Genomic DNA, 144,179 nt, shown 5'->3' on the forward strand with positions numbered 1-144,179 from the left:
ATACACATATACAATTTAATTATATTATGTATTTATATTTATATATTTATATTATGTATTAAGATGTATAATGCACAATAATAGTATGTGTGTATATGAAGTTTATTTTCTAATTGATTTAATTTCTTTAATTGTCAAAAAAAAATTGTTGTTATGTTTTTATTGTGTTAGTTAGCTGTATATTTTTTAGTTATTTTTAACCAAATCAAAATAACCCAGCTGCAGTTTGATTATAATTACAGTATATTATGCGCTATTGTTGTGCATTATATGAAGAGATTCAAGCAGAGGTCTATCTAGATCTATCTATCTATCTATCTATCTATCTATCTATCTATCTATCTATCTATCTATCTATCTATCTATCTATCTATCTATCTATCTATCTATCTATCTATCTATCTATCTATCTATCTATCTATCTATCTATCGTCAAGCATATTTAGATCAAGAATCATTAGATGTATTACATCTATTCATTTATATGATATTTCATGTACTTCCTGTTTGACCCCTCATAGCTTTATATCTATTAAAACCGTTAAAATCTGATACAATGCATATTGTTGCGGTCTCTAGGTTACCAAATGACCTCATATAATGCACTTTTCTGAAAATAGTCATGCTTATTTCTCAACTTTACAATGTCTGCAAACATCACGCTTGTCCAGCACTGACTTTAGCATCCACTGAACGAGTGCAGCGCTCATAAAGCGTACACTGTCGTGCTCCTGTTACTGAAGGTGTAGCACTTCTTAGTGCACTTCCATGGTGCCATTTGCATATTCTCTATCCCGTTTGAAGTGATGTCAGCGCACCTTTCACATTAGCACAAAAGCGGCATGAAGAAGGTCACGTGACCTTTGCACAATAACCAAAAGTGCAGTGACGTCCATCCATTTGCACCGGATGCACGTTAAGATTTTACACCAAACGCATTCTGTCACTCAGTAAAATGGAAGTAAAAAAAGCAGCAGACAAAAGGTGTGTGGGGGGTGAGGATCGTTCCGCTGTATTTAACATTCACACACAATGCTGCGGGAAAGTGACAATTGCTTATCTCCATGGCGATCAATAATGGCTACGGGTTTAGTTCGACGAGCGCGTGTCTCTAATGCGGAGAGGATGTCATTATTATTTTCTGTCTCCTAATGATGGTCATTATGCATAGCCACTGATTGAATTCCATTTGTTACCTGCGTTTGAGTCTGAGTAGAATAATTACCATTTAAGTGTCTCCATTAAAATTCATACACGAAGACCTCCTGTTAAAAATAACTAAAGTATTCTTTGAATGTGAAATGAATTGCGTTTCAGCCCAGCCCTCATTTAAATACTTGATTAAAGAATAGGGCCGTTGGCACAGATTGTGATTTCTTAGAAGATGCTCGATGATCAGCTGAAAACAACTTGTAGCTCTTGTGTCCTGCATTCCTATTTAATATTTAATTAAAATGGATCTGCTGCTGGTAAAACACAATCAATATCCGGCTCTCTGTCGAAATTACATTTTCAACCTCTCATGCCTCATTCAAAACAAACATTGTTTTTCATTACGCCCAACATCGTCCACAAACCCCGTTTGTTAGTGGTCAATTCTTGGTGCTGTTTCGGTTCAATATATGCACGGGTTGATTCTTAGTTATGTAGCCTATTTATCGGATTCACTCGATAAACCCTTGAGACCACTGTTGTATAGATAGATTGATTTCAAACTTGAATGCATTTTGCATGTTGCTCTGCTTTCACTAAACTGTCGCTCACTAAAAAATAAAACACTGAGGACTATTATAGAGCTGATTGTTTCTTATTCTAAATTAGATTGGAATAAAAGCTAAACTAAATCCTGCCATATTCAAAGTAAAATAAATGTTAACAAACTATTTATTAAATATTTCACCTACTATTTAGTTCTGCTTACAATTACGAACAGCCCTTACTTTGTTAAAATCATGGTAAAAATGTATTGTGTTCTGAAATAACAGTTGATTTTGATTGGGCTCCATAACTGATATAAAATATTCAAATAAATGCCCATGATGCATGTTTTATATTAATGTACGAAGTTGCAACTGTAGAACGGGCTAAAGTTTAGCTAACAAACTTATCATTGTAAAAAAAATGTATTGAGTTCTCATATAACAGTTGAATTTGATAGAAAAGAAACAGAAAATTTGACTGGAATTCATAATTGTTGTAAAATGTTCAAATGAATGCACATGATGCATGCTCCAACTCTGTTTCTGATGAATTCTGATGAAAAAATGTAACTGTTTATTAAATATTGTGTCAATATTGTGTATATGTAGCTTAGCATAATGCTTACAATTATGAACAGACCTTACGGTGGTAAAATCATGGTAATATATATATGTTTGTTTGAGACAGAAACAGAAATTTGGTCTTGGAAGAGTCTATTTACGTGAGTGTACTGTATGTATGCATATTAAGTTAATATAATACATATCCAATAATATGTATCCTAGAGCAGTGCAATAGTTACATTTTGCAATAAAATAATACAGTATAAATCACTTTATGTGAGTGCGTATATATCTAGATTTATATATAAAGCTATAGAGAGTAAATATATATATATATATATATATATATATATATAAATATGAAGTCATATGACAAAAATAAATAAATAAATATTTTATTTTAATGTACCTAGCTATGTTGCATGTCAACCTACTGCTATATAAATAATATATTATGAATTAATGTAGTTATTTATTGAACATTTGTGTCTTTTATGCTGTGCTAATGCTGAGAAACAGCCCTCACCCGTGGCTATTGCTTTAATAGACCTGAGAAACTTCATTGCATTCGCAGTAAACCGCATCCATTCTGTCTCTTTAACGGCTGCCAGCTACAGCTCTATGAATCCATGGTTGTTTTCCTCTTCACTAGATATCTCGAGCGCCAACAAAAACATGTCACTTCTCGTTTGTTGTTTTCCTGGAGTCCACCCTCCGTCCGTCCACCCAAGTGGAATTAACTGTGTTTGTGTTGCAGGTAAATAAGGCGTGCAGGGCCCTAATACAGCCATTGCTCGGTAAGAGGCCGTGCAGCTGCGGCCGGCCGTCTATTTCCAGGGAGGAGGTGGGGTGGGAGCCGTACTGAGACCTAATCAATCAATGCCAGATTACGGCTAAAGCCACTTCCATACCCATTAAAGGAGGACAAATGCAGAATTGCAACTGAACAACTTCTAGTTTTAAGCCAACAGTGGGACTTCCTGGTTATTTATCAAAGTCATTGCTGGTGAGCCAGAACGCCTGGCTGCGCAATTGTACTTCTCAGCAAGAGAAGGAGCTTGGCTGAAAGGAGCGTGTTTATGCCCTCAGCTGTGGCGCTGTCAGCCTGCTGGAATTTACTGTAAATCACATTGCTTTTATTGCGAGATTTAGTATCTTATCCTCTGTGGGCTTCGTCCCCATTAGGACGTTAGCCCGAGACCATAAAGGGACTTGGCTACACATCATCATATAATGTGAAACCAAACCTTTCATTTCTCTCGCTTTCGTTCACCGGCTCTCGTCTCAGTCACCTGCCCGTTATTCCCTCTTTAAGCCCGTTCTGCGGAAATCGCCACCTCTGATTGGTTAGAGACTCTTGGAATCTCCCTGTTGTTTCTTTTAAAGGAAGAGTTCATTTGAAAACAAAATTTATGATGTTATTATTTACCTTCATTTTGTTCCCACATAAAGAAGTGACATGCATCTCTCTTCCATATAAAGTTTGAAAAGACATTGTCTGCTCCTAAAAAGACAAAAAAGAAGAAAAAAAATTCTCAAAAATGTGTTTTAAATTTCATTGTTATATTTTCTGTTTGCACTTTAATTTTAGTTCACATTAGTCATTTTGTTGTGTGTTTTTGCAATTTTTATTAATTCATTAATTTATTTTAGTTTTAGTTCAAGTTAAACTAAATGAAAATGAGAAAGGTTGCCTTGGCAACTAGCTGAAATAAAATAAGTTTAATTTTATATTTTATTTTATTTATTAAAAACAAAACAATTAATGATTTTGAATTAGATTTTATTGTTATAGTTCTGGTTAAAAAAAAAATTCAGTGTTTTTGTAATTTTCATTAATATTTTTTTTTCTTTTTTTCAAATTTTAGTACTTTAAGTTAAACTAAAAAATTAGAAGTTTTTTATATTCTGTTGTACTTCAGTAAATGTTTATTTCAATTAACAATTTTTAAAAAGTGGTTTTAGTTTTAGTTATCTATAATAATCCATCTTAAAGCGAACTGAAATTTAGGTCGCTATAGTCAAATTTTAAAAAATGACGCATGGAGAATGAGATTTTAAAGCTGAAGTTGAGATGTACGGCATGCATATTAAATTCTCTTCCTCACATAAGTTATTGAAAATAACATCAATCGGGCCTGGGATTAGATGACAGTGAGTAAATAATGACAAAATTGTTCATTTTGTGTTAATATATATTTAGTCATGAAACTCTAGATGGCACATGCCGATGGGTTGTTAACGTAACTGATGATGTTCAGAGAGTTAAATGACTTGGCACAAGCTGATTAGTTCATGCTGCATATGCAGCCAATGAGCTTACTGGCTTTTATTTATATGGCTGGCTAGCATTCACTTGAGATTCCTGCAGCACACTTTTCAGAGTTTCTCTGAAACCCTCCACCTTCCCCAGCTCCACCTGTTTAGATCTGCTACAGGTTATTCTATGCTATTTGTCTAGCAGCAGTATGTCTTAAAAACATCACTTACCAAAAGCTTCTGAGAGTTGTCATGATTAAACTATTCTTTAATCAAAGGATTTGGGCTGTTTGCTAATATGTAAAACATAGTATTCTTGGGTACAGGAGGATTAAATCCACGTTGCAACAATACAAATATGGCTAAAAATACATTAAATTCTAATTAAGTTATCAATAAATAATATTTTATGTCTAAGATTAGTAATGTGAGAAGTGTTCATCTTCACATGCACACCAACAACTAAATTAAGAGAATGTAATAGCAAAAACAACAGTAGAAAATGAGATTCGCTCATGTGTAACCAGTTACAGGAGAGCTGCGAAAATGAGTTACTCCACAATTAAACCAAAGAAAAAAAAAGAGGAAAACTGCATTTCTCTTCTTTTAAATATACTGAAGATGCTTATTCTTTGTTTCTGTGCGGTTCATCTGAGCATGAGCAGAACCAGACCTGTTACTCGGTTTAAGGAGAAAGTACAACTAGCAAATGAAGACATTTTCAATGATGTTGCCATGATTTAAAGCATTACAGACCGCATTAAGTGTATTATATTAAATTAAACACATCACTTCATGAGCTGTGCTTTCAGAGCCAGGATGTTTGGCTTTTTCTCTAAAGCATGCGTTTCCATCGAGAAAGAAAGAACGGGAGAAAAAAATCTCATGAAATCTCTGCCAAGCTCAGTTGAAATGATGGAAGCTGACAGCGAAGTCTGCAGGCAGAAGGTTAAAAAACAGCACATCACGTGACTGGACAAACCCCTAACCCCAGTCCTGAGGAACCAGACAATCTCACTCTGTGTGTGTGTGTCTAGTAAACAACCTTAGAAACACATTCCTATCAAATTAGCGGCTAATGCAGAGTCTACACTGCCCTGATCATTATTACTTAAATGGTTAATCAGTTGAAATCCATTTAGATAAATGGCTGTTGTTAACCACAGCAGGGATGAGCGGCTGGAGTGAGGAAAAACACATTTAAGGTGTAATGTCATGCGTTTAAGGACTATTTCATCACCCTCTTTAATGAGTACTTATATAGAGCCAAACTTCACCCGGTGAAGTATTAACCATTACAGTGATGCTTTATGCATATGATAATACAGTGTAATCACTTTTCATGGGCAATGAAAATGGGAAAGACCTATTACATGTTTATTTTTGAATGTGCATGTTTCACACAAGCAGAATAAAATGAAATGCAATGCAATTATACATATAGGCATTAGCCACAATATCAATAAGTTGACAGAACATTGCTATTTCAATGTCAATAAATTGAGAATTTGTGTGTGTGTTTGTAATTTATTTATTCTTAGATCATGTTACTCATTATTTTGATGAAAAATTTTATTTCAGGGATTTACCAAACCTGAATATTATTTATTTATTAAAATTTTATTGGAGACTAAATCATTGTTATTTAGAATTAGATCGCAAGGGTGTTTGCTCACAGTCTTTGACAAATAGAATATTCCTACTATTTGTTAAACATTGGTGCTTTTTATCATATTGCTGTTGTCAGTGTTTTGTAAAAGCAATCCAGCAATTGATTTTATCATAGTTTAGGGCTGTTCACACTGACATCAATTTGCAGAAACAAACCGGATGTCATTCATTTTCAGTGAAAGTTGGTGAGTTTATCTATACTGTATGCAAATAAGCAGTGATGTGGTGTGAAAGCGACCAATCAGAGCACAGAGAGCAATCCACCACCTAATAAAACCAGACACTTCAGTCAAATAGCAGAAACCAGAAACTCACCAACCTCTGGGTATTTAATCACTTTAAAAACATCCCATTGTAAATTCACTGTAAGTGGCTTATTGGTTTAACAATGTACAGCCAATTATGTCAATATGCTTAGTTGTATCTCATCAGAATATTTTGATTCAACAAGCTCAAATGACTAAATATGTTATCAAAATTTCCCTACGACAAGGGAACGGTGTGCACTTGAACAGTAATTACCAATTAAATGACTAATCAATACACTAACAAGAAACCGAAGCTGTGTTCCATCCTAAGCCAATGTTATGCTAGTGTGTTGTGTGTGTGTGTGTGTGTGTGTGAGTGTGTGTGTGTGTGTGTGTGTTGTGTGTGTGTGTGTGTGTGTGTGTGTGTGTGTGTGTGTGTGTGTGTGTGTGTGTGTGTGTGTGTAGTGTGTTGTGTGTGTGTGTGTGTGTGTGTGAGTGTGTGTGTGTGTGTGTGTATTAGTGTTTTTGAGGGTTTGTGCTGGATGTTAGGGCAGTGCAGGCACACACTCACGTCTCCGATGTGTGTGTGTATGTGTGAGGGTCTGGATGATGTGTGTGTTGACGTGCCATAGCAAGAGTTCAGGGAGGCAGCTGAGCAAAATAATTTAGAATGTCCTGCCTGCTGACACAAGGACAAAAGGCGCAGAGAGAACTTTCTCATATGCGGCTGGGAGACAATGGCGGCCGTTTCGGCTGGAGTCTACACAGCGGTTGTTTTCTCTCTGACCTCTCGTCCTTAGAGTGATGGTGGAAGGCAGCAGACAGCCAGGCTCTCCTGCATTACTCCTGCATCGTGCCTGTGCGGTGCGCAGTTAGAGAAACACCAATACTAATGGCCGGCTTTTCTTCAGCTGTTTCTTACGCTGTCAACCTGGAGATTAATAACCGTCCTGATTGCATCTACAGTACTGACAGAGCTTACTGTCTCTCACTCAGACACTCACACTAGCAAGCTGCCTAGACAGAATGCAATAAACCTCAGTGTATCGCATGCAGCTAAAACTGAAATATAAATTGTATTACTCTAATGCTTACTTGTGGAAGTGCAAATAAATGTATTCATGATAAATAAATATAGCTTGTACATATATATATATATATATATATATATATATATAAAATCAGTTTGTATAATAAAAAATTATATAACAAATTTATTTGCACTTACAAGACTTTAAGGTAGAATTGCATGTAGCCTTTGTGGGGATATGTAGTCCCTAAATACAATGCACCAAATAAATAAATCTAAAAAAATAAAAAATGTGGATGAGTATACATGTATTTCATTCAATATAAAAGTATAAAAACAATAAAAAGTATCAAACTATAAAAAGTATCAAACACATTTTTTTTTTACTGTTTTAGCCATTTTTTTGTGTGTGTATTATGCATTTTATGCTTATCAGAGATGAACACTGTTGACTTACAGTATCAACATGTTAAAGTTGGCATGGGTAGTTTGCCTGAAATTCCGATCAAATTTGTATTTTTTTCCCATATTGTGACGTATATCCAAGTGAAATGGCTTCTGGAATAAGAAAAAAAAGTAGGACGGGACTTGATTTTGTCACATGCACAACAATTATTTAAAAAAAAAATTGATATATTATTTTATTGTTAATATTAAATGTTAATTTCCATTTCATGTAGACTTTGTAATTTCTGTTGCCCAACTTGAATAAAACAAGGTCTGTAGTTACCTTTTTAGATGCACATATTTGTTCTTTGACATAAGTAACACACAGTCAACCTGTGCTTTTAAGATGCATGTGCTTACAAGTTGCAATAAGTATTATGAATGTCATTTTACATGTTTACAGGGAAACTTGTTTTAAATCAGTCACTTATAAGATTCTATTATGGTTAGAATGTTGCCTTAGAAGGCATCTGCTTATGTAGGCAGTTCGCTGGGTTCTGAAACAGAGCCTTTTTATTTCTCTCTCTTTCTTTGTTCTTTCTTGTCTGGTCCAGTTTATCCTTTGCATCTGCAGCATTTAATCGGATGCTCTTTTCCCCCTCCTAAACTGCATGCTTCCTCTACCCTCATCACATACATATTGTTCAGACGTAATGAGGGCTGCAAGGTGTGGTGGGACTCAATCAAATCAAAATTTGAGACGCAACAATAGAAAGAGAGACTCAATTGGTATACACCGATCAGAGTCTGAAGTAGTACAGTAATTATTACCTTGGAGTGCGGCGAGCAGTCGTTTGTTAGAAAGGCTGAATGGAGTGGCACTGACTGCCGATGGGCAGAAATCCTCCAAAGCTTCGGGCTGTACTGGAAATGGCCTGCAAACTCATCAGGGAACGCTCAGGGCCAGATCGATGCATCAACCCAAGGCCCCAGCGCACGAATCCGAGAGGCCATGCTGGGACTGTGGGCTCCACAGTACACATCATGTGTCTAAACTCCAGGTCCTCAGCCAGGTCCCTCCGGATTGTCAAAAGAGCACTGGGACACAACAGAGAAGAGGTGTGGAGTGGTTTTGTCATGGTGTGATATACGACAGGATGTCAAAGTCAGATGTGATTCCACTAAGAAGACACATCAAGATTTGCCCTTCATTTTTTTTTTTTCAAAAACCCAGACAGGTTTCAAAAGGACTTGTACACAATAAAGGTATACTATCTACAGTTATTCCAGCTATAATAAGATCACAATCTAATTTATTGTTTTAATGGTTCATTCAAAATTCAATTCCCTAATCTATTCCATCTATATATCATAATCATGATTTGAATGGTAGCGTTCAAGCATTAAAACATGCTATATTGCTTTTACTTCACTAATGAACAATTCATACTGAAATCAAAGAGTTAAGTGCATTTTTACAATTTCGGAAGAAAAAGTGACTCGTGATTGCTCGTGCAAGAGTCAGTGCCACGGTGCTAGGGGTGTTGTGGGCGTAACTATGTGGTTTTGAAAAATCCATAACTTGAAGTATGAGTAATAGTAACAGCACTAATAAACTCCTAATTTTTACATTTTATTATATAGGCAATGAGGTTCAAGAGGCTGTGCAATATATTTACAACTTGCATGTCGGGTGTGACATTTTTACTTTTATAAAACGTTTAATAAATAATATTTACATTTACGTATAATAATAATAATAATTATTATTATAATAGCAATAATAATAATATGAATAATATAAAAAATTAAAAGTAAAAATTATAAAATTAAATTAATTTAAATAGAAAAAAATAAAATATTTTTTCATTAAAACATTATTATTAAGCAAACTCATTAAATCCCATACTATCCATCCATCCATCCATCCATCCATCCATCCATCCATCCATCCATCTATCTATCTATCTATCTATCTATCTATCTATCTATCTATCTATCTATCTATCTATCTATCTATCTATCTATCTATCTATCTATCTATCAATGACACACACACACACACACACACACACACACACACACACACACACACACACACACACACACACATATGCACTTAAAGGCTTTCTTTTATTTATATTAATGTAGTTCTGAATGCACATTGACTTTGTTCTGTTTGTTGTACTTTATTCAAATTTAGTTATATATATTTATCGCTATTCGGCCGCTGTGCATGCTGCTGAACATTTTTTTTCTCTCTTAGGCTATATGGTATTTTTATAGTAGCCTACCTATCAATAATATTACATATCATACTCACTCATTTTACCTCGTGTGTTATTTAGACATCATTTATAAGACAAAAACATCCCATAAATGAATGATTCCTGTCAGTGTAGTGTGACAAGACAGCGAGAGTGTTTAGGCAAATCTGAGCGAAGGCGCTGCGCTGCTTTGAATTTGGCTCTCGCGCAGCGCGCATGCGCAATCTGCGGCACGCTGGGCTTCTCTAGAGCAGCTGTTTGGGGTTTGAAATTCCAACATGGCAGAGGCAGTGGTCAGTCTTCCCCACACTAACTTGGAATGGTTTCAAGTCGCTTAACCCGCACGAGCATTCAACAGCGAGCCCGTCGGTTCGATGCCGCTCTAACCCGAGAGGTTATCCTGTCATACTAACAGGTAAGAGTTAACCCGGCTATTTCCACCGAGGTTAGGAATTTAACTGGACTACAGGAGAGGAGCGCCTGCCTGCCTGCCTTTATCGCAACGCATGTCCAGTCCCTGCATCACCGCGCTGAAATGAAGCGCTCGCGCTGTCTGTATCTAAACGCACAGACTGGGTTTTAATGCGGGATGTGATCGCGCGTGCAGCGGGATGTTAAAGCTCGGGCGGATGAAGTTGTTCAGAAATAGCTGAATATGATTAATTATGTCAGTATTAGATTTTGCATTGGAAAGTCAGAGTGGGTGGGGTTGAAATTCTTACAAAGTAACTTTCTGCTGCACAAGAAGCGCATTACACACGATTATCGTCTGAAAAAGTTTTTTTGCAGCTTTTCTTTTTCGCATGTCATGCATTTTTAAATACTTGACTTTTAAGCAGAGGAGATGTGTGTTTTTTTAAGTAAACAGACATGCGATGCATGTATCCATGAGGAGAATTTCGTTTCTTTTTTTAAACCCAGGGAGGTTTTCCTCAGCCTGAGAGAAAAACTGACACGAGCTCGCTGTCGTGGTCATGTGTTTTTTCCCCTTCCTATCGCTCCCTCTCTCTCCTCCTCTCTCTCTCCTCCTCTCACATGTTGTCCAAGAGCTTTTGTTGGTTTTGCCTTCTTAATTATATGCATGTAGGTTAAATGAATACCTGACGACAAGGCCCCTGGTCTTCACAGTGTAATTCGATAGCTGAGAGGAAAAAGTGGCTGTAAGCAACCTTTGGAATTCACGTTTTCTTTTCTCCTGTTTTCGCCTTTGAGAAGATGATCACTAGCTCCAGTGTACATGGTACGTTGATTTATTGTTTATATTTTGGCATACACTCTTACAAAGTGTGCTTGTACGTGCATGATATGTCTCGTTTTAGTCATGCGATGCGTATTAGACTTTGAACAGAGGCATAATATTGACGTGACCTGTTAGATTGTATGTTAATAATGAATTAGTATGCATTTTCAGTCGCTTAAAGCACTCCTAATGTATATATCTTTATTTAACTGATGTGTTTTTGAATAAAAGTTGCGTAAATTGGCATACATTGACACGGTAATGGTAAGTGTCGCGCGCGTTGTTTACCTCAGTCGCAGATGTCTGTCAGAACTAAGTTGACACAATGTTACCTTACTGTCAAAATGATGACTAGCGACTCGAAGTCAACTTATTTTTCAATTAAATGCGAGTACTTTAAATATTTATAATAATACGTCTTTAAATCATTAATGTTTGCTGTAATATTTCACTATATCCTCTTATGTCATATCCGAGCCCTTTTTCTGACCAAAATTATTGTTTTATATTTGCAGATAGCGCCTTATTTTGTTTTTCTAGGCTATAGTTGTTTTGTGTCGAATTTGTATCTAAACGTGATTTTACTTAAATAATAAAAAAAAAATATTTTAGGTTTGAGCTTATTAGCAGTTTATGGAATTGTTGTTGGTATTTGCATAATTGTATTTACATAAAACTTCAGTCTGGAGTGATTTACATTCGCATTATTCAAAACCTGTTTTTGCAATACACCCAAAATCTTTCTCAAACAGCTTAAAAATGTACTTTATGTAGAAGGTAACTCATACAAAGGCTTGTTTTTTTTTTCCAGTCAATTATGTTATTTAATAGACTGAATCAATCTGAATACACACTGTTTAAAGTCATTTTAAAGGTAAGATTTGCTCTCTTTGCATATTCACTTGCCGTCATAGAGAAGTTACCAGAAGGAATGACTGTATGTGGCCGCATACATTTTTCAGCCTTAATATTGGACTTCATCCATCAGTGGGGTTGTATATTACTACATTTATGTAGTTCTCGAACACACATTTGCATGAATTTTTGATGTGTGCCCAGCATTATGCACATTTTGCTATTTTTCTATACGTGTCCTTTCTTCTGCATACTTGTGGATTTTTCTTTCCTCCTTTAGCACTGAGTCTTAGTCCTGCGGATGTTGTCAGACTCGAAAGTTGAGGTCAGGAATTGATCTGTTGAAGGTTACGCCACTGTCATTGCCAACTTGCAGTGCTTGTTTTTTTTTTAAGGCAATTGCAATTATTTGTTTGAAATGAATTACATTTTCATATTCAAACATTTGGTTCTCACTCTCAACCCATTAAACTAAACAAAAAGCACAATCTGTTGTCCATTTTTTTATTTCTAACATTAGTAGTTATTTTCTGAAAACCCCTTGCATTTGCATTTTGTTATTTAAAAACACAATCAAAATTGCCTGGCGGAGACTGAAGTGTGTTTCCCAAGCCTCTTCAACTCTATCAATAGAAAAATGCACTACACGATGAGTGATTTCATTACTGTAGAGTGTTTTTTGTGATGTGTTTTAATCAAAGTGGACATTGAGCATGTTTTTTCTTTCCTGCGATGAGGTTTAATAAGCCATTAGATGTGTAATGTGCTACAGTTAGCAGAGGTATATTAACACAACAGGCATCGGTGACCTGATTAGCTTCGCAGATACAAGTTTGAGGTGTAAATGTTATTAATAAGTATTGCTTTAAACTTTTAATATGATACTGTTTTGACTAAGTGATGTGCTCGAAGTGAATCCTTGTGGGCGCAGCGAGCGGTTGACGTGTGAAAGCGATGTTATCGTTAACTTGGTCCTGATTTAACCCCAGGCTGGGCTTTATGAGCATGTTAAACGACACGACAGCTTCACACACTCCTGATTGCATGTCAGTTTGCGTGAGCCCGCGTGTGTGTATGTGTAGCTGCGCGTGTGAGTCCGCAGGGTTGACATGAAACCTCATGTTGAGTTTTGTGGTGGGCGTGATGACAGATGCTGACCCCTCCCCTTTTCAGCACCCTCTTTGCTTGATGTATCTGGTGTTGACATTCTAGCACAGGACTATGGGCAGATTGCTACATACACAGATCTATGATAGATGCTCTGATTCACACGGCTGATGCGGCAATTAGCAGATGCATGCTTGCAATTAGATTGAGGATTACATTCGGGCAATATTTTGACAAGATGCAATCATATAGTTGTGGTGTTGGCTTTAATGTTCTAAAATTTGAATGAATAATTATTTGTATTTAGCTTCATGCACCGTGCATTTCATTGTTTTTTAACACATTATTATTTGGCATGTTTAGAATTAGACAGCTTTTCTATTAGGGAAAAAATGAGCATACTGTGCAGTTTCGACATTGTCATGCAGTGAAAATGCATCTAAAGGCATGGTGAACCTGTTTTTTTTTCTATTTTGTGATTATTTTACATGCATTGTTAAATAGTCTCATTATTTGAAGTTTTGTACTTTAAAATCAATTTGCACTAGTAAAGGCAAATATTTTGCAGCATTGTGCATTGCATCATCTAAACATACACAAGATAGATACATTGATGGATAGAAAGATAGATAGATAGGCCTAGATTTATAAAATTAGACAGCTTTTCTATTAGAAAAATTGGTTTATTGTGCAGTGTTAAGTGGTATGCGGTGAAAATGCATCTAAAAACATGTTCAATGCTTTTCCCAATTGTTCTGTACATTATTATTGTTAAATTTTTATATGTACATGATATTTTACAATTTCAGGGTTTTTTTGCACTTTTGCAAATCTTTAGTAGCATTGTATTCACTGCATAGCCTATAAAATATATATGCATCTAAAAACGGGCCTATTTATGTTTTGTAATATACAATAGCTTTAATACACATTCATGAAAACATTCAGCGTTCAGTTGGAACAAGATTTTTTGTTGTTGTTGACTTGCTTGTTGGTTTAATGTTTTAATATGTGCAGCAGCACAGCAGCAGCATTGTTCATCAAGGAAACAGTTGAATTCTCACATCTGACATGACCAGTCATATCTGTTGTAAATATAATATTTTTCAATATGCAGATTTCAATTTCCTTCTGTTCAGCTGGTTTACAAATGGCTCTTTTACATATTCATGTGTGCCATTAACGTTTGGAGGGTGTGTGTGTGAAATGCACTGTAGTTTTTAAATAGACCATCAGTAATGTACTCAGTGAAAAGGATTTGACCGATAACCTAAAACATTTGATCTTGATTTATCTAGGTCAGTTACTCTATATTATTTAATAAGTCAGAATCAAGCTGAACTGGTTAGTTTAGCTAAATGAATAAAAAAAAAAAAAAAAAAACAGACGAGTGAGTTGCATGCATCCATTCACTTTTCACATTGAGTTGTTCTATTGATCTGTATTTGACGAGCTGAGCTTCTTGAAACAAATGCATCAGACTGGGATTGTGAGCTATTACTCATCATAGCATGATATGGAGTATATAGTATATATATATATATATATATATATATATATATATATATATATGTGTGTGTTTATTTAATATTTATATAATTTACAAACTGTGCGAGTGTACCTTACTAATTGAGTTTTTTTTTTTCCTTCCATGTGTTTGTATAAGACAGACTCACTATGAAATGTACCTAAAAGGACCCTAGTAATAACATAGGATGAAGAAACATATTTTTGAATCTGTATTTGAATCTTTAGCAAGTCGTGTACAGGTTAGGGGTGGGTGGTATATGGCCAAAAGCTTAGGCCTATATCATGGTATGAGTAATTTTAGATCACAGTAACTGTATATATATCACAATATAGTTATTTTTACTAAAAAGTAAAATATATATTAAATAGTCATGTGGTTAATGTTATGCATATGTTTGGATAATCTATTGAATGAAATGAAAGTTACAAACAAATCTTTTTATTTAGTTCATGAACGCAAAATATATAAAAACAATGTTAATATTGGCATTAGTGCAAAAACGCTGGTAACACTTGAGCTAAAAATCAAAAGAATTAAAACTGTGTGATAAAAATATTTCAGAATCTAAATTCTAGTTGGTTGAGCTACAATTACAATATACATTCGGGAAAAATTGGTGTATTTATAGAAATTGCTAAATTCGGCATTGAATTAAACATGAAATTATGAACTAAAATGACTGAAATGATTTTTCTTGTAAAAATGTACTCCTGTAATATTTGTTTTGGCTTGGAAAACTCAGTTTTTACAGTGTACACAAACTGGTGGCACACATTGTATATTTTCGCATTGCAACTTTTTTTCGTATAGGCTAAATAATGTAAAATAGTCCATATATACACTACAGTAGAGCAAAGCCTGTAGCATCACACTGCCCGGTATCAGAGATGTCGAAGCCCAGCGTTGGCAGAAGCCGATGCCGTCGGTGCGTTAGACGTGTAAGTGGCCCGGGCCTCCTGGGATTGTTTGTATAAATGAGAATGACAGTTTTTATCTCAATCTAATGGTGACAATTAAAGGAAACCTTCAGACTAACTCGGCTCACTGGTGGATGAGCACCTTGGGGGATCTCGGGGGCCGTTTCAAATTGATGAAACACTCATCCGTACAGACGGATACATTTGTCAGTCTGTGTAACAAATCTTATTCGGTACCCCCTGTCTCCGTTTCAGACAAAAGCCCGGCTCAGATGAAATCAGTAGCGGCTTGTCATCTTTAAGCAAATATGTTAAGCGTCGTCTCGCGTGCTTTTCATCCGAACGCAGAGGAGGACCCCAAGGGAGACGGACGCATGCAAAACGCAACAAATTTCATTTCCACGCAGGGATCTATCTCTCGCCGGCTCTCTCTCGTGGCAGCTGGCTGTGTTATCTTCGTATGATTCGCTGTGCGCTGACAATTCTTTCACTGATCTAAGTTAGAGTGCATTTGGAAGTGGTTGCAGCTGTCTGTTGCTATACTGAGAGATGTGTTTGCTCTACTGCAAAGATGAAGGACCATGAATCCTTGACATCCCCCTCCCGCTCCTCTCCACCGGCTCATTTAGACACTTTCTGTCTGTCGGCCTCTCTCTAACTCCCTGGTGATGACTGACAGCATACGGGATGCATGTTTTTTTAAAATACACATGTGCTGTAGGCCTTCTCTGATTTCTGTTGGCTCTGAAATTATCCTTAAGAGTTGTGCCAGAAGAATGCATCCATGTATTATTCATTAAACATACTGAATTGCGTTTTCCTTTTATTTGCTTATGTTACTTCATTATTAAAGCTCGTCGTGCTTCATGGATTCGTAATGATTGTGTCGATCGTGGCCGGGATTCTCTCTATTGTGCACCGTAGCACAGAGCAAAAAATTCAAGGTGGTAAATGTTGAGATGTCGGACAAAAAGACTGTCAGATGATGTAAAAGATGTGGCGGTTCGTCGTAAACCTGAATGGAGGTGAAGTGCCCTCATCTCTCATGAGTTTATCAGCCTCTCCATCAGACGATTCTACAAATGAGGACTTAAACGCGCCACACGTATTGATTTGCAGAATGCTTGATTTGATTCATTTAGCGCGCAGTGGGTTATTTTTAGTCGATAATCGTGTAAGAAAAGACACTGAAAGGTGTTTGTCTCAATGTCTTTCCTCTTTCGTCGGGGTCACGCTGGTTGACTCCATGTAAATTTGCTGTTTTTAACATTTGTCAGGACGGTTTGATCTGTACTTAGCCGGCGATGTGATGTGATCAATGGAGCGCCGCTGCGTAATCGTGATTGACAGTCAGCAGTGAGGACGCCAGTGGACTCCCATTCATTATGATACGTCGGCAACACTACTCACACACACACACACACACACACACACACACACACACACACACACACACACACACACACACACACACACACACACACACACACACACACCAACCAAAACAAAACAAAATCACATTCTGTTGACAGTTAGCTCTGTTTTAGTAGGTTTCACTCTGTAAGGATGGATGACAACAACACAAAACATAGTGTTTTGTTAGATCATGATAGAAGATCATTGCTTTTGTTCAGAGCAGAATTGGTTTGGTGGAGAAATGCATGATTTTTCTGTTTGTATAGTTCAGGTTAGACTGTTATATAGTTAAAAAAATCTCAAAATATTTTCTTACATTTTTGATGGAATTTGATATTTTAATATTTATGCATTTGCCCTGCACTGGATTATAAGAGATTTATTTATTTAGTCTTCATTTCCATCATTTAAGTTGTAGTTTGATGTCAGAAGTTAAATGCAAGAACCATCTAGATAATCAAGCTTTTCCACAGTTTTTTAAAGATGATAGTTAATTATTTTAATTTATGTGCACCAGTATAACTTTACATTTTAAAGCAATAAATATGCCACAAGACTTCTAAAAACCTTAAGCATCATCACCAGTAAATTGTTGAATCAACATCATAATTGATCCATTCAAACAGTTTGAACTGAATTGAAGTGAAATCAAGATTTTTCAAAAGTAAAATGCATTAAAAATCCAGTTAAAATAACCCTTTTTTTTTCCTTACCGTTTTACTGAATTAACAATAAAGAAGGATGATAATTTAATTTATATGCACTAATACAGAATTCTATAATCAGAAAATATAGTTAACTTATATTTTTGTCATTTTTTATAATCATATATTTTTACAAAAAATAAAATTCCTGAAAAACACTTCTGTAAACATTAAACAGCATTGCAAATGAATTCTTGAGTCAGACTTTGAATCAGTTCATTGCAACCAGTCTAGTTAAAATAACTAGTGTTTTCTTTACTGTTTTTTGTACTGAATGAACACCAAGGATTATAGTTAATTGTTGAATCAGAGTTTGAATCAGTTCACTGAATTGAACAGGTTGAACTGAATCAAACAAATCAGCTCTAATGTTATTTAAATCAGAGACAAACAATTAAAGGGTTAGTTCACCCAAATATTAAAATTATGTCATTAATGACTCACCCTCATGTCGTTCCAAACCCGTAAGACCTCCGTTCATCTTCGGAACACAGTATAAGATATTTTAGATTTAGTCCGAGAGCTTTCTGTCCCTCCATTGAGAATGTATGTACGGTATACTGTCCACGTCCAGAAAGGTAATAAAAACATCTTCAAAGTAGTCCATGTGACATCAGAGGGTCCGTTAGAATTTTTTGAAGCATCGAAAATACATTTTGGTCCAAGAATATCAAAAAACTACTACTTTATTCAGCATTGACTTCTCTCCCGGGTCTGTTTATGAGCGCGTTCACAGCACATCCGGTTCGCGAACGAATTCACTCGATGTAACCGGATCTTCTTGAACCAGTTCACCAAATCGGACTGAATCGTTTGAAACGGTTCGCGTCAACAATAAGCATTAATCCACAAATGACTTAAGCTGTTAACTTTTTTAACATGGCTGACACTCCCTCTGAGTTCAAATAAACCAATATCCCGGAGTAATTCATTTACTCAAACAGTACACTCACTGAACCGAGCCAGATAACGAACGAAAAATTGACTCGTTCTCGAGTCAAGAACCGTTTCTGTCGGACACGTCCGATTCGAGAACCGAGGAGCTGATGATACTGCGCATGCGTGAAGCAGACTGACACACAGCGCGTCTGAACTGAACTGGTTCTTTTGGTGATTGATTCTGAACCGATTCTGTGCTAATGTTATGAGCGCGGGTAAACCGAAGGCTTCAATCAAGGGCAATCATCGCCAATGAAGTCATTACGTCGAGCGCAAAAGAACTGGTGAACCGTTTTTCGGCAACCGGTTTATTGAATCAAACTGTCCGAAAGAACTGGTTCGCGGAGAGAAGAACAGAACTTCCCATCACTACCGGTGATCCGAAAAACCGATGCAACCGGTTCTTGACTCGAGAACGAGTCAATGTTTCGTTCGTTATCTGGCTCGGTTCAGTCAGTGTACTGTTTGAGTAAATGAATTACTCCGGGATATTGATTTATTTTAACTCAGAGAGAGTGTCAGCCATGTTAAAAAAGTTAACAGCTTAAGTCATTTGTGGATTAATGCTTATTGTTGACGCGAACCGTTTCAAACGATTCAGTTCGATTTGGTGAACTGGTTCAAGAAGAACCGGTTACATCGAGTGATTCGTTCGCGAACCGGATGTGAGGTGAACGCGCTCATAACAGACCCGGGAGAGAACGTCAATGCTGAATAAAGTAGTAGTTTTTGATATTCTTGGACCAAAAAAATGTATTTTCGATGCTTCAAAAAATTCTAACGGACCCTCTGATGTCACATGGACTACTTTGAAGATGTATTTATTACCCTTTTGGACGTGGACAGTATACCGTACATACATTCTCAATGGAGGGACTGAAAGCTCTCGGACTAAATCTAAAATATCTTAAACTGTGTTCCGAAGATGAACGGAGGTCTTACGGGTTTGGAACGACATGAGGGTGAGTCATTAATGACATAATTTTAATATTTGGGTGAACTAACCCTTTAACTATAATAAAATCACTGCAGCTATTAACCCACTCAGCTCAGGTATATTTCAGAGAATCCATGCAAACATGCTTCTCTGTATTTTGTTTAACCCACCCCAGAGCTGAGGAAAGAGCAAAAGCTCTTTTTGTGTTTCACATACAAGTAAATGCAGCACCCGCGTTTCAAACAAACGATATGAATTATTAGAACGGAACATAAGTGACGCTTTCGTCCTTTCTTTTTTCTGCCATTTCAAACAATGAATCGGAGCTTTTGTTTTCGCTGTCCCTGGTCACTAAAGCTGTCTGGATACATAAAGTGAAGTGGCAGTGCACTGCCTGCTGGGGATTGGTTGCGAACACTCAATCCCCTGGTGGGAAAAAACAGTTTTAGCAGCAGAACTGTTAATCTAGGCAGCGCACAGATTCTCCTGCGTTCCCACATTTGCTTGAGTAATTATCATACCCCCAGTGGCAAGGAGAGAGACATCGCCTTAAATCACTGATGTCTTCATTACTCTGTTTACATTTTAATTAGACATACTAAACTTTTTGATTTTTAATGGGCTTTGCAGAACAAGACACGTTCTCTTCTTTAGTCGAAGGAGACGTGCTGAGAGCAAACCTTGCACCTCGTCATGAAAGACAATCTGCACTTTTCTGAATATTTAACATGCGACAATAATTATTTCTGCTCCGACCTTTGATGCGAGACTGTCTGGTTTTGAAGCGCAGCCCACTTTTGATGCATGTTGCAGGTAGCTTTGACGTCTTGTTTTGGTCTGAATTGGTGGCTGGTTGGTGGTTTTGGTAATAAAAGCTAGGCTGTTTTAAAGAAAGCCACTTTATTTCCTCCGATGCTTGGTATTCAAAGTTCTTAGATGCATTTTTGTTGCTGCGATTGCTATAAATTGTGAATTTGAATAAATGTTAATCACAAAGTCACGGAAAAACTGATGTCACCCATACTTAGAATAGCAGGGGCACACAAGAATTGTCCACGCCTTCCTTCCAGCCGAGAAATTCATCCTTTATCATTGAACAACCTTGAGAAATGAGACGGGCAATTTCAGTCCCACTTCAAGATGTTCTGTTGTGTGTTCAGAGAGGGTTTCTATGCCTGTTGAAGTGTCTGGAAAATGGAAATGTATAAAGATAAGAAACATTAGAGTAATGAATGTGACTAAGAAAGCAACTGTCATTGAATTGAAGCAAAAATTAGAGTAGCTTCTCAGTGAGATGCTGCGTATGCAACAAGTTTGCTGTTGACTGCATGCTCACACTCCACGGATTTAGCCGACACACAATGCATTAGGATTTTAGTGTCTTTTATAAAAAATTCGACGTAATATCCTTGAATTTGCTTGCTCTAAAAATTCGGAGGGTTTTAATTGATGTAAAGCACAAAAGCGGTTCGTCCCTATTATTACAGCCGTGACGGGAAAGCCTCCCCGGTTCATTCTCATAGGCATCACTTTCTTTTATTGTAGGCCGCTAAAATCCCTTTCTTTAATTCATTTATTTGATGTTTCGTGACATTTAAATTCATGTGAATTACCCTAAACCGGGGAAAACATGGAGAGTGGAGATCACAGTCATTTGAAGCTCGACTTGGAGAGGGAATTATATCACCTAATGAGAACATAAAATTGTAATTAATGTCTTGAAATTAGCCTCTGAGGAAAAAAAAAAAAAGAACGTCCATTGATATGCATGGCAGAAAACATTCAGCGACTTGAATGTGAGAGCCAATATTTTGGCTGTTTCCCGGTTTTTTTTTTTTTTTTTTGTCTTCTGTGCCTGCAAAGGGAAGAATGAAAAAAATCCTTCAGGAATGATGAATTGAGTTATCACCTTCAACAGCTAATTGTCTCAAATTGATATTTTGATGTACTACTAAAGATCACATAAAAGCAGTCAGATCTTAATTAGGCTGATGATCATGGGGAGACGTGAGCTATCGTCTTTCGTACTAACTTCCCGGCGCTCTATTCGTCCTCGGCGGAGCGCGGCTGGCTGACAGGTTGGCGGCGTGCCAAGGATTGATAGGAGGAACCTTGAGTGTGGCAGAGAGGAGCTGTGTGAGGCCTGCCGGCAGGAGCGGACGCAGATGAGAAAAGAGCTGTGGAGGTTTGAGGCGTCAGGCCTTAGGAAGGACACTGGTTTGTGCATTGCAGTTGTACCAAAGCTTGCTGGCTTTGAGGGTTAAGATTTAGGGTGGGCGGTTGTGCAAAATCTTATATGATGCTATCAGTCATTTTCATGACCTGGTTATAGTTTTTGCAGGAAATGCAACACAGATTTATATATATTTGAATGCCTGCTGTACAATAATCCAGTGTGTTACAAATTAAAGTACCTTATATTATTAGATTGTCTTTTTCATTATTTAAACTGAGTGGTGTTTTTATATATATGATATATAAAAGTGTCAAGTGTGTATTTAACGCAAGACACTACAGGTGAAACCATTCTTTCATGCATTGGTCAATTTTGTGATTTTAGTTTATAGTGCTTCCATAACATAACTTCTTTCAGATAAGTGAAAAGAAAAATACACATTTAAGTGTTGAAAATCTACATTTCAGCAGCACTTGCTAAAGCACAAACTTTAGTATTATTTTCTAGTTTTATCTATTTTCTAAGAGTTTTAAAGGTATCTTTCACCTGATATATATTTAACATTTTATCCCTGTTTTTTTTCCAGCTGTTGACACTATTGTCTGATTTATGGAGTGATAAAAAGAGAAATCCAAAGCATTTTAACTCTTTGAACAAAATAAGTTGAAAACTGTCAAACTTTGCTTTATTCAATGTTTATATATCTGTTCTGGAAATTCATGCAAATTAGCATGTTTAAATATGCACATGAGGCATTATTTAATGAAGTATTACTTTTCAGACAACCTATAATACAAAACAATTATATTAATTTACTGTGATTAGTCAGCTGGGGAAAGTAGGTTGATATCTGTTAGTTAAACATTTTACCCCGTTAGTTAACTGACACTTAAAAGTTAAAAACTAAAGAAAGAAATATAAAAATAAATTCTGATTCTAAATTCTGCTTTGGTTCATTGTGTTGATGCAGAAATTTGGTTGCATATGAATTGAATTATATATAAATCCTGCACGTTGTATAATTGAACCCTAAATAATAGGTAGTACTGAATAAAATGTATTGCAAAATCTCTACAGGTTGACACATTTATGCCATTGTATGTAAAGAATATATAAAAATGAAAATTAAATTCTATATATTACAATAATAGAATCTTGGAATCTTTCATGAAAAGGCTAAGATTCTGTTGGATTTGTGGGTAACACTTTAGTTTAGGGACCAGTTCTCACTATTAATTAGTTGCTTACTAGCATGCATATTACTACTATATTGACTGTTTATTAGTATTTAAAAAACACATATTAATGCCTAATTCTGCATGACCATATTTTAGATCACTTAATCCACCCCATATCTAAACTTAACAGCCACCTTTGTAAAAATAAGCAGCAAATTAGGAGTTTGTTAAGGCAAAAGTATTGGTTAATAGTGGGAATTTAGTCCCCAAACTGACCAAGTTGTGTGTTTATAGGTTAGAAACGCTAGCAACCATTCACAAAACAATTCCCTGCAAGCTGACGTAATGAGCCGTTTATTTCTATGGCATAATCTTGGATCGCTTAAACGAACTGGACAGCTGCCTGGAGAGTTCCATCATGTCCGAGATCTCCATTAGGAGTGGGTTTGAGGTAGTAAAGCCACCAGAATGCACGGCCGGTCATCTTTAGCCGGGCTGTTGAGGTGGCAGGCTGGCTGTGCTAATGATGGGTGCTAATGTAATTAGCTCATCCCAGCAGTCTGCAGAGCTGCGCTTTTCAGCTGTCGCGCTCACCAGCTCACTGCTGACCCCTACTCACCCCAGCCTTTCACGGCCTACCTCTCTCTCATAGGCATTACCCTGCATTTAGTGCCCTGAAGGGCTGACAGCCTCGCCATTTGTTGATTTTTGGCTCCAAAACCTGTGTCTATTTTCTTGTCAATGAGAGATCTAAATTGACCTATTTACTTTCTTAATGGACATGCCTGCACGATTTGTTCTTTGTTCTATTTTATCAATGTTATATATGGATGCTTAGAATTTTTTGGCAGCCGTCCCAAAAATTGCATGTTTCTACTATTCTGGTACATATCAACCACTTTTTGCAATCCAGCAAATTTACAAAGAATAAAATCAAATTCTACTAACATTAAGTGAATGTCCTGTTTTCTTATGTTTCTGTTTTCTTTCTTTTTCAACTGACGTCACACATCTTTGATACTTTTTCAACCCCTCTTTTCAAACTACCTCCTACACATTTTTTTGCATTTATTATTTTATATTTTGCTTTCACTTAAAAACATGTGAAATCACAAAATAACATGGATAGTCAGACCATTTATTTGCTGTTAATGTTTTGTTACATTTGCCAAGAATAATTTTGGTTTGGTTCCATCAACATTAACGAGAGATTAAAACCAAAAGATATACGTACAAGTTAAGAAAAATAAAAATAAAAGTATGAACTGGGTAGTCCTTGGTTTAAATTCTGAATTGGTGAATTGATTGCTCAAATGTAATTGCACATGAATTTAATTAATTATAAATTTTGCAAGTAGCATTGCTGATCCATAAGCAGCTAAACAAAATGTTTAAATATATACAGTAAAAAGCTCTGTTGACATTTTTCAACACCTCTCATCTAAATACTTGACTACCATTTATTGCGATCCAGTCCATTTCACAAAATCAGACTCAACTCTACACTGTCTAATTAAATATCCTGTTTTCACTCTGAAATATGTGGGATTACAAAAGCTAAATGGATTGAGCACAGCATTTGATTTTGAGTTTCAAGGAAAAGCCACTCGTCGTATCCCACATATATCACTTATGCTGTAGTTCATTTTATATTCTTTTATACTGTATAGCCTTAACTTTTTAAACATGAAATATGATTTTTTTTTTAATCATTAAAGCATCAATACTTTAGGAAGGTGAGGCATGGCATAATCAGAACTGAAAATGTAAATGTATATCATGAATTATATCTGCCAAATGTATAAATGTAAGCATATATAATTGATTCTATATTGCTATCATTCTCAGCTTTCCCAAAGGATTGATGTTTATCGATTATTTCAATTATTTTTATGATATTACGTATACATTAACCGCAAAATAACGGCACATCTGCTGAAACGCCCATAATTTATTAACCTGCAAATTAGCATAAAAGGACATCACTGAATCTGCTGGTGGCATGGATTGTGTGCAGTGCCCTTCATTCATGCCCTTCAACATTGATAATTATGGACTAGATGTAAATTTCATGAATTTAATTGTAGAAATTGTATTGTATGCTAATGCTGCATATGTTAATACTGAGGTAAGACACAAACGTTAAGCCGTCCACTGCTTAGACGTCCAAGTTTTTAAGTGAGCACTCTTAACATGAGCGTCAAGATCAAATCAAGCATGTTATAAGCAGAACAAGATCAAACTGTAGTTGTTTTTAATTGTATTTTCAGTGGTGTAATTGCTACGAAACAAAAGACTTCCCTTTTGTGCTTTAGTTGATTAATATGTGGAACGTTTAGTGTTTAGAGGCCTAGCAGGAGTGGATTATAATGATCATTCCCTTGGGCTTAGGCTCGGTTTTATTTTATAGGATGTCTGAACAACCCCCCCCCCATCTTCTGCACCCCCCACCCTTCCTTTTTCACCCCGTTCAGCAGGCGTTAAGGATGACCCTGTTTCCTCACTCCTAAGTAGAACCAATTTGGTTTGGAATGAGCCTGAAGGTTTCTCTTAATGAGATTCCCATATGAAGCGCCACATTTCCACAGAGAGTTTTGCAGATCATCTCTGTGGCATTTGTTTGTGAAAAGCTGACGTTCACGGCTCCCACTTTCTGAGTCCTTTTGTTTTTTTGTTTTTTTTTGAGACGTTCATCTTAAGTTTGGTCCTCTATTTTACTGATTTGACATGTTATATGCTCTTTGTCTGCTTGTTAGAATTTTGATTTATGCTAGAGATTGATTGATCTACATATTTTGATTGTTCTACACATATCAATTATTTTGATCGATGATCAGTATGATGTCCAATATTGTAAATCTATGTTGTTTTTTTCCACATTGTTTTTAAAATTATTCGCATGAAACTTCCCATCTCGATGGTGCTTTAGGACGTAAATAAGTAAAATTAGACATGGGAAATTTTATGTGCAGTAGAAAAGATTGTTGTTTAACATTCCAGTACTTTTGTATATTCTGTGTATATATTTAGCTTTTTCCGTAAATACATTTGGTGACATTGTGCTAATCTGTTGTTTTAAGAGTTAATAGTGAATTTTAAGATATCTATCTATCTATCTATCTATCTATCTATCTATCTATCTATCTATCTATCTATCTATATATATAATATATATATATATATATATATGTGTGTGTGTGTGTGTGTGTGTGTGTGTGTGTGTGTGTATATATATGTGTGTGTATATATATATATATATATGTATATATATATATATATATATATATATATATATATATATATATATAAATATATATATGTAAAAAATGATATATATATATATATATTATATATATATATAATATATATATATATATATATATATATATATATATATATATATATATTAATATATATATTAGTACTGTCAAACGATTAATCGCGATTAATCACATCCAAAATAAGTTTTTGTTTGAATAATATATGTATGTGTACTGTTTATTTATAATGTGTATATAAATACACTTACATTCAATATCTATTTTGAAAATATTTACATCTGTATATTAGGGCTGTTTCGAATGCCATTTTTTGAGCTTCGAAGCTTAGGTGGCAATCAATATCGAATATTCGAAGCTTCGGTGGGTGGGGCTAAATATATAATAATAGTGTCGGTTTTCATTTGTATCATCTTTCACGACTTCACGTTTCACTCTTCGGCATCGTAAATGTGTTGCGGCAGACCCAGTGGAGTGCAGTGTTGCATTTGGTGCAATATGATCAGGTGGCACACATTCTTTAAATATTAATAAACATTTAATAATCTTTTAAATAGAACAGTTTCCAGTACGCATTACACGGGCAGGTTTATGCTCCGAAAACGGACAGTGCACAAGTGATACAAAACACAAAGTCTGTTTAGAGCAAGAACTTTAATAAGGTATTAATAACGAACATTTCTTTAAAAACAAATGAATCCCAAAACAGAAATTAAATTAGTAACACACAGTGAATTCAACAAACTGTAATAAATAAAGAACACGGTAGCATGCTTATAAACAGTTGAATAAGAATAAATGAATTGTTTTTAAAATGACACAAAATGTAATATCTATTACAATTAGTTTTATTCTATATAAGGGATTTATTTTGTCTTATTCTGACTTTTTGTTAATTTAAATCTTTAAAATGCGCGATGCTTTTATTGAAAGCATGTTGCGGTGTTTTTTTTTTTTTAATTTATTATTATTAGCCTGCAGTTCGTTGAACTACATTCATTTATTATTCGTAAATGTAATAATTACTGACACCGTAACGAAACGAAGGCAGAGAGTTCCCACTCCTGAGTTATAAAGTGACAGGTGACAGCCATATACGCCTCCATACTCACGGAAGTCCAGATGTCCGTCGTGAAACTTAAGGCCGTAGCTTTTTCAACGAGAGCATACATTTGGCCTCGCAGATCGCTGTATTTAAGAGACAGGGTGTTTTAAATACTGGAACAGTTTGGGACAGTGTAGTCTGGCTCCATTATCTTCATTAATTTTCTGAAGCCTTCGCCTTCAACTACATTAACGGGCCTCATATCCATAGCGACAAACTCCACTATGGCATCCGTTATCTCTCTCTTTCTTTTCTCTGTTAACGGTTTTTTCGGAATTGCAGGATCTGCTGTGAAGTTTTGGGTTTTGTTGAAAAAAATAGTGTCTGCAATTAGCCTATTTATCATAGCAAATTAAGCGCATAAAAGCAGGTTGTTTTTTTTTTTTTTTTTGCCGCGTGCTACTTACAGAACTCAGGTGATTTTTCAAACTTGTGGTGCTGTTGTGGTAGGCCAGTTTCAAATCGCATATTTGACACACTGCCTTTGTCTTGTCATCCTCACTTAATTTAAAGTGCTCCCAAACAGCTGAGGTCTTGGGCATTTTGTACCTATTCAGTATGAGATGAAATAAATCAGTACGTTCGCCAACGGGCGGTTCAAGCATGAGTGAGAATGAGTCCGCGACGGAAGTCACGTGTTGAAAAAAAAGAATAAGAATATTCAAACATCAAACCTTAAAATATAACACAACCCCACCGAACGAATATTCGAATATTCGATTATTCTAGTACAGCCCTACTGTATATACATTTGTGTATTTATATTATTATATAATATTTTATATTATTTAATAATATATAAACACATATTTTTCTTAAATATATGCATGCATGTGTTTGTATTTATATATACATAATAAATATACACAGTACGCACTCTACTATGTAAACAAAAACTTTTATTTTGGATGTGATTTAATTGCGATTAATCATTTGACAGCACTTATATTTTTTATAAATATTTTTTTTCTTGCATACAGTATCTGCCAAATCTAACTGATCTTGTTAATTTGAGATGTTGAAATGTGCGAAAATAACTTTTTTTTTTTTTTATATATCTCTGCAAAGCCATTTAAGTCCTTATCACTGCATTAGATTTTTTTTTATTTTTATTAATTATTCAGATATTTTATTTTAATATGCACAAAGATGCCAAATCTAGGTGAGCCATCCCCTTTAAGAGACGGGTTGCTATGTAAAGCATGTTTAGGATCTGGCCTATTTGACAATCCCTTTAAATGTCCACATGGAATTGTGTTAATTTAAAAGAGAAAGAGCTCATATAGAGTTCAGCATCATCCTTGAGCTTTATGAGGGCTGGCACCTCTTTTGTGTTCATTATCGTGAAATCACCTCAGGGAGGAATGTTGACTTTTCACCGTCCAGAATAGCTGCTAATGTGCTGTGTAACACTCTCGTGTGCGACCGTAGACAGCAGTGCTGCTCTTTACTGAGGAGATAGCAGTGGTTCGAGCGCTGGTCACTAGGCTTGTACAAGCACTTGAGTACTTGGAAATGGCAGCAATGGTCGATTGTGATATTATTTGAGTAGAAGTAGTAATAATAGTGATATGTTTGTCTTAAAACATTTTGCACAAATTGAGGTCTAGTGAAAATGATACATAAACGTTAAGTTTTGTCTTAATTTTGGGTTGTCTTTGGCTGCAAACAAACATAAAGCACGAGCTGAGTAGTCTGATTCATGAACAAATGACTCTTATGAACCAAAAAGATGGGTTCTGTTGCAATGTTTTTGTCAGTTAAATATGAAAAATGTAACATTTTGTTTTGCTTTGTTTGCAGGTAAAACCAGCTGTAGATTCAAAACCAGATTTTTGTTAAAAATGCTGATGCATGTTTTGTATTATGCATTCTTGCACTCAAAAACAGCTGGATGGAGTACCGTTGAATGAAACGCAGGGTCTTGGACTTGCTTTTTTTATAACTCAACAAGTCATCTTAAAACTGCAACATTAATGCTGCCAGATGCTGAGAAAGATATCCATCTAACTCTCATCTGCAGTGAAATTAAAGTCAAATTTATTTACAATAGACACTGCTTCAAAGCAGCATTACAGAAAATCATGAGGTTATATAACATCTTCATGCCTTATAGCCACATTTATCGGATTAGAGCTGGGTCATGATAGTTACATTTTGAGATGATATAAACAGTCCTGCAGTTGAGATTCTAGTATCTATTAAAAGTATATTGTGTATGTATGCAAATAAAGTTGAAAATACTTGTATATCCAACTGTATATAAAGAGCTGGTTAATTTATTTTGCAATGAAAGAAAAATTAGCCAGATGAGATTTGTTGTAATTTCATTGATTTGTCTTATTGATTTTCAGTGAATAGCATTCGACAGACAGTGCACCAGATTCACCCTGTTGATCTTTTTGAACAAAAACCTGTGATAAACTCCCTGTTATTATTTGTTAATTTGTTAAAAATGAATGTTGCATGCATGCATTAATGTTAACTTTAGATACAAGCAAAAGTAGAGTATAAGTACCTGAGAGTAAAATGGAAAATATTGCACAGGTCACACTGTAACCATTTTATAATTTTAAATTTAAAGTGCAAATTCAAAAGACTTGTTGGAAATTTCTTTCCATCTGTATTTTCTATAGCTACTGTATAATAATACCAAAGCATAATCTATTAAAATGCTTTTGTATTACCATTTATAAAAGGTGGAAATTACATTTATAGGTATTTAGGAAGTATATATTTTTGTAAAATTGATATTTACATTGCAGTTAAAAACGTGTATTTCTTTATTTGCAATGATTAATGCTTAATCGATTAACAATTAATTAATCGATTAATCATTTGAATGAAAATCAATAATGAAAATCTCTAATTTTCATTCATCTTTGAGTACAGTTTGTGCCATGGTTAAATATATATATATATATACATATACAGTGTGTATATATATATATATATATATATATATACATACACATACATACATACATACATACATACATACATACATACACACACACACACACACACACACACACACACACACACACACACACACACACACACACACACACACACACACACACACACACACACACATACAGTTTACATTAAACCATGGCACAAACTGTACTCCTGTTGATTTATGTCGAATATTCTAATATTTATCTGTCCTTAGTGGTCACATCCACTCAAGTACAAGCTCCGGTTAGCTTTGAGTTTAAGAGAAGATGCATTACATCTTTTGCTTTTGCTAACGATGCAATATTTATATCTTTGTATAAGTTACATCTCACAGCAATATCTAGAGAAGTGCCTCGAGTTCTATTTAGCATTTGTTCAAGTCTTTTTATTTTTCTGTTTTGTTCCAGTCTGTCTGGCTCGTACAGGCATTGTTTTTTTTCATTCCATACCCTGACGAAATTTCTTCCACATTTTAATGCTCCCCAATGCCTTTCGCCTCTTTGTTTCCATTATTCATTCCAAAAAGTTCTGCATTTGGAGGCCGGGAGGGGGGTTGAAAAATAATTTTGTGTCTGCCGAAATTTATGTGGAGCTAAGTCAGCGCTTTATGCAAAAACTATGCTTTATGCAACCGTGGGGTTGTGTAGGAGGCCTGAGCATCGCAGGCTTTGTGTGTGTGTGTGTGTGTGTGTGTGTGTGTGTTGTGGAGGGAGAGGAACAGAGAACAAATCTGTGTGTGTGTGTGGGCCTGTCATGCTGTCACCAAGGCCTAATGTCTCTCCCGAGGGGTACCTGGAGGAGAGCCGTACCCACCCAGTCAGCCTTTAGCTGGGGCGCGCGGTGACACTGTCTTCCCACGGAGACTGGAGGTGTCACTGTATGTATGTAAACCAGTGACAGATGACTGGAGACATGCAGACTGCAGAGACCAGTCACAGAGAGAAAACTGCTTTTCCTTTCATCTCTCCTCCACAGCTCAGACAAAGATGAATAAAACAAAACAACAGAGCCTCATGTTTGTCTACAGCATGACACCCTAATAAAAGACATTTTGTTTATTTAAAGGGTTTCTTTAGAGCTAAGTGTTGCTAACGCTAGAGTTGGGTATTGAGAAGCTGTCCATTTTTTGTTTTAAATTGTGGAAACGAAGGATTTTTTTCATGGCATTCGATTTCCTTAACACTTCTTGAACACTGGCGTTCTTCCACCAGCAGCACCACGGTGTTTTATCTGAGCTGTGAATGTGATGAGAGAAAGCAAACAAACTAAAGAATACAAAGTTGGTCAATAGAAAATCCTTCTATTGCATTATTTTCACTAGTTGCATGCAGTAATATACAGTGCAACCAGTGTTGTCGATTTGCACATGAAGGACTTGGTCAAAATGACTCACGATCTGGTTTAAATCGTCATGAACTGCTATGTGGAATAACTTATTTATTTATTTGATACCTTTTATTTAGATTTTTACCCTATAGTCTACTGTGTTGTATGATACACCAATTTCTAAGGCCTGGCTGAAACCTGTTGCATACAATCTACTACATGTCTTCTGTCATCTGATTGATAGTTTAGACTTTTTTTTAGCAACTAAAAGCCCTTTAGTATAATTGTGCAAACATCCACCTTCAGGTTGTGCTTCGTGTCTTTTTGCTGTGAAATCTTTATAGATTTTTATAAAGTATATGCAATAATAACTTTTATATTGGTGTAATATTTCAGGATAAACACATCCTGGTTTACATGATTATCCATGCATCCTCTTTTAGAAAAATCCGGTTCAAGTGTATAAGATCTGATCATGATCATCAGTTTATCTGTTCATCTCTCAATCATCATTGTATTGCATTGCATGATGTTTTTATTATAAAACTAATAATTTAAATATCATCTTACTAAGATATATTATTGGGAGATATGGAGTGACGACTGATATTTATATGCATTTTATGTAAGTAGTCCGTTATAAAGATGTCAGGATCAGAATTTCATTTTACTTTTTTTTTCCATAAATATCAGCAAAATGGCTAATATTTGCAACATCAACAGTAATTTATTGTTCAAGATCCAACAATAATTCAGTGCCACAGTGTCAAGTTTCAATAGTACACAAAAAAAAAAAAAATAAATAGTGACAAGATTTTAGTTGTCCTTTTTGGGGGTGGCGCTGTCATTAATGGAATCATTAAAAGCAGCTGGAATCGTTAAATTCCTTACGCTTCCCATCTCTATTCGCGCTGATGAAGGTTTAGGGAGTGTGCTCGTCAGGAAAGGGCACGGCAGGTAATTGCAAACGAATGAGGATTTGCCGAGCAGGAGCCTTGGGCAGCTTTACTAGGTCAGAGGTCACGCAGGTCAATATTACACACCGCAGCCTCACTGCAACCCCGACTCCATGGAAATCCAACCTGCAACGTCATGCCGTGGCGCATTCCAGCCGTAATCTTGAGCTCAAGTCTTTAACCTGAGTGTTTAGGAAAGCCGGGAATGCACTCAGATGTCGTAATTTCATGCCTTTCACAGATGGAGAAAGAGACTCTTGAGGCGATAGTATTGTACTCGCGCAAAGAGGTGTCTGAAAGAGCCAGCTGTGTTGTGATATTACACGACTCTTATCGTTTTTATATGCTTCAATTTCCTCTTTAACAGTCATAAAGGAAGCTCACAGTCAGATCTGCTCGTGATGGGCACGAAACGGAGAGAAGAGGCTGCGCTGTCAACCAGCTCTCGACTGCAGCTACCACTCAACCGCTGATTAAAGATGCCGCTTGGAAAGAAACCGGGAGTTTTCCTTCTCGTTTAACAGTGTTTTGTAGTAGCTTACTGACCCGTAGCATTTTGTTACTCTAACAACTCGCAGCCAAAAACGGTGTAGCCATATTTTAGATCAGCGCCCACATGCTGGAAGTAGTTTTGAGATAAATTGTTCGTCTTTCGCAGAGTTGTTTATAAAGCATTTTCAGGTTTCCACACCAAACGGCACTTTCTCAGGCTGGGGTGTCTGAAGCTGGCACAGCAACAACAGATTAATAACAAACGGGTTGTTTTACTGCAGAGAGGTGCCTTGGAAAAGAAAATGTTGAACGCTGTTCAAGGACATGTTTTGAACTCATCTTGCAATATTGAATAATCCAGTAAACACAATGAGGAAAAAAATATTATGTTACCTTAGCGTGTGTGTGTGTACAGAATTAATCTTGTATTCAGAAACCGGTTTTGAGTTTAACCAAACAAATTACTTTAATTTTTTTATTTAATTGTATGTTATTGATCTAATGCATTATTTATATATGATTATAAACACTTTTACATTTAATTTTTACAGATTAACTCGACTAAAATAAGTGTAATAAGGTATATAATAAAATTATAAACAACAGATTAGCAGACATTATACAAAAGTAAAAAAGATTTTTTATTTCAATGCTATAAATGTATTACATTGTTTGTAAACTATTTCCTTTTTAACTTTTTGCCATTTTTATTAACATTATAAACTATTAACATTATTTAATTTTACAATGAATACTTTTTTTGTTTGTATTTTCTTATACATTTTGACTTTTCTCGTTTTGATTAAATAATTTGACTGGTGTTTCAATATAATAATTATGTATTGATTAGACATACTTTTTAAATGTTTTAAAATGCTGAAGGCACTAAATTTGGGGGAAAATATACAGAATTTAGGAAAAAAGAAAACTGATTTCATTGGATGCTGTGCTTGCATCACACCATCACACAAAAAAAGCTTCCTGATATTTCTGTCAATCAGCAAAATCAACTAAATACTAGTGATAAAGGGATATGGCTATTTACTTCAAAACTTAATTTCTGGTTTGCTGGAAGAAGCATTACTTTTGCAAACCCTTGCAAGAACCCTTGTAAATTTTACACTGATATATCTGGTACATCTCATATTTGAGTTATTCATGTGAACAGAACACTCTGTCGTTGCTCATGAGTGAATCTTGTTCATGACGTCTCCATGTTCCTGCTCTGAGCTTGTTATATTTGCCAGCATCTAAAGCACCTGCTATTCTTAGTTTCAAACCATGCAAAAAAAAAAAAAAAAAGCTATTTACATTTGCGCAGTGACTGACCTCAGGTTGTGTATATTGAAGAGTGGGATTTGTTCTTTAATAGAATTGTATCTAATTAATTAGCTTTTAATTGGAAGAATACAGAACATGCAAATACAGCACATTCAGATGCAATCGTTACTTAACTGCATAAATAAATGTACATTCATTTGCGTTTAATGAAAGGTGGCGACTCTTAAAGGATTGTTGTCATTTAACTGGTGACTGGTGATCAGAGCAGCTCTTTCGCTTTACTATGCCAAAAACACTCTCACTCGCGTCAAGGACTCGTTATACTCTGTGAATGTTGCACACTAGAGTTTACACTTGTAGCTATTGATTTCAATGAGAATAGCACGCCACAAGGGGAGTTGAGGGAAAATGCAAGGGTTTGCTAAAGCTATATATTATAAGCTAATATTGGACAATGTACAACAGAAATTGTGTTGTGTGTTTTTTTTTTTTTGTTTTTTTTTTTTGGATTCTGTGTTTGATTTAAATTGCATCATCCAAAAAAAAATGGATGATACAATTTTTTTTTTATAACAAATTTTTTTGGCAAACAAAGTGCACAGAGTTTTATTGTAAAAAAAAAAAAAAAAATTAAAAAAATAAGCCTAAACATTCCTACCAGACAATAGTGATATCCTTCTCTCATAATTTCAAACTTTTAACTTGGCGGGTTGCAGTGAAGACCTTAGAGTTTCTTTGTGTGTCTTACGATAGTTTATCATAGTTATCAAATTAAATGGTGAAGTAACTTTCAGAGTTTATGTAACAAAGTTTATGTCTTCAAGTCCTCATATAGTGAGAATATAGTGTGACCTAGTAAAAATAATTTTTACCAAATTTCTTTTTTTCTTTTCTTTTCAATGTTGTTGGAACAACATTTGGAAATATCGATAGTCTATCAAGTAATTTTAAATTGGAAATCTGCTTCTCCAAGTGCCTATTCTTCAACATATCTTAGTCAATTATCACTTCTGTCCTTCAAATATCTGACACCGGCTCATGTTTTTAATTTACTGCCATAAAGATGGCAAGTCATCCGCCTGTTAATCTGCATGGCTGTGGTTACGGGTTATTTGGACGGAAAGAACAACTGTAACAAGGCTTTCTATTTGCAATCCTTTGCAGACTTGTAAAGGAAAACTGTGGTTGATCAGAGCCTTGCTGGAAATGTCAATTCAATATTCCGCCACTTAGATCCTCAGTATTCCTGTCAAACGGCTTTTACAGCTGGCAGCCATGATCTGAGTGCAGCAACAATTTGCACCGACGCTGCCTTTATAGCTCTTAAATATAGTTAAAAGTGGTGTGCAAATGAAAGCTATTAATATTTATTAACACTCTGATGCGTAAGGTTAAAAGCAGCCTCTTAACATGTTGCATTCGGCCGTTTGATTAATCGCGGTGTTGATGGTCTTCACGTCCACGACATTGAAGGTTACAGGCATCGATTCTTGTCCTGTCACATTGGCCCGTAGAACTGAAAAGTCAGGGACCTTTCATGGATGTTGCACAGAATCCTGTTTCCATGTTTGATGCACATTCAGCATCTCTTGAGGAGAACGTTTCATTTTAGTGCTGACTACCAGTTGAAGTGAACCTGTCTTACGTGCTTGCTTTCTACTTAGTGTTTTAGCTTTGTGCGGAGGTAAACAAACTTTTAAGTGCGTGATGCATTGCTTGTGATGCATTCAAATGCACCTTTTCATGCATATGCCACTTTTGTTTTGCCTTCACATAATTACTCCTTTAAACAAATAAAATGAAAAATAAAGAAATCTGATAAATTCAACAAATAATACAATAATACATTTAGAATTTGTGTTCTGGAAAGTATCTAGTTAAACAAGAATCATATAGGCTAAAAAGTAAAATCGTGCAAGACTTGTAAATGGACTGTTTTAGAAGTGAAGTCAGTGAAGCTCAGTGTAAATTGCTTGCGATCAGCTTTTTGTCTTATTTCCAACTTGGTGTTTTATTTGCAATGCACTAAAATAAACACATATTTAGGTGTGTTATGCATTGCTTGTGACCTAAAAAGCTTGTGTAAATGCACCTTTTAATGCATATGTGACACTTTTGCTTTGCCTTCACAGTGGAATGATTCCTTTTAGATTATTAAATTACACATTTAGTGCACATAAAAAAATAAAAACATTCTTCTCTATTGAAAAGTATCTAGTAAAACAAAGCTATATATATATATATATATATTTATATATATATATATATATATATATATATATATATATATATATATATTTGAAAAGCCAAATTATACAAGACTTATGAACTGTTTCAGAAGTGAATAGAGCACTAGAACTGTCTTGCTTGCATCTTAGCATTTTATTTGCTTTGCAGAAAAGTAAACAAACTTTTGAGCATGTTGCATAGTTTCCAGTGAGCTAAAAAGCCAGTGTAAATGCACTCTTTTATGCATATATGCCATGTTTTTTCACAGTGAATTGACTCCCTTTTTAAATTTATTACGTGTAGTGCACGTTGCGTCCCTTGAAACAAAAACATCAGTAGATAAAAAAAGTGTCGTGTTACACATATAAATGAACAGTTTCAGAAGAGACATCAGCTTGTGATTTGCTTGTGTTATATAAAACTTATTTGCTTACATTATTTACAATTTTTGAGTGTGTTGCATAGTTTCCGGTGTGCATATATGCTTCTTTTGATTTGCCTTCACAGGGCAATGATTCCTTTTAGGTGTTTTTTTTTTTTTTTTTTTGGCATATTTTGAGCACATGAAAAATAACAAAAAAACATTAGCTGAAGAAATGATTAGTTGATTATTTTTTGCAGCTGAGAATCTCCAAGCCTAAATCTGTTTTAATGAAACAAATTAACAAGATTTAGTGAGGTTTAAGCTTAAAACAAGCATATTCTGTAAGAATTTGAAATATATTCTTCTATATTTATTTTTGTTAAACAAGTTTCAAGTTCTAATGATGTGTTGCTTTATATGAACAATTTGTAGAATTCTTCATGGTTTACAATTCTTGTATATTTAGGTCTTGTCAGTTTGAATTATCATCTGATCGCTGAGGCTAGTTGTTTGTGTCATGACAACATATAAAAACCTGAAGGTGTTAAAACACGGCACACATGCGTTTTAGACACCCTGACTGTGATACACTGGAAAAATTCATGTGATCTTTTCCGACCCGAACCAGAGCCGTCGGGGCTCCCTCCCGCTGTTTGTCTGAGTGTTTGTCGGTCGTCAACCCTTCCCATCCCATCTTCTCTTCCTCTTTCTTTCTTCTTTCTCTTTTTTTGTGCTCAGCTGAGCATTTGTCTTCACAATTGCATTAGCTCTGAGTTATACCTTTTGTCTCTCTTGTCAAATCAATACGTGGATGACAGGAGAACCCCGGCCGTGAGGTATCGCTCTCGCAGAGTGAGACAGATCTGTCTGTGTCAGGGCCCCGGCAGAGTGCCGAGGCTGCTGGGAACACAGCGCGCGGTGGGAAACTCTACACTGATGGAGACGGGGAGATTTGGTTTTGTTTAACCTGCCAAAAAGTGTACCGAGTGCATCTCCTCTCACTTTGTTCTGTCAGAACTGCAGTCTAGTCCTAGACCTCGCAGGACAAATCAGCACTCAGAATCAACATGATATGTGGGCAGAAAAATCCAAACCGTTCGCAAGCATAGCAGACTTCCTTGTCAAAACGTGTTACTCTGATATTCCTATAAATACACCAGCTAGCACTCAAAGGTTTGGACGCTCTGGACTGAAATGATGTTTCTAGTGATGATACAACTGTTTGATCTTTAGGCTTCTGATTAAATGCTTGAAATTTTGGTGAACATGATCGTCAAGTGCATGTTCCCAGGAAGCACCTCATGATGTTTGCTGATAAATAACAAAGAAATATTTAATTTGTGTCACGTTTAGGTCACTGGATCATTCCCAGACTTCCATACTGTACGTGTTATAACGGGTGTTTTTTTTTTTATCGTTTTAATATTATTTTTAAATGCGTGTAATACACTAGTAGTGTAGGAACAATAGAATAACAGTATTTTGACACAGAAGTATACTATATAATATTAATAAATAACACATATGGCCTAAACTGGTATATATGGTTATATATTGTGTAAAATTGAGTTGCTTTTTAAACCTGCCCTACAATATTGCACCATTTGAATTAGGCTGCACGATTATGACAAAAATCATAATTGTCGATTATTCCCTTAAAATTGTAATTGCGATGATTAATTACGATTATTGATTATTGATGCGATTTATCTTTGGTCAAAGTATAATTTTATAATTTTTTTTTTTTTAGGTCAAACTCAAATAATATCTCATTTAAAGTAATTAATTAATTAAAACAGCTTACAGTTATAGTATCTTTGGTTAATGTATAGTAATTTAGTATTTTTGTGAATTTGTTTCATTTAAATAATTTATTAATATATAATGTAAAAAATAATATTGTAGATTTTAAAATATGCTTTATATACATACATATACATACATACTAGGGTTGGGCCGATAGACGATGCCATCATCCATCGCCCGTGGCTTACAGACATCACGATGCTGAGCTGGCTATTATGGAGAATGACTGCTTTTTATATATATAGTGTTAGGCCTTTAGAAGAAACCCTAACTGGAATGCAGCCTTGCAGATGCTCAGATATTAAATCTGGGCCGTATGGCTAATGCATGAGCTGTAATGAGTGCCGTGTTGTGCTTTATATATATATCTGGATGAGTGAGGCACGTCGGAGCGCCAGTGGGCGAAGCAATTTCCCCAGCAGGCTCCTTTCATTTGTAAAAGTTTGCTGTACAGCAAGGCTATACTTCAGTAACTTTGTAACAGAGTACAGCCCTGAGATTTCTATTTCATACTGACCAAAGATTGCTTCGGTTGCCTCATTCAACCTTTTGTGCGGCTGACCTTTCTTAGTGGCTGCAGTCAATAGTGACTGTGAGTGCTGCGGGCCCTGGACACAACCGCAAGCATCTGGGCTTTGTTTCTCTTCCTCCACGGCTCTGTTCTTAATTAAAGCATTATTGAGATTCTTAATTGCGATAATAGAGACGCCTTTGATTTTTTGTTTCTTTCTTTTCTTTTAAGCCGTTCTCTGTTTCTTTTCTTTCTGGAGTCTCGCTCCGCTCAGTCTGACCTACATGAATTCTTTTTTTAAAGATGTCTGCTACTTCAACATCACGTTCGCCTCGATGCCGGAGACCCGCAGGTCACTGTATGGACGTTTTGTAGCAGACATGATCTTATTGTTTTTCTACTGTAAGCAGCACTAATGTAAAATGCTAGAAGAAGCTGAGTTGTTAGTATATCGTTCAGCCATTGGCCGTAGTTATCATTAGCAGTAGACTAATTGCTCAGCTTTAACTGCACTGAAAAAAGAAAGAAAAAAAACAGCATAGAAAAATTGCTAGTAAAATTCACAATGACAAAGAAACGGCAAGTAACACATTGAATTAAACACAACATTTTGAAGTAGAGGTACCGAAATAGTGTTGTCTTTTTCAACTTCGAAACACCATTTTTCACATTGTGGTTATTGTTAGTCTTTTATTTATTTTTTAATTACACAGTTTGGCTACCAATACAATTGGTAGTTTCATTGGCATAATGTTTTACATGCCATTTAAATAGGTAATGCATTTGTTTATTTTCAAGCGTTTTTAAAGTAAATATTGTTTAAAATAAGTTTGCATGTGTACTATTTATTATCTTTGTAAGCAATTTATACATTCCTGTTTCAGGCCGCGTAGCGATTGGAAGTAAATCAATTGGAGGGCGTTCCCACTAATGAATAATGTAAATAATGATTTTGGAATCACTTAATAGCTTAATGACGTAATTGCAATTGATTATAAAATACAAAAAATATTAAATAACATAAGATTTATTTGAAATAAATTTGAATGTGTACAGTTTAACTTACTTCCACTATGTGCAAAGGAAAAATGTCTCTCTTTCATTTAGTTAACTAAAACTAAAATGGAAATAAAAAAGAATTTGAACTATAGACATATTTCAAATTAAATAAATAAAAATAAAAATGACAAAAAATTACTAGAATTATAATGAAAACAGAAAATCTAAAAATAAATTTAAATTGTTAATAAAAACTGTAATAGAATCACATTGATACTAAAATAACACCGGACTGAACACTTATAAAAGAATGAAATGGCTAAAAAAATTAATCATCTTACCCTTTAAGATTAAAAATAATGTGTGAGATTGTTCAATGACTATGTATCTGTTAACGTGTAAAAGAATAACACATTTTAATATCTGTAATTTTTTGTTTTAGACACGCTTGACTGAATTTGCTAATGAATTTGCTATTTTCTTTAAATTTAAAACCTTATTGATACTGAATTTGTAGACAAATATACAATGTGTCTGCACATGAATATCTTAACTTTTTTTTTTCTTGAAATTAATCCGTAACACTTTACAGTAAGGTCCCATTATTAAACGTTATTGCATTAAACAATGAGCAATACATTTGTTACAGTAATTATTAATCTATTAACTGTTCATTGCTAGTTTGTCAATTAAATGTCTACTTCTGATTTCAATCATATATTAATGTTAAAATTAACTGACGTTAATAAATGCTTTAGTATTTTTTATTATTAGCTCTTGTTAACTAATAATAACAAATGGAAACTTATTGTAAACTATATTGTAAAAGAGAATCTTTTGATTTGATGTCTTTACTATTCTATTAAAAAAACATGGAAAGTAATAGTAAAGAATGAGCAGGTATGTGTATAAATTGTGACTAGTGTATCCTAAACATAATATCAGTCATCCATGATTTCTATCAGAAAAACTCAAGCGTTGAATGCATATATGCCCGTGCAATGCCAGTGTGATTTGAAAGCACCATGGTGTGTCGTCTGAAATGCAGGAAGGATTTTAAAAATGAATTTCATCCAAACTGATGGTCTGTGTCTCGTCCTTCTCACAGGCTGTTTTAAGGGCTATCGATCTCGGCTGGCTTAGGGCCGCGTGATGTTTTGGAGCTCCGCTGTGGCGCTGAGGCTATTTGAATTCCATTCAGATATCCAATAGCCACTTGGCTGTACATATTTCATAAGCCCGAGACGCTTTAGCCACCACATACTTCAGTTTTTATTAGTCTCTAAGAGCAAGAAACCAAATGTTAAGCAATCAAACAGAAGGGCTGTGGAGAGGCTTTATAGAAATACATATTTATGAATGACAGACTGAAATGACGAGGCACATCACAGACAGACCAGGATTCTTTGTGGAGCTGATCAGGGTTATGATAGCTTTGAAAATCTCATTTGTTGTTTTTTTTAAATTTTATTTTATTTTTTGTGTGTTTTTAAGATCTTCAATTTTTGCACATTTTTAGATGTAATATTTTATATATATATATATATATATATATATATATATATATATATATATATATATATATATATATATATATATATATATATATCAAACAAAAAAGTTATATATTGAATACTTCATTAAATCACTGTCAAATATTGTTTATATATATATATATATATATATATAATATAAAATTTGTTAATATGAACTCAAAATTCTGTAAAACAATTAATTTTATTCAATTTTTTTAACAATTGAAAAAGATAGTTTGAGTGTTTAAAGTCATTACACACGTGTAATCAGATTTTTGTTAACAAATATATTTTTTGCTGCTGCTTTTTTGCCCTTATAATTAACTGTTCAAAAAGAGTTTGATTGACAGGCAAACTGACCAATCATAACGCGGAATCTGCCACAGAAAATCTACAACCGGAAATGAACAATAAATACGTTTTTTTTCCCTATTAGATTTTGTTATAGTAACGTCTACACCCACCCCAACCCTAAACAAATAATACAAAAACAGTAATTATTCTTGACAAAAAATATGCTATATTGATGTGTGCATGCAGCTGTATCCCAACCACATATCAGACAGGAGAGTAGATTCCCTTCGGTGGACTTAAACTTGAAAAATTTGTTCCATGAATTAAATATTTACATTTAATCATTTAGCAGACATTTATCATTTATCAAATAAAATACCTTCTTTTGTTCACTCATGTTCATCTCGTGCTTTAGATGCGGAAAGAGGATCGGTTCGTGTGCCGCTTCAACTGATTCAATACAGTGATCTGTCATTAAAGAGCCACAAAACCCTGTTTATTGTTAGATTTTCTTTAAAAATGACAAAATTTGAAAGCTGAGAGTCCTGAGACCTTGTTTTATATCAGAAGTAACCTGCTCTGTCTTGTCTGTCAGTGTGTTGTCAGCCTTCTCTTTACTCTGTGATGTATTTTTCACTGCGTCAGAAGTGTGAGCGTTGTGGTTTGTTGGACATAGCAACAGTAACCAAGGAGGGCGGGTCTTTGTGAAGGGTCAGTTGTTTTTATTGATGTAAATGATACTTGTGCTGATCGATGTCTGGACTTTATTATTTGTTGAAGGAGCAGGTGATCCAGTGTTCTTGTGGTCCTGTAGAGACTGTCCCATCTACCTGACCTGCTCAGAACAGAGGGTTCCTCTTTGCTAAATTTAGACTGGCATTAAGATCTCCTTCAGTGTCTCAGGACACAGAGAGTGAGCGAGAGCAGTGTAGCGTTTCAGAAGAGGGTGTTGAGGATCTGATGAGGCCACTGACCACAGATTGAGTTTCACTCCTGTATGTGAGATGATCAGGACACCTGCAACTCAACTCTGAAACACACACTATTACTACTGCTGCATTGCAGATGCTATTTTGACAATATTCAGTATATGTGGTATATGTGTTTGCTCTGAAATGGCTTGATGTTTTGTCAGAGGAACCATCATTTCAACCAAACAGTCGTTGTAGCAAAGTATAATCTTCTCCTCTTGAAGATTTGTGTTTGGTATACTGTACTTTCTTTCACAGTATTATAAGTTTATATGAATTCCAATTAATAATTGTACTTTCTCACCTTCATAAAAAAAAAATTGTAAAATTTTATGACTAAATAGCATAAAATGTTATAAAGAAATTGCATTTAAATAAATAATAAACATTTAAATATTGTTTAAAATTTTTAAGATGTTTAATTAATACTATTTAAATATCTTTACTATTTTATTTATTTTAGTATTAATATTTTATTTTATCTTTGACAACTAATTTGACAAAATGTTTGGAGTTATTAATAATAATAGAATAGAATAGAATAGAATAGAATAGAATAGAATAGAATAGAATATCCTTTATTATCCCATTTCTGGGAAATTCTAAATAATAATTTTATTAATAATAAGAAATAACATGTTAATGAAAATATTGAAGATATATTTAACTTAATTGTTTAATGTGATTTATAAAAGCAAATAAAAATATTTTATTTATAATAACACATAATAATAATAATAATAATAATAATAATAAAATAATTATATTATTTATAATAATAATAATAATAATAATAATAATAACTACTTCACCAATAATAATAATTAAAAAAATTAAACATGAAAGAGAAAGCACAGTAGACCAATCACGCATACCAGGGGATTTTCATCCATTTAATTTTATTTTAATTCTTATTTGATTTATTTTCCCTTTGTCCAGTAAAACTTGAGAACTTGATATTAGCCGCCATTGTCATCAAAAACTTAAAAATATAGATCCTGAAAGCATTTTATACTTTGCAGTCCTATATAAACTGAAAATATGACAGTACCCGAAGCTTTCACAATAACCGAAGTAACTGTGGTGTCTAGTACTCCAGGTATTTTTTCAGTTGTAAATATAAAAACAGAAGTTGAGTGAACATCAGCAGGCACAGATGTTTTTTAATTCCATCAGCAGCGTGTTTACAGCAATCTGATTATTCCGATCAAGCTTTTTTCCATTCGCTGTGGCTTTTTATTCCTGTGTGTGTAATGAGGGGAGAGTGTGAGGTAATCACAATCTTGCGTCGGACCACTGAACAAGGTAATCTGTTCATTTGCAGCGGGCCGGGCCTGTTGGCTTTTAATTCCAATAACGGCCCACTGCTGCTATTAAATTTGCAGAGGAGAAGCACTAAGCATCTAAACGGCAGCTAAAATGCTAGATCTGCTCTTCCTTCCTGCCCGGCTTCCTGCTTTTTGCGCTGGCAGCTGCGTGTGAACATCCTTCTGGAGATTACGGCACGCTCTGAGGACGTGCGTGTTTGGGGGGAAGTGGATTTTGGTCAATGAGGCTTCGTGTAGCAAGGTCCCAGTCTTGGGAAGCTCGTCTTTGAAGTGTGTAAGTAATCTCTGGAGAGAGACAACTGATCCAGACCTCTAAGACAGTCTATCTGCTTTATATCTTCACAGCTGCATCGCTGTGCTCTACAGTGAAACCAACACGCCAGTGCTTTCAGGAGGAAATATAGGCCTATAGATCTTAGCTGAGTTTTGTTGCATTACTGTTAATAGCTATATCCGTATCAGTTGTGTTGCTGTCACAATGTACAGTCAAATTCAATAAACAAAGTACTCTATTGGTCCTGGATCTGAATTAATGGAACATTCTTAAGAAGAAAATTATTCTTAACTTCAATTTTCTTCTACATTTTAATAATTAAGAATAAAGTTAAGAATATTTTGTATTCCAAAAAAACAAGACAAATTATCCCATACCGTAAAAATGTATAAAATATTTATAATATATTTGGTAAAAAAAAAAAAAAAAAAATCCAAATGTATTTATGCATCTTTGGAAATACATTTTAAAAATATAAATAAATATATTTTAAAAGCATTTTAAAGCCCTCCATGTATTCCAATCCATTCAGATATGTCAGATTTGAAGAAAAACTTAATCTGCCGATAACACACATTTGAGTAAAATTAAATAATGAATGAAGCCTAAATGTTGGCTATTGTATGATTGGAAATGTATTTTCTCACTGATGTACATTTTTTTAAATATATTTTTAAATCTAGTTTGGTATATTAAGGTTAAAAATAAATATTTTTTAAATGTCAAAAACATATTTAATTACGCCTCACTGTACAACATAGTATTAGTATATTTAGTATTTATTTGAAATATATTTTGGCCAGAAAATGATTTATTTTAAAAAATGCATTTAAAATAATAAAATAAATAGTTGTATTATTTGAAAGAGATTCATATATGTATGTGTGTAATGCATATTATTAATGATTTTATTAAAATGCCTTTTAATAAAATTAATAATATAATTAATATAATATTTCTATAATTTCAATACAATATTTATTTAAAAATATGTTTCAAATCATAGAATTGTTACGCATTTTTTTATAATTTTTTTTTTTATTTAAATGTAATTTTAATAGCAATAGTAATACAATGCCAATGTTACATGCATAAATAAATGAAAGCATATTGCTTATTATTATTTCAACATTTATTTAAAAAATAAATACACATAAAATGACAGTCACCACTGATAAGCTACTACTAAATATTGTAGAAACTTAATTTTCTGTAAAGTTGCTTTGCAATGATTTGTATCGTAAAAAGCGCTATACAAATAAACTTGAATTGAATTGAAATTGAATTAAATATGTTGGAAATCATAGAATATTTGTGCATTTGTTTTTTTGTTGTTTTTTTGCATATTTTTTATTCAAATGTAATTGTAATAACAATAGTAATAATACAATGCCAATGTTACATAAATAAATAAATAAATAGAAAAAACGTGGGAAAGCAGAGTTTTATTTTATTTTATTAGTATTTTTGTTTTATATTCCAACATCAGTTCTGTTTTAATTCAACAACTTGCATAATTCTGCAGTTGTAAACAACTGAACCTGAAATTTCTTAAAGGGACATTTCACCCCAAAATGAAATTTCTGTTACCATTTACTCATCCTCAAGTTTTCAATCATTTTCATTGATATTTTGAAGAAAGCTTGTAACCAAACAGTTGCTGGTAGCTATTCAATAGTAGGTAAAACAAATATTGTGGAAGTCAATGGCAGTCAGTGAACTATACCTTTGGGTTCCTCCTGATCTTGCCTATAGTTTGGGGCTCATTATGTAATGTTCTTTTCCCTTTTTGGTATAAACTGCATTGCAAAATCTCAACCTGTATTTCTGTCTTTGCACAGTGCATATTATCACACCCAGTCATAGTTGATAGATGATGTCTGTCGGCGAGTTCTGCAGCTTTTCATGTAGGCTGCGCTGATGTGTTTAGCAGATGACAATATTTGGCTGAAATCTCGCATGTTCTTTTGAGTAAAGTGATGGGCTCGGCTCTTTTGACCTCCAGCGGCGTGTCTTAATGAGCGTCGCTTGGACAGAGTAGTGACGCCCCACGTATGCTCGGGACCCCGTGAATTATTGCTTTGCATAAGAAAATGCCAAATGTGAAGCAGTTGTCTCTTTTCACGGCGGAGCGCTAGTCAGGCAGAACGCCATCATGGGCTATTAGGCCGCGCATATGTGCCGTCAACAGCGCGCAACTCATCAGCTATAAAATCATCTGTGATTATGTGGAAAGGTTGGAGCATTTAAATTTGCATTTGAATGATGACGCGCGAGTACGTTTTAAGCATGCCATGATGAATTTCACCAGAGATGTGTTGTGGATTGTTTCGCTTGCTCACTTAACACCTCGCCTGAGGGTTTTTCTCTCTCGGATCTGTTTGCCGTTCATGTTTAGTGAACCATTTGAATGTTTTACCCGATGTGAGCTAATTGTTTAGCTCAGATTTTAATAAATGGTACATGTGTGTTGTTTTTTTTATTTTTTCAAGATAAATAGCACTTCTGTATGACTGCAAGGCCTAAACGCTGCCTGGTTATTGAAATATTTATACATTTTACATTTACAGTCATGCATTTAACAGGATTTTATCCAAAGTGACTTACAAAAGAGAAGAGAAGCAATTTGTCAAAGAGCATTCAACAATATTCATAGTATACATTTTGCAGGTTTTTCTAGATGTCTAGATTAGGTACATGGGCGGCGCCAGAGAATATTGCAAAACAGAAAACAGAGAGGGGGTGCTAGATCATTGACGGGTAGGTGGGCAATTCAGTGCTCCAGACTCATTTTTCACACTGGTTGCTCTTTTGCGACTAACTTTCTCAGTTGGTCACAGGAGCGCACTTTTTTTTTTTTTTTTTTTTTTTTTTGCTACAACATGGGATAAAATCAATGCATACTGATGAACTTTTATCATAGTTTATAGTTAGGCCTATATGAAACGAAAGTGGTTAACATTCAACCCGTTCGGTAGTATTATTTGTGATTTAAATTTTGTGAACGAGAGTTCCTCTATTGCTCTGTTATAAGCCCGGCTTCGGATGCTTTCTCTTTCGATTTCGCGATCTTGTCCCTTTTACAATAAAAGATAATTGTCTGTTTTGCTTAGGCTACATCTATACACCTTTCACTTTTTAAGACTAAAACAAACGGTGGATTCATTGTTATCTTTAATTAAAAAGCACAACAATATTAAAACGAGATACAATGACAAACTAACTTACAAAAAGTTTATTAACAAAATTGAATAAGATGAGGGGTGGCATACACCACATGCTGTATTATATAATGTCTAATAAATTACAGAACGTTTAGCAAACACTGAGGAGTCAAATAAAAATAAATAAATAAATGAATAAAAGAGAGCCTCCATAGCATAATGGGAGGTAAACAGCAAAGATAAGTTTTCAAAATGAAACCAAAGAGAAAAGTAAAAAGAAAGTTGCTGCCGGTGACAGTTCTTGCATGTTGTTCCCCCCACAAGATTACCAACATGTTCACCTTCTCTGGTTTAAGAAGCAGTCTTTTACTTTACTTTAGTGTAAAAACCATCCATCATTTCCTCAATATTCGCATCATTTTTGCTGTGTGCAGCTTCGCGCTTGAAATGGCAGTGCTTATGAGTTGATCAACGCAGTGGTCGCGTCAGTGCGACCACTTACAAAATTTAGTCACATAGGCAGAAAAAATGGTCGCAGTCTGGAGTCCTGCAATTAAATATAACCAAAACAATATTTTTTTATATCAATAATAAACTAAATATAAATATAACATGTCCACTCGGTTTTGTTATTTTTTTTCTTAATTTTGTCTGTATGAAAAGGTGCATTTATTTCTATGAAAGGTACGTCTATGTGGAGATGGTGAGTCAAAGCGTCAGCATTTGGCAACTTCATCTTTGCACCCAACACTTACTCAGAAAACACTAGTTTATTAATAAATAATTAAAAAATCTGTGGGGGTGCTATGGGGGTGCTTTTGTTGTTCTTGGGGGTGCTGAAGCAAACCATATCAAGATCCAGTCATATCACGATTTACTGATTACTCGTGCAGCCCTAGTTTTTGATGTAGAGCAAAGCAATCATACATGCGATTAAAAAGTAGGCAAACCATTTTATCACTCTGCACATGAGTCATTTTTCTTCTTTTGTCAGAAAAGCATTGTTAATGTGCCAACGTTTGTTTTTCACCAGTTGAGGAGGTGTTAAATTGCGTGTGGCATGAGCGTTTAGTTTTATTGTCTCAAGTCTTGTAAGCTTTGTAATCTTTGGCGAGAAAGCACCTGCGAAGACTATAATCATAAAAGCAATTTTAGTCCAGCACATGGCCTTTTTTTGGCTGTAGACATCAGTAATCGTAGGCCAAACGCGAACATCCTGTGAAAAACAGCCCTCGGGTGTTTTAAGTCTTCTTTGTTTAACTTGTCTTGCATCTGTGTTTGTTTCTGATCTATATTCATCCCCAGTGAGAGTATCATAAAACCACGTTCAGGAAGCAAATCCATGTATCATAGCCATGTGTGTGTGTGTGTGTGTGTGTGTGTGTGTGTGTGTGTTGAAGCGAATCCATGTATCATAGCTGGACTCAATTGAGTGTGAACATTTAAATCTGGCTTAGAAATTGCTGCAGAGGGCCTCTTGTGACTCGCGGGATGCATTATTCAGCACATGGACTGATCAGAGTTTGAGTCAGGGCCAGCTTACTTCCACATTCAGCAGCCGAACACGATCTGATTGCTCTGATCTGAGGACAGAAATCCAGGTGGCTACCGAAACGCCTTGCTAGCCACCACAGGTTCAGCTCAAGTGAGACTCACAAACACACCCTGCCAATACGCACTGGAAAAAAATGGTACAGGGTTTGCTTTGAAATGATTTTCACTCAGAAATTGCTTGTAAATTTCACAAGTAATTACAAGGGGTTTAAAATGGCATGTAGCTTTCAAGTTAAATGAATAGTTCATCCAAAAAATGTATATGCTGCAATTTTACTCGCCTTCTGGGTCTTCATCAGAACAGATTTAAAGAAATGTAGCATTTCATCACTTGCTCACCAATGGATGCTCTGAAGTGAATGGGTGCCATCAGAATGAGAGTCCAAACAGCTGATAAAAACATCACAATAATCCACAAGTAATCCACACCACTCCAGTCCATCAGTTAATGTCTTGAGAAGTGAAAAGCTGTGTGTTTGTAAGAAACAAATACATCATTAAAGCGTTAAAACTTCGCTTCTGGCTAAAATATACATCCGTAATCCATAATAACACTTCCTCCAGCGGAAATGTTCATCTTCTGTTATTTCTCACATCAAAATTTTTTTGCTTGTAAACAGTGCTTATTCTGTGCAGATTTCTCTCCTGATTCAGACCAGATGACTTTTTCACTGGAGGAAGCATTATGGCTATAGGACTAAAGGCTTTAGTCAGAAGCGACCGTTTGAAGTTAAAAATGTCTTAATGATAGATTTGTTTCTTACAAACAAACAGCTTTTGTCTCCTCAAGACATTAACTGATGGAGTGGAGTGGTTTGGATTATTGTGATGTTTTTTATCAGCTGTTTGGACTCTCATTCTGACGGCACCCATTCACTGCAGAGCATCCATTGTTACATTTTTCCAAATCTGTTCTGACGGAGAACCTTTTTATAGATTTTTGTACAGTAGACAAATTTTATTATTTCTCTGAACTAATAATGTTTTAGATTTATGCATTTAGCAGAAATGTTAATGCGTAGCTCTAAAGCCCTATTTGAGTTAGATTTGTTAAACAAGTTAAACAGTCTCATGGAAGGAAGTTTTCGAGTAAATGAGTGCAGCTCTTCTGTAGTGTGGAGCTGAAGGATGAGTGGCGTAATGGTAATCTGCATAATGTGGATGATTTCTGTAATGCGTCAGTGGTTCAGCAGAGGTGTTTCTACAGAGGTTATTTATAGCTGTTAAACTCTAACGTGGCGCTCAGAACTGCAGGAGACTAATGCAGACACCTACTCTCTGGACCTATACAGACTTACTGGAAATAGACAATAGAGTTTTACTGCACAGTAGTGTAGTTAAACATCTCTCTGATTTGATTTGCTAATTTTATCTTTTTTTTATTTTATTTTATTTTATTATATCACTTTATTTTGCCATTTTATGTCTTTATAAGTTATACGTTTATAAGTATATTTTGCAGTTTCCTGAAGTTAACATCTCTTACTGTTTAAATGTTCCACAAAAAAAGTAAATAAATTTAAATAAATAAATAAATGCAGTTTGATTACACAGTTAATGTTCTAATCTCTCTGATATGACATTTTATTTCATTTTATTTTGTCATTTTGTAATTTTATTTTATCACTTTATTTTATGTTATTTTGTAATTTTATGTCATTTTATAAATGTGTTTTTGCAGTTTCCAATATTTCTGAATGAATGAATGAAATTTTACTACATGGTAGTGCAGTTAAACGGCTCTTATTTTATTTTATTTTATTTTATTTTATTTTATTTTATTTTATTTTATTTTATTTTATTTTATTTTATTATTTTATTTTATTTAGTTTTGTTTTATTTTATTTTATTTTATTTTATTTTATTTTATTTTATTTTCAAATGTGATTTCCCACAGCAGTTGCTCTCTTATAAAGTGTTTTATTGATTTATATTTTGTAGTTAACAAGAAAGTGAATTAAACATTATATAGTGCATAGAGGAATAGTGACTCAAATTAAATTTCAGTTTTATTTGACACTTCAACTTAAGGGCAAACTAAATATTTAACACATTATATCAGCTACTTTTAAGCTACTTTAAAAGATTTCTTAATATATAGCTTAAGCATGCATGTTTGGAGTCAATAATAATGCCACAAATAATATAGAAATAATGCCACAAGTGTATATTTAGTTGTTGCTTTAAGGCAATCATGACTGGGAAACGAGTAAGTTATTGATTTTGTTATTGACATTTTAGTTTTTCTGTTAATCAGGCAAAGCTGAAGTGGATTGTTTAAATGGTTTCGAGATTTGTGAAGGATAAATCAACATCTAAAACATCTTCACACTAATTGCATTTGGATTTTTGAACTAAATTAAAGAATTCTTGATTAATCTGTCTTTATGTTATTGTAGAAAGTTGTTATTCAGATGCCATTTTTATTGAAATATTTTTCATTGAATTTGATTCTATCAAAATTATTCCACCACTTAAAAGTCCAAGTATTAAGGCTTCTTTTTTTCTCCCCTTCTTTTGAACAGCGTTGCCCCATTCACCGTCCTTGGGCTGCATTCTTCTATTTGACATCTTGATGGTTTTTTAACTAAATTAAATTAACAAAGTTTGAGGGAGTTATGCTATAAAGTGCTAAACTCATCCAACATTTTCAAACATTTCATAGTACTGAAAAAGAAGCATTTTTCTATAGCCATTAAATGGTTTGTATGAAGTTACAAAAAGACGCTTTTGCAAGGGCATAACACTCTTCACAAGACTCTTCATCTGACCTGAAACATTCATCAAATCTCTTTTGGTGGATTTATGCTTTTTTCCCCATGTGCAAGTTTCCACTTTGGTATGAATTGTAACTACATTTGCCTTTTCTGTTCTGCCATCTTTTGTTTATCAGTCTTAATTATTTTCGATCAATATCTGAATGTTTAAGACGACGGCTATTTAAGTCAGGCATGAGCTTACTGTCTCTACAAGTGTCTGTTATAGTTCAGTTGATGAACTAATGAATGCAATCAGATATTAGTTCATATGTGCTTATGATCTTGGTATACATGTCAGCAATACACGTGTGTGTGAGTATGTGTATCTTTATGTATTACATAGTTTTTTAGTAAATAGTAGTAGTAAATTTATTAAATCATTTCCTCCTGTGTATTCGGGAGGAATTCTCTAAATTCAGAAAAATATTTTAGAATGAATCACAAATGTGTTTTAGTCTATTCCTGCTACAGACACAGAAGTTACCATTTGTTTTAATATTATTAAAGAAATGTTTATTTATATATATATATATATATATATATATATATATATATATATATATATATATATATATTAGTAAATATCTTTCATAGTTCATAGTTCAATAATCAGTGAATGTTTTGCATGTTTTTTCACTAAATGTATTAGCAGAAAAATAGTTCTAAATATTTGTGTGTGTATTTATTTATTTATTTATTTATTTATTTATTTATTTGTTTGTAAATATCTTATTAATTATCTTATTTTTAGCTAAAACAATTCCAGGTTCTTACTAAATGTATTGCCAGAAAAAGTTTTTATAAATTTGTGACATAATTTACAGATAGATAAATGGATAGATAAATAGATAGAATTTATAATTATATATATATATATATATATATATATATATACATACATACATACATACATACATACATACATACATATTATATATATATATATTATATACACACTCTTAAAAATAAAGGTGCTTATAGAAAAAATGCAATAGAAGAACCTTTTTGTCTAAATGGTTCCAAAAAGAACCTTAAACATCTGAAGAACCTTTCTGTTTCACAAAAGGTTCTTTGTGCTGAAAGAAGGTTCTTCAGATTATAAAAAGGTAAGAAAGAGATGGAACCTTTGACTGAATGGTTCTTTGTGGAACCAAAAATGGTTCTTCTATGGCATCGCTTGAAGAACCTTTTAAAGCACTTTTATTTTTAAGAGTGTATGTATATATTCTTTTAGTTTATTTTTGTTTGTTTGATTTTAGTAAATATGTTTTTCAGCTAAAGCTAATCAGTGCATTTTCCTTTTTTTAAATACTTTTTTTTTTTTTTACTAAATATATTGCTGCGGGGATGGGGGGGGGGGCTGTTAATATATTATACATTTTTATATTGTCCTTTTCGTATTTATTTAGCAAAGCGTCAAAATTTCAAAACAGTTTAGCAATGTATAAAAGATTGTTTGATTGATTGATTTTGATTGTTTTAGTAAATATGTTTATTTTACTGCCAGAAAATTAATGATAATTAATTAATAATATTTTATATTGTCCTTTTCGTCTGTTCCTGCAACAGACACAGCAGTTATCATTTGTTTTTGTAATATTATTGACGTATAAAAGGTGATGATGTATTTATAAACCGCACATGATGTGCTGTGATCAATGGCGTTTTAGATGTAAAAATAACCTCCCCAGGGTTTTATCCGTGTCTTCATTTAATGACCTTTAAAAAGCGATTTTTGGATTACGTAGGAAAGTCTTTGTCCCAAACATCTGATGGACCACCCTTCACCAAACGAGTCTCTTGAAAATTATTATTGCAAGCAATATAAGATAATGGCTGGTCATTACTCTGGCTGCCGTCACGTCTGTGTATATTGTCTGCTCTTGAAATATGATGCATCCACTGTACTTACAAGCCACTTAATATCAGAAAGCGTAGCGTGTGTAATGATTTATCTTTCAGCCGATGTAATGTGCATCGCGTCTGGGTTATGGGCTAAATAATTAGCTCACTGTAGTTAGACTGATGGATGAGACCCAAGCAGATGAGACGATTCTGCTGCCCTTAATGTCAGCGTAAGAACAGGCTGAGAATGAGTATATCACACACTACAGCTGGCGAGGACCTGATGTTAAATGTGCCAAGCTTTGTTTTATTTTTATTTTTTTAAGTATTGCTCTAAAAGAAGCACTATTTTCCCTAAGTTTATTGTAAAAGATGAGTTTTGAGTTTATATACATTAAACTATAGTTTTAATTGCATTTTGGAGCCATTTAAAGATAAAATGATTGGTTTGACTATCTTTGTGGTATGACTTACTATTTTAATCTATGTCATTTAATTGTTTTTAATTTAATTTTAAACTTTTTTTTATTTACAGTATCACTCTAACAGAAGCTCTCTTTTCCTAAGTCCAGTTTAATGGATTAATTTTGAGAATACCTTGCATTATTTAAATATTTGCATAGAAAGTAAGTATGAATCTGAACTTTTTGCAGTCTAGAACTCTTAAATGATTGATTGATTTATTGATTGTCTTTGTGGATTATTTTTAACTTTTATTTAATTGAATGTATTTTTTTCAGTATCATTCTAACAGAAGTAGTTTTATGGATTCATTTTGATAAAACTTTGCATTGTTTAAACATTTGCATGGAAAGTAATCATGAAACTATATTTGAGTTGCAGCCTGGAGCCCTTGAAAGATAAATATTTTAATTTTATTTTATTTTCATTACCACTCCAACAGCAGCACAGTTTTATGGATGAATTTTGATATTGCATTGCATCATTTAAAGACCTGCATGAAGTTTTAGTCACATCCTGGATGATTGTTTTGACTTCATCGTTGTGAATTCATTTACTGATTCTCACCTATATATTGTATCAGAAACTGCACAAGTGATTTGTTCCACATTGTGGAAGTTGCCAGATTGATTGAAACGGTGCGAGGCACCTGCGCTGAAACCCAGGCCGCGTGTCTCGTTTCCCGAGCGTGCGAGAGAAGAGATGAGACTGTCGTATCAGTTGAGCAGCCTGACGCTTTGAGAGGCATAATCGCTGTTTACCAGATTGAAATGATTACAGCTCTGTCACAGTCCACGCCGTCTTCCCTCAGAATAGAAGCGTGAATATTACGCTGATTTACAAAGAGTGGCCTTGTCTGTGGAAATTGACTGCTTGACTGACAGGCCAACTACATTAAAGATAAGTACACAGTGTACATTTTCTCGGCCGCTCTGGCAGGTAGGCTTGGATTTGGGCCTTTGGTTTCCCAGCAGTCATCGTGTTTGTCTGTATGGGAAACAAGCGGCAGGCGGTGTTGTTTGGTGGCTCTTGTAAGTGCTTTGGCAGTCGCCACTGAAAGCCTTTTGAGAGCATCAGGCTACAGACGGAAAGCAAAGCTGCTTCGTGCTAACGCTGACATTGATACAATAGCAGATGGTACATTAGACAGAAATTATCACATTATCCGCCTCCAGTTTCTTCGGTGCGGCTTCGCTTTGCCGCGGCGCATATGCAAGACTCGCAAACATATTGACGGATTGACCACTTCAGGTTGTTGGTGTGTTAGTGTGGTCAACCGCACCAACTGTTCCTGTGTGAAAGACTCATTCGGAGAAGGTTATGGAAAGGCAGAGTTGTGTTGTCCATGTGCTATGCCGATATATCGGCTGATATTCAGGGATTTTTAGGTTATCACATCGTTCAATAACTGTGCATTTGAAAGATTCACAAGTGTTACCTAAACAATTTATGTAGTCATTTTCATGTTTTAATATCATTTGGAGTCTGGATCTGTATTTTTTTGTGTGTGTTTGTGTAAACAAGTATATATTGTGTGTGTGATATAGTGCATGTTGTTTAATTATTAAAAATGCATTATTTCTCACACTTATATATATATATATTAACCAGTAGTCATATCCATGTGTTACGGAAACATAGTGTCTGTTTTCAGGTTATTCAAATTATTAATTTTTAAATCTCCTTTGCGATCTTTTGAAAATTATTTTGTATATAAAATATATTTTATTTAAATAATAATAATAATAATAATAAATATAATGATGCGTTTTGTTTGAGTATACTTTATTTAAATAACAATATATAGAGAGAGAGAGCGAGAGAGAGATTTATATAAAAATTATTTATTGTATTTCACATGTCTGTATATTAACCAACAATCATATGTCATCATGTATTATTTTTAAATCTCCTTATTAATTAAAGAATATATTTTAATATATATTTTATTTTATTTATTTGGTGAATTATTTTTTTTTTTTTGTAGTAGTAGTAGTAGTAGTAGTATTAGTAATATTAATAGTAATAATAATAATAACAAATAATGTTTTGTATTCGAGTGTTTATTTATATAAAGTAATTTATTATATATCACAAGCATATAAATGTATTAACCAATAGTCATGCCCACCTTGCAAAGTGTTACCAAAACAATTATTTAAAACTATGCTATAAAAAAATATTAAAAGTTTATTTTAAAATAATAATAATAATATTAATAATATAATATTATTTATTTATTTATCATCATTTGTTATATATTACAAACATATCAATGCATTAACCAATTATTTCTGTATTCAGGGAATTATTATTATTTTTTATTCTAATCATTTAGATTTAATTCTCATCACTTTTTATTTTAATTGCCATCATTTATAATGTGTACTCTGTGTGTATGCATTCTAAATAAATATTTTTTTTTCCATGTAGTAACCCCCTCCCCCCAAAAAAAAGTTTACTTTTGCATTTCCATTTAGTGATGCTAGTGATACAGTAATTACACCTTTTAGAGATTTTACTGTTTAGTAGATAATTCAGTCTAATTCATGCATCTTTTGAAATGAGCGCATCACTTGAACGCTCACTGAATAGGTCTGATTTTGTGATTTCAGATGCTGTTGATGTTGAACGTTTACAGGTGGTCGTACTGACGTTGTTCTCATAAAGCTGTCGTGTCGTTGAGTAAAAGGTCTGTTGCTGTTTTCAGCTCTAGGAGTTTGGAGTTTGATGCACAGATCTGCGGAGATCTGCAGTAGAGAGGTCAGTCTGAAAATTTAAACAGACATGCTGAAAAAGCCTGAAGGCCTGCGTGTCAGTGGGAATGAGAATTCTGCTGCACTGCCGAAAGAAGCTTTAGCTATTCGGTCCCAGCACACGGCTCAGTGTGACAATGTCCTCTCTAAAGCAGCTTGATTGAGGTGAAATGTTTAAAAATGTTTAGGTGGTGTAATTGCCTTGCCACAGGTGATCCTGTGCCACAGGTGATCCTGTGCCACAGGTGTTCCTGTGGCTCAGTGGTAGAGCATTGCGTTAGCAGCGCAAAAGGTTGTGGGTTTGATTCCCAGGGAACACACATACTGGTAAAAAAAAAAAAAATAGCCTGAATGCACCGTAAGTCGCTTTGGATAAAAGCGTCTGCTAAATGCATAAATGTAAATATATTTTTTTTATGTGATATAACCAAAAGGCAGCAAGTCATGGCAAGAAAACTTGAAACATTCATTCATTTACCTACTTTTGTGACAAGGCTAGCTGTCATATGTCAAGAAAGTGTAAAACATTTAATTTATTTATTTACCTAGACCTATTTATGTATGTGTGTATTTTATTATTCTAGTGCTGATTATTCACTTCCAAAATAAAAGTTTTTGTGTACATAATATAATGTGTGTGTACTGTGTATATTTATTATGTGTATATATAAATACACACATGCATGTATATAAACATACACAGTACACACATATATTATGTACACAAAAACTTATTTTGGATGTGATTAATTGCGATGAATCTTTGCCCAGCGCTAATTCATTCATTCAGTCGTTCATTCAGCATACTTTTGTGACAAGGCAAGGTACATTTCATGTTTTCAATGCAAACTTGATGGATACACCAACTGACATTTTTAGAGTTGTTAAGGCAAAAGTTTGGTATAAATGCTTTTTATGTTTGGAATCAACATGAATGCAAAAATAGCATTTCTGTAGAATTGTATCATCGCATTATTTATTTTTAAACATTTTCTGGTTGTAATAGTCTCAGATGTGACTGTTTGTCATTGCCCCACTTATTTCCCTGTAATGTCTCTGCTCTCACTCCAACAATTAACCAAATCACTAAATGATGGACTGCAGTGTCTGACATGCATTTAAGAGTAATTAATTGATTAATTTTGTTTAGACTGCTTGATTAAATTATACCCCCCAGAAGGTAGTATGACTCTGCAGGTGTTACTTCATTTGATGATGGTCCTCATTAACTAATTAACAAAGACTGTGTGTGGAAACTGAGAGTCTACAGTATGTTTACACTGCCATATCTGAATATATTTATATATATATATATATATATATATATATATATATATAAATAATATATAATATATATATATATATATATTTATATATATATATATAATTTTTTGTGCTCACGTGTAACTCAGATCTGTTTTTGTTATGACCATGTGAACGGCACAAAGCACATGGAATCTGATCTTTTCAATTCTCAATCTGTTCCACTTCCGTATGTGGTACTAAATCTGAAACAGGTCATTCAGGTCAAGTCGTGTCGGCATTCATGCAACTTTTACGTCACTGTAGATCGACATTCGTCATAATTCTGCACTCATGGAAGTCACTAGAAAGATTTTACACACCCAAAGTTATCAAGACAGTTGTGAAAGGTAGTCAGTGATGTGTCAGCACTCATAAGTATTTCAGTGGAAACTCTATATACAAGCAAAATATGAGGGCTCATGATAAAACTAGGGTTGCAAAGGGGTGAAAAATTTCCGTAAACTTTCCAAAAATCCCTGGAATATTCCAAAAAAAACTTTAAAGTCTCCAAAATTTCTGTAAGTTTCTGAAATTTACTGGAAATTTTCCACCTTTTTGCAACCCTAAAAGTATCATAAAAGTTTCAAAATTCTGCTGTCTTTTGTAACAACCTTGTCTTTATTTTTCATATAACCTGTGTCGATAAAAAACACATAATCACTTATTTTATGTCCTCCCTGTTTACTTCCGTATGACAGCGCGCTGCAAGTGTTGCCAAATCCACAGTTTTTCCCCGCGGAATTGGGATACTTTTTTCACTGTTGTTGCAGGTTGTTTTTCAAATTTGTGGGTTGAAGCGACACCACTAATGCAATATTTACCCCCTGAACATGATTGGGCTAGTTTTGAGAAGCAATTGGGCGGATTTTGTTGTAAAAACCTGGAAACCCTGTTTGTGTCATTCTTTTGTGCATGCAGGTCAGTACAGAATCATGATCTGTTTATAGGCCTGCACAATTATGACAAAAATCATAATTGTTGATTATTCCCTTGAAATTGTAATTGCGATTATGCCATTGTTTGATGCAACTGCATGCCGGATTTTTATATGAACATAAACAAGCTGAAAACACTCTAACTGAAAAACTTTTCTTTAGTATTAAGCCTCAAATGTCAAATATACATCAGATTGGTTTCTTCTTTAAATTATAAAAAAGTAAAAACATGAATGGTATTATAATGTTATACTAAAACTAAAGTTAAAATAATGGGAAAAACCGTTAAGATAAAAAAAAGAAAAAAAAAAACGCATCTTAAGCACACTGAATAACATAAGTGGACGTTGAACGATTAATTGCCGTTTTGAACGATTACGTAACTGTGGCATCCATAATTGTAATCACGATTAGAAAACTGTATTAATTGGACAGCCCTAGTTTACACTGGAAATCTGATATTGGCCACATTTAAAACAAAAATGTGAATAGCTATACAAAAAAAGATCTGAGCAAAATCGAATCTATCTATCGATCTATTAGTAATCTTTTTTACTAATATCATAAATACTCATTATGTCGTCCAGCCCTACTGGAAATGCAACTGTTCAAAAAAAACTTCCTTCACTGTCCGTGGACAATCATGCACTCCATGGCAGTTAGAGGGCCTTGACTAAATTTCTTGAGTAAATTAGGGGCTAAACGATGACCTCTGGTCTCCGGCAGCATTTGAAAGAGGACGACATGGATTTTCAAATTACCTTTTAAGTTGATATGTAAGATGAATTGCCATAATGATTTCTAGTAGCGATTGAATTAGAAGCACATCCCAGACTCGCTCCAAAATAGGCTTGTTTTTATTTATAAATGTAATTAATGTGTGTCCACACATATGGAGTCCTCTGTTCGAGGCACATGAAAGCAAGAGGCTCTCATAATTGTGTTTACATCCGCAGATAAAAATCCCTGGGCTGTAATGATCAGTAATTATAAATATTTTCCCCGCGGGTTTTACAGGCCGCATCCGCATCCATTGTGAGGCAGTGAAAGCAGGTTGCATTGCTTAATTATGACATTGCACAAGACTAAATGTAGCAGTCTGCGCGCGGCAGGCTAAACACTTCCACTGGCATAATCACACTCCGAGCTGACTTTAAAGAGCTCATTACTGTTAGCTTTCTAAAGAGCGCTTTATTAAACACAGTTACCTAATAAGCATCTTTGGTGGTGCAAATTGCCCAAAATGGTAATGAGTCTGATTAGGCCACGTTTCAATTATGACAGCTTCCTCCTAGGGCAACCGCGTCCATCCACCCGCACCGAACGCCAGAGTGAGAAGAACCGGCGAAAACAGGCCTTTAATGCCATGGAATTCTGCAGGAAAGGATTGCATGGTGACGCTAGGAAAGTGCTAGAGTATATTTTAGTGACTTTGTAGTGGTTTATTTATTCATTATTGGTTTATTTTCAAACCTTTTGTGAAAATTGTGGTTGTTTTAGTGACATTTTGGGCCGGACCTTGCAGTGTGATTGGTTAAAATTGGGACAGCAATGAATTAACAGTATTTAAGTCCCGACGAATGAACAGTATTTTTAACTTTACCCAGCATCACTGTGTGTGTGTGTGTGTGTGTGTGTGTGTGTGTGTGTGTGTGTGTGTGTGTGTGTGTGTGTGTGTGTGTGTGTGTGTGTGTGTGTGTGTGTGTGTGTGTGTGTGTGTGTGTGTGTGTGTGTGTGTGTGTGAAAAAAAAAGTGCAAACCTGGTGTGTATAAATTAACAATTTAAATACAGCTCAGATGGAACTGAGGGACTCGTCTGATTTATCTATGAGTATTCAAGTAGTCAGAATGACCAAACTGCACATCTCTAGTCGATACACACACACCAGGACACACACCACTCCACCACCTCATAGCTTCCTTTCAGCAACACAGTAATGAATTGAGAATGGTGCGAGCGGCTGTCCAATTTACGCGCTGGGAAATTGGACAGAAAGAGCGCAAGCTCGCTGCTGTTTGCTTAAAATCGGCCGAGGCTAGCCAGATTAATAGATCCGAAAAGGTCAGCTTCTCTGTCTCATTGGCCATGATCACAGTGTCTGAAATTACACACTGCAGTGTATCCCCGCTCCGCTCCCCCCGCCGTCCAAACTCAGTGTGTTGATCAGTGGCAGAACTAACAGAGCCATTAGACGAGCACAGATGATCAGTAATTACTGTCAGGTTTCAGCTTGTAATAGGTGAAGGAAATATGGCATATCTTTAATCATTCAGATCAACTAATGGTTGGATGTTCAGAAGAGAAAGTTGACTATTATCTTTCTGAAATTTAGCTCATTTTTGTCATTGTGTGGTTGTGTTACTGGAGTAATTGTGATCAGCGTTTTTAGCATAAAAAAATGATACCAAAATGTCTTGCAAATCAAACATGGACAAAAACCTAATACTTGGCGTGGACTGAGTAGAATAAAAGTCTATTGTGGTTTCTGGTTTTGAATTTAATGGCCATTATATGTTTCTGAATGGCCAATAATTCATTGCACACCACATATTGTTATCAACACAAACCTAATTTCATTTTGCTTTAAGTGAACCTTTATTTATTGTATTTTGGGTCATATTTTCTTTTACTTGGGGTAGTTTTGTTCATCATTTTGAGGCTGTCTATGTTTGACATACTTCTACCTAGTGCCACTGTTTTATTATCAGTAAGATACTATTACAGTTTTGATTTTTATATTTTCCATTTTCATTTTAGTATTTTTTTATATAATATTTACTGTAGTTCATTTTGTCAGTTTTGCTTTTTTTTTTGCATCTATTGTATAAAGATATTATTTTTGTATATATATATTATTTTTGTGAATTTAACATGGTTTTCTTTGCTATCTGTGACTTCCAGAAAAGACTTGCAACCCCACCAGCACCAGATCATGTTCAAAATATTCAATGCACCTTCAGAATATCTTGTCTATTGAAGTCCCGTATGCGATCAATCAGTCTTGCCAGCTTTTGTTTGGCATCTCACCCAAATGAGTGACAATGGTCAGTGTAATCTAAGATTTTCCAGCCGTAAAGTAGACCAGCAGACAGTGGTGAATTAAACAAAAGGGGGTTTTGTGAGAAGTCAATCAGCGAAATTGAGCTTTGGGGCCTCAGGCTGGCTCCAAACATCCCTTTAATACGAATACAAGTGATTATATGACTATTCAGATTACATAGAGAAGAATTACTGTTTCTTAGGACTGACATTTGCTCTGTTCCTAAACCTAGTGAGCTGCCATGCTGCCTTCCAAGGGTGCATCCAAACTAACCTCATAATGCCCTACATAGACAGCTCTATGCATAGTATCATTTTCAAGCACATTTTTCACTCTGTATAATGAGACCTTATCGTAAAGTGTTATCAAATTTATTGAATACAAAAATAAAAAATTACGTCTGTGTAGATATTCATTTCTTGACTTTAGTTAATGTGTTATTTGTTGTTTGTTTATTGTTTGTTCATGTGAATTCACAGTGTATAATGCTTACCAATGTTATTATTGTTACCTAAAACTTTGAAAATAATTTTTGTTAACTGAAATAAAGTTGAAATAAAACAAAATATTAGATGAAAAACTTAAATTAAAAGAAATGTTGCCTTAGCAGTTCCCCCAAATAAGTTTGTTGAAGCACCAGAATTACTAACAGGAAATAAATAAACTAAAACTGAAATAAAAACAAATTTACCTTTAATAAATTAAAGCAAATTTTAAAGAGAACAAACACTAATAAATGTTTTTATAAACACTATAATAGTATATAAGTAATACTCAAATAACACTGATACATACAGACAAACATTTGTTTTAACTGCTGAAAATAACATTGTTTAATAAACGCAATAGAAGTAGTGTACACTTTTAGTTAATCTAATGTAGTTAAATTACCAAATGAGACATTATTTAAATGTTTTTGTATTTTATTTGTTTGTTTAATTGGGTATTTTGGTAGCACTTTATAATATGGTTCCATTAGTTAGCATTAGTTAACTACATTAGTTAACATGAATTAACAATAAAAAATACTTCCAAAGCATTTATTACCTTAATGTTCATTTTAACATTTACTAATACATTATTTAAGTCAAAAGTATTTGTTAATATTATTTAATAGACCCAGTGCTGATCCTAGACTTCTGGGGGCCCTACGCAAAACTGTGTTGGTGGGCGGTGGTATGGGGTCCGTGTTGTCCGTGTTTCACAGTCTCGAATCACGCTCGTAGAAAGCGCTTGAGCAACAATAGCTATGTTTCCATCACACTATTTTAATGCGTGTTTTTAAGTATCACATGAGAAACGAGTAATGGGAATGCCAAATTTTGAATAAAAATCCCTAAATTCAAAAAAAAGTTTTTATGCTCGCTTGAGGTGGTTTTCAACCTGTGCGAAAAAGGGTTGATGCGAATAATGGGAAATGAAAATGCAATTTGCAAATAAATTCCTCCAAGCGCATCGGGACGGCGAAACCTGACTAACCAGCGGACCGATCTCATTCCACAGCATCTGAAATGTTATATGGTCATTCGGAAATGAACAAGCAAAGTCTGTCATCAAAGTACTTCTGTATAATTACCTCCCAGAAATGTCTTACATGACTTCGTTCCCAAACAGCAGCATCCGCCTCCGAAAGCAATGATCGCATTCATTATGTTTCATCTGCTCGCTCTGAGGCACAAGTAATTTATTATATATGAAAATGATCATATTCTCCAACTTTTCTTAGTGATTTATAGTGCCAGTTTATCAGGAAGTGACGATTTTGTTCTCTTTGACATGTTGGATGGAAACAATGCTTGTTCACAAATATTTTACGCGATATTCCAGTTTTGCGCATAAGTTAACTTCACAACTTTGGATGGAAACCCGGCTAGTGTCTCTTCCATGGCTTGGTATGTTTTTTTAGTCTCGAGCAAGACTGTACGACATTTACATTACATGATTTGATAGATTTTTACGTAGAAAGGGCGACAATGCCCTGCATTAAAAGAAACGATCATTCATGTTTTCCTAACCGCTGACCAAATTCAAAAACGAAACTAAAATGAAATCATCTTTGAGAGCAAGAGGGGGTCCCTGGTGTTTCGGGGGCCCTACGCAGCTTGTATATTTTGCGTATAGGGAGGATCGGCTCTGAATGGACCTGACATGAACATTTATAAAAAATTATAAATAGTGTACCAAATGCATTGCTCGGTCTTAGTTAACTCCCTTTTAACTAACTAATAAGGACTAACTAATAGGAATTAAAGTGTTGCCTTTCTTTGAATTATGTCTAGCCAATATATTGGTTGATTGCTAAGACTTTATGAACTACGACATGATTGTAGACTTTAGTCTGGTCACAGGAGCCACACTGTTGATGTTCATGTTCCCTAAGAAGTTAGCGAGCTCACCGATGACAGATTAGAGAGGCCCGAGCGACACTTTTATACCTCTAGTAGCGATAAGGATGTGTTTTGGTGTTATTTATGTTTGTCACACAGTGCTAACTGAAACTTGAGCTCAGTGTGGACTGGAACGATGCTGATGATTTAGAGGAGTAGAAACTCAGACTACACATGATTCATCTTCTGCTTCTCTCTCTCTCTCTCTCTCTCTCTCTCTCTCTGCATCTCGTTTTCCTCCTCCATCGTTCAATTATAATCCTCAAATCTTTCTCAAACGGTGCCATCGCAAAAAGCTCCCAATTCATGTTTAAACAAGCTATAGGGACAACACTGTCTGAAGGGTCAAAGTAAGCATATTGAATAAAAATAGAAGCAATTTACAAAAACTGGCACATACATGAGGTGAGTACTTGAATTCAAAGTGTCCAGAGCGACTCACTATTCCCCTTTAAAATAATTCCTTGATGTCTCATTTCCAGCTGCTTTAATCTTGTCGAGAAAGGTTTTATTTTTGTAATGGCTCGGTAATAGTGACGGGAAGTGAATTTGTTCTTTGTTCGAGTGTAGTGCGTTTCATAAAACCCATCAAACCGCGAGACGAGAGCATTGTTTGAAATCTCTCTGTGTGCACCGCAGAGGATTTCAACCTCTTGAAATATCTTACTTTGTTGTAGAGCAAGTTAACACCCACATTCCTCACAAAGACCTGCCTGTGAGAGGAGCCATATATAAATGTATATATTCCAAAGTGGAACTTGAAAGAAGAGTAATAAATGCATTAACAAGTGGATGTACAGAGGCAGGGAGATAGTCGGTCTGCTGAATTCCCAAGGTGATAACAAAAATGCAAAGCTTATCCTCAGATGATAGCAAATATGCATATTTGTTTAATAGGTTATTGAAGGACAACAATCAATATTTACAAGCAGATATTTGTATTAAAAATACTAAGATTTGATATCAAATTTCTTGTTTGCATGTATATTTTATACATGCACAGTCAAAACTCTTGTCAGTAAATGTCTAATATTTTATTTAACCTCATCAATACAGTAGTAAACCCACTGAAAAAAAAATATGTAGGATTTACTATTTTTACTCAGAAATTGCTAGTAAATTTTTTATAAATAATTACAAAGAAATGACAAGTGACCAGGGTATCAAAACCATAAATGTTTTTGCTACATGAATTAAAAGAAACTGAAGATTAGCAAAAAATTAATGAAGGGGGGGAAAAATTCTCATTTTAATTTAGTTTAACTTTGTGCTAATATAACTAAAACGGATATAAATTAATAAAAACATATATATATAAATATATAAAAAAAATCAACTACATTCAAAATTAAATATGAAAAACTTAACTGTAATAGTGTCTCAATGACACTACTAATGCAACATGGAGTAGAAAGACTGAAGTAATATTTTCTTGTAAAATTTACTCCAATAATCTCTTATTTACTAGTTAAAAAAATTACTTTTTACTGTGCACTTTTTTCTTTTCTTTTTCTTTTCCTTAACGCAAAGCAACAAAAAGCAGCAAACCACAGTGTGTAAAATCAAATTTGTCTGCACAGTTAAATGCATGAGAATCTGTTGAAATAATTATTGTCACGTCACTTAGATGACATGTCACTTTCATCACCATAATTGCACCAAATAATTTTATTTTTTACATTTGCATGCAGCAATTTTGCACTTAAAAATGCTCACACTAGAGACCTGGTTTTGGAAATTGAATAAGGGAAAGTCTGGACTATGATAATGAAATGTATGTATTGCTAGCAAGCATGACATAGGCGTTACATTGCTTATCAGTTGATAATCATGCTAGAACTGACATCTGTCTAGATTTGCGGCCCTGGTTTTATCCCTGGGCTTTATTAATGGGCTTGCTGGCATGTCTGCCATGTTCTTGCCAGCTTTCTTTGTCTTCAGCCTTTCTTAGTCATTAACTCGCGGGCCTGACAGCCTTGCCAGCCAAAGCAGCGATCCCTTTGACTAAAACCTTGTAAATTAACACAATTAGCTCAGCATCATCCTGCTAATTAGCTGTGTGTGTGTGTGTGTGTGTGTGTGTGTGTGTGTGTGTGTGTGTGTGTGTGTGTGTGGTGTCTGGCCAGGCTGCTGGGGGATTCAGGCGAGGGAAAACCACATGCCCATCTTCTATTGTGGAGAAAGTGCTCTGATATACACACAATACACTGATGGGGTATCAAAGGGGATTTATTTATAGAGATATAGTGAGTAGACATCCCAGACTCTGCAAATGCAACTAGGGCTAGGTTATATATTAAATGTTTAGGTTATATTTGTGATGATTTTGCTGGTGATGCAAAATTAAGTGATATTGCAAATGTAGTGACTTCAGTGAACTTTTAAATTGCTCATTAAGTGACTGAAAGACTATGTAATTAGAGTAGTTTCACGATCCTTTATGTCTCATTAAAAAGATTTCTGCTTCAGTAGTGAAAGCAGCATTTGAGTTGGTAAGTTTGATTAATTTCCATAAACCTGTTCAAAGTGTCCATTTCCATGAATTAAAATGATTTTGTTTCATTGCTCAATGTTCACAGCTGCTGTATTTTTCATATATTAAAATGTTATATTAAAAATATGTGCATGTAAATATTGCATTGTTGTTTTAACTCTATATTGATATATTGGTGGAAAACCTGGTTGTTTTTAACTAGATCTGTACTATATTTAGCTTCTTGCTATATATATATATATATATATATATATATATATATATATATATATATATATATATATATATAAATATAAAATAAAAGTTTATGTAATGTGTGTGTACTGTGTATATATATTAAGTATATATAAATACACACACGTACAGTGTATATTTTGAAAATATTTACTTGTATTTACATATATTTTATATACAAATATAACATATTTTTGTTAAATATATACATACATGTGTGTATTTATATATACATAATAAAATACACAGTACACACACATATATTATGTAAACAAAAACATTTATTTTTGATTGTGATTAAATCGTGATTAATCGTTCGACAGTACTAATATATATATATATATATATATATATACAGTATATATATATATATATATATATATATATATATATATATATATATATGTACTGGGTGCGATTTGTGAAAAAAAAACAGGGGGGATGCTTTTGAAATTTTTTATGAAATGCTTTTAATACGACGGAAAATGTATTTAGTGTAATATCAGTTTAATAAAAACATTGTAGGCCTACATTAGGCCTATTAATTGTAATGATTTCATGTCCACGGTTATTCAAACAGCAAATTATATAGAGAAAGTGAGCAAAGAACACAACAGAGCTTTTTGGGAAATCCTCCCATTCCCCCCTGCCTATATATATATATATATATATATAGGTGTTATATATATATATATATATATAATTACTATTAGCATTACATTAGCTATCAATTTCGAGTTTAATAGTTCTATTGTTTATTCTAACCGATAACAGATTTATTTTATTTATGATGCACGTTACAAGGAGTGGTCATGTGTTTATATCATGTTTTGAGAGGTATGTTAAGTTTTAAATACCCAATTGCCATTGAGTACAGGAAAAAAGTGCAGTCTTTAGGTAATTTGACAGGCTTTAGAGATCAAGGTACATGGGCACATGGCTAAAAGCTTGTAAACAGCGTCGTGTTCTGTGACATCTTCTTTCTTCTTTGTGCCTTGAATAGAGTTTGTGAGTGCTTGGGCCCAGTAAGCTCAGATAAGCGGGAGGTGTGTGCACAATAACACGCCTGCTGGACACTGCAGCCGAACGCTGTTGTCATCAGAAGTCTATCTACAGACGGCTAGAGTGTGCGTGCGACCACCCCCGTCATCCCGTCGGCTCTTGAGTAAATGTCTCTTTGATAATCCCATGATGTGTCTAAGATGACAGCGTATGTAACTGCTTGTGTTTGCAGATGGAGTTTGGGATTAAACTTGATGGTGGCTTTTGAGCCCCGGAGCCAATAAAAGACAGATGCTGCGGAGAGAAAAGACAGCGAGAAAGAGAGATGCAGAACACAGAGCATCAGAGTAAAAGGAGGAGAGAGAAAGGGGAGCATTAGAGCGAACGAGAGGGAGGCAGGCATGTTTTTTCCCCCTTTCCAGTTCCCTGTGCTCCGGGAGGCAGGCGGGCGGCAGACAGAAAGCTGTTGTAATTCATGCCGTGCTGTGAGTTTGTGTGATGAAAGCAGTAGAGCGCTGCCTGGGAGATTGCTTTGCTGCACTCCTCCAAGCAGATTTGAAACTGTCTGGGACTGCTTTAGATGAGAGTTGGGATTATAGAGTGACCTGCGATGTCTGTGTCACTCGGCTGTGTGCAGGGTGCATTATACTGTGCTAACCAGGTGTTGGAGGCCCAAATCTGCACTGTTCCTGCGATACCAACTGTCAGCAGTGTCTGCGATATGAAGCCAGGACTCTCGGAGAGCTGGAAGGGGGAAAATGGAAATAATATTTTACTCTTGTTGTTGCTATTTGTGTGTATTTTGTTTCTTTTCAATAGCAGTTGCTTATTGGATCATTGACTCTAACTAGTCAAAAAAGAAAACCCTGAAAATCCCAGAGGTCGACCAGTGGGTTTTTAATGGCCAGCACTAATTTCTGTATAACACTTATTTTTTTGCAATATTTACAGTACTGTAAAAAATTTTGAAAACAGAATATATGCATGAAAATGTCTTTACACATTATGTAATTAACATTTAAAGGCCATAACTGTGCAAAATTCACTAAAAATTGTACTACAGATCAACACTAAGACACATTACCACTTCCATTACAGTTATCAACTAAGTTTCAGTCATTTCAGATAAATTAGCAAGGCAGATCTAGCAGCTTCTATTCATGAGTGCAAGTTTCTTACCCCTGCTTGTTTTTGTTTGTTGATTGTTTAGGCTTAAAGATGCAGTGGACCCAAGAGCATGCGCAGTGGGCCGAGCAACATTTTGACATCTCATCCACCACACGTTCCCCCGCACATAAAGCAGAGGCATACCGCGGACACCTGCAGCGGACCTACCAGTATGCCTGGGCCAATGACGATATATCAGCACTGACAGCTTCCAACCTTCTGAAGAAGTACGCAGAGAAGTATTCTGGTATTTTGGAGGGTCCCAGCGAGCGGGCGCTCCTGTGCTCATACTCCGAGAGCGCCCCAGGACTCTTGAACGGACGTAAGTCGGAGAGCGAAGCATGGCAGGAGGGGATCTACCCAATGAGCTGTGCTGCAGATGTGGTTTCTGCAAGTAAGACTGGCATGACGGCTGCCCTGCCTCCTCCAGATGTGACGGCAAGTGTCGGCAGCTCCACAGGGGTGGCGAGTAGCTTGAGCGAGCCCAGCTACTCCAGCAGTAACTGCGGGAATCATGCGTCTACTGCACTGCACTCGGGGATCCCCTCTCAGGAATTCGCTAGCAGTTACAATGGCTCGTACTTGCATTGCACTTACAGTGGCGGCCAAAGCACACCAGCTCTCCCGTCCCCACATCCCTCACCTTTGCACAGCGCTGGGCTCCTTCAGCCTCCACCTCCAACTCTAGTGCCCAGCTACAATGCAAGTTCCCCCAATCTCTCCAGTTACAATTACCCTCCAGCAGGTTATCCCCCACAGACTGCTGTTGCCCCAGGCTACAGCCCAGGTGGAGCACCCCCTCCCTCAGCTTACTTGCCCTCAGGCATTGCTGCCCCCACTCCCCTACCCCCTTCCACCCTTCCTGGTTACTCCTACCAGTCCCACAACCATGCACCAATTGCACCAACACCTTTGAACGGCAGCTCGGCCAACACACTGAAAAGAAAAGCGTTTTACATGACAGGCCAGGGAGATATGGACTCCAGTTATGGAAATTTCAACTACAGCCAGCAGCGTTCTGCTCATAGCCCCATGTACAGGATGCCAGACAACAGTCTTGTTGACTCAACCAGAGGGAATGGATTTGACAGGAACGCTGATACATCATCTTTGGCGTTTAAGCCCACAAAGCAGTCAATGCCACCGGATCAGCAGCGGAAATTCGGCAGCCAGTCCATCAGGGCACTAACCCCTCCTTCTTATGGATCCTCCAAAGGTTCCTTGGGATCCCTGCGGCCAGGCGAGTCATTTGGAAAGTTTGGTTCCCCGGTTTTGAGTGACCACGGTGATGACAACAGACAGCATCACCCCCATTCCATTGGCACGGCCACTTCATCCAGCCACCCTGCTGAGGAGCAGTTAAAAAACAGCGATGCTAGTTTGGTAGAGATGGTCACCACTGAGATTCTGCAGCAGACACCTCCTGTGGACTGGAGTGACATTGCTGGACTGGAGATGGCAAAAGCCACCATCAAAGATGAGGTCCTGTGGCCTATTCTGAGGCCAGACATGTACAGCGGTATGGCCACATTACCTCGCAGCATCCTTCTCTTTGGACCTCAGGGCACGGGCCGGACTCTGCTTGGCCGGTGTATGGCCAGTCAGCTTGGCGCAGCTTTCCTCCTCCTTAGTGGCTCCGCACTGGTCACAAAATGGCTTGGAGAGGCTGAGAAAATCGTCCAGGCCTCGTTCCTTGTGGCTCGCTGCCGGCAGCCCTCAGTGGTTTTCATCAGCGATGTAGATCTGCTGTTGTCTGCTCAGTTGAGCGAAGAAAGTCCTGTGAACCGAATCAAGAGTGAACTCCTCCTCCAGCTAGATGGAGTTCTAAGTTCTCCAGAGGAACATGTTCTAGTAGTATGTTCCACCAGCAAACCCGAAGAGATCGATGAGTCTCTACGAAGGTACTTTGTTAAGCGGTTGCTCGTCCCCTTACCAGATGCCACCGCACGACACCAGATAATCAGCCAGCTGCTCTCACAGCACAACTACTGCCTCAGCGACAAAGAGGTTGCGCTGCTTGTTCAGCGGACAGACGGCTTCTCCGGGTTGGATGTGGTCCGACTTTGCCAGGAGGCCATGGTTGGTCCTCTCCATGGTATGTCTGGCACAGACCTTTCCGGAATGATGCCAGCTCAGATGAGACCGGTGTCATACCAAGACTTTGAGAATGTGTTTTGCAAAATCCAGCCCAGCATATCACAGAAAGAACTTGATACATACACTGAATGGAATAAGATGTTTGGTTGTAGTCAGTAAAGAGCAAGGGCGTAATGAAATCTGTGGGGTGACCTCCTCTACTATAAGAGGGGATACAATTCAGAATTCTTTGGGTGACACATACAGTGTGGTTATTACAAATGTAGATGACCTCTAAAGAAGAACCTGAAGGATGGTCAGATACAGTTGAATGATGCATGGCTGTACTTAAGTCAAGGTCTGGCCCTTTGCACATAATCCAGACAGAGAAATACTGTTTTCTGGGCTCAGTACTGCAGACGCAGAGCTCCGCTTAACAAGGAACTCTGTAAGTGAGGACAAACTTCTTTGTGTGTATATATCATTCTGCTGTTTTTGACATTTTGTTGCTATGAAGTGCCTGAAGTGGTGCTTTATTGATTTGGATTTGTTTGCCTCACCATCTACATTGGTGGCATGTGCTAATATAGAGAGCTTTAACATGAAATTAAATCAGACATGTTCTGCTTTTCGTTCCTTTCCTTGTTTTCGACACTTCTCTCAAAAGAACAACAGTATTCCTCAATCAAGTCTGACCTGTAGACCCCAGGAAGGGCAGGAGAAGGTCCATGTTGTACTTTGAATCTGGATCCTAAGTTATGAAATTCGTTTGTGTTTGATTTTCTTCAAAAACTCAGGAAAGTGATTGTGATTTGTACAGTACCTCAAAAAAGATTATGCGATAGCACTACATACTGCTGACTACATTGGGATTGGTTTCTAATTTGCTTCTTCTAAAATTCTAGGTTTACCTCTACCATTTAAAAAAAATGAAAAGGATATGACTATGAATGTAACCAGAACATTTCTGGGTTGTTTAGAAGAAAAATTTGGGGAGTTTCTTTTACTTCCGTTATATTCTTATTGTTCTTTCTAAATTACGTTTAAATTCCATTGTGGACATTGCTTTAAGTTTTGAAAGCAGAATTGTGTGCCAGTATTGACTACAGCACCTGTTCCTCCCTTCAGTTCAGACTCTACGACGAACGCTCAGAGATGGGCACTATTTGTTGTGTAGACAAGGTTCATCCAAAACAACATCCAAGCCAGAGTATGCAGTAGACGTCAACATTTGCGATTTCGTCTCCTTTCTGTACAATAGAGTTGAGGTGAACCAAAACTGTACGAAGAGGCTACCAGATTCTTGAAGTGGAAATATTTTCACATTCTTCGTAAAAGTTGCGTATGTTTCGTTTTTGTTTCGGACTCTGTCCTGCTGCTGTGTGATGTTGGTGTAAAGATATCTGAAGGATCCACGTGTACCCTGCATTCTGTTCTACCTCAGTTTAGCACTATTTTCTCTGCAACTAGAACAGAAAGATTAGAGCTTGGTGTCTTCAACCTCTTTAGGTTTGCTCTGCTCTGAAGCCTCCATAAAGAACAAGATGCCTTTTTTCAGAAAAAAAAAGAAAAAAAAAGAAAAGAAACAACAAATGTTTGTCTCACACTACCTGTGCAATTCTTCTGCTTTGAGTGCCCAGATGACTCTGAACACCCCTTTGTGTAAACATACACACATATTATTGATAGGGGTCTCTGTGGTGCCATTTACTGGGGCCACGTTGCCTAAAGCCAGAAACATACTCTACGCAAGTATGCTAGTGCTTATAGCAATGAAGTTTTAAAGATTGATAGCGTTGTTGCTTTCCAAAATGCGTCAGACTGCAATTCATAACATAATGCTAGTGACACTAGAATCATTACTATAAACTTTTTCTACATTTATGCTGCGTCCCAATTTGCATACTGTTTGTCCTAAATAGTGTTCAAAATTATAATTGCTGTGTCCCAAATGGTTGTAGGCCTGTGTTGAAATGAGTGTTTCAAAGGTACTCATGTGGTTCCAGGGACACTTTAGCAGGTAATATTGCCCACAACCCAACCCATCAATTAGAACACTAAAAAGTGTTTAAAACTACAAACATGGTGGACATGCGAGACCGATGGTTAAGTAGGGAAAGTTTGTGATTATTAATCAGTATCTAATCTGTTAATATATATGTAATGTTAACCACATTATTATATAACATTGTGAGCTTTTGAAATGGTTTGTTTGGTCATTCACTTTTAAATGCATCATTATGCAAACAGACTGGCAGATCAATGTGCTACTTAATTTCTCTCCAATATGGTAGAAAACTAAATTAAATGCAATGTGGAGGATGTTAACTGTGACAAGATGATTGACAGGGTAGTTTAAACAATGATGGAATACACACAACCAAGCAACAGAGCGGTCTGTTGAAGATGCAGCTATGATGAAATTGTATGTACCAAAGAGAAAATACTTTTAGGGCTTAGTATAATGTCGGTGAATTGGGATGCAGCATCAGTACAGCTACTATAATGGTGGCACAAGAGTTTATTTATAGAATGATTGAGCTAGTTAATCAAACTCTTTATATTTTTATGTTTGTACACCCAGTTTCCTAGTGCAGACATCTGAAGGAAACTCTATCGCCCCTTGAGTATGGAGGTATCTTTCCTCCACAATATTGCAAGTATGTGCAACAGGCTCTTGCAATGCTTTAACTAAGCTTTTGCATTTGTGTACTTGCATACAGTATGTTTCTAGCCCAAGGTAGCACAGGATGTTGGTAACTGTAAGAGGAAACTTGTGTTTGAATGTATTTTTGTTTGTTTCTTGATATGTTTACTTTCTCTGATCGTTTGTCAGCTTTTTTTGTCTAGCACTAGAGAGTTGAAGCGATGTGTTCCCACAATCGGCCTCTCTCTTTTTCTACCTTTATCTCATGTCTCAAATGGTTTTTTTTGTCCACTGCAGTGTAATTTGACACCATTTTTAGGTGCTTATTTAGCAGTTGGAGGCACCAGACCTCCAATACATGTGTGTGTATATATATGACATATCCTTAAAGAAATATCTGCTTTTTTGACAGACATCCAGATAGTCTTTTCAGTAGCTGTGAGACACCACTTTCTTCACAATGTTCGTAAAGTGATATGTACACCCAAAGGACTACGATTTCTAACCTTGTTTTGTCGTCTAAAGTGGTATTTTCATTCTGCTTTCTTGTTTTTGTTTTGTGTTGTTTTGAAGAAAAGTTACTATTGTGCAATTTGTCAAATGCACTTTTAACGTTTTGTCTTAAAGGGGTCATATGACGTTGCTAAAAAAGAACGTTATTTTGTGTATTTGGTGTAATGCAATGTGTTTATGCAGTTTAAGGTTAAAAAAACATTATTTACCACATACTGTACATTATTGTTTCTCCTCTATGCCCCACCTTTCTGAAACGCATCGATTTTTACAAAACTCAGCGGTCTGAAAAACGAGGTGTAAGCTGAATGGTCAGCTCTCCAGTGCATTGTTATTGGCTGAATACCTCAAGCGTGTGATAGAAATGTTAAGCCCCTTAATGTACTGTGATGCCTTCGACAAAACAAAACAAATAAAACCCATTACAATTGAGGCACTTGTTGCATGCAGTGGGGACATAATTACAGATTATAATCTTTTTACGCGCTGCATTCCATTGCACTGCGTAAACATCAATCCATGTCTGCATTTGTGATTGGAGAAATAAAAAACATGCGCTACTCTACACTGCTCAAAACTAGCGTTTGAATCATCATTGGCAAATTCTTTAAATATGAAATCATACTTACAGGCTGTGAGTCAGAACAGACGGCATTGTAGTCTACTCTCCCAGGAAACAGTCCTCGTCCTCCGTAAAATGCACTTCACACAGCTCTGGAAAAGTGTTGTAAAAACAACTTAACCACTGATTTCTAGTTGTGTACTCTTTTGGAAGGCCAAACAAAGTAGTTTTGCTTTCACAACGAGAAACAGCGTCTCCACAACATGGCGGCAGCGGCAACAATACTACAGCAAGAATCAAAGGTACTCCTCCTTTCTTTGCGTGAACATTTGGGCGGTGTTATGCAAATCTTCCCACACAGTGACGTAGAGATGTGGGGGCGTGTTTAAGCAAGGCGTTTCAGGGGGGCGTGGACGAGTCTTAAATTTAATAAAGAATATCTTTTTGTGTTTGAGACTTTAGTCATTGCAACTTTAGGGATCTTATCTATTCACAAACAGCTTGTAACACTCCAAAGAGAAAGGAAAACTTGAAATCGCATCATATGACCCCTTTAAAGCCCATCACACTTAATTGTCCTCCCTCAAAACCAAAGCCAACAAAACTATCACAAACGATCACAAACTGATCCATATCTCTGAAGATTTGAAGCCTAAATGCCCTTGAACAAAACATATTACTAAAATGTTATTCTTGAAAGCTCTTTGTAATTGGTTAAAGGAATGTTCTTGACAGCATTATAATATCAGTTAGGACAGAAAATATTTTCGGGCTCAACACTCCTTTTAATGCAAACCGAGGTCACTGTAACATTTACAAGAACATGGGGCCAGTTATTTTTAGACAACTTATCAACTTATAGACTAGTTTGATTTAATATAATTTGCTATCTTTGTTAAAGCTGTATCCAATTTTTTAACTTCAGTGTCATGACCGTGTACAGTAAAGCTCACAGGAATTATCACGATATTCAGGCGTTCACCCACTAGAAAAGTATTCCCACTTCAGAAAGGTCAATTTAAACAAATTTACAGCTTTGTGCTGCATAATTCATGTAAGTGCTTTAACAAAAATGCTTTTAAACCCTCCAGCACTCTTGACCTGTTTACTTCCATTCGAAGTGTTACTGTAACTATGAATTTTGATTTGTTTTTTTAAAAACTGAGGGATTAGCCCAAATTATTTTCAGAGGTAATCAATATTATGCCGTCGATAGAGATTAGCTTGCATTGAACCGGAACATTCCTTTAATTGATTGCAAAGAAAAAGGAAATGTGGGAACATCCATAAAGTGCAACATTATAAAGCACATCTCCTGTGTAGCTATACACACACTTGATTTTTTTCTGTTCTCCTCCGGTTTGTGTGTTAATTTGCTTCAGCGCCGTTGTGGATGGTTGTTTCTTTCAAGTGTCACCAGTGTTTGTTTTTCAACCATTGTTCTTTATGACCATTTCTACCTCATTGCTACATATTGACATGTAGTACCTATGTTCTGTCTTTTTTGAATGTCACACATTTGTATAAAAGAAAATAAAAAAATTAAAAAATAAGAAAAACGTATAAAAACATTTTATACGAACAAAAAAGAAAGGAAAAAAAAAGGCTTGTTCTTTAAGTTGAGCAGTCTACCTCAGAAAGACTGGCTGTCCGTACACTGAGCAGTGGAGTAGCTGCACACACTGAAAAGACACATTAGGCAGAGACGATGCACACTGACCACACAAACTCGACGATTCGTTATGCCACTGCGATCTGGGATATTGTGGACTGTATAGGTCTTCTCCAAGGTCTCTACATGCAAATATTTCCTTTCATTTTTCAATTGAAGTAAATCACTTTCCCCCTTTGTGAACTGTAGTGTGCATGTGGATGTGTGTGAACTTATTATGAAGTGTGTAAGTGTGCATTTTTCTATATGAAAATTCTATATGAAATGTAGGTACATTTCATATACCATATTTGTACATTGGATACACTTGCACATTTGTGTACTTAATGTACATTTGTTATTAGTGTAACATTTTGAAACGCACCACATACATGTTACTATGTGTGTGTATGTACAATATTGCCATAATTACATTCAACGTAAATGTATTTTCATGTGTGCATAGGGACAAAGGACAATAAAAGATCATTCAAATGCTTTTGAAACGTCGTGTTTTATTTTTCATTTCTGTTGCATTCCAGATGCATCACAATTTTTAGTTGTTTAATTTCCCTATGGATCTCTCAATGCTTTTGCTTTTCTGCATTGAAATTAAATGAAATGGTAACTAGAAAGATGTATTTGAGAGAGACCTATACAATGCACAATATATCAAAAGTTAAGGTTTTTTCCCCCTGTTTGTGTGTGTGTGTGTGTGTGTGTGTGTGTGTGTGTGTGTGTGTGTGTGAACTTCCACTAGTAAATAAAAAAATTAATAGTTACTCATAAGTGGGCACCAGCATAACATCCAGTAAATTTTTATTTTGTTTGGAAATGCACACTCATTGTCATGTGTGAATGTACAAATTTATAAATGCTAATGGGCTTTTCAGGAGCCAGCATCTGTACAAAACTATTAATTAATTTTTATTTCACTCTCTCAATCAGCTGCAAATACAGCTTAAATTATTTAAGATCATTTAAGGATGCTTTTCTGTAAAGCAGCTTTGATTGTGAAAAGCACTCTTTTTTTCTTTGTTTTTGCAACATTCAATACATAATTTTTGATATTTATATACATACTCTGAATTGGTGTATACATGATATACTGTGGATAAAAGTACATAAAAAACCCTGAGTTTGGATTCTGTCTTAAGTTCCCTTAGTAGTATATTAGTGCACTACTTTGGACAGAGCCTTTGAGTGGTTTAAAAAAAAAAAAATTGAATCGGTTTATTGTAAAAGTTTTATGATTGTTTTTGCTTCTGAAATTATAGCTGTAAAACTAGTGACATCTTGAAACTTGAAAATCATCACTACATTTAACTATACAATGTTGCTAATTGTTTTATCATCATAGACTCAGTACACTGAGACTGTAGAAAAGGCCTGAAGTTGTTCTTTGGTAAAGTTTTTACAATGCAACCCATTTAAAGGCCTGCACACTTTTGCATTAAACAAAGACTAAAGCTTTTAAAGCATGATACCTGGAGTTTAAGCAGCACATTTCCAGCGTGTCCGCCTTAAAACGAGTTGTCCTGATGCTAACCGGCATTACGCATTTGAAAGATGACCATTAGCATCTGTTACTAAAACCATTTGCTGCATTTCTTAAATACAGTTTCCATTGTTTGTGCTATTTAATTTTTCTTCCTTTCGAATAAGACATTCCATTAATGCCCTGGACCCCCCCCCCCCCTTTTTTTTGATGGCATAATTATGTAGTTGGATGGTCTATGCGTGGGAAGCTGCAGTACAATTAACATTGGGAAGTTGGTGCATTTGGTGCCCATGGCCGTTTCATTTGTAAAGAGCTGTGTGTCATTTCCACGGCTGTACATGTTAAAATACTCTCTCCTAATGGATGCAATTCAACCGGGTCCTCCACAGAAACGCAGGGAGCGCGCTCACGACAAGGGGACGATGAGAAGTATTTTTTATTAGGGGATTATATTTGTAATTTATGTCTTAAATACAGAAAGAAGGTGAGCGTCACATGCAGTTTGTGTTTATGGCCTCTTCGTGGGAAGATAAATTCACACAAACGCCTTCAGAATCTGACACTAATGGGAGACACGTTGTAATTTCTTTCTCATTTTGACTGTACATTTCCTTTTTATCTCAAATACTTGGAAGGTTGCCTCAGTGTTCATTAAAATGCAATTAATTCTGCAATTGCTGTTGAGAGCATGGTGTCTGCAAGTCTCCTTTACTTCGATATAGGTCACAGCATGGCAGCCAATACCAGCTAGTGTTGCTGAGTCATGCATCGACTGATGTTGGCTTCTAATCAGGAGGCTTTGGCACCATCAAAAGTCACTTTTTATTTCCTTAAGCTCGTCCTTAATGCCACAGCACACATTTATATTGCTCAGCAACATTTAATGCTTTATATTTTATTTATAAATATGATTGGGCCAATGAATGCATATCCAATAGAAATGAATTCATACATAAATGGCAAGACAACAGTAGGTTAACATGGTAATTAGTTTTCTAAAATCAAATATGCACTAATATGCATAATTTTCCTGAGCAGTATATATATATATATATATATATATATATATATATATATATATATATATATATATATATATATATATATATATATATATATAATTATTATTTTATTTTTTACAGAGGAGGTTTGGATTTCTCTTTTTGTTTAATTCACTCCATAACTCAAAAGATACTGTCAAATGTCAGGTGAAATTTTTTTAAAAAAAATAATTTTCACCATGTTTTTAGGAATAAAATGTTGAATAAAATCAGGTAAATTATGCATAAATAAACCCTTTGGTAAAAAAATAAATAAATAAACATTGTCATACGACTACTATTGCAGCCATATATAGGTACTGTATTGTGCATAATATGCAAATTCTCTATGCATGCAATACCTACTACATTTGCTAAAAATGTGTAATCTACACAACAGAACATACTGTCTCATACATATACATACACACACACACAAGATAACAACTGATTTCTTTTCTCTTTCTTGAGTCATTTAATCGCAGTCCAAGAGTTAAACCAACTGTATGTAGTTCTGTGTATTTTTTGCGACTTTGGAGTCCGCTACAGTTAAGTGAATGGAATTAATCACTCTGGTAATTACAGTGGATGGCTGTACATACAGACAAGTCTTCAAGGTCAGCAAACAAAAGTATAACACGCCGGTACAGGGAAGGAGACCAGAGGCCATTTTCTGAATGGATGTCAATAGAAGACAGGCTTCACTACGATGAATAAACTGCTTTAATTGGAAACAGCGTTTAATGAATTGACACTCTTCAGCGTGTGTCAGTGTGCCATTAAACATTCGTTTTGAATGATTCTATTTTAGAGTTTATGAAAAAATGCTGTTTTATAAATGGTAACAGACAATTTTGCTACAGGTAGCATTCAATTTCATGGCACTTATCATTCATTTCTATGAGTAGCTATCTACAAACAACGATTAACTGGAGTGCAGCTCTTATAGAAATTCAACGACGTCAAGGCTGTGATGTGATTGCTTATCAAGGCACATGTGATCCAAATCTTACTCTTTCTTCAATGGTACAGCCGTGGAGGTTGGTATTTCCCAATAAGACCATTTCGGTCTAGTTTGTAAAGATTGCCTGCTTTATAGATATTACTGGACAAAGCCAACTGATGAAACACATACATTATACATTCACAAATAACAAATAAGTGGTATAGGAAAAATAAAGTTGTGTGGAACAAACCAGACTCCAGTAATTAGGACCTAAATGTTGTAAATATAAAAGCTCCATTAGCGTTGTGTCCTCATTAGCATTCTGATGAAAGTGAAGTAAAAATAAAAATACTAGCCTATATAAAACAAATTAGACTTCAGCCGTTAGGACATATTTTGTAAATATCAAAGATTTGTTATACTTGCCACTTGTTATAGCGTTAGCATCCTCATTAGCATTCTGGTGAAAATGAAGTAGAAAGTCTGTACTGGATAAAATCAACTGAACAAATACACATGCACAAATAAAAAATAAATGATAATGGGACAAATAAAGTTGTGTAAAACATATTAGACTTGAGTTATTAGGACCTAAATTCATTAGCATTGGTGTCTTCATTAGCATTCTGATGAAAATGGAAAGTGCATAGATATTTCTGAACAAAACCAACATGCATAAAATCAAAATTATAATAATTAATGTTTAAATATATGATTAAAAAACAAGAAAATAAAGTTGTGTAAAACAAATTAGTTTCCAGTTATTAGGGCCTAAAATTTAGCGTCCACATTAGCATTCTGATGAAAGTGGAGTGGAAATCTGTGAACTTATTCTGTTTTACTTCTGGCCGAAACCAATTGAGAGAAAAAAAAAAATGAAAAAAAAAATACAACACAATCGGTGATAAGGAAAGGGGAAAAACTAAAGTTGTATGAAAATTACACTCCAGTTATTAGGGCCTATTTTGTAAATATCAAAGATCCACTTGTCCTAGCGTTAGCTTCCTCATTAGCATTCTGATGAAAGTGGAGTGGAAAGTCTGTGAACTCGGGGGTTATCTGACGCCACAGCGCTCGCGCCGCACCGCACCGCACCGCACCGCGCGTCTCTCTCTCTCTCTCTCTCCCGCGCGCACACGCGCCGCTCAAGAGGATGAGGCGCGGACCTCTCTCAAATCACTTCCTTCATAACAATTAAAATATGCAAAGTGATAATTTTCTTTAAGTAGCCTTAAATGTGCAATCGATTTAAATGTGAGGGAAATTGCCTAAAGCTCCGGGCGAGGAGGGGGGAGAAAAAGAATAAATTATGCAAATCGCAGAAAGGACTCTTGAAAGCCTAATTTTTCTGTAATAAGCATACTGTTTCATTTAATTTTTTGCCTCTTATTAAAAGTGACAGTTCTTTTGCATCCGTCTGATGGAAGCTATATCTGACACAAGCCGGCGGAAATGACTGGCCAACTAAACGCTAAAGCGTCTTCTCTAGCTTTTAGATGATGGTTACATTCACAAAGTAAATGCGCCGGAGAGTCGAAATAAAGCTTTAATTATCGCCTCTGATGGACGCCGACAGCGCTCTTGATGCCGCACCGCGCGCACCGCTCTGTCTAAACACGCGCCGCTCAAGAGGATGAGGCGCGGACCTCTCTCAAATCACTTCCTTCATAACAATTAAAATATGCAAAGTGATAATTTTCTTTAAGTAGCCTTAAATGTGCAATCGATTTAAATGTGAGGGAAATTGCCTAAAGCTCCGGGCGAGGAGGGGGAGAAAAAGAATAAATTATGCAAATCGCAGAAAGGACTCTTGAAAGCCTAATTTTTCTGTAATAAGCATACTGTTTCATTTAATTTTTTGCCTCTTATTAAAAGTGACAGTTCTTTTGCACCGTCTGATGGCTATATCTGACACAAGCCGGCGGAAATGACTGGCCAACTAAACGCTAAAGCGTCTTCTCTAGCTTTTAGATGATGGTTACATTCACAAAGTAATTATGCGCCGGAGAGTCCAGAAATAAGCTTTAATTACATAGTAATCGCCTCTGATGGACACTGGGAAGTGTGAGAGCTGCCAGACTGCAATCCATCAATGCCAAACCCCTGGCCACTTTTAATTCTCCTTCATTTGCATCATAACCTCCGCACCAAGTTGCACAAATGCTGTTAAATGTTAATAGGACCTGTCTCTCTACTCAGAATGAATGCTTAAGCCGTTTTCATCTCTCTCTCTCTCCCCCACGACCCTCTTTTCTTCCACTATCGCTCTCTCTCACCCTCCGCGCTCAGTCTCCGGCGCGTTAGTCCGAGACAGCGCGTGGTCACTGCTGCACTAATTGGGAGCACTATGCTAAGTTTTATCTCCTCATTTCTAACAAGCCATACACACAATCCCTGACGCCTCTCTCTCTGTGTGTGTGTGTGTGTGTGTGTGTGTTCCGGGGAAAAAAATGAAGGATTTGTTAATGGTTTGTGTGCGTGTGAAGTGTGTAAGTGCATGATATAAAAAAGAAGAGCATGCTTTTTATGTGTACTTTGCCTTACCACATCTGAGTACTACTGCAATTACTTGATAAAATCTGACAATGTGCCCCTAATCGTTCTCTTGTCCCCCAACACGTTTGCAAACACATGCATGTGTTTTTCTCTCACTTGCCAGTTTTATTTTGCTCATTCAGAACAATGTCATAAGGTTTATGTTTAATATTTTTTAGCAGCATGTCATGATAAACTATAAAAGTGTATGCAATTGTAAAACTGGAAAAAGGATTAATAAATTTGTGTGAATGACAAATGTCCTGAACATTTCAAATCAAGAGTTAAGAAAAAAATATATCTTTAATTATTATTAAGAATTGTGTGTATTCATACCCTTGGTAAATATGATCAAAGAAGGCTGTGAAAATAAGTCTGCATTGTTTATCCATTTGGCCTTTCATTCAAAAATATACATCAAAAAGTCTATCCTTTGATTGAAGTAAAAAGTAAAAAATAAAAAAAAGTGGGGGAAAATCACATTATGAAATAAATATTTTTCTCTAATACACAAAATACAAAAATATCTCTACACCAAGCAATTCTTATGGATATAGATATCCATTATTCAAAATATCTTAATGCATTATGAAATTATTTTTAAACAGATTAAAATAAATGTAAAAAACTTTATTTTGATTTTGATTATTAATATAAAAAAAATAATTATAATAATACAATTTATAATTTCTCCTTTTACACATTAAGATTTAAGACAATAAGCTAATAAATTAAGAAAATGAAATCTTGAAAAAAAATATTACATGCTTGTTTGCTTGCTTGACTGATTGATTGATTTGACCGGTAAATGTTCTCTACAGATTTTGTAGTATTCACCTAAATACATTTATTCCAAGTGAGGAGATATTTAACAGTATATCTGCTGTTATTGTTACAGTACATATATGGTTACATAGCGAAACAAAGAAAGTGTTTATGGACTGCCAAGAGAAGCAGACTACACTCTCACACTCGTGCATTTATAAACGCATTTAAAGAGCTTCCAAAAAATCGATATGGAATAGCTGCTCGGTCCAAACAGGGATGCGAGACCACAGAGGCTGCTGTCTAGCTGCAGGCAGGACTGACTGTGTGAGCAAAGGCGTAAGTGCATGCAGAACGTGAGAGATGCATGTGTGTGTGTGTGTGTGTGCTTGCAGAGAGAGAGCGAGAGCAGGTGGCTGTGGCCTCCAGTCAAACCACCAAACTGCCCACCTCCAATTAGCACTTGACTTCGCTGCATAGAGTTAAAAACGCACAACCTTCACTCCTCCATCACGGAGGAGAAGAGGTGTCTGGGTAAGGGTCCAAAGGTCAACCTGCTGAATTTTGAGAAAGCTGAGATGGCAGCGCTTGCGACGTGTATAGATGTGTTTGACGTCAACCTCGCTTAGCCTTGCCGATCGGCCAGAATACCTGCAGGTTGCATTCAGGGAGGAGTTTAACATAGAGATGATTTTTGCTTCCTGTGTCTACAGGAACAGCATGTTGTACCCGAGCTGACTTGGTGCCAATGCTATTTTGGTATCGAGATACACTATTACAGATTTTATTAATATTTTAAAATGTCAGTTTTTTTTCTATTCCCATTTTAATTTTAGTTAAAGTTTTAGTAATTTTGTTTGGAGTTTTTGTAATTTTTTAAAGGGTTAGTTCACCCGAAAATGAAAATTTTGTCATTAATTACTCACCCTCATGTCGTTCTTCAGAACACAAATGAAGATATTTTTGATCAAATCTGAGAAATCTCTGACCCTCTCATTGACAGCAATGCAACTGCAATGTTTCACATAATGAAAATGTTTTTTTAATGGTTTTAGTTTTAGTTAACAATAATAGGAAGCATGTTTTGACCACATTCAGACTTTGTTCTCAGAAATACTAGATATAAACAGAATTTGGGAGATATAGAATTATTTTTTTATGCTTTTTTCCCCCCTTGCAATTCCAATTATTTTATTCAGAATTTTGAATTTACATTTTATTTATTTTTTTTTGTTTCTGCCATGGAATAATAATAAAAAAAGTGTAATTGTGACTTTTTTCCCCACAATTGTAACTTTTTTTCTTGCAAAGAAATGCTGTAGGGTAAAAAAATCAGAATTGGGATATAAGTGCGAGAAGTCAGAAAAGTAAGATAAAAAGAACATCTTTTCTTGCTAATGCGAAGAAAATTTGTGAAGAAAAAATTCAGAATTGTGATATAATAGGATTTACTATTTTTTGCAATTACTATTTTTGTTGTTTTATTCTGTGGCGGAAACTTTCATAGTAATAATCCCTCTTTCTAGTTGGTATTTGGGGAGGGACATTCTCATTCAGCGCAGCATTTGATTGGACAAATATCTGAGCAGTGCAGGAGGAGTCATAAGCATTTTTGGTTTGTTTTCTGGAAGGAAAAAACTGCACATTTTAAATGTATGAATTTTGAATGCATTAAAATGCTTCTTTTTTTTCAGTGTCATATGGATAAGCTTATAATGCAGCAAACAAATGCACCTGAGAAAGCCAAATTATGGATAGAGGACTCATATTTTGTCCAGAAACAATGGTTTGAAGTTAAAAATGTCTTGGTGGATTTGTTTCATACAAACACACAGCTTTTAGCTTCACAAGACATTAATTGATGGGCTGGAGTGGTGTGTATTATTATGATGTTTTTATCAGCTGTTTGGACTCTTATTCTGACGGCACCCATTCACTGCAGACCATCCATTGCTTACCAAAAAACTGAACTCATCAATAAACAAAAACATCTGCATCTTGGAAACAAACACAACAACAACATAAAATTCATGAGCGTGAGTAGATTTTACCCCCGAAACGAATCATCCCAGTCACACACGATAAGAGCCCAGCAACGATATCCATCCAAACACAAATGGCTTGAGGTCAGCTTCCTTTCCCTGTCATTTCACATATATATTTACACAAGAACCACCCCCACCGCATAAGATGGAACATGCCAGATAATCATACCATCATCCCTCATTGGCTGCCCATTTTCACAAAGTGGCCAAAGTGTCATGTAGTTCCCCTTTAGCGTGCTGAGGACGGCAGCTCTGGAGGAACTTAATGATGTGCTGATAACAGCTGATACCTGTTCCTCTGCCACTGCGCAATAAATATCCTCATTAATGTCAAGAAACCAAAAAGTGGCCCATTATTTAAAAGTTATGTCTTAATAAAGCCGCTTTTTCTTGATCTGTAGAGTGACACAATTTTCTGTTCTAATTCAGTGCCAATTATCCATCTTTTTTTTTTTTTACTCGAAAGTAACATTTTAATTACAACAATAAATGAAGTTGTTACAGCATGCTGGCTCAAACTCTGATAGTGTAGATTTTTATTAATATCTTAATTACTATTTGGAAATCCCTAATTGACTGTAATACTGAGCACTTCTATTGATTGTAGGTCATTTTAAATATAGAAATTGGTGTAAGAGAGCAAAAGAATCTCTGGTTATTGTTTTCCCGCTGTTTAATTATGAATAATTACTCCCTTCTTTTTCTATAAAGCACGAAAATAAGGTTCCAGGAGACAAAATCCCATTAATTTTCCTCACAGTGAAAATAATTTTCGAGATAAAATATAAACCTTTCAAACTGGACTTACTGTGACCATGATTTTAAGCTACGTTTATGCATTTTATCCGGCAAACGCTTTTATTCAAAGTGACTTACACTGTATTCAAGGTGTACATTATACATGACCTTGGTGCAGTAAGCACAGGAATGTTAAGTGAAGATATTTGCTTAGAAACCACACGTTATTGTTTTAAATTTGTTTAACTGCAAAATTGAAGAGAAATACTGAAAATGTGTGAATTTAGCAAACGAGTCTCCATTCACTCTCACATTACTCTCAAATATTTGTGTATGTTTGAATATTTAGAAAATACATATACAGTATGTGTGTGTTAAAAACTGTTTATTATTATTATCATTTTATCCATCCTAAGTAGCTGCTATAGGTAGATAACTAGAAATATAAAGTACATCTATTTTGTGCTATAAACCAATGGGTTTATGATTATTATTATTATAAAGTAAAGTATGATGACATATCATTTTGCAACATTAATCAGGACAGGAATGGGGTGTTTTGGTACAGCTAAAATAACTGGAAGTGGCTGAAACCAGAAGCCTTGCACATTCAAGTCAAAAATGCAAACAAACAAAAAAATTAATAAATAATGTGGATACTTATAATTAATAATCAGCAAAAAGTCAACAGTTTTACTGTAGTGATTTGATGTTGTCATTTGCAATGCTTCATGGGATGAGTAGCAGGGTTATTATAGTTAACTAAAACTAAAACTGTTAAAATATATATGTGACCCTGGACCACAAAACCAGTCATGAGGGTGGGTTTTGGCCTTTCTGAAAGCTGAATAAATAAGCTTTCCATTGATGTTTGGTTTGTTAGGATAGAATAGGACAACATTTGGGCGACATACAACTAAAAAAAAAAAAAAAATATTGCAAAAAAATCTAATTGAGAAAATTGCCTTTAAAGCTGTCCAAATGAAGTTCTTAGCAATGCATATTACTATACAAAAATTAAGTTTTGATATATTTAAAGTAGGAAATTTACAAAATATCTTCATGGAACATGATCTTTACTTAATATCTTAATGATTTTTGACATAAAAGAAAAATTGATAATTTTGACCCATACAATGTATTGTTGTCTATTGCTACAAGTATATCCGTACCACTTAAGACTGGTTTTGTGCTCCAGGGTCACATATATATAAAAAATATAAAAAATGTTGAAACCTATTTTCTTTCAGCTAGTTGCCAAAGTAACTTTTCTCATTTGTATGTAGTTTAACTTGACATAAAATAATTAAACTGAAATAAAATGAACAAAAACTATAGACATATTTTCAAACAAATACAATAACTAATAAAAATGACAAATTACTAAAACTAAAAATACGAAGAAAAAAATATATATATATAGTATCTCAGTGATTCTAAAATAACACTGATGTGTGGTTCATTCTATCCTAAAATAACTAGATAATATTTTATAATATTTATTTATGTATTTTATAAAATGTATAAATACTTTTTAAAATGCCTTCAAGGAAAAAATGCATGGGAAAAACACTTCTAAAATGAAAATCGACCGCTGGTGCCTCTGTCTCTGCTTTCAAAAGCTACAGCTGCCGTGTTCATCTCTTAGCTTTAACGCATCTTTTCCTGCTAGTCTTAACCTGGAGCAAAGAACAAGAGGAGCTAATAGGGTGTGCTACGCTAGCGCATCCAATAACCACACGCACACACACACACACACACACACAGCTCACAGCTCACAGGGCAATCATTTGAAACATATAGCATCAGTCTTTCAATTTGATCCCTCTCCCCTCCGCAAACCTCTCCCGTAACATCGTTATTGATGGCGGATCTAAATCCTCCTCTGACAGGCCTGTGTTATCCGGGCTCGGGGGAAATGCAAATTGATTCCAGATCTGAAGTGGCATTTTTTGAGGGCCTGAACATATTACGCACTCTGTCATTTCAGGCCCGACTGGAAGAATCACAGGTAAATGTCAGTCTCCATCTCCTGCGGTGAGTGTTTCGCTCAACGATCGCAACGCAAACAGGCGTCTGTTTGATATGGGAAGCGTCTCTCGCTCTCTCACACTGCTCTGTTTATCACACATGAAAATCAGATATCACTGCCTCAGATGAGTGATTGACTCGTACCAAAGCTGAGCTAATATAGTGCCACACACACTTGAAATGACAATTCATGAAGAGAAATATTAAATATCACATTTGGACTGGCAAAATAGAGACCTAGTGAGCTGCCTTGCTGTCTACGGCCTACATAGGCAGCTGCCTTATAAGAAAGCATCCTAACTGAAATGAAGCCTCATGTGTGACTAGTTTTTCAATTAATTTTAGTACAATATGTGATACTAAAAATAACAACCTGGAAACTAATTGCATTTTAGCACTTCTGGTTCAATCGTCCTGAAGTCAGTGGAAAATTGAGTTTCAGGGATTTTTTTTATACATATATATTATATTTATTTCAGTTATTGTTTATTTTATTTGAAGTACTGAACATGTGTCTTTCGTGGTTTTAGTTTTAATTTTAGTTAACGGTAATAACCCTGCTTCAGGCGACTGTATTTAGGATTCAAAAATCATTAAAGTTGTGTCCATTTCTGAAAATCATCTTGATGTACAAGACATGTAAGAGCTTATTTTCTACAATAATACAAAAGCCAATGGAGAAAACCTATTGGGTTTTTGTCAATTCTAACTCTCGAGTTGGCCTACAAAATTGCATCACTTCAGTGCTCTATAAGCACAAAAAAATGAAGACGCACAATCAAATATTGGGTAAAGTCATCCATTTCTAATTGCAGTTTTGGATCAATCTTTCCACAAAGGATGCATACAATGTCAAGAGAAGGATAAGCTGCTTACCATTTCCAGTCACCGCCACGTTACGATGTTACCAAATGGACCCTGTGGCTCTACTGGAACTCTTCAGGGTTTAAATTTACAGTTAGCCATCAGAAATCAAATCTGTAATTCAGAAAACAACAATATAATCTTAAGTATCAAATAGTATTTTAGTTGAGTCCAAACAGACACTACATTCAAGTCCTGAAATTGTGATCGCTGAAATGGAGTGATAACTATTGCAGCATTTTGGTCTCCAAGCGAAACATGGATGCCAACAGTTCAACACATTTGCCAATAGAGTACATTTGGAAATAATTGAACCATGTTGTCTAATGAGTCTTCACGTTTATGTCTACAGATCTCAGACTCTGAAAACTGAACATTAACGTCATGAAAATGTGTGTATGAGACATGAGAGGTTATGAAAACAGGTTTACTGACAAGAAAAGGATGAATTAAAATGGAATTACAGGAAGGGAAATTTAGAGAAATAGAAGGAAAAAGACCGCTGGAACGGTGAAATAAAGGGGAAGCAGATGGGTGAAAATGAAGGTCAAATTGGATTGGGAGGTTTGTCAAAATGTGATGACATAAGCAATCTGTACACCGTTATTGCACTTTGCTGGAGGTGGAGGGAAACATTTTAAAATTACAGGCAAAAAAGAAAAGAAAAAAGCTGCCAGCTCTCTGCCAAGAATGATCGCCTCAAGTGTTTTCTCTTTGTTCCCTCGCCGATTCACTTTCCTCCTCCTCTGGCTCGCTTGTACTTGCTCTCTTCCTACTATAAGAAATAAAAAAATAAAAAATCACAATTGAGATCTCTTCAATATATCAATCGTTTCTCTTTACCCAGGGGTCGCAGGTGTTCTGAAGGTTGAGGACAGCAGCATTAAATGCAAAAACCAGAAGAACGCTAAATGCGAATTAATGCACAAATTATATATATATATATACTGGAGTAATGCCTGCTAAAAATTCAGCTTTGCATCACAGAAATAAGTTACATTTTAAAATATATTCAAATGGAAAACAGTTATTTGAAATTTTAATAATATTTTATGATATTACTGTATTTTTGATCAAATAAAATTAGCCTTGGTTCCATAAAGAAATCTCATGTTTCAGAAGAGATCTCAACAATGTGATCAGAGATACCAAGACACCGAGATCTCAATATGAGCTCAAACATTTCTCATCAGATTTGTTCCAAAACACGATCTGAGCTGCTATCTAGGCTACACGTGGTCTGGTTAGACGCCATATTGAATATAAGCATATGACAATAATTTCATAACTTTCAAAACTGTTTTATGGAATTTCCATCCACTGAAAGTTTTTTTCTTCTTCTTTTTTTCGGAAAGACATTTCACCAACTGGATAGGTTTTGAAACCACAAGACAATTAATGGCACTCTACGTATATCCCTCACAGCCTCACACCCTGTCAGAAATTAAATATGGCACTACCCTGATACTGTATGTCAAAATTTGATTCTATTTTAGGAGAAACACCTGTGACAGAGTTAACACTTCAGCTGAGAACTCTATTAAGTCTCCCAAACATCGAAAAAGCCACATCTGAGCGTTACCCGCTTGTTTCTCTCTCTCTTTTCTCCCGTCTCTGCCTCCTACCAGCCCTTACACACACGCATGGATGGATGCCAGATGAAGAGGAGAGGCATATCTGGATGTAATGTCATTATGAACGCTTCCCTTAAAGCTCAATCATAACTGCGTTATGAGCGATACAGCTCTTTATATGACACAAATGAAGTCGTCCATCTTCCCCTGGATTGAGTCATCAATTTCCCTTGGCGAATAGGCTCGTTTGCAGTACCTAATCATCTGTCTGCTCCGCGCTGTCCTGCAGGCTGATCGGATGGCGCTTTTGAATACTGCTACAACAAGCATGACAATCGTAGCCGTCCATTAAGATTGAAATGCCTCCATTATGGTGCCTGCCTGTGGGAGGAACTGAGCTTTTCTTTGTGTGTAAATCACTCCGCTCGGCTGTGTGTTTATTGATTACAGCCACTTGTGCGCTGAATTCTGCGCCGAATAAAGGAGGGGATTTATTTTCCTTGCTGTCAGAGCGTCGGCGTGCAGGCAGAGCCGTTCAGGAGAGTTTTACGGCTCAAGGTGCGACGGGGATACGGGTGAGATTTCTTGTATACTCTGTGATAGCAGCCCCGCTGGGCCATTGATTTCTTTGATGCTCTGTAATGAAGCAATGCTGAGACATAAATTATGTATTAACCAGCAGACAGGCGATGACCTCTGATTCATTCACAACCTGTTATGTTTATACAGTCATACAGCAGGCCTGCTATGCTTTCGCTTTCATACTGGCCATTTGACACGGCCTCTTTTGTAGCAACCAACATAAAATGACAGAAAAATCAGATATGACAATAAAGACGTGCATAGAATCATCTTACAATAAATAACAATTTCCAAAATGTTCACACGAACAATTTATAGGCCTACAGGTATGCTGTTGGTCTTTATTGCACCACAGAGTTATTCTTTTTTTTTTTACCTTGGTGAATGTGTGTTTGCAATCTGAATTGATGCAATAAAATAATGCAATAATGACAAGAAACGTCCATTTAGTAAGTTGTCCTCGCTGATAGAATGCAAAAATTCAGAACTTATAAAATAATGTTACACTGCGGGGCAAAGACGACACAGTCAACATGCCGACAGACAAGACAGAGCAGGTTACTTCTGCTATGAAACAAAGTCATAGCTTTCAAATTCCATCATTTTTTGAGAAATACAAACAATAAATACTGTTTTTTGGCTCTTTAATGTGTCGTGACAGATCGCTGTAGCATCTCAGTTAAAGCGGCACGTGAACCGATCATCTTTTCATATTTACTTAAAGCGCAAAATAAACATGAATGAACATCAGAAGATATTTAGTTTCAACTGTGGAAAGATGTCAATACACACCATTTTTCAAGTTTAAGTCCACCGAAGTTAATCATCCCTGCATCCCAATGTACATACAGTACTATCCAACCTATCTGCCCTAAATAGTATTGAAAATTACTAATATCACATAGACTTCAGGATGCATAGTATGCACATTTGCACGCAGGCCTACTCTCCTGTCTGATTTGTTTGTCGGGCAAAATGGCAGATTCAGGATTATGATTGGTCAGATCGCATGTCAATCAAGCTCACTGAAAAGGGTTGAATGACTCGTATGAGGCAGTTCTTTATACTGAATCAAAAACATTAGTGCGACCATTGTATGCTGAACTAATGATTCTAATGGGCTTTCAATGAATAGGCCTAGTTAAAAAACTTGTCACCGGTTTGAATTAATCACTGAATTGAATCCATCAGACCGGCTACTGAATCAATGTTTGACTCAGTTACTTCATGGCAATTTATTATTTCCAGTGATATAGGTTTTGTGTCAGTATCATTACTGACTGTTAAAGATAGACACATTTCTTATTTTTGTAATAAGGAAATGTTTATCTTTTGTACTGCCTCTAACATTACCTAATTGTCATGTTTTAATTCATATGCCCAAAAAGACTCATCATGACTTGACCCTCATGCAGCCCAGTTTCATTTATTTCTGTAAAGGGAGAAAACTTCTCTTTTAAAAGTCTCCCTGCAGAGCTACAAATTAGACTCGCTTCTATTTGAGAGAGTGAAGCTTTTCAACGGCTCTGCTCTCAGAACTCCCCAAACTGTAAATCTGCTCTGAATCTCCCTGTTTATGGTTAAATCTCCCAGGAGCCCGGTGTCCTGAGCTCTGCTGGGATCCTCTCCGGCTGTAAAGTGCTTCCTGAGTAATCATTACTCACAGTTTTGGAGCGGCGCTGGCTGGCAGCGTGTTGATATTTTCTCCATCCTTTTCATTAATTGAGTATTGACGGAGATTGGAGAGTCATTACACCTCATTGATCTGTCTTAGTTCTGCGGCCCTGCGTTGCCAAACTGGCGGACGAACAGCGAGAGCTTGAGGGAATTAGTTTAAAGTGTATAACTCAACATCATATCATAACCAGCATCTCAGTGTGAGCGCCTACAGAGCTAAAGGAACCAGCTTCTGCCTCCTTGAGCTTATTTAGGAGGATGCAGGGCTTAATCTGAACAGCTGGAATTGGATGGGGCACTTCTTTTATTGGATACGTCTCTGAAATGAATTTATGCTTTGACCTCTACATACTGTATGTTGCATGGAAAAAAAACAAGTATAATAACAAAAGCAAGGTTGATAATAGCTTGCAATATTAAAATAAAAATGTAAAACAAAAATTAGCAATGCACTTTTTGGTTACTCATACTGTATGTTCTAATTTCTTAAAATTGTGAGTTTATATCTCACAAATCAGACTTTTCTTCTCAGAATTCTGAGTTTATATCTTACAATTCTGAGAAATAAAATAAAAAATTGTGAGATATGTCAGAAAAGTCAGAAATGTGAGATATAAACACAAAATTCTGGCTTTTTATCTCACATTTCCAAGTTTGCGTCTCACAATTCTGAGTTTATATCTTGCAAATTTGAGTTTGCATCACTCAAGTATGTTTTTTGTTTCCGCCATGGGGAAAAAAAAAACTACAGGTAATACCGACTTATCTTACAATTTTTTATTTTTTTGTTGCAATTGCAACTTTTCTACTCAGAATTGTGAGTTTATTTCTCACAATTCTGAGAAAATAAGAGAATTGTGAGAAAAAAAAATCAGAATTGGGATAAAAGGTCGCAATTACCTTTTTGTTGGATTTTTTTATTCTCTGGCAGAATCAGGCTTCTATAAAATAATGACTACTTTATAAAAACATAGGTGTAATTCTGAATATAGATAAGTTACATCATGTGCACAGTACAGTATAAATACTGCAGAAATAGTATACTGTTTTAGTTCTAACTTCTTATAAATGGCAGGAATTTCCTCTTAATAGTAAGTTGATCTGACCAACTGCTGGTCATTATTTTTGCAATTTAGAGATTCTTTACTTTGGGTAATGCTGCAGGCACAGAAGATATACACTTTTGCATTAAAAGCACTGACAAACCCAAAAAGTCCAGCTGAGAAAAGGGAAGAAACAGCAACTGCTAGCCACATCTGCAAAGAACAAAGGTCACTGACAAAAATGTTCACACTAGACATTTCAATTGCATGTTAAATGTGCTGCTGTTGTCGATTTATGGCAGTTGCTTCCTTGACATTTTTACAAAGTTTCTCCTTAAATCTTAGGTCAGATTTCAGTGATATACAGGCTCATGAGTTCAGGGGTTTTGAGAGCACTTTCATAGCCTGTTGTGAACTCGAAGACACTGTAAAAAAACACTGTTGATGATAAAAACATTTGTTTCCACTGTATATCCTGTTCACAACCAAGGAATGAACCAACTCACTCCTGTGTGCTTGGAAAAAATGTGGCATTTCAATCCATAAATGTAAATACGGTGCTGCTCATCTCTGATGATAATGTACCACTTTTGTGTAGGTTGGTGTTAGCAGAGAGAGAAGATCTTTCTGCTAGTGGGTAAAAACTATTGATTGAGAATTCCTACAGCTCCAGAGTGATAAATATTCATTGCGGAATCTGATTGTGAAATGGTGATCAGCATTTGAACGGATCGCTTTCCATGCCTCAACATCAGCGGATGTAATTGCTTGACCACTGCTGCTACCACGCAAGCTCACCCACCGCTTTAAATTCACACGGGAGGCCTGAAAAAAACCTGAACATGCAAAAGCTTGAACGTTTAAAGGAATAGTTCAACCAAAAATGTAAATTCTGTCAGTATTTTTTGATCCTCACTCATCCATAGGAGAATTTTTAAAGAATCTTCACATTTATTTTCCACACAGCGGTGGTTTACATTGGTCAAGCTCCTAAAATGACAGAAAAATATTAGAAATGTCATACATTATTATTATTATTTTTAATTATTATTATTATTATTATTTTTGCAAAATCACACAAGAACCTATTATATATCTTAAATGTGAAAAATTCAAATAAATAAAAATCAAATAAATTTCAGTCTGTTCTTCACACCAATTTATTGTATGAGTTCAGAAGACTTGGAATATAGCCAATAGTCAATGTAGTCAAGTCAAATTTATTTGTATTGTTTTATGAAATTATGGATCAACTAATTAAATATGCACTAATTTGCAGAATATTTTCAGAACAGAAATCTGAACCCTGGATAAATACTTCTGATTTCATTTTGTTGACATATTAGAGTTAAAAATATTATCAACAGCCAGAAAACCATGTTTTTAGGAATAAAATGTTATATAATGCAAGCCAATTAATAAACCCATTTGTAAAAACCTTAGGAATATTGATAAGAATAAGTTAATAAGAAAGTTTGGTGTATGTAAGTCCTGCTAGAGTTTAGATTTCTGACACATTTTGAGAAAACAGCCTTTAAAGATATGTATTGTAATTGAAATCTACAATAGATAATGAAATAGTCGAAATGGATAAAGTATAATAAAAAAAGCACTTAAATGTGTATTTTGGATGCTTTCTTTTTATTAGTCTGAAAAAAGATAAATTATGGAAGCAAAATAGAATGAAATCTGAAAACTGACCAGTATTAAAAAAAACAACAACAACAAAAAAAAAAACAATGGTTTTGCCTGTATAACTGTAAATGGATAATTCAATTCAATGTCGCTATTTTCTTAACTTTAAGTTGTTCCAACCCAGTATGATTTTCTTTTTTCTTTTGAAAAGAAGATATTTTGAAAAATGCTGGTGACCAAACAGTTGCCGGTAGCCATTGACTTCAATGGAATGGAAAATAATAATATGGAAGTCAATAGCTACCATTAATGGTTAGGTTACCAACATACTTCAAAATATCTTTGTGTGTGTGTGTGTGTGTGTGTGTGCGTGCGTGCGTGCGTGCGTGCGTGCGTGCGTGCGTGTGTGTGTGTTGAAGAAAGAAACTTTAGGGTGCATGAGTAAATGATGACACAATTTTCATATTTGGGTGAACTATCCCCTTAATGCTTTAACATGGAGGAGTTTTATGGCTGGGCAATATGACAGTGTGTTGATATGAATGATCCACTGTTTGAGATTTAGCTATATTGCATTTATTATTTTATCTAGTAAATATATAGGCTATGTGAGCAGGACCACCTGAAATTACTGAGTGCAAGAGAGAGAAGCTTAATTTCTGGAGCTTAAAACTATTTTGAATTATGAAAAAAAAAGAAAAGAAAAAAACGGCATAAAATAAAAAAGGAGGAAAAACTGCATACAGGTGTGGAAGAACATACAGGTAAGTACATTTTTCATTTTTAGGTGAACTATGCCTTTAAAACCTCTTGTGCTCTGTCTTCAGGACATCTTATGACAGATACTAATAAGATTCGTTTCTCCTTGCGAAGATTCAAAGAGAAAGATTCCCCCGATCCATTCCAGGCACATTCAAAGGCAGGGGACTCTTCCCAAACTCCCTCGCCTTCATTATCATTCTCAGGTTATCCACCGCCAAGCGAATCTGGAGCGCAAATGAATTAGTGAGAATTAAGGAGCCTCTGTGGTGTGAACCCTCTCCGAATCTCTGCTAAGATGAAAGGTACACAGCCTCCGTCTCATGCACCTAAGCTCTGAGGGATCAAGCACCTTCATGAGTCTCCTACTCTTCCCTTGCCCTCTTTCTCTGAAATAGCAAAGGCGCAGGCAGTTAATGCAGCCTAACGTCTGCTGACCGCGGGCTGGGCCGCTTGGGAGACGAGAGGCTTTTCATACCAGGTACTGGAGGACCGCACCTCCGATCGCTGGCGATTAATTACAGACTGAGATCCATGCGGTGACGATCTTCTTTCCCCAGGCTGGCCTTCCGCTCATCTGAGCCCCTCACAGGAAATCAAAGACCACCACGTCACCCAGAGAGCTCAACGGCGGCCTGTTCGCCTCGCTGCTCGGCCGTCATGGAAGAAAGCTCAATGGTGGCATTTAGCAACAATGTTTGAGTGGATATTCACACCTCCTGCTTAACACTAACACAAAAGAGTTACTGGAGTTACCATATGATACACCATTCAAATAATCTTCCTGAAAGTGATTCCATCGATATTGTGTCATTGCCATTTGTGTATGTAGTTGTTGTGTGGACTTCCCTATTCACATAGAATAAGAACAATTATTAAAACAATATATATTTATTCTTATAGTTATCATCATTGGAGTGAAAAGGTATTTTAATGTTACATATGTGCAAATACAGACACCTGATCTGGCTCTTTAAATTTACAAAATTGTTTTGTTTTGTTTTTTTGTGGGAAAAATATATTTCTAAGACTTAATCTCTCCTTTTTTGCATTTGTATTGTAAAGCTTTTTTGGATCAAAACATATTGTGCAAAAACCCCATTCTTATAAATCTGACTTATGTTGAAAATTCTAATATTAAGTTTTAAAAAAAATATTAGAGATTATATTTTAAATATCTTTAAGCACAATACTTTAAGAGCCAATGATTTATCCTTTTTATAAAAGCACATTTTATATATTTTTTTTCAAACAGTATAAAAGGGTGCAATAGAAATGCGTATAATTAGATTTATATTTTATAAAGGGGGTTCCTTGCAGGGTGTCTTTAGCATTAAAGCGTCTGAAAGACTAAATTCACTCGTGTGCATTTCTGTCAGAATAAAAAAAGACTAAAAGTAAATAAATAAAAAAATAAAATGACCCCAAACACGCAATGAAGCCTGTCTGTGTTTTGCTCTCTGCCCCCCGTCCATCTCACCCTCCTGCCAGCCCAGTTTCACAGCAGACTGCGAGATCTGCCTTTCTCCACGCCCTTGTGCCGGACATCAAATGACCACTCAGCCCCCCGAGGAGCGCTCAAGTTCCCACCTCCTCATTTGAGCAGCCGCCTGCTCTCCCCCGGCTCGCTCCGCACGGGGACGCACGACATCTGCCTGTCTGAGAGAGGGAGGCGTTCGCGGACCCCTCTGCCCGTCTGTCAGCGGATCATATTGGCCTGTCACGCCATCCAGCACTTATTATTCAGTACAGGGAGAGCGAAGGATAGAAAAAACAAGTCGGGGGAAAACGAGCGAGTGAGAGAGAGAAGTGCGGAAAACATTTTCATGGATTTTAGATGCTTTATTGTTTGTGCCAGATTGCCCCACAGATACATGTAACCGGTTTTATCCACCAATGTTTACGCTGTAATCATTATCACATAATCTAATTACTGCTGCTTTCCACAAACCCCCAGTCCGTCAATGAGAGGCGCTGCAATCGATAGACAGGAATTTGCATAAAAATCTATTTGGCAGCCCGAGCGAATCAAGATGGGAGCTGTGGGGATGAAGACGCCGCTGGCCCGCCGAACACCTCCACAGCAGACAGAGGTGAACGCCGATGTCTTCACAAAGAGTCGGGCTGGAATTATTCATGCGCTATACATCATTTCTGGTAATGCTCAATAGGGCTGGACCATATTGAATGTGTTCATGTTTCTGATTTTAATGCGCTTTTTATTTCGCAGTTAAGTTTGCTAAAAGGCCGCATCATTAAACTAATTTCATGATTTCTCATAAGTACATAAGTAGAAAAAAACAGTTAGTTTGTTATTTTGGTTCATTTCAAACCATGTCCATTTTAAATGATTCCATTCACCACAAATCAGACATCGGCTCAACCAATGGTCTTGGGGGGCGGGACTATCAGTTTTATGCAATCAACCAATCCAATTGCAGATGGGGGAGTGTCTGGGAAACCTGTTTGAAAATAGTGGGCCTGTTTTAACGATCTAAGCGCATGGTCTAAAGTGCACAGCGCAGGTGCACTTGGGACGTGTCCGAATCCACTTTTGCTATTGTAACGACGGGAAAACAGTTGGCGCGCCCGGGCACATACTCTAAACGGGTTGTCCAACAATGCACCTAAACACACCTCATTTTTAGACCAGCGCGCCCATAGGCACAAAAATGGGCGGAAATGCATTTGCTATTTAAACAACATGGCACAGGACGGGAAAATGAGAACTGCGTTGGGCTGAAACTTGCAAAAACACTTGAGCGGCGACTAGCACCGGATGTATGACAGGGCCATCCCACCGGTCACAATAGGGACCGTAAAAAAGATTTTCATTTATAAAGCTCTAAAAACCTTACTGACCGATGTTTTACTGTACTTCCTGCAAATATGGAAAAAATAAAGGGTCTCAATTAAATATGTGCAGTTTTACATGATTAGTGCAAATTGTCACATGACCAGAGCAGCCTATTTCCTGTTTGCACCTTGAGAAGATGATGGCTGCATCAAAGCTCCTAAACTAAAGGCTAGTAAAGTGTCTTAACATAAATATATGACAAAGATATTTGGTACACATGTTCTTTAGGGTGTCTAGTATTAATATATGGATTCACATATATTTAGTTTTGTTGAGTGTGGTCATAGAATGAGTAAACATGTTGATGGTCACAATAGTGACCGGTGGGATAACAGTGAACTTAGGTAAACAATATAAATCTAATTGCAGTTGCTAGTGAAAATGACAATAAAATGTTGCAATAACAAAATATTGCACTAAATTAAAAAATCAAATGTTAGAAAAAATGTACAGTAATGATGTGGTAATACTCTAAGCATTAATATAAAAATGTTATTTTATATTTATATATATATATATATATATATTATAAATTAATTAGTATATATATATATATATTTTATCTGTGTTCCTATGAATGTTGCATAAGTTTTTTTTTTTGTTTGTTTTTTTTTTTTTCCTGCATAATAGTAACTCTAGAATGTGATCAAACAGTTTAAAATAGCTGGGCTAAAATATCTAACCATATTTATGACTGCAGAAATATGTTATTTCAGTACACACATTATCCCACCCGTCACAATTGTGACCGAACATAAAACACAATTTTTCACACACTTTTCACACATTAATACTTCCAAGAAATCAAGCTAATATTGCTGTGCTGTTCACTCACAATGCACATTCTCAGCACAAAGCCAGCGCCCATATCTCGGTCTCTGTTCCCGGCTGCGGTAAGTCAAGTGATCTTGCAGGACTGGCTTTTGGCTCAGATCCATGTGTATGTTTCACTGCCTGGGACCTCAGCCTCCTGCTCAGGGTGCAGGGTGAAGGAGAAACTATCACACTCTCCTTGTCAGCTGCAAGGGTAATTACTGCTGGCTGAAATTACTCAACATTTGTTTATTAGTTCCCTAGAGCACCCTGTAAATAGATTGTCCGTTACAGTCCGATCGCATTAGAGACCACGCAGCCCCTCAGAAGCCCCCCAGCCTCCTGTTGGCTGTGCGTCTGGTTCCTCACAGAGTGAACCATGTTCCAGCAGAGCGTTCTCCATTAGTGGCGCTGTGCTATGTCTAAAGCCACACTATGCTCGATGTAATTGCTGAATTCTGTCACATAGCCTCAGCTTCATTACCAGCGCCGAGGGGATAAAGCAGAGGAGCAGAGACATCAAAAACACCATTACATTTGCACTTCATAAAGGAAGTTTGGAGAAGTTTTAGGAAGTTTAGGTTTCATGTTTTTTTAAGTCATAAACTACCATCACTTGTTTGATGTCAGATGCACACAAGAATCAACATATAGTCATTATGCAGTGTAAAGGTGGCAATATGGCTAAAAATGGTTAAATATATGCAAAAAAGAAGACCAATTCAATAGGCAAATATTATGATGAAACCTGAACATTCTATCAATGGAAGTCAAATTTAAATTTTTGAATGTTTAAAAAATAAATAAATAGATGCACTAAGACCGGCTGAAAATCGATACAAATATATATATATATATATATATATATATATATATATATATATATATATATATATATATAATGCAATAAATGTATTATTACTTTAGCCTTATTAATTATTCATTTTAATAAATTAATTTTGCAGTGCTGCCATTACAGCTAAAACATTGATCCTAATCTGTGCTAGAAATACGAAACAAAAAAATACATACAAGAAAAATTTTGATGAACTAGTTCACCTCAAAAGTACGTTTGTTAAGCATTTCCAAATTAATTGCATTATTAATTTACCAGCGAAAAATCTCTCTGTCTATATATGCACATCTATGTAAGTATGTAAGTATTTATACTAGTCAACCTCACTGACTTGTCAATTGCTGGATGACTAGATGACCATCATGACTCAGTCCTAACCAGTACAGTGCTGCTTTGCAACCGCTACAAAAAATATATAAAAATAAATCAAGAAATCTACTTGAAGGGACTTTTTCATTAAAAACTGTTCTTCTCAAACCTGGTCAATGTACCGCCTCATTGGCAGTTACACAAAGGCGAGGTTAAAATATGTCAGTGGTTCTCTACATATAAATTCTCCCTGCTTTGTGGTATTTTATTGTGGTTATTTTCTGCATGCTGCCCACCATCGAGTGGACGTCTTCGTGGCAGAGGCCTTGTATTTGTGTATTCTGTGATGGGCGGATGAGGCGAGCCAAGGTCTGTCCCTGTATTCATCGTGTTGGATGGTTCCTGTCAGAGATGACATTCTGAAACACTTGACCCACAAAAATGAATTCTCGGCCAGAGCCCAGTGACAGCGATGGGCAATTCATTCTCCTAAAATGTGAGAAGATAAAAAGGAGGAGAATGCAATAGCGCTGTCAAAGGGGGAGAGAGCAAAGCCAGGGAGTAAATCTATGTTTGAGAATGTGAAAACCATACATAAAAAGTGTTTTACAGGGAAATGGCTTTAGTTTAGGAGACTGTCTGATATGACTCACGCTTTGATCAAGAAGGAGAACCGTAGTGGGCCGATAAGACAGGCTTATGGAAAAAAGCTGCACTCTAAAACACTGCTACTCAACTGGTTTCACAACAGAGCAAAAAACACAAAAATAAAGAAATAGTAAAGTCACTATATTAAACATACCCTACATTGCACAGACAAAATAACCAGCAAAATAAGAAACATTTTTAATGGCATCGGCGGTTCCATAAAGAACCTTTAACATCCATGGAATCTGTTCAATGCAGAAAAGGTATTTTTATAGTAGAAAAAGATCCTTTACTAAAATGTTCTTCACACTAAGAAAAATGGTTCTCTTAAGAACTGTTCAATGAAATAACATCAACAGAACTCAAAATAATACTTATCTGCCATCTAACAATGAACTCAAAACAAAATCACATAAACTAACATTAATAGAATTTTTTTTAAGAGTTATCTGGCCTTTAATAATGTTCTCAAAACATTAGCACAAACATGCTTTATAGCTATACCTTTATATCTGTTGTTCATAGAATATCTTTTACTGAAACGTTTTGTTTGGATTGGAATTTTTTTTATATATGTTACTACTTGTTTCTAAATGTTCCGAGAACATTCAAAAATAACGTTCCCATAATGTTAGCAAAATGATAAAATGGAAAGTTCACAGAAAAAAAATGTAACGTTTCAAAACCAAGAAAAACATTTTTAAAACATTTAAATACTTTAAGTTTTGAACATTCAGAGATCATTCAAAAAATAATGTTTTCATAACTTAATGGGAATGTTAACAAAACGTTCTTAGAAAGTATTTTTGTTAGCTGGATATCATTGCTGGGAAAAGCCCTTTTGAAACAACTGATTATTTGGCCATTTGCATTTTATATTTATATTAGCATTGTTTTTAGCACTGCGCCCATTTCTGGCTGGAGAAGCGGCGCTGTGAAGCGTGGTGCTGTTAGTGATGGGTTGTGTCCACCTTTGGACGTTCCACTAATAAAAAGCCATCTTTCCATTCCTCTGCCTCCAGCGCTGGCCTAATAACAGCCTGTGTGCAAATAAGGCCCTCGAGCCGCCGGACATCCATCATGTCCCTCCTGAGTCACATTACAGCACCCTAATGGCCACTCTGTGTGTGCTTATGGTATTAATTTTTAGTGTTTTCTGAAGAGCTTTAATCAGTAATGTGACATTGTCTCACCGCTGTGGAGACTCCTCGGCTATATTGCTTTTCCACACGGAGTCACTATATCACCTCTTCTCTTCTCTTCTCTTCTCTTCTCTTCTCTTCTCTTCTCTTCTCTTCTCTTCTCTTCTCTTCTCTTCTCTTCTCTTCTCTTCTCTTCTCTTCTCTTCTCTTCTCGTTTCTTCTTTTCTCATCTCTTCTTGTCTCGTCTCGTCTCTTCTACTCTCTTTTTTCTCGTCTCTTCTACTCTCTTCTACTCTCTTCTTTCAACTCGTCTTGTCTCGTCTTGTCTCATAATTTCACTTCACTTATTGTCTCTTCTCTTCTCTTCTCTTCTCTTCTCTTCTCTTCTCTTCTCTTCTCTTCTCTTCTCTTCTAGTCTCTTCTCGTCTCTTCTAGTTTCTTCTTTTCTCATCTCTTCTTGTCTTGTCTCGTCTCTTCTACTCTCTTTTTTCTCGTCTCTTCTCATTTAATCTCATCTCTTCTTTTCTCTTCTAGTCTCTTCTTGTCTTGTCTCTTCTTTTCTCATCTCTTCTTGTCTCGTCTCTTCTAATTTCTTCTTGTCTCGTTTAATCTCGTCTCTTCTCATCTCTTCTCTTCTCTTATACTTTCTTATTTTTACTTCTTGTCTTTTCTCCCTATTTCTCCATTCCCTTTTACCTTTTGATGCTATTTTCTCATTATTTCTCTTGTTCTCTCATTTCTTTTCTTTTTTTCTCTCCTGTTTTCTAATTTCTCTTCCCCTTTTTTTATTCTCAATTTTTTCTCCTTATTTTTTCATCACTCCTCCATTCCCCTCAACCCAAAAATCCATTTCACCCAAAAATCAACTTCCCTTCAATTCTCATCTTGCCTTTACTCCTCTTTTCTCCTTGTTTATTCTCTCGTTTTTCTAATTTTTCTTAATTTCTCATTTTCTCTCCTGATTTCTCCATTCCCTTTCACCTTTTTGATGCTCTTTTCTCCTTATCACTCCTATTCTCTCCTCTTTTCTCTGCTCATTTCTCTACGTTTCCTCTCTCCTTATTTCTCATTTTTTTCTCTTAATTTCTCAGCTCCATTTCACATCTCTGATACTCTTTTCACCTTATTTCTACTATTCTCTCATTTTTCCTCTTCTCTGCTCTTTTCTCCTCAATTCTCCTCACCTCTTCTTCTGCATTTTCTCATTTTTTCTCATTTCTCCACTCCCTTCTACCTTTTAATACCTTTTTGTCCTTATTTCTCCTGTTCTTTTCTCTTGTTCTCGGCTCATTTCTCCTTTCTTCTTGTTTTCCCTAATTTGTCACATTCTCTTCTCATTTCTCCTGATGCTCTTTTCTCCTGTTCTCACCCTGCTCCTAATTTCTCATCTTGTCTTTCCTCCTCTTTTTTCCTTATTTCTGCTCTCTTCATATGTGCACAGAGGCTGTGTTTCGAGTTGTGCCAGCTCTCAGCTCATGTGACCAGATCAACAGATGGCCGGCTACACTCGGGGTCTGAGGAACACGCTAGTACGCAAACACTAGATGTCATTTTGCATTTTTAAATACACGTCACATCTCCCCACCTGCAGAATGTCAGAGTCTGATAGCATCAGCCTGCAGCGCAGCTCCCTGTAATAGATTTATTTTAAAATGCCTCCTGCAAAGAGAACGTGGGGAAAACAAGATGAATCGGCCAGATAGTCTGCAGATAAACCAGGCCTTTTAAGTGCTTAAGTTAGTCAGTTCATCTTTCACTACACATCATCTTGTCTCAATTCAGCATTCAAATGTGAATTTATATTTTTAGGTCAAGCTTCAGGAACATGTTTTGATCAGGTTTTATGGCTCGGGAGGATGTTGATGGATCTAATCTTTAACCATGGTAAGGAAGATTTCAAACACTTAAAGTATTTTAATATATAATTTTTTTTTTATGCCAGTCAGTATTTCACATCACTTCTCTCACCAGTTTGCACAAAAACCTTCTTTTCACAAACTGACCTCTCTCATTTTATCAACTCACAAAATGTATCTTTAAAAATTCTTTGAATGTCTCACATCTATCCGGTTGTCTTTGCATTTAAACGTACAGGTCGTCTTCACAGCACACGCTTGCGAAACCTGCCAACGCATCAGCCTGTTTTGACAAGCCTCAGTTGTTTAAGTATTTTGCCGATCATATAGATCACACGTTTTTTTTGTGGATCGCAGCACCTTAAATCCTCAGCTGAGAAATCAAACCATCCATGCAGTCGCACCGCAACGACGCTCGCTCAAAAAGCAAGGGAGGCAAAAAACGGAGGGGGCAGAGACAGAAACGCGTTTAAAATGCAAGAAAACTCTCCTGCGCTGTTCTCAGGGCTCGAGGATTTGGAGGATGGGGGCGGCAGAGGGCTATGAACGAACAGCCGTCACTCTCCGTGTGCAATTTCATTCATCTAACGAGGCTCTGGAAGCACGCGGGAGAGGAGCGGGGCGATGATAATTGCCTTTAAAGACTGAGGAAGAGAGAAGAGAGGAGTGCAGATAAAAGATACGCACCAAAGAGCACATTAAGACATGGGAGGGGTTGGCAAGACCGCAGAGGCTTCTGGTATAAATAGTCATGAAATAAGAAGTTTCTGCCAAGGATTGAAGTGAAGAAATTCTCTCAGAGGGGCCAGCAGGCCACACCAAATAATCCTTGACTTAGCGTCCCATTCTGAATCCCATATTAGCTACAGAGATTTAAATGTAAATATGCCATTAGGCTGTCATTACAGTGATCAAACTGTGCGCGGCACAGGTCAGGCCCAGCCACTGTTAATTTTGCAGGCAAAAGCTTTTTTTTCCTCCTCTCTTGAAATGTTAATAACTTTCTATTAGTTAATGTACCGTGACTAAAATTCAAATTAGACATAATTTATTTTAATATCTGTGACTAGCTAGCCTGACGATTTAGCAATGGTCTGCAGAAGAATACACGATTGTAAATCGGACTAATTTGCATTGGACGGTTTTAGCACGCCTCGTCTCCCGCTTTTTCGCCGTTGTGATGAATCATCTCTGATCCTTGAGGTACAACTGTTCTTTAGTGAATATTGCCAACCGTCACATTTAATATACGTCTTTATGAATGCACGTCCGGGCGGGGGGGTGTTGGAAAATTACCCCTAGGACGCCAGACTATTATGTTATAAATGATATCATTTCATATTTGCACTGGAATACGGTCCTAAATTACAAGATTGAAATGTCACAATTGTTGAAGCCGGTCTTGCTACTTTGCCTCAGGTTTCCTGAATAAGTATATTTTTTGCTCACATTTTGGTATACATAGAAAAAAAAAAAAAAAAAAAATATATATATATATATAGATAGATATTATATATATATATATATATATTATATATATATATATATATATATATATATATTAAGATTAGTGGAGTACATTTTACAAGAAAATACTATTTCATTCAATGAAATGAAAACTGTTTCTATGAGTGAAAATTGTTTCAAAAGTAAATCCTACACCAATTTTTTTCAGTTATGAAATACAGTTTAACAACTATAAACTGTAGAAAACGGAACAAAATGAACATAAACAAAAAAAATATTAATTTAAAGAAAAAGCACCAAATCAAAATTCTAAATTCCAAAAAAAAAAAAAAAAAGCCCCGCCCCCAAAGAGACAGTATTGGTTGAGTCACTGTTGCTATGTTGGGTTGGTTAGAATGATAACAAACAAGCAGATCAGTGTTTTTATAGCACCTCAGAAACAAAAAATACACATTTCACCTTTAAATAATCAAATCTACTACTCAATAGACTGGAGTTCAATGTGTCCCACTATTTTAAAATACATATTTTGTTATAGCTATGAATTATACAGTAGTTTAAAACAAATTGACTGGAGAAAACTGAATGAAATTGACATGAAAAAGATTAATTTAAAAATGAAAAAATAAAACCGGTTTTCAGAACACTTACCCTTTCTACTACTGCTAGGAAAAACTGGTAGCTCCGCCCCCAAACAGATGCCATTGGTTGAGTCACTGTTGCTGTGTTGGGCTGGTTAGAATAATAACAAACAAACAGATCAGTGTTTTCATAGTGTTCTAGACATACACATTTCTCCTGTGAAAAATCAAATCTACTGATCAAAAAATACCTAAAGAACTCTCAATAGACTGGAGTTCAATATGTACTGCTATTTTAAAATGCATCTTTTGATACAGTTATGAATTGCACAGTAGTTTAAAAAAACAAAAAAATTTTAATTTTAAGGTGAAGCACTAAAGCAGACTGCAAAAATAAGACACTGTTTCAGTACACTTACTCTTGCAGATGCTGCTCAGAAAAAACTGGTAGCCCCGCCCCCAAACGAACGCCATTGGTTGAGTCATTGTTGCTGTGTTGGGCTGGTGAGAATGATAACAGACAAGTAGATCAGAGGTTTTTATACTGTTTCAAAAATAATAATAATAATAAATAAATAAATAAAGGAAAAAGAAATATAATAATAATAATAATAATAACAATAACAATAATAATAATAATAAATACATATTTCACCTTTGAAATAATCAAAGCTACTAATCAAAATCTACCTAAAGTCTAAATGAACTGGAGTTCTTGTGCCACTATTTAAAAAAAAAAAAAAAAAAGTGAAAAATACATTTGATATTTTAATACCGACAAACTTTGCTCAGATCTTGGTGCTGATATTGGTATTTAGCGTTGTTGATGCAACTCCTGAGGACGAGAAATAAATGAGAGAAAGAGAGTGAGAAAATATGGGCCAAGAAGAGGCCAGCTGATTGGAAACAGCTGGAAAAAAAAAAAAAAGGCCGCCCACTTTAGAAAATCTGGGTGACCTCCACTGGCATGTGAAAGTGCATCTCTTCAGCTGCCAAACCCAAAGCATGCTAAGAGGAACCTTTGGGCCGCAGCACAGGATGATACCAACGGCCCTCCTGTGATAGATTACAGCGAGCAGATGATGTCCCATCTACATTAAAGATGCCATCACAACTTTCACTAACGTTTTTTAAAAACCATATAACTTTTATATTATATTATATTATTAAATATACATTTACATAACATTCAATTCAATTCAAGTTTATTTAATATTTAGGAGTAGCTTATCAGTGGTGACTGTCAGTTTATGTGCATAAGAAATGTTCGGAAAAATCAATAAAAGACGTAAACAAACAGACGATTAACACTATTAACAGCAATTATGCAATCAAGCTTATAGCAAAATGTGGTAGTTCTGTATGTTGTCTCTGGGTTAGCATCATCTGAGGTCCTCTGAGGGACTGGCATCATCTCTTCTCAGGTGTTCTGGATCCAGACTGTAGCTTGTGTAAATCCTAGTTACAAAACAGAGAAACAAATAGAGACATAATTAGCGTAGCTGCTGTTCCAGCCAAGTAAAATTAATTAGTTTAACCCAAGCTAAAGAATAACAATGCGCATTTGATCAGATATAACTGCAGTCCAAAATTGTGAGATGCATTATTTGAATGCTTGGCCAAAGAAATGTGTTTTTAACATTGAGAGAAAATGTCCTTAAAACAACGTTCTTGTGATGTTATTTGTGCTTACTGAACATTCTAAGAAATGTTACCTTTTAATAACATTCTAATCACATCAAGAATACTTGACATTTGAACATTCTTAGAATATTTAAAATAAACATTCAAATATAAAAGTTATATTTTGGGTAAAAATAAAATGAGTAGAATTTATTAAAATACATTAATGCTTTTTGAACAAATAACGGCAGCCTTAAAAAAAAAAAAAAAAAAAAAAAACCTTAAATTTATTTTTTTAATGTCCACAGAAACAATGTTTTCATAACTTAATGGGAACATTAAGAAAATGTTCTTAGGACATATTTTTTTATTAGCTGTGTAATAGCACCATGTTATGCCTGTAATGTTTATCCTCTCTACCTCTTAATGTCTAAAAATATAACAGTAGTTTTAAAATTAACCTCTTCAAATTCTTTAATATGTTCCTCTGACCTAATCAAAATCCATTTAGCGGATATTATTGAAGCTTTAACCATCTGTTGTAAACAACTGTGGATTTTTCAGATGAACTTGTATGCAATATACTGTAGTAACTGTACTGTATGGGGTCAAGCTCAAGAAAAACAGTGCAAAAAAATACAATAAGTGCAAACTGTCAGAAGAAGAAACAGACATAATTCATGCAGCATGCCATAGCACTGAAAGTTTGTTTATAATCAGTTCTCATAAGATTAAGAAAAGTCATGAAGTATCAACTAGATCCTTTAATGTTAAATGTGTTTCTGAGATATTAAAAGGGCCTCGGCGTCTGTCGGAACCCCTACAGAACATGAGGGTTAACTCATATTGATTGCTCAAATGAATTCAGTGCAGCTGCTCTGACAGTGTGTGAGTTTATTGCTTTAACTAAACAGTATGTCTGTTAAATGATTTTAAGATGTTATGATGGGGAAGCTCAGCTATATAATGGAGGCTATGAAAGGCTTTTTAAATGTCACCTGACAGCTGCAGAACCAGAGCAGAACCACAAAATGCAGCACACACACACACACACACACACACACACACACACACACACACACACACACACACACACACACACACACACACACACATATATGCAAACACACATTAGCTCAACACACTCACTGGAAAAATAAATCACAAAGATCTCAATAATTTCTCAATTGTTTATCCTAAATAGCAATGGGAGAGAATAATGGAGACTCCAATAGATTCAGAGAAAAAGACCTGAGTCACAAGTCATAGATCTCTATAAACAATTCAAGTATTACTCAGTTTAAAGACCAAATAATTGTGTTGACAATTTTATCCAAAGTGACTTACAATACATTCTATATAAGAACAGATCCAAGTTTGCAATTTAAAACTCTGAAACATTTCTCATATCTTAATTTTAAGACCAAATCATGAAATTATTTGAGTGTAGTATACTGTATATTGTATAATATACGCTATATATACTCATACTGTTTGTAGAAACAGCTGTCTCATGATCCCAGTGATTTGCATTGCATTGCATTACACACACACACACACACACACACACACACACACACACACACAAACACACACACACACACACACACACACATATATACTTTATGCATTTCCTAATTTTATAATTTTTGCACTTTATGCATTCTTTGAGAAGCAAACCTATGACACTGGCATTGTTGACACCACGTGCTTCTGTTTTAACTACAGGAACACACACATTTATGACAAAGTATATACTTGGAACATAATTAAGAACTCAATTAAGCTCCTAAAACTCTAACACATAATCAAATAAACCCAAACACACACTCAAATATAAAAGTCTACTTGCCATTTCTTTCATTATTTTATGTATAATATTAACAACCCGTGTCAGGCAGAGACAGTGAATGGTCTCGATTGCTCAATCTCCCGTGGACGGAGTCAAAGGCTTCCCACCCCTCCTTCTGTCCGGCCTCAAACGAGCAGTCGAAGCGTAGCACGCCCTAGCCTGATCTGCATATGAATAATATTCATGTTTGAGACGCAGCCAACGCGGTCGCCCTCCTCAGTCGATGCACATTTCACAAATCGCACTTTGCCACTACAGCATTTAGCATTTAGGAGGAAGTTCTTTGTGTTTTGCGAACACAGACTTTCGCCGTAACACAAACCTGCATTGATATTAATATTAATGACTATGCTAATGAGCACGGCTTGATGGGGGGACACTTATTCATATTAGATTCATTAATGTAATGAATGCATGGCATTATCAGATAGCGCGTTCCGGCGTCCTTGATATGCAAGGAGGGTTTAAAGACCAAACGCACTGAAGGTTTGTCTGAGCTAAGCTTATATAACACACCGGATGGCCTGAACGTAGATTTTCATAAAACACATAATGTTCGACATTAAACAAAACTGAGTTAATTTGCATCGGCCTCTGCCTGTAAGATGAGCTAAACTGCTTACCACCATTCAGAAACCATATCTCTCCATAAAGGGCCCAAATATGAGGGTGAAACCAATTTAACTAGTGGCCACCAAAGTCGTTAGCAGAGTGATCAGCATTGAGATTCGGCCTGTGTAAGCCTCTTATCAACGGCGCAGTAGAACTCTGTCTCAGTTCTGAATTTCAGAGATATAGCAATACAATAAATTTGACATTTTAAAGCTTTGGCTTTACTTGTTAATTAGAAACTCATTTCAAATTGAACTTAGGGAACTTAATAAGTGCGTATTTGGATCGAGGAGCGTTTCGAGCGGGAAAAAGGGAGGAGGGGGGAGGGAAAAGATCCGAGCGCCTACTTTCATATGAGATTGACTAAAGGTCTAGAATTCTGGGTCATTTTATTTAACTCCTAATCAAGAGGTATTCCAGGTGGGTTCCTTTTTAAGGTGATTTATGGCTGTCATATTGCAGTTTAATTTCTGTGTGGTATGAATCCATGCTCTTTTCATTTAGCTTAATATCACGGAGCCCGTGCTGCATTATCTCTAACCATTAAACAAAACGTGCACGCAAGTCGGTCTGGTAAATTGACGGAGTCAGGGAGGAAAAAGAAATCACGTTTTAGTAGCTGGTGAAGGCCAGCGAGCGTGAGGCATTTGGCATGGAGGAGACGCTCGCTGCTTTGCATAATATCCCACTAACAGGCAATTAAATCACTGTCCCTCCTCATCCACAGGTGACTGTGACGTCCCACATCATGCAATACGATGAAAGTCATCTGAGCCGCAAATCTAAGGCATTTGCTTCTAAATTTGAAAATAAATGTTGCAAATACAATGTCTTTTAACTGCTGCCATAGTACATTAAATATATATGAATTGCTTTATACACTTTTTTTATACTTCAGAAATTAGAAACACAAAAACAAATTGACGTTAGGATGTCCACTTATTTTACTTGGGTAATCTGAGAATTTTTGAGTAAAACCGGGATATTCAATGAGAAACTTGTGTTGAGTGGATTGTGAAAAATGGTATTACGTACTAGAAGGAGCTGAGAAGTTGTAGGGATTTATGACATCGATAACAAAGCAAGCTGTTATAGAATTGGAGAAAGTCATTACATTTTGGTTAAAGAATATTTTAAACACATGTACTGTAATAAATAAAAATAAATAAAAGGGGACTGTTTTACTAAAAAATGTTGTTGACTTTTTGTCATATCCATTAGTGAGTTAATTTCCCATTTTTAAAAACATGAAAGTCAATAAAGCAATGTCTAGCAGTCAGAAAAGATGCTATACATTCATATCCATATTTAGAACCAAAAATCTTGTGTTCTCAAAGATTATATATAGCTTTACTGACTTTCTTTTTTTTCCAAGTAAAATAGAATATTAAATGAGAAATACTGTAGAATGAGAACTGAGTTGATTGGATTGTGAAAAATAGGTGTTATGTTCCAGAACGGGATCTGAAAAGTAGGAGGGATTCATGACATCTGTTGGAAAGCAAGCTGTTTCAGAAATGAAGAAAGTCATTATATTTTGGTCAAAAAACATTTTTATGCAGAATATAACATGTATTGATGAATCATGCACAATAAAATCACCAACATGCATTAAAAAAAAGAAATGCTTTCGGTGTTGATTCACGCTGCTTTGCATAATAATATCCAACTAACATGCAATTAAAATTAAACCAAATCTAAACGGCAGTATTTGAGAATGCAAGATTTTTTATTCCAATTTTGGAAATGAATGTCTAGCATATACAATCTCTTCTGACTGCTGCTATAGTACATTACATTGCATTACGTTTATATATGAATTGGTTTATTGACTTTCATGCACAAAAACAATCTGACTTTTGTTACTCAATATGAGATTTTCAAGCAAAACAGGATAGCTTATTCAATGAGAAACACTGAGTTGATTTGATTGTGAAAAATGGGCGTTGCGTACCAGAATGGGGCCTGAAAAGTAGGAGGGATTCATGATGTCATTTGGAAAGCAAGCTGTTTGAGAAATGGAGAAAGTCACTGCATTTTGGTCAAAGAACCGAACAACATGTACTGATGAATCATGCACAATAAAACCAGCAACATGCATTAATTAAAAACTAAATAGGGTCGGTGTTGATTTCATGTTGAACTGTTTAAGAATTTTTCAGATTAAATGCTGCGGATAATAATACCACAGGCAGGCTGAGCCAAGTGTGCTGAAAAATGCCTAATTAACACAGATCCCTCCTGTAGTTTCTCAAACTGCCATCAGATGCAGCATCACTGGCCCTGCTACCCCCTCGCAGGGATCATCCCACCCCACAGCGAGGGCCTCTGCATGAGGGGAGCTCCATCACTGTACCTCAGCGCTCCCCACCACCCCCTCACTAATAGCTGCTGGAGCTATCCAATCAATCGTGTCTCTATTACAGTACGCCTTTAATATCAGCTAGTGTTATTATTACACCAGTCAAATCACACAGAAACAATCCTTTACCTTTTCGCAAGCCTGTTAACAATTCAGTCGACCAGTTTTTTTTTCATAAGTGTTTTCACTTCATTTATGCATGAAGGCATGATTAAAAATCACAGAGGTGAAGGAAATTAATTGAACAGATATTATTCAAATGGCTCATCTAAATTTATATGAGCTCATGTAACCACCACAATGTTTTAAACTGTGTAGAGTGTCATTTTAAGGATGGCTTATTTATCAGGTATTTATGAATATGCAATGCTTCAATTAAATAAAGACAACATTCCCTGCGTTCCATTCGGAAGGGCTCATCCCTATGCCCTAATCCCTTCAAAGGGTTTACCCTCCAGAGCGAGAGCTTCGAAGGGTTGAAGGGTGTAGGGGACCAGACAACTGTTTGTTCATCATGTGCCCACACGGAGGCGTCGTCATCATGCAAAGAATCTGTGCAAAGGATCATGGGAGCCCGAAGTGTCCATCAGTTGTAACCTTCGAAAACCTTCAATCCGAAGGGCACTTTGAAGTGGCCAGTTTTGAGCACTTTGGTTTGGAACGACCCTTCAATATGGCGGCCATGATTGTTTTTACTCCGAAGTGCCCTTTGGAGGGCGATATATCCCATTTGGAATGCACCGATTATCTTTATTTAAATAGCTAAAACATAATAGCAACCCAGATAAGCATAGAATGTTCTCAGAACTTTGGCTAATGTTCTGGCAAGGTTCTCTTAAAGTTAAAAACAAATATACTAATGGAATGTTTGTTCAAAATTCTCTGGTCTGTAATAAGTTTTGCACAAAAACTTTGATGTTTTGAACATTCATAGAACATTTAGAATTAACGCTTTTATAACTTAATGGGAACATTAGCAAAAATATTCTTAGAACTTGTTTTTGTGAGCTGTGTAAACAGATGAAAGATAAATATTACACTCAATTGTTTTTTAAAATAGTGTGTTTGTGATACCAAAATGTGATATTATGATACTCCCCTCTGGAATACTTATTCTGATTGGTCATTCAGTAAAATATTCTGAATTAATTTCTATATAAAAACCAGGGTAAAACTGTATAAGTGAACAACCACTTGGGAAACTTCATACCTGTGCTCATTTTCCATCTAAACTAAGATGTATAACTAAATAGTAAAATAAACAGACACGTTGCTGGTCAGGACTTCAAAGAGATTTTCTCCAGTTTGATAAAAATAAATGTTTTTTTTTTATTATTATTATTATATTGTTCTTTTGTCACACCAGAAACGCTTGTAAAACAGTAAATAGTGTCCGTTACAGAGCTCTTTTGTCACTCTGCCACCCATAACAATAAAATTACAGTATCTTCCCGCACATTTACTCTGCAAAATATATGATTAGGGCAGATTGTTAAAAATGGCGGCCTTCACGGAGAGTGAAAAAGTGACTCTCATTCTTAAAGATGGATGGGCGGCACTTCGAAGCCACTGAGCGCTCTGTTTATTTAAAGCCGTGGGATTGTTGGTGAAGGATAATTCTGGTCAGCAGTTGGTACCTGGTTCGGAGGGAAAAGAGGACCACCGCCAGGCGCCTGACAGTGATGGAGCGCGCAAACACACACGCGCAGATTCATCTTGAGAGCTGCAGTGGGGCTGCGAGCACAAGAAGAGAACAGTTTGTGACCGCGCACAAACACACTGCGTTCAAGACATACTCACAGTAACTTTTGGGGTCGGTACGATGTTTTTGAAAGAGGTTGCTTATGCTCAAGAAGGCTGCATGATCAGCATTTTAAACCGGAATATTGTGAAATATTATTACAACATCCATACTCCATTTAGTGTCACACGATCCTTCAGAAACAATTCTAATAGGCTAATTTGCTGCTCAACAAACATTTCTTATTATCAGTATTGAAACCAGGCTAATATTATTTGTGAAAATCATAATATATTTTTATTTTAGGAGTCTAAAAGAACAGCATTTATTTGAAACAGAAGTCTTTGTAACATTAAGTCTTTACTGTGACTTTTAATCCATTCAATGTGTCCTTGCTCAATAAAGTATTAATTTCTTTCAATCAATCAATAAAGACTGACTCCAAACTTCTGAAATTCTTCCAAATCCATATAATTGTAGCCTAAACATTAACAATGTTCTCCTTTTAACTTCAAAACAACATTTAATTTCAGCATTTACTCTCCCAATCTAATCTCATGCAAAGCATAGGAACTAAAAATCCCCTGGCCAGTCCATTTAATCCCACCGGTCACAATAGGGACCGTAAAAAAGGTTTTCATTTATAAAGCTCTAAAAACATTACTGACTTATGTTTTAATGCACTTCCTGCAAATATGGAAAAAATAAAGGGTCTCAATTAAATATGTGCAGTTTCACATGATTAGTGCAAATTGTCACATGACCAGAGCAGCTTATTTCCTGTTTGCACCTTGAGAAGATGATGGCTGCATCAAAGCTCCCAAACTAAAGGCTAGTAAAGTGTCTTAACATAAATATATGACAAAGATATTTGGTACACATGTTCTTTAGGGTGTCTAGTATTAATATATGGATTCACATATATTTAGTTTTGTTGAGTGTGGTCATAGAAAGAGTGAACATGTTGATGGTCACAATAGTGACCGGTGGGATAACAGTGAATTTAGGTATACAATATAAATCTAATTGCAGTTGTTAGTGAAAATGACAATAAAATGTTGCAATGACAAAATATTGCACTAAATTAAAAATTCAAATGTTACAAAAAATTTACAATAATGCTGTTGTAATACCTGAAGCATTAATATAAATATATATATATATATATATATATATTACAAAAAAAGTAAAAATTTTAAAATGCGGTGATGGTTGAATTTTTTTTTTTTTTTTTTTTTTTTTTTTTTTTTTTTTTATTTTTTTTATCTCAGTTCCTATCAATGTTGCATAAGGTTTTTTATGCATAATAGTAACCCTAGAATGTGATCAAACTTTAAAATAGCTGGGCTAAGATATCTAACCATTTTTATGACTGCAGAAATATGTTATTTCAGTACACACATTATCCCACCAGTCACAATTGTGACCTAACATAAAACAAAATTTTTCACACACTTTTCCAAAAAAAATTCAAAAAATAATTATTGATTATTTCAAAGCATCATTTGGATATTTTCATGTCTGGGAAAAATTTAAGATTAAACGGGATTTCATTCAAATGAAAATTATCCAGGTAGTCCCAGCATATGTGGATTAAAGGTATATTCCACTCCAAAATGAAAATTTTGTCATTAACTTACCCCCATGTCGTCCAAACTTGTAAAAGCTTTGTTCGTCTTTGGAACACAATTTAAGATATTTTGGATGAAAATCAGGAGGCCTGTGACTGTCCCATAGACTGCCAAGTAAATAACAGTGTCAAGGTCCAGAAAAGGTATGAAAGTCATCATCAGAATACTCCATCTGCCATCAGACGTGCAATCTGGGTTATATGAAGCGACGGGAACACCTTTTTAGCGAAGAAAACAAAAATAACGACTTTATTCAATAATTCCTTTGTAAACAGTCTCCTCTGTGTCTCTCCATATCACTGTATGCTGTGTATGCTCTTCTGTGTCATCCACGCCACAAGGATGCGCAGTTTTCTTTCAAATCAAAGCTAAATACATGTAGGAACAGCACATCCTTGTGGCGCGGATGACACAGAAGAGGATACAGTCATACAGTCTATGGGAAAGTCTCAAGCCTCCCGGTTTTCATCCAAAATATCTTAAATTGTGTTCCAAAGATGAACGAAGCTTTTACGGGTTTGGAACATCAAAGGGGTAAGTGATTAATGACAAAATTTTCATTTTGGGGTGGAGTATCCCTTTAATATTGGTTCAAATTTCATATTTGCAGTGCCCCCAAGAATGGTTTTAGTAAACTATAATAACCTACAGTATACTATTCATTAACATACCTATAGTAAACTATTCATTCTCAGTGCCTTTTTTGCTGCTTGCTCGGTTTACTTCAAATGTGCTCATTACACTTAAGTAAACTGAGCAGGAAGCAAAACAAACATTTTTTGAGTGAACATGGTTTATTAGAGTGACACAAACCAATGAACATCACAGAATTAATCAAATGCATTGCTAACACTCCAAAATGATGTCACTTCCTGTAAGATGATGTCAATAGGATTTTTTTGTTAGAGGGATTTTACAAAAGACTAACAGAATGGAAACTGGTATCTCTGTTTTATAAATTAAAGTGACTTGCACACAATTACATTGTGAAATTGTGTTGCTTTTAGCCAACAAGCTCTAAAAGGATAGAAAAGGGAAAAAAGTGATATTTTTCCCCCAAAATGTTGAGTTTCATAATTTATCCAGTGTGTTATATGTATGGGATTTAAGAGTACACGCATGAGGCTTTGAACGTGTGTGTGTTAACCGATAGAAGTATGTATTTATTTGTGTATTCAAGCTGCCCTCTACTGTTGATTGTCTCAATGACAAGACAAAGGATGATAACAATAGAGCTCATGAAGACCAGAGCTGTGTGGAACCAAACACTCACACCAGAGACGCAGATGAGCACACGGACAGCATCAGTGCTGACACCTGCATCTGCTCACACCTTCATTCAGCTGTGTGCAGCATTCATCTTTTTGAGTAAAAATAACTGTATAGGGGAGACCGAGGCTAGTTGTCACAAGATCTATATTTCAGTTTTGGTTTTGCATGTAGGTTTCTAGTTAATAAATGTAAGGTCAGGGCAAACTGTAAAATGTGTTTTAGATGATGTGATCTTATACAGTGTATTAATATCTGTCACTTTGAAAGTTTAGTGTTACCTTTTGCATTTTTTTTCGATGAATAGCAACAATTGTTTCATAACTTATGCTGAATGCAGTGTAAGTCATATTAGATAGCAGCATTTTAAAATCGTGCTGTAATGCATAATCGCAGGTTTGCATTGTGACAACTTACCCCATTAAGACTTTTGATAGTCAAGGTTTTAGTCCATGCAAAAATTGACTACCTTGAGAAATGTTCACTGTAGTAGAAAGCATGACAATTAGCCCTGGTCTCTCCTATGATGTTATATAATCATATTTTTTCAGTGCAAAATTGAATGCAAGGATTTATATTGAACTGATTTGCTAATGCTCCCATTAAATAATGAAAATGTTATTTCCGAATCTTCTTGTGTATAAATAATATTTTTGTGCTGACATTTTGAGAACATGCTAGACTACATAACCCTGTACGAACATTAATGTTTGTTCATAACATTGAAAGAACGATTCAGAACGTTACCAAAGTTCTAAGAACATTTCCCGTTTGCTGATGAGATCCATGCTGCAGACAGTTTTCACACATTAAAATAATACTGAGGTATAATCAACTCAGCAGCTCTCTTAAGGAGAAAAGGCTAAAAATGTGAACACACAGATAAAGATTTCAGGCCACTGAGTATCTTTTTAACCGACGACATGCTCATTCTTTCTTGAGGAAAAAAGCTATCTTACTACGCAGCAGGGCTATTGTCATTAATTGAAACTAAATTTAAATTATGATACTTGAAATAAAATAAACTGATTTTATTTCACCTAGTTGACAATGCAACATTTCTTATTTTCATGTAGTTTAAGTACTTAAATTACTAAATAACCTTAAATAATCAAAACTATTAAGATTTAATAAAAAAGGCAAAACACAACAAAATTACTGAAACATTAACTAAAATTAAAGTAAAAACAGAAAATATGAAGATAATATAAAAAAGGTTTTGGAATACTGAACCATGAGAAATGTGATTGGTGGATGCTTTTTTTCCCTGTCCTCATTAGGAATGTAAATTTGACCTTAATAGCTGCCATACAGCTTTTTCCCCACACCTGACAATTACATTAGTATTTCCGTTGCGGCGCGGCACACACAGTGAATTCTAATTGTGGCCCGGGACAGTGAGGACCGGTTCCATATGCTAACTAGGCCAGCGTCGTCGTTCCTGCCCGCCTCTCGGCATTTCCATATCATCAGAATTCAGTTACCTGACATATTAACAGAGATGCGGGGCTCTGATGTGTCAGCTCCACATATACGTCGGCAGCAAGATCCAGCCACACTCAAAGTCAAGTGGATGTTAATGCCTCCCACACTCAAAGTCAGACTGATTTACCTCACAAAGCTTTGTGCGCTTTAATATGATGACTCCTCCACACAGAGCCCCTCTTTAAAGAGGAAATTGTGGTTTTTAACCTCGGAATATTATCTTCTTTCTTCTTCTTCTCTTTCTGCAGGCTGTGGGCAAACGCCTGTGAGGTATTTGGCAAGGCCGGAACAGCCCCGACTCTGATAATCCCGGCTCTTTAAGTGCTGATAAGACAAGCAATTTAATGTAATTATAAACCTGGTGGCACAAATGGAACGGCAGTATTTTCGAATGGCGTAATACGCTAAAGTACACTTCACGATTTGAATCGTGCTCAGAACCCGCTCCTCCAATTACCTCCTAGATGACAATACAGCCATAAAAGTAATTTTGCTCAAAATTTGACATTATCAACATAATTGGCTCTTACTGAAGGCTTGCGTGACACATTCATCAAATCGCCGGCTATAAATACAACAGCGCGATGCGTTAAGAGGCTGAGCAAACACAGCTCATCTCTCAAAAAACGTTGTTGACTAACACTATCATTACCTCGGCGCTTAATTACTTTTTGCTTTTTTGATTTAATTGCTTCAATAAAAAGAATCTGTAATGCATTTTTAATTACACTGTCCAAGTGACCTATGTAGAGAGAATTTTACAACAGTGGGCCAATAATTAGCCTGTCATAGCTCAGTTAGCGAGTATTGTGAAGCTGTCCTCTCGCTGCACTGCCTCCGGCGTGATGGCCACGCGAGGCTCGCGCGTTTTAGCTCTCATTCTTTTTTACAATGGTCTGACAATAAGAGCTGTACCAGAGGATGTGGGTTGTCTAATTTGGGTTGTGTCAGCCATTCAGAGGCTCCGGCGCAGCGCAATCTCTCGGGATCGACAAGGGAAGGCACAAGCATTCAGATTTAAGGCGACCCCCAGTTGACCCTTGACTTCTTGCAAACTTTGCGAAAGTGGCTGCGCTTGTATTGTTGGGAGACACAACAAGAAATATCTATTTGTGAAGTTGCTCATTTCGATCATTTCATGTTTTTACAAGAAAGTTGAGAAACAGTTATCAAACATTGTCAATGGTTTCTTTGCCAAATTAACACATCTAACTGTGAAAATAAATAAATAAATAAATAAAATGGCAAGAACAAAATGACTTTGTGAAATACTGTATAAAATCAATAATAAAAAATAAAGTCACAATTACGAGAAATTAGGTTGAGGTTAATTCTGAGATAACATAAATATTGAGATGTAACAAAAAAAATATCAATAATCAGAAAGTGAGATATATTTCTGCAAAAAAATTACATTGTTAGATCAAATCTTAGATACAGTCACATTATAAGAAATTAAATCATAATTATGAGATATGGAATTGTAATTGTGAATTATAGTCACAAATGTAACAATAAAATTACTTTGTGAGATATAAAATTACACAATTGTGAAAAATAAAGTTGTAGTTAAATTTGCTGTTATGAGAAATACTCTTGAGAAATTAATCCCAGAACTTGCAGTTATAAGAAAGAAGTCACATTGTTAGATATAAAGTACGAAATGTGAAAAAATAAAGGTGCAAAAAAGAAACAATATAAACTAAATATATGAGATATAAACTTGTGAACTGGCAACAATAAAGAGGTTTTTATTAATTACTCCTGTGGTGAAAAAGTCTTGCTTGAACAGCTCGTACACACAGTAAAATCCCTTTAATGCACTTACTCCAGTGCCTTTCATTGTTGTTGCTTTTTCATTATTGGCATCTCACACACATCACACCTGAAGCACTGCTAGTTTTTTAAGATGTTGGAGGGTAAAGTGCAAAACTACGCCACTCGTGGCTTTCTTTCCACTCACTGGGTTTAATATACTTCTGGCCGATTGCACTTCACGATTATTCATATTCATACAAAAAGCACAGAAGCGTTTCTCCAGTTCTCCACATTAACCTGCGTCAGTGAACAAACACACAGAGAAACGGCCACACCGGCCTGACCCTCCCAGTTCTTCACTGGCAGGCATTATTTCTGACACAATAAATAAAACAGGAAGGAGACCAGCAGCATCGCTGGGAAACAATATGTGCTGCTGCTCTCGGTACTGACTATTAACCACACTGGAGTCTCAGATCATTGCACACAATCTCTGCTGAGCCGAGCCGCTGTGTGCAGCCGTGTCAGCGTGCGGTCTGGGTAGTGTGCCTGTGACAGTCAGCAGGAAACATGGTGATATTTGTAATATGTCCAGGACAAATGTCTCTTCTTTTTAGCCCTCGCTGAGAGGAGGTAGTCTGTCAGGTGATGCTTCAATAAAGATCAATCAAAATCCCCAATCAGAGCGGTCTCATATGGGAAAACATCGCTGGTGAGACCTTTATCTACAAGCCACCTGGAAGTCACTCCAGTGCCATTTGCACTTCAGTCTCAGGATCTTGTCAAGCCTCTTCAGGCATGATCATAAACAGAAGTATAGGACTCCTTATAATGCAAACTGTAGAAAAAATGACTACTGAATAAAATGAGTTTAATCAGTGTAAAACACCATTATACTGAAGCCAAGTAATAGGTTTGTGTGAGAAACACAGCAACGATTAAAGGAATAGTTCAGTCAAAAATAAAAATTTGCAGACAATGTACTCACACTCAGGCCATCCAAGATCTAGATGAATTTGTTCCTTCATGGGAAGACATTTGGAGAAATGTAGCATTGCATCACTTCCTCACCAGTGGATCCTCTGCAGTGAATGGGTGCCGTCAGAATGAGAGTCCAAACAGCTGATAAAAACATTACAATAATCCACAAGTAATCCACTCCACTCCAGTCCATCAGTTAACATGTTGTGAAGTGAAAAGCTGTGTTTTTGTAATAAATCCTTCAAAACATTAACTTCAAACAAGTCCTCTATCCTTGTATTACTTTCTCCAATGAAAAAATGTCTCATCTGAATCAGGAGAGAAAGATGCACAGATCAGTCACCATTTAGAAGTAAAAACAGTTCAAAACATCTCTAAACAAACATGCAGGTGGATTTTGATGTTTGAGGACAACGATGAATAGACTTTATCACTGGAGGAAGTGTTATTATGGTCTATTTTGGGTAGATGCAACAATTTGAAGTTAAAAACTTCTTGATTATGGTTTTGTTTCTTATAAACATGCAGCTTTCGTCTTCATAAGACATTAATTGATGAACTGGAGTGATGTGGATTACTTGTGGATTATTGTGATGTTTTTTATCAGCTGTTTGGACTCTCATTCTGGCGGCACCCATTCACTGCAGAGGATAAATTGGTGAGTAAATGATGTAATGCTACATTTCTCCAAATCTGTTCTGATGAAGAAACAAACTCATCTACATCTTGCATGGCCTGAGGGTGAGTAAATCCTTAGCAAATTTTCATTTTTGGGAGAACTATTTCTTTAAAAGCACCACTTGTTTTCTTAGTGTGAAGAACTTAGTGTAAAGAACCAGTGATCGACTACTGTTATGGTGCACTTATGGTATTTTTTCAAAGTATGGGAAAATGCATGAAAATTAAAAAATAATGTTGAGTATGAAATAATTTTTAGGTGGACTAATACAGTACTTTTAAGCTTACTTTGTTTATTTGCAAGCTTCGTTTGTAACTCAGCTTGTGTATTTAACAGGGGAGTTGTCTTTTCTATTAAAGCTGAGACTCAAAATGAATACAAACTGTGCTTGAGAGCGCTTGTCCTTTGGGCAGCGTGCAGAGCCACAGCAGCTCTAGTGTGGAGAGGTCTGACCTTCTTATTCTGCTATGGCACTGGCAGGCAGCCATATTGATTGAAGTATTTCTGGACTTCTCTCCTGAATCTCCAGGTGGACATGGGGGCCTCGGTCCCTAAGAACCTCAAACCAAAGCTCTCCCTTTTAAATCTCTCCATCCAATGAGAGAAGGAGGGGAGAGAAAAAGAAAGAAGGACCGGCGCTGTCTTGGGAACAGTGGAGGAAGAAGACGAGGGGGGTTTCTGCGTTTGGCGCTGAGCTGCTCGAGCGCTGCTGAGAGCATGGACAATTAGATGAGTCCCCAGTGTCTCTTTGCTCTCTGGCTGCCTGGTGGGTTGCTCCACAGGCTGTGAGCCGAGGGATCGGCGCCTGGATGGGCCTTAGGCCGAGTGCTGGGGGAAACCCGTAATCCGCTCCCCCCACCTCCGAGAGCCTCGGGAGGGCGGGCGAGATTGAGCTCTATTGGACAAAGGCTCTCTCTTTGCTCTAAGACTGTGGATTCTGACACTCGCACACACTGATTGGTGTCATTTCAAGTGGATTTTCCCTCGGCTGGATGTCAGGCTGCTTTTTATCTGCACTTGCAGTCGATTTGGGGAAACGTGTAACGTTTTCTGAAGTTACTGCAGAAAAATCCATCTTTGTGCACATCCGTTCAGGGCTGTATTTACTGTGGATGTTTAGATTACAGCGGTGGTTCTCAACTTGTGGGTTGCGATGCTAGATAGATAGATAGATAGATAGATAGATAGATAGATAGATAGATAGATAGATAGATAGATAGATAGATAGATAGATAGATAGATGTGTATTAATTAATATTAATTATTATGAATAAATACATAATTCATAAAACTATACATAAAACTATGTTATATAAATGTGTGTGTATATACAGTAGTCAACATTTGAAGTGGATCAAAAAAGTTAATCAAAGTTGTCCTAAGACAAGAACGGGTATTGTTTTGGTTTTAGGAAATCTGATGACACTATATACTATATATATGTGTGTGTGTGTGTGTGTATACAGTATATATTACACTCACAGATATAATAATAAAAATATATTTATATTAGGGCTGTCAAATGATTAATCACGATTAATCACATCCAAAATAAAAGTTTTGTTTACATAATATATGTATGTGTACAGGGTATATTTATTATGTATATATAAATACACACACATAAATTATATATTTAGAAAATATTTACATGTATATACATTTATATATTTATATTCTTATATTTTATATTATATATAAATATATTTAATATATAAACATAACATATTTCTTCTTAAATATATACATGCATGTGTGTGTATTTATTTTATATACGATAATAAATATACACAGTATACACACATATATTATGTAAACAAAACTTTTATTTTGGATGTGATTAATCGTGATTAATCATTTGACAGCCCTAATTTATATTATTACTTACTGTATATAGAGATAATTTAATTAAATTCATTAAATAATAAATAGTAAATTATTGTTTAATTTTTATATATTTTATTATTTTTTTATTATTATATTATTTGTATTATTATAGAAAATTTACATTTACATGATCTATAAAACTATACATAAAAATATAACATATATACTCAAAAATATATATAGACTCTATTATAGACAAAATATATACATATTAATCAATATGGGAATTCAGTGAGTTCCCAGTGAATTCTTGAAAGTCTTTTTTTTTTCTTTTGATGTTGTGACTTTATCAGTTCTGTAATATCTCATTTCCCATTTTGAGTCCATTGCTTTAAATTGAACGTCTGGTTTTCTAGTCTGAAGAGCAGGTTTAAAGTAGTCCCCACTGGCTCCGGAGCCCATAAAGATTAAAATGAACCATGCCTTTCTCCCGGCAGGAATTAAGGCAGCATCTCTCCTTGAAATTCCCCCAGCCCGTGACATAATTTACCAGTTCACCGTCTTAAACCTATAGATACGCTGTTGTGATATAGAATCAGCAAGTTGTACAACACAGACCAGATTGCCCCGGCTGAATATGACAACAGCCGAAACTAGCGGCCTAATTAGGAGGCTACATGCCTGAGAATGCACAGGCGAACTTAGTGCAAATAGGAAAAGGTGCTTTCAGCCCGGCGTAGCCAACCGCCTCAGTCCCTTAATGTATTACCACCTGCAACTGCAATCACCAGAGCCAAATTTAAATGCTGATGATTCAGGAGAGACGGGGCGCGGGCCGGCGAAGAGCCACGCGAGAGGTGATTTAAAACATTGGCCCTAATGAGGCTGACCGCTGGCCGTCTGATCTGAATGTGATGGAGGAAATTAGATGAGGGACGAGGTCAGGATTGGCTTCGGAAAGGCCACGGCGCAAATGAAACACAGAGGACGACGCTACTGTCAGACGCTCTGTTTACCTCATATCAAGAAAACAGCATCTTAGGCTACCAGCGCCGTATAGATCAAATAATCAATGCGTTCGTATCTGGGTTGTGTGTGTGTGTTTTGGAGTTTGCACCAGCGCACCGGGTCTGGTTGTGAGGCCACAGCAGGTAATGAATAGATTGCCTCACTTCTTACTTCAGCAGCATGGACGCCTCACACGCTCTCATAGAGAAAAACAAGCTGTCATCCTCAATCAAACAAACATATGCCCCCTTTTATCGGCTTGACTCCAGAAAGTTGCACAGCATTGTTGAACCTAGTGAGCCGTCTTGCTGTCTGCTGCCTACTAAGGCAGCATCCTAACAGTTGAACACTAGGTAATGACTCTGCATGCCATACGAGCTTGACTCGACAATAAAGCTTTAGCCATTAGTATGCTGCTAAGCTAATGTCATGATGCTCTAAATATTAAAAAAAATACAAAGTGCACAGAAATACTGGATTACAACCGAGCGGCAACCTCCTGCTCTCTCTCGTGAAGCCAACAAGGAAGTGACTAAGACTGCAATTCACAAAAAACTGCAAATCTATAAATATATATATATATATATATATATATATATATATATATATATATAATATATATATATATATATATATATATATATCACAGTATAATTTTACATAATTTAGATTTAGAATATATTCTATTTATAGTACTTACAGTAAAGTATGAAAGTTGTAATATTTAATTTTAATTGTAAATATTGTTAATTTTACAATATATATATATAATACTATACATTTAAATAACGCAAAACTACATATCATTTTACATAATTCATATTTATAGTATATTCTATATACAGTATTTACATTAAGATATAAAAGTTGTAATATTTATTTTTAAATGTAAATGTATTATTATTATTATTACTACTACTAATATTAATTAATTTTTACAATATGTAATACACTATAAATATCAGTTTAAAAAAAATTACACATAATATATAATACTGTATTTTTGTACAGTATTTACAGTAAAGTACAAAACTTAATATGAAAAAATTTAAATATATTTATATTTTATTGTTAATGTAAATATATAATTGTTATGTATTTTTACAATATGAAATATTATAAGTATAAATTATGCAAAATTACATATATAATAATGTAAATACTATATTTTTGTTCAGTACTTACAGTAAAGAATGAACATTTTAATATGTATAAATGTAAATATATTTATATTTTATATATTCAGTCGTTATAGTATGAAAGTATTTTATATATTCTTTTAAAACTAAATATGAACATAATTTCACATAATTAATATTTATAGTATTTTATATGAAAGGTATTTACAGTAACGCATCAAACTTAATATTTATCAATTTAAATATATTCTTATTATTATTAATATTACTAAAAATAATATATTTTACATTCTATATATTAATAGTATTCATAGTATGGACGGACGGACAGATAGATACACATTTTTTATGTAGGCAAGATACTATTAATACTTTCTATGTTAAAACACAGCTTTGGATTTGAAATTTGAATGCGAGTTGAATGTGTTAACACACTACAGTCCAAACATCTGAGTAAGTGTAGTGAAAAATCAAGCCCTCAGCCAAATCCATCAGGACCAGTTCAACCATATCGTCTCAAACACCAGATGAGAGAGCAGAGCCTGGAATCTAACGCAGGGCTTCAGAATGATGGCAAGTACCTGATCCCTGGCATTGTGATTGACAGCTACTGACCACCACTCGCCTGGCCCCGACGTCTTCACACCGCTGAGCGCAGCGGGGGCCGCAGAGTCTCGGGGAGCCATGCAATCAACTGGGCCTTACAGAGATAAACAACGCTCCACACCAAAGGCACGTACCACACAGTTCCATCACGCGGTCTAGCAGGGTTCACTGACTCCACTGTTTCAGAAATTGCAGGATGGATTCAAACAGAGGTGTGGACTTCATTGTTCTGGCGGCTGGTAAAAGTGGAGATGGAAAGCCAGATTCCCGCAATCCTCAGGCCTGGGGTTTAAAAAGAGGAGAAGCTGCATTATTTACAGTGAGAATCGACTTCACTTGTCTTTATTTATGAATTTGGATGGGAACTTTTACTAGCAAGCAAACAGGAACGATCAGATTCATTCAGAATGTGATGAATGGAAACAACACTGCAATAAGTAAATACATATAGATATTTTCTGTGCATACACTTGTGAAAAAGAAGTGTGTTTAATTCTATTTAATGTGCACTTGTAGTGTAAGTGTATTTAAAAAAAAAACTGCATGCAGATAATATAATATTAATGAAATAAAAGCCCATTTAAGTGTACTTTCATGACTACGTGGGTCTAACTGCACTGTCAACTAACTGCATTTAAAATTCATTTTAATTATAATATATTTTCATTTAATTATAAGTATCAGTTTGCACTTAAAGGAATAGTTCACTCAAAATTCTAAATTATCTGAAAATTTACCCTCAGAACGTCCAAGATGTGTTTTTTTGTTGTTGTTGTTTTTTTTTAATTTGGCAAAATTTAGCATTCCATCACTTGCTCAGCAATGCAGTGAATGGTAATCCACACCACTCCTGTCCATTAATTAACATCTTGTGAAAGTAAAAGCTGCGTGTTTGTAAGAAATAAATCCATTATCAAGACGTTTTCAACTTCAAACCATTTCTTCTAGCCAAAATATAGTCCTCTATCTATAATATTGCTTTCTACAGTAAAAAAAAAAAAAAAAAAAGCTCTCATCTGAATCAGGAGAGAGATCTGCACAGATCAAGCACCGTTTACAAGTGAAAACAGCCCTAAATAAATATGTGGGTGGGGTTTGAAGTGAGAGCATAACAGGGGATGGACTTTTTCACTGGAGGAAGCGTATATGGATTATGGAATCTATTTTAAGTTAAAACACTATTATTTAATGGATTTGATTCTTACAAACATTCAGCTTTCCACTCACTTCACAAGACATAAACTGATGGACTGGAGTGGTGTGGATTACTTATGGATTATTGTGATGTTTTTATCAGCTGTTTGGACTCTCATTCTGACGGCACCCATTCACTGCAAAGGATCTACTGGTGAGCAAGTGATGTACTGCTACATTTCTCCAAATCTGTTCTGATGAAGAAACAAACTCATCTACATCCTGTATATATACATCTTGTTTATTTTTGAATTAACTATTCCTTGAAGTATATTATTTCCATAATAAGTACTTTTCATAAAAGCCTACTGAAGTGCACTTCTTTTATGCATTAGATTTAATTCTGCAAAATAAAAATAAAAATAAAAATTGTTTGCACAGTTACATCTACACCTACTGTACACAGAAAACAGCGCCACTATACTGCGATGACAGATAGAAATCGGCTTTGGAAAGTTTATTTAACATATTTTGCTATGCCCCGACATCCATTCTCATTAAATGACATATAGGAAGACGGCAAAAGTCGGTCTCATTTGTCCTTGTCCTTCATTTGCATACTAAAATAGCACTCACAAGCTCAAAACAAACAGTTAAATAAATAAAGAAGCCTGGTATAATGCAGGTTATGTAAGTGTCATCTTTATCTGGTAAACATTCCCACGAGCAATGCAAAGAAGCACCCAAGAGCATTTACATCCCTAATTTACCCATCCATTAAAGAGACGGATGCTTTGATACTATTGCCGTGTTTATCGGCCGTCTCGCGGGATTCATTAGGTCCAGCGTTCCCTTCAGAACGTAATCTATTGCTTAATTAAACTTCCCAAATATGAAATTTGAACCCATGAATAAGAAGAGAAGTTATTGCTTTGTTGTTCCCTCATTTGCACAATATTTTAATGAACACAAACTCCAGATATATTACCATTTGCATGTAAATAAAGCTTTTCCTCAAGCACTTAAGGGCTTTGATTTGACTGTGGCGGGCCGTAAGTCATCGTTTTTTTTTTCTGCTTGATGAATCTCTGAAGGATACGAAGTGAAGCTCATTGACTGCGTTGGGAAATTTCACAGCTAGTGGCTCCATCGCACATCATTGCAAAGTGTGAAATTTTAATCAGAGATGTTGTGAAGAAACAAGGATCGTCTGACGACCATAATTAATGACTTCTGTCATAGAGATTACGCTGGCACATTTGAATGCGCGACTGTTTTAAAGAGCAAGAGAAAACGCATTAACTAAATTGTATAGCATGAAGTGCTGCTGAATTAGAGGCCGTATTCTCTGTTGCATTGGACGCCGTTTGTTCGCGTTTAATTGAACAGCACGCGCACCCGCCTCTTGTTTCGCCCTGCATTAATTTCACACACGGCTTATTGATGCGTGATATTCTCAGAATGACTGGAAACACAAAGCTTGAAGTTTGTCTACAGACAAACTATAACAATAAACATGTCACATGCATGCTTATATTCCTCTCTTTATAAACATAGTGTACTATACTATCAGCTCCTATAATGCACGACATCAATACTTCACATAGAAAATACATGTAATAATAAATACACTTAAAAAAACATATAGCTCATCGACCTACACTAGTCAAATAGTGTATATTCTATCTATCTATGAACACTATACTAAATAATCCCAAAATTGGTGATGAATTTGATGGCAATAAAGACATTTATTTTATTTTATTTTATTTTATTTTATTTTATTTTATTTTATTTTATTTTATTTTATTTTAACTAGACTACACAAACTACACCACTGTCATGAATGAAGTTTATATTTTCAAATATAATTTATTTGTATAACAATTATATTGTTACTAATAATTGTAATACATATTTACATGTACATGTACATATTTATATTTAAAGTATTTTATGTTTATAATTTTTATTGTATGTAAATTTGTATATTTTAAGTTTATTATTTAAAAAAAACACCCTTTTTTAAGCCATACATACATTTCATGTACTCTAAATGGCTAAAAAGGACTGAGAACATTTTTCTTAGCTGTATCGCCCAGCCCTTCTTACCAACATGGCCATTTAGTGTATTATTCAGACCCGAGCTGTTGTTGTTTATCGTCTGTGCATTTCGAGAGCCATTTATTTCTCAGACCTCACCAGCTCATTAACATGCAAATAGCGCATATGTTTTCATTTTCCAGCACAGTAATCTGGTGCTGTTTATCCAATCACCAACTTTTATTTTACTAGCCAGTGCTAGAGGGCGAGAGAAAGAGAGATTGTGCTTCGAAGCATGCACGCATTTTGAAGTGGCCACTAATCACAGATTGCAAACTCAAGTGTAGTCTGGAAGCGTCTGGCCCCCATTATGGTGCGCCGCTGCCCTCTCCGAGCCCTGAGTTGTGTTTCTGGCCCTGGCCTGACCTGTGGGCTAATTCTGGCAATCAATATTTTAAGTGCTTCCTGATTCACTTCTATCACATCCTGTGGCACAGATTTTGATACGTGATTAAATTAATAGTCCGAGAATCATTGCGGAAAGTAACATTTATAAAACAGACTGATTACTGATTGTTAATTGCCAAGTGTCTTAATGTCAAACGAAATGTGGTAAGTGTATTCCAGAATACTTAACAGTTATGAATATCACTGCTATGATATAAAAGGGGGGAAAAACAACAATAATAATTAGGCACCGCTGCCCTCGTTGATTTGTGTCTAAGAGGCTCTAATCAAACGCTCGGACCAAAGCTCTGAGATGTTCTCACTCGGCTTGGAGATGCTAATTGTGAGGTAAAATAAAGAAAATCATTCATAATAGTAGTTGCCTTTATTCTGCAGGCTTTATGATGGTAAATGTAAGACTTTTTAAGACCTTATTAAGACCAAGTAAAAATGGAATGGAATGCAATATGTCCTTTATTAGCAATGCTTCAAAGTTTCAAAAATGATGTCCTTCATCAGTATTTTTGTCTTGTTTTCCAGTGCAAATGTTCAAGGTTTTTTTAAATCAAGATACATTTACTTGAGAAGCAAAATGACATAAAACAAGAAGTCTTGATCATTTTGTGATCAGAATGGAGTTTGATTAGAACAAATATCTGACAATGGGCTCAGAAAAACCTTAATTCAAAGAGAAAAAGTTTTCAAACCCCACTGACAGATGTTCGTTCTTGTTTTAAACAAAGTCACTTAATTTTGTTCAGTTTCTCATAAAAGTACACTTCATATCTTCATTTGTACCTCAAGTATACTGATTTCCAGAGGTTTAGATATTGGTCTGGAAAGCAAAACAAAAACGCTGTAAAACACTTCATTTGTATTTTATTTATTTATTTATTTATTTATATATTTATTTATATTTATTTTTTTGCACAGCATGCAACAATTAATGCCATGCATTTATGAATTGAAGATTTTCAGCTCTGATTTGAGAACTTTTTGTCCTTGATTTGTGGAAGGGAGGATTAAGACAAGACCCACAGAAAGTCTAAAAACAAAATGCTCCAGTGTCTTTTAATGGTTGAAACTGGATTGCATCTGTGTATTTTTATTATTATTATTATTTATTTATTTATTTATTTATTTTTGCATTTTCTCCACTGATTTTTTGGGGGGGAAATTTTGAGGAATGAATGCGACACCCTTATTGGTATCAGAAAGTAAGCTCATTTTAGCTAAATATTTACTGTAATAAGCAAACATGCAAGATGAATATCACATCCTGTGTGGGCCTGGTTGTAACCGTTAAGCATCTATTCTGCACATGCAAAGGCTGCAGGTTCAGCTCCACACAGGTGTGAAGTTTTGCTGTGAGCAAAGTCCAGTTCTCCCATCCCCTTGTGCAATACACTTAACCTCAGGCTGCTCCAGTGGGACTTTCTTAGAAAAATCCCTATAAATGATTTTTTAGGGAAAAGGGGTATCTGATAAATACTAGTATCTTTTTTTAAGATTCTATGAGATTCTATTCTATTTTAATTATGTTTTACATGTTTTAATTGTTATTTTTAATGATTAATTAATCTCTAAATGCTCATATCCCAAACCATAAACCAAACAGCAAAACGAATTAGAAGACACTAAAGCAGCATGTCTGGCGCCTTCACAGATGCTGTTTTGGGGTTTGTAGGCCCTGCAAAGACTGCAGCTTTTACCAAGAAGTGGACTTTAAAACCTTCTCCAAGTTGCTCCAATCACAGCTGTCACCATAATGCTGGCAGAAGCTCGAGTCTGGCGACGCTCCCAATGCTCACCGGCAGCACACTGCCGTTCTCTGACGTGCGGGTTTGTTTCACAAGTCGTCTAATCAATTGGAAGGCGGCCTTTGGAACGGAGTCTGGCACGCGATGCATTCCCCCATTGTGTCGTCTACGGCGAACACAAATAACACGCGTCACTCGCTGTCTTAAAACAGGAGGGACATTAAACAAATTGTACATTATTGTGTGGCTTTGTGTTTGTCATCTACAGTAGAGCGCGTGAATAAGCACATGTATTTGTGTCTGTGCTAAAACGCTGCCAGGTGGGAACCCCATTGTGTTTGGCTGACAAGTGGTGTTAATGAAATCACAGACGCCTGTCCGGAAAATAACAGGAAAAAAGCCAGAGAGACATTTTTACACCGAGACACAGTGTGCAGACGCTGATACTAATTTACTCCACACAGAGACGAGAGGGAGAGAGACACCGTTTACCAGACTAAAGCCATTCATTACCTTCTGATATCAGCCCGGAGGATGCAAATGACCAATTCTTTTCTCTGCGGTAAAACCGTAGATAAGCAGGAGGACTGATAGGCCATCACAGACACAACAACAGTGGCCCTGGGATGTTCACACGTCCTCGCAGACAAATGAAGGCCGCATCAGCACTGCACGTCATCGTCTCAAGTGTGTCAAGAGATTCATCACTGCCTGCGTTAAAGAGGGGAAACGCACACTTACTCACACAAACACAGGAGAAGGGGTTTTAATGTTTTGTTGGGCCCAAAAGTTCAGGATTTAGGCACCTCACACAAACATAACAGGCCTCCAGGATAATGCGCTTTGCAAGATACTAGAAAAAGTCCTCAGTTTCTGCAAAAGGAGCATTTAGGCCTACTGTTTAGTTGTTAGATTAAATCAGAATCTGTTCTCAACTGAATTGTGACACGCTGAAGCATGAAATGCAATGAACCAAAGTTTTTTCATATGGAAAATGCATGTCACGTTCCACAAAATGTCTTTAGTTCACAATAACTTCTATGCATTTCCCTACATAATGCATATACTGTACCATCCATGAAATGTCCATAATATATAAGAAAAAGTCTAAAAAGCAGTTAAATGCTTGGTATAAAGTCATCGGTTTCTGCAAAAGGAGCATTTACTGTTTCGATAGCAGGACTGTTGACGAAATAAATTTTGTGACATGCTGTGTTATGAAATTCAATGAACAGAAATCATTTCATGGGCAAAAGGCATTTCAGGATCCACAGAACCTTGTTCATTAACTATAACTTGTGTGCATTTTGCTACAAAATGCATGTACCGCATAAAATGTGCATTTTTTGAACGAATATATAATGCACTTCACAAAATACAAGAAAAGATATAAAAAGCATTTAATACAGTATGTTGGTATGAAGTCATCAGTTTCTCTTTTAATTCATCTTTCTTGGCAGTGTGAACTTTTCATTCATTGATTTTTTCATATTACAATTCTTCACACCAGACAAACATTTAATAAGATGCATTAAATGCTGTACTACAGCATGCATCACCAAAGAACTGGGCGCAAATTTGTTTTGCAACCATCTTGCACTGTAACCACAGCAAGATGAGTTAACATTAGTTAATCAGTTCCCTGAAAGTAGAATTTCTCAAAATGACTGAACCAAATCATTAAAATTAACTTACATTTATATCATGCATTTAGGAGATGCTTTTATCCTAAGCAACTTACAATAGAGGAATATAAGCAATTTGTCACAGAGACAACAGAGATCAAAGAAAGAAGAGGATTTTATTATTATTTTTTATTTTTTGTAAAAGTGCATTGGTTTAGGGTTGCTGAGTGGTAAAGTACTAATGGAACATGTGTGTCTTTAGCTGCTTCTTAAAAGTTGTGAAGGTTTCAGCAGTTCAAGCTCATTCAACCAGAGAGGAGAAGAGAGGGTTAAGGTTTTGGAAAGTGACTTTCTACCTTGTTTTCTTGCACTTTAGTAGTGCAAAAATGAGTAGATTTAGTAGAAGCATTTACTGTGTTTAGATAGCAGGACTGGTCAGATTCATGTCAGATTCTCAACTTTCAAGTCATACTGAATCATGAAATACAATTAACTAAAATCATTTCATGGACAAAATGCATTTAATGATCAAAAAAATCTCTTTCGTTCACAAAAAGTCATATGCATTTTACTACCAAATACATATACCATCCATGAAATGTGCATTTTATGGGTGAAATGCATTTTGTGACATACCGAGTCACAAAATGCAATGAACAAAAATCATTTCATGGATAAAATGCATTTCATGATTCACAAAATCTCTTTCATTCTTGTTTCAATGAAACAAAAAATTTTGTTGTCTGCAAAATAAAATAAATCCCCTTTACATACACAAAATGCAAAACTATTGCACACAAAACCAGTATTTGGTTTAAAATTTTGTGCACAAAATTAAGTGCTAACTTTTCAATTCCACTGATAAAATGCAACTTTTTTTTTGTCTTTCTTTCTGCGAACATGTATGAAAGTACAGCTGCATTTTTATGTCACAAAATTCCTTCAGTCTACGAAATTAGTTAGACTTGGCACCCCATAGTTAACAACACCCTTGCACTTCCTGTTCGTGTTAGTGAAAGCTCTGTCCATGGTGCTGATTTGAGTTACATAAACCCTGTCTTTCACTGGCCGAAGTGAAGCAGGTTTGACCTCCAGGGTTAACAAACATCGTCTGCGCTGTGCAGTCGTGATCAGGTCTGCTCCGGCCCTTGCATTGTAATGGCCCAATGTCCCGTCTCCACATTCCAAACCTCTGCACCTTTGCTAATTGCTGGCCGTGGACACGTGTCGTGCCTCTGCTGGTGGGCTGCACACTTCTGCCCTAACGAGGGGTTTGGGCCTCTGTGTCCAAAAACAGCAGTAATAGGGGAAGGATGTGGACAGAGCCGCATAGAGAAACAGCATTAATTGGCACGAGAGTTTCCTGCTTCACTTGCAGCATTAAAATCTCTAAAATTGTTTCTGTAAACTTTCCTATTAACTCTGAAAGTGGTCTTTTATTAGCGGGGACATTTTTTACTGATTAGATGACTGTGCAGATCACTTGTTCTGCCATCCATAATCAAGCTTACCTTCACTCCAATTAGAGGCTGATGTAAGACAGGTTTCGTCTCTTTTTAGTCTCACTGCCACTTCTTCTTTTTTCTCTGTAAGAACAGATAAATATAGGCACATTGAACTTTTTTACAATTGATTTTTTAACAATTGTCACTTTGCTAGTGCATTTCACAATTACAAAGAAACAGCAAGTAACACTGAATTAAACATGAATTTTTGAAGTAGAAAAACTGAAATAGTATTTTCTTTTAATGTTCTAATAATGTTTGTTTTATTAACAACTTTGAATTTGTTTTTAGATTTTTTTACAGTGTGCATTAGTGAATCTCACAACAAAATGTCACATTTCACCCTAAAATCAAAATAAAATAAAAATCAAGAGTTTTATTTGGCCCTGTTTCAGGGCATATTATTTTCATGACTATTTTCATGACATATTTTCCCCAAATATTAATTATCATTACCAAAGTGGCCTACATAAAGTATCTGCAGAAATCTGAATCTTTACATTAGTTTTTTCTTACCAACAGTAGTCAAATTAGTAATACAGAAAAAAAAATCTATTTGTGCAAAAATACAGTAAAAACAGCAATCTTTTCAAATTGTATTAAAGTTTAAAATAACTTTTTTCTATTTGAATTTATTGTAAAATGTCATTTATTCCTGTGATCAAAGCTGAATTTTCAGCATCATTATTCCAGTCTTGAGTGTCACAAGACCTTTCAGAAATCATTCTGATTTTCTGATTTGCTGCTCAATACACTTTTTTTTCAGGATTCTTTGACAAATAGAAAGTTCAGACGAATAGTGTTTATTTCGGTAAAATTATAGATGTCTTTACTGCTGAATAAAGCAAAAAAAAAAAAAAAAAAAAAAAAGATGATGGTGATTTTGATATAAAATAAAACCAGGATAGGTAGAGATTTTCCTGTAAATTGTGCATTTAGAAATCCACTGACAAACAACCTAATACCAAAGCTGCTCTGAAAGGCAGCAAAGAAATTTCTTTCCAGCACAAGCTTGGATTCTCTGGAATGGAAATCAAATACCTGACAGGTGAAATGAAGTTCTTTCATCGCCTAGCTGTATATGAAATCCATTTATTTGTGGCTTTCAGTGTAAAGTTACCACAGACCATGCGGCAGTTCACCTTTGCAACATCTTCATTTGTCCTAAACGTCTCCCAGAATTCTTTGCAGGTCTCCTCACAGACCACTATTACATTGCACACCCAGCAATTATGCTTGGATGTAAGAACAAAGTACAAAAGCATCCCAGATGTCATCAAGTAATACCAAAAGATAATGTTTCTGTGCATTTCACGAGTCCCATCATCTAATGAATGTCATATTCTTGCGGTTTTGTAATGGGATCTGATCCTGGGTGAATATATATGACGGGTGTATAGTCATGGTCAGCCGGCTCTGCTGTAAATCAACCTCAATGTTCCTTTAGAGCGATTTGATAGGCATAATATTCTCTGCTGCCCAGATTCCAGAAGTCCATCTCGCACAGTGAAACAGTAATTATGGGATGTGGATCCAGCACAAACAGAAAAAGGTCTGTTCCCTCTGCCTTATTGGACAAATTTGCTCATATTGCCTTAAATAAATGAGCAAATCAATTCAGTGACTGGCTCTGGACTGGAGCAGGGCAGCACACACACACACACACACACACACACTGTTATTAGCACTTTGGAGGCTCTGAAAGTTCATGAGCACAGCCAGCTAACATTAATCAACCTACTGCAGAGACTGAGGGAGAGACAGAGGAGATCAGTGTGTGTGTGCGTGCATGTGTGTGTGTTTCTGAAAGTCAGGTGGGCATCAAGGTTGTGCTCCATTCAGAAAAGAATCAAAAATGTCTTTTAAATTCCTGAATTTGAATTGCATTTGAATTGATTTAGCCAACAGCATGCAGAACTGTAATTCAAATTTGAACTAAAGGAGAAAAATTTAAATAAAAAAATTAAATAAAAATTATTTAAGTCATACTGCTATGAGTTCAGTTCTATTATTATTATTATACTTCATTAATAATGTAATTGTTTTGGGGGAATTATCCATGAATATATTTTAAGTAAATCATGGACTATTTTTAGAAACACTAGATGACAATAATCAAAATGATTAAATGATCATTGTTCAATTAAATGCAATTTAAATATGAAAACACTAATATGTAACTTATATATTTTATATAATTATAATTATATATAAATATAATTTATATATAATTTATACACACATACATTATATTTCTGTGGAAACCATTATACATTTTTTCAGGATGGAAAGAAAATTCAAAAGAATAGCATTGAATTGAAATAAAACTAAAAAGAAATAAAAATACATTAATGGCAATATGTATATATACAAACACACAACTATCAAACGCACACACACACACACAAATGCACAATTATTTAACATTATTTACTAAATTACAATTTTTATGGCTGTTCTGAAAGTATTGAACTCAATTCAGTGTTCACAATTCATATAAGTAAATATGTCTAATTATATGAGAGAAAAATTAATCGGTGAATAAATATGCATAATTGGTCAAACTAATCATGTACAGTAACAGTTCTGTTGTGCAACTTTTGCTGTTTTTTTTTTCAACTGTAATTCCAAATCAGTTCAAATTCACACTCATGATTCTGTATCTGGCTGTGTGTGTGTATGTGTGTGTGTGTCTGGGCTCTTCTTACACACACACACACACACACACACACACACATCATTTGATCATTGTGTGTGTGTGTGGGGGGGGGGGGGTGTAGGAAGATCCCAGTGTGTGTTTGTGAAGCAGATGGAAAGGCATGTGTCACGTGACTTGTGTATGTGTCAGACCGAGGAAAATACAGGAATGAAATAAGGAGGAAATGGGGAAGAATAGACAGACTGACGGAGCCCCAGGAGTGCGCTGTGGTCCAGCTCTCACCCTGCTCGCGGGCACACAGTTCTCACCAGACATTATTTACCAGCAGCCCCTACAGCACACAACCAATGAGGAGAGAGAGAGAGAGAGAGAGAGAGAGAGAGAGAGAGAGAGAGAGAGAGAGAGAGAGAGAGATCTTATTTACTGAGAGTCTGTCTCTGGTCAGTCAGCAGGTACTGAGAGAGAGAGACAGAGAGAAAGAGAGAGAGAGAGATGGTCAAGCATTAATGTTTACTCACTGCTTTGGAAGATGGACTCCATCAGAAAGGCTTCACGTCCAAATTGGCTCAGAGCTGCTCTCACTGTCAACTCATCTGATGAGACGAGACGAGAAATAAGAGATGAGAAACGCTAGCTGAAAATGAGAGGGAAAAGAAGAAGGGAGGAGAAGAAATGAGAGAGCAGAGGTGAGAATGAAAGGGGAAAATGAGATGCAAAGCAGGACAAATTAAGGAAAGAAGAGTAAATGAGAAATGCGAGTAGAGGAGTGGAGAGGGTTATGAGGTGAGATGAGAAGAAAGTGAGAGCAGAAGAGCTTGAGAGCTTGAGAGGCAGAGACAAGATTAGAAAAAAAGGCAAGAGGAAAAAATGAGAGGAGTGAAGAGAAAGGAAAAATGAGGAGAAAATGGGAAAAGGAGAAGAAATGAGAGGATACAAGAGAACAGAATAATGTCTTGATATATATATATATCTATATATATATATATATATATATATATATATATATATATACATACATATATATACATATATATATATATATATATATATATATATATATATATACTACATATATATACATATATATATATATATATATATATATATATATATATATATATATATATACATACATATCTGTAAAACAAATAAAACAAGGATTACAGGAGCACGCATGCACACACAAACAAATATATACTGTATATATAGACATGAAAACATACATTTTTTTAATTTTAATTTTTTATTAATCATTTAGCACCTTATTTGAATATTATTTTATTATCTGTTACTATAATGTATATTTATTTATTGTATAACTATTGTATATTATGTTTCTGTGTCTTGTCATTGTTTTGTGGTTGTAAACAATTATCAAAAAAAAAACACTTCAAATTGAGTTGAAACTGAGTAGAGAAGAGAACAGATCTAAGAGGCGAGGGGAGGACAGTCATTTCTGTCTGTCTGTTAATGGTCTGATGCTCCTCGTCTTGTGTCGTCTCAGTTCGGAGCGGCAGTGAGACGCAGACAGACAGACGGAGAGACTGTTGAGAGGTAAAAGAGAGAGCGAGCTAATGACCAGCTCTTATGCATCAGTGCTCGTACTAATGAGCTTCCAGGGAGAGAGAAAGAGCATGAGCCCGAGGATGTGAAGGTCCGGCCGTCTCTCCCCCGCCGAGCTCTCTGCCTCCTCACTCTCAGGGAACCCCCGACTCCAGCCGCTAATGAGAGAGAGACAGAGACCGAAAGAGAGAGAGAGAGAGAGAGAGAGACAGGGCGAGAGGCTTCAGTCCACCTGCCAGCCCGTCTCTCTCTCTCTCTCTCTCTCTCTCTGTATGACGGTGGGGGGGGGGGCACATTCTTCCATTCTTAATCATTTACACCGAATCAATATCCTCCAGCATTTCCTTCACTATTGCTTTCATTTGAAAAGGAATAGCACACGTTCCCTGGGAAAAATAGGGATTATGATCCGAACTGACTTCAGAATTCCCACAGTGACTCTCCATGACTTTTATAGTCTTTAGCATTTACAACAGATGAATCATTTTTAAAAATCATTTTATATAGATTATCGTTTCATATAGATTACTAGTGGATATATGGTTTCGGTAGGATAATTTTTTTTTTTTTTTAAATGACGGCATTTATTTGATCCAAATTAAATTAAAATAAAACTGTTATATTTCCATTCAGTTTAAAAGTATTTTAATGGCATGATTGTGTTTGCATACAATATTGCCAAAGCATTATACATAAAACTAGTAGTGACATTAGAACAGTAACAAATAACAGGAAAAGAAAAAAAATGAATAAAGTAATGAATAATATATATATAATTGAATAAAATACATAATTTCAAAAGTTTGATGCTAGTAAGATTTTTAAGAATTTTAAATACAAATTATATTTGTCTTATTTGTACTTTTATGTTCAGGTGGTAGCAATTATTTGATTGAAAAAATACAGTTAAAACAGTAATATTGCAAAATATTATTACAATTCATAATAAAAATATTCTATTTAAACATATTTTAAAATGTAATTTATTCTGGCGATGCAAGGCTGTATTTTCAGCTTCATTCCTTTAGTCATCAGTGTCACATGATCTTCAGAAATCATTCTAATATGCTGATTTGCTGCTCAAGAAACATTATCAATGCTGAAAACAGTTGTGCTGCTTCACACTTGTGTGGAAACTGCTATATTTTTTAAATTGTTTGTAAGAGAAATCTTTTGTAACATTATGAACATCTTTACTGTCACTTTAAATGTCTCTAGTAAGGCCCCCAACAATCATGACAATATCTAAAAGATAAAAAAAAGAAAATCTAGAAAAATGCATATTAACTACATACATTTCCATGACTTTTCCAGAACTTTTCCCGAACACTTCCCATTTTTCCATGACCGTTAGAATCCAGCTCCATATACCCTTCCAGATCTGTTTACTTACAACAGAAATTATGCATCCATGGTTGGTTTAAGAGCGGACACACATGGGCTGGAGACATGTGATGTGTCCATCGGTGTTTTGCAGGGAGGTGAACTTTATCTTCACCTGAATTGTTATGTAAAACACACTCTACCTGTCTGATCTCTCATTGACATGCCAAGATTCCGATATATTAATATTTCAGCGGAAATTCTTTTTTTCCCCCCTGCTGTTTTTCAGATAAAACAGTAAAATATACAGCAGTGGCCTGACCAAAGGAAGCCTATCAAAGGTAGGAAAATAACAGGAAGAAAGGAAATGAATAATGTATCCAGCGTCCAGTTTAACCCCTCATCAGATACCGGCCGCAGGAAATTAGTATTCGTCCACTGTCAATGTTTCTGATCTGTAAACTCCACATTTTAAATATTCATAAACTCCCACCATAGTCTTTACCTTAGACTGATTTATTATTTAAATGATATGAATGTTACATACCTTGGCATTTTCCTCCCCTGCCTGTCTCTTTCTCCAGATTAAAATCCAGATTTGACATTTTTATCAAATATTACCATAACCCTCCTGATTTCCTCGTGGCGTCATCTGGGTTTGTTCAACTGTTGAGAGAAGAAACTCAACACACTTTATTAGTATATGACACTGTGAAGAACACCAAAGGAACACAACATAACATACTAACTGTGGGTTTGTTTACCAAGCACTGCCCCCTTGTGGCACAAAATAAAACATCACAGTTATGAGATACAACTAACCATTTCCATCTTGTTTTTAAAGTGATAACGGGCTCCAACATTCATAACGTCAAAGTGTGAGGCTTCTGGTTATTTAACCTGTACAGTAACAGAGTGTCCTCTGTTATTAACACACGTTTCTGTTTAATACTGTTAAGATAGTTTGACACAATCTGTATTGTAAAAAAGCACTATAGAAAGGTGACTTGACTTGACATAAGAGGCTTCTTTCAGAAACAGTAAAAAATCTTGAATTAAAGTGTATGAAATTAACCTAGATTAATGAATGCTATAAAATAGGCTGATTGTTTGCTAGTTTGTGAAATCTAATGGTTTAAACTAATGTTAATTTTTGAAGCGTTACACAGAATGCTTTTGAAAAAGAAAAAAAAATTTTGCAGAAATATTTCCACTTTGTATTTTTTAATTCACGGTGGGAAACAAACAAATCAAACATAACTGTATGTAAACAGTAAATAAATAAGGATTTTTTTTCCCCTGATGGTTTAACTTTGAATAAATGACCTCATTTGGTTTCAAGGGAAGGCTCAAAACATATTTATTTTCTAATTTGTGTATTTAGTGATTTTAAATGTGTATAATCTGTATGTTGTAATTGTTTTTATTGAAGGCTTTGATATTTTGTTTAGCACCTTGGTCAACAGTTGTTGTTTTTAATGGTGCTATATAAATAAAGTTGACATTGACATTATTTATTCATATAGACTGACTCCACAAAATCGCTTCATAAATAGCAAAATGACTTCGTCAAACTGACCGTTGTATGTTCGGTTCCTACAGTAAAGTCCCTTCGTATTGCTCATAGTGAGCAAAAGAGCATAGGACACACTTTCAGGCCTTTGTGAAAAGCAATTAACCATATAATTCAGCAAAGTAACATATTAAATCAATCACAAATGAATTTGGAACAATCTAGTCAAATGCAGACCGGTTGTGAAACACTCTCTCAGATATTAATTAATATCTGATTTTTATATTAGATTTATTCTTGTATGACTTGTCCGATGTAAAATGAAGCAAATCCAGCTAAGGTCTGCACTGCTCCAGTCCTCAACATCATGATAAACGTAC

The 144,179-nt window shown here is 35.6% G+C and overlaps 1 protein-coding gene and 1 long non-coding RNA gene across 3 annotated transcripts; one reads left to right on the plus strand and one right to left on the minus strand.

Moving 5' to 3' along the window:
* Window positions 1-10,294: 10,294 nt before the first annotated feature.
* LOC109072005 (fidgetin-like) lies at window positions 10,295-75,742 on the plus strand. 2 transcript variants are annotated; one of them, XM_042731876.1, is made up of 2 exons: window positions 10,295-10,541; window positions 69,985-75,742. In XM_042731876.1, the coding sequence occupies exon 2, from the start codon at window positions 69,993-69,995 to the stop codon at window positions 72,195-72,197; it is 2,205 nt and encodes a 734-aa protein (XP_042587810.1). In that variant the 5' UTR covers window positions 10,295-10,541; window positions 69,985-69,992; the 3' UTR covers window positions 72,198-75,742. The 2 variants fall into 2 exon arrangements, with proteins under 2 accessions (XP_042587810.1, XP_042587809.1); XM_042731875.1 differs by lacking the exon at window positions 10,295-10,541 and adding an exon at window positions 10,548-11,366.
* Window positions 75,743-89,866: 14,124 nt separating this feature from the next.
* On the minus strand, window positions 89,867-108,884 carry LOC122138540. Its single transcript, XR_006155662.1, has 5 exons — window positions 108,593-108,884; window positions 108,430-108,489; window positions 108,074-108,155; window positions 107,725-107,805; window positions 89,867-89,969 (listed from the first exon to the last, which is right to left on the minus strand). It is a non-coding gene; the product is annotated as an uncharacterized LOC122138540 (long non-coding RNA).
* Between the last annotated feature and the right edge of the window lie 35,295 nt (window positions 108,885-144,179).

This window comes from Cyprinus carpio, chromosome B9 (genome assembly GCF_018340385.1).
Source record: "Cyprinus carpio isolate SPL01 chromosome B9, ASM1834038v1, whole genome shotgun sequence".
NCBI classification, from domain to species: Eukaryota; Metazoa; Chordata; class Actinopteri; order Cypriniformes; family Cyprinidae; genus Cyprinus; species Cyprinus carpio.

Excerpts from the sequence above, each read along its gene's own strand:
- LOC109072005 (XM_042731875.1), top strand. The coding sequence starts at position 11,342 with ATGATCACTAGCTCCAGTGTACATG. Across the intron at positions 11,367-69,984 it reads CACTAGCTCCAGTGTACATG|GCTTAAAGATGCAGTGGACC; the intron begins GTACGTTGATTT and ends TTGATTGTTTAG.